Here is a 122,485-nt window from a genome sequence, read left to right on the forward strand (position 1 = left end):
GCCAAGACTTTGGGTCTGGGCTCCCATGTTGAATGATTATCAATATCAATTGGGGTTTGGGGCTTAAAAGATACATGACAGACAACAAATATAGAAATTTACAAGAAGGAATATAAATCCTAGCATGCATAAAACAATAATACCCAGTTAAAATAATCCCTCAAATATAGACCTCATTCCTGATGAGATCAATGAGATGATATTTTCTAAAAGATTGAATCCAGGTTCTTGTGATGACACTTGTTAGAGCCAAGATGCTTGTTGTCTAATTTTATCCCGATGAGTTTCTACTTCCTAGGAAGTGTTAGTATAAACACAGTATGTTGAGTTGGCTACTGCACGAATACCTCCTTGTTCAGCTAGAATTCAGTCTAGAACAATTCTGTTGTTTAATGCTACAATGGCTAAGGAATCTAGTGCCTTCTTCTGGATGGCAGTGGCTTGAGTTGTCTCTTTTGCTACTATTCACAAGGTGAAGGAGAGATTTCTAATCATGTGTTCTTGAGTGGCAAGCCCTCATCACGGTGTTAGAGTCATCCAAAGAAATATCTGGTGGAGTCCAGTAGCCCACTTGGCTAACTCTGCAGGTTGAATCAGTATCTAATCTGGGCTTTATAGCTCTGGAGGAAAGTTTTAAGGAACTAGCCCAGAGTTGAAAGTCATTAGACTTTTGGACTAGTCATTAGACCTTGGACGGCAAGGAAATCCAACCAGTCCATTCTGAAGGAGATCAGTTCTGGGTGTTCATCGGAAGGACTGATGCTAAAGCTGAAACTCCAATACTTTGGCCACCTCATGTAAAGAGTTGACTCATTGGAAAAGACTCTGATGCTGGGAGGGATTGGGGGCGGGAGGAGAAGGGGGCGACAGAGGATGAGATGGCTGGATGGCATTACCGACTTGATGGACATGAGTTTGGGTGAACTCCAAGAGTTTGGTGATGGACAGGGAGGCGTGGTGTGCTGCAATTCATGGGGTCACAAAGAGTCGGACACGACTGAGCGACTGAAGTGAACTGAACTGAACTGAGACTTTGGAATGGAGAAAAGAGTGATTCAATACCCTAGCAAGGAAATACCTCCCATACACCAACTGGTACGTTCACAGGCCTAAGACTGACCATCAGAACTGCAGAGCAAGGTGTACCCTGAGGAGGTACAGAGAATGCAGGACATATAGTTAAAACGTATGCTCTCATTTTGGGGGATTTTACCTGAGACATGACCAGGTAAAGGCTCAGTGCAAGGCATCGTCCAAGAGGAACAATTTAATCTGCAGATAGGCAAGGGAGCATGTGTTTTCTCTTGTCTTGCTGCTGCTGCTGCTAAGTCGCGTCAGTCGTGTCCGACTCTGTGCGACCCCATAGACGGCAGCCCACCAGGCTCCCCCATCCCTGGGATTCTCCAGGCAAGAACACTGGAGTGGGTTGCCATTTCTTTCTCCAATGCAGGAAAGTGCAAAGTGCAAAGTGAAAGTGAAGTCGCTCAGTCGTGTCTAACTCTTTGTGACCCCATGGACTGCAGCCTACCAGGCTCCTCCATCCATGGAATTTTCCAGGCCAGAGTACTGGAGTGGGGTGTCATTGCCTTCTCCCTCCCAAGTGGCATTAGGTGGTAAAGAATCCACCTGCCAAAGCAGGAGACACAAGAGGCGCAGGTTCAGTCCCTGGGTCGGAAAGATCCCCTGGAGTAGGAAATAGAACTCCACTCCAGTATTCTTGCTTGGATAATTCCATGGGGAAAGGAGCCTGGTGGGCTACAGTCCATGGGGCCACAAAGAGTTGGACACAACTGAGCACACACACTAATGGGAAACTAACACAGGGCAAATGTAAGAAGGCCTAAATAAAAGTTGGTGAGTAGAGTAGAGAAGGCAGAACTCACAACGTTTGAAGTCCTATTTGTGCTCACCTCATGACAACATCAGTTGAGGGAACTCTAAAAGCCAAGAAGCTGGAAAATCTGTCCTGGCTCCTCTCAGCCTCCTATGGTTACAGGACACCTCCTTTCATCTAAAAATGATCAACAGATTTTTCAATAGATGAATGGATTCTAAAAAGGTAGTATACACATCCAATAGTTTATTATTCAGCCCTAAGAAGGAAGCAAATACTGCTACATGCTGCAGTGTGGATGAACTTCAAAAACATTATGCTAAGTGAAAGAAGCCAGACACAGAAAATTATACACTGCACGATTCCATTTATCTGACCTGTCAACAATAGGTGAATACATAGAAACAGAAAGCAGATTGGTGTTTGGCAGGGACTAGCGGAGAAGGCAATGGCACCCCACTCCAGTACTTTTGCCTGGAAAATCCCATGGACAGAGGATCTTGGTGGGCTGCAGTCCATGGGGTCGCTAGAGTCGGACACGACTGAGAGCCTTCACTGTCACTTTTCATGCGTTGGAGAAGAAAATGGCAACCCACTCCAGTTTTCTTGCCTGGAGTATCCCAGGGACAGGGGAGCCTGGTGGGCTGCTGTCTATGCGGTCGCAACAGAGTAGGACATGACTGAAGCGACTTAGCAGCAGCAGCAGCAGCAGAGGAAGTAGGGAGTGAGGAACTCAGTGGATACAGAGTTTCCTTTCAGGGTAATGAGAATGTTTTGGAATTAAGTAGGAGTGGTGGTTGAAAAGCATTGTGATTGCACTAAATGCCACGAAACTATTGATTTTACAATGATTCAGTTCAGTTCAGTTCAGTCGCTCAGTCATGTCTGACTCTTTGCGACCCCATGGATCACAGCATGCCAGGCCTCCCTGTCCATCACCAACTCCTGGAGTTCACTCAGACTCACGTCCATCCAGTCAGTGATGCCATCCAGCCATCTCATCCTCTGTCGTCCCCTTCTCCTCCTGCCCCCGATCCCTCCCAGCATCAGAGTCTTTTCCAATGAGTCAACTCTTCGCATGAGGTGGCCAAAGTACTGGAGTTTCAGCTTTAACATCATTCCTTCCAAAGAAATCCCAGGACTGATCTCCTTCAGAATGGACTGGTTGGATCTCCTTGCAGTCCAAGGGACTCTCAAGAGTCTAGTTTTTTGCTATGTGAGGTTCACCTCAATTAAAACCAATAAATTAAATCCAGTAACAAATTTTGATGAACATGGAACAGCTTGGAGAATATCCATCCAATGGCCCCTTCCTGAGAAACCTGGAAGACAAACAGCTTCAGACAAACAAAAACAAGAGAGATACTTTGACATAAACCTTGTGAAGAGTTTTAAGTATGCATTTTCTGTATAACCAAAACAAAATGATACTAATAAGGGATGTGGTACAGTATCTAGCAGCAGCGTGCTCTGAAAATATAAACACAACTATTTAAAATGAACAGAGAATTCACAGCCTGTATAAAAAAAAATAATAAACTAGAACCAAGGTACTGATTACATTATTGATATTATTTTAAGTCACAGTATAAAGGTTTGTTATTTGGAGAAAAAACAGTATCTAATTAGATCTGGCACAGATTCCAGAAGTCAGGTGTTCTCTTAGGTTCTTCCTAAAGAACCTGTTCTGGTGTGATCTAAGAATTTCAGTTTAAATCAGATTTAAATGACTTGTGGATGCTGTAGCTCACCTGATTCAACATCCTTTCCTTTCTTTCTGAGTACCTTCTATACAGAGGCTGGAAGCTAGTATTTATGCATTCCCTACAGTTGCTGGTTATCCAAAAAAATGCTTCAGTGAACATCCTTGCACACATGTACCCTTTGTGACCCGTGTGTGTGTTTTTCCAGGTATACTCAGTATGGACGGAGTTGTCTGATCCCTCCATATAGCACATAACCAATTAGGTTATGTGAGGAAAGGATAGAGCACACATAACCAATTCACCAAGTGCTCTTGGATTACTCTCCAGAGTGACTGTGACCAAATGACTCTCCCAGAAAAGTACAAGGTTTCTATTTTTCCTACATTCTCACTAGTATTTGGTGTTTTCTAATATTTTAACTTTTTTCAGTCTGATGGGTATAAAGTGGTATAACTGGTATGAGGAAAAACTGGACTTGTTTCAAGGATTGTAATCCTTGAAAACACCTTCCTATCTTTCTCACTTTCTTTTTTTCCCAGCTTTACTGAAGTATAATTAACAAATAAAAGTTGTATATATTTAAGGTTATCAGAAGAAAACTCAGAGAGCTTTACTTAATATGAATATTTTTATTGAGTGAGAAACAAACTGTTGGGGAGCAGGGAAATTTCCAAAACAAAAATAGATAATAGTATTTACAACTCTTTTTATAAAGCATGAATTGATTACATTGTTTTCTCCTGTAATTTACTAGAAACAAAAATTCCTTTTTGTGTGTATAAGCTTACTTGTTTGTAGTTGATTAGCTGAGAAGCTGTAAGGTCATGCTAACATGAGAAAGCATGCATTTTGGTTCAAGCCAGAGTCAGCATTTCAGGGAAATCAGGACAGCTTTACATTTTGGTTGTGTGGCTGTTTGATCCAGCAGTGTTCAAACTGTGACCTCTGTCTTGTTTCTTCTTTAAAAGGTTTACACTTGATGTTTTGATATATATATAAATCGTAAAATGACTCCACAAATAAGCTAAACAACATATCCGCCACCTCAACATATGATTTTTCTTTTTTTCTCTCTATTTCTTTTTGTGATGAGAGCACTTGAGATCTATCCTCTTAGAAAATTTCAAGTATACAACACAGTATTGTTAACTATAGGCATCATCATACTGTACATTAAATCCCCAGAACATATTTATCTTATACCTGGAAGTTTGCACCCTTTGACTGACATCTCTCTATTTCCCCCATTCTCCAGCCCCTAGTGACCACCATTTTAGTCTCTGTTTCAGCTTTTTTAATTTCCACATATAGGGATATCATACAATATTTGTTTTTCCTAGTCTAGCTTATTTCACTTAATCTAATGACCTCAAGTTGTTGTAAAGGACTGGATTTCCCTTTCTCATGAATGAATTATATACATATATATATTCATATATACAAATCACATCTTCTTCATTCATGCATCCATAGATGGATACCTAGGTTGTTTCTATATTGTGAATAATGCTTCAATGAGCATGGGAGTTCAGATATCTGTAAAATTCTGATTTCATCTTCTTTAGAGAAATATATGTATATACCCGAAAGTCTGATTGTTGTGTCACATGATAGCTCTATTTTAAAATTTTTCAGGAACCTCCATACTGTTTTCCATAGTGGCTACACCAATTTACATACATATCAACAGTGTACAAGTGTTCCCTCTTCTCCACTTTCTTGCCAACACTTATTTGCTGTCCTTCTGATAAAAGCCATTATAATAAGTGTGAGATGGTATCTTATTGTGGTTTCAAACTGCTTGATTAGTGATGTTGAGCACTCTTCCATACACTTGGATATTTGCATGTCTTCTTTAGAGAAATATCCATTTTTAAGGTGAATTTTTGTTTCTTTTGGTTTGGTTTCAGTTTCAGGGGGTTGGGGAGTTTTCGTTTGCTTTTGCTATTGAGTTGGCTTTCCTTGTGTCTCAGCTGGTAATGAATCCGCCTGCAATGCGAGAGACCTGGGTTCAATCCCTGGGTTGGGAAGATCCCCTGGAGAAGGGAAAGGCTACGCACTCCAGTATTCTGGCCTGGAGAATTCCATGGACTGTATCAAGTCCATGGGGTCACAAAGAGTCGGACTCTACTGAGTGTTGATTCAACTGATTGAGCTGAATGAGTTTCTTATAGTTTGGGGGTACTAGCCTCTCATTGCGGAGAAGGCAATGGCAACCCACTCCAGTACTCTTGCCTGGAAAATCCCATGGACAGAGGAGCCTGGTAGGCTGCAGTCCATGGGGTCGCAAAGAGTCGCACACGACTGAAGCGACTTAGGAGGAGGAGGAGGAGCCTCTCCCTGGGGCTTCCCAGGTGGCACTACTAGTAAAGAACCTGCCTGCCAATTCAGGAGACATAAGAAACAGAGGTTCAATCCCTGGGTCGGGAAGATCCCCTGCAGAAGAAAATGGCAACCCACTCCAGTCTTCTTGCCTGGAGAATCCTATGGACAGAGGAGCCTAGTGGGCTACAGTCCATAGGGTCACAAAGAATGGGGACATGACTGAAGCGACTTAGCATGCATGCAACCCCTCATTAGATATATAATTTGCAAATTATTTTCTTCCACTCTATAGGATACCTTTTCATTCTCTTTATTGTTTGCTTTCCTCTGCAGAAGCTTTTTAATTTGATGCAATCCTATTTGTCTATTTTTGCTGTTGTAACCTCTACTTTTGGTGTTATTTAAAAAAAAACATGCCCAGGAGAAGCATTGACAAGAAGCATTTTCCTCAAGTTTTCTGATAGTAGTTTTACTGTTTCAGGCCTTATGTTTAACACTTAATTTTGAGTTGGTTTTTCTGTATAATACGTGATATGGTCTAGTTTCTTTCTTCTGCATGTGGATGCACAATTTTCCTAACATACTTTATCTAAGAGACTATTCTTTCCACATTGTGTGTTCTCACCAAACTTGTAGCTCAGTTGACCATAAATGCAAGCTTGTATTTCTTGATCCTCTACTCTGTTCCATTGGTTTGTATGTCTATTTTTATGCCAGTACCATGCTTTATTGATTCCTATAATTTTGTGTTATATTTTGAAATCAGGAAATGTAATGTTTCCAGATGTGTTCTTCTTGCTCAAGATTGTTTTGGACACTAGTTCTTTTGTGGTTCAGATGAATTTCTAGGACTGTTTTTTTTTTTCTCCTTCTGTAAAGGACGTCACTGGGATTTTGATAGGGGTTGCACTGGCCTACAGATGACTTTGTATAATATGGACCTTTAAACAATATTAACTTTTCCAAACTTATGCACTTGGAATGTCTTCACTTTTATGTGTGTCTTCTTTAAATTCCTTCATAAATGTTTAAATTCCTTCATAATTTCCCACATACACGTCTTTCAACTCTTTGGCTATGTATATTCCTAAGTATTTCATTTTCGTGGTTGCTATTGTAAAAAGGATTGTTTTTTTCAACTTCCTTTTTATTTGTGTGTAGAAATGCCAATGATTTTTACATGCTGATTTTGTATCTTGCAGTTTTTCTGGATTTATTTGTTAGTTCTAACAGTTTATTTAGTCTTTAGGGTTTTCTACATCTGTGATCATGGCATCTGCAAACAGAGATAGTTTTACTTCTTTCTGATTTGGAAGCTTTTAGTTTTTTTTTTTTTTTTGTCTGATTGCTCCAAGACTTCCGGTACTATGCTGAATAAACGTGGTGAAAGCGGACATCCTTGCCTTGTGTCAGATCTTAGAGGAAAAGCTTTCAGTCTTCCCTCATTGATCATAATGTTAGCTGCAGGCTTTTCCTATATGGCCTCTGTTGTATTGATATAAGTTCCTCCTATTCCTATTTGTTGAGTGCTTTTTATCATAAATGAATATTGAATCTTGTCAAGTGCTTTCCTGCATCTACTGAATGATCATGTGGTTTTGTCTTTCATTCTGTTAATGTGATGTAGTACCTTGATTGATTAGCATATGTTGAACCATTCTTGCTTCCAAGGATAAAAGCCACTTGGCTATAGTGTATAGTTCCTTTCATGTGCTTTTGAATTTGGGTTTGTTAGTGTTTTGTTGAGGATTTCTGTACCTTTGTTTATAAGGGATATTGGTATATAGTTTTCTTTTCTGGTGATGTCTTTGTCTGGTCCGGCTTTGGTCTGGCTTTGGTATCAAGGTAGCCTTATAAAATGAGTTTGGAAGTCTTCTATCTTCTATTTTTTGAAAAGTTTAAGGAAGATTTGTATTCTTTGAATGAATGTTTGATAGAATTCACCAATAGTGGTCCTTGATGTTCTTTGTTGGGTGGTTTTTTATTACCAATTCAGCTTCCTTATTTATTTTTGGCCTGTCCAAGCTTTCAATTTTCTCTTGATTCGGTTTTGGTAGGTTATATGTATTTAGAAATGTATCTATTTTTTCCAGGTTATCAATTTTTGGCATATAATTATTAATAGTAGTCCCTTGCAATCCTTTTAATTTCTGAGGCATCAGTTGTAATGTCTCTTCTTTAGTTTCTGGTTTTGTTTATTTGAGTCCTCTCTTACTTTTTCTTAGTCTAGTTAAGCATTTACTGATTTCATTCATCATCATCTTTTCAAAAACCCAACTCTTGGTTTTATTTTTCTATTGTTTTTCTTTTCTCTCTTATATTTATTTCTGCTCTAATTACCATTATTTACTTCCTTCTGCTAACTTTGGACTTAGGATGTTCTGTTTTTGGTTCCTTGAGGTGTGCATTTATCTTGTTTATCTCAGTTTTTTTTAAAGACATAGTCATTTATTGCTATAAATTTCCCTGTTAGTGCTGCTTTTTAGCATCTCATAAGTTTTGGTATGTTGTGTGTTCATTTTTGTCTGTCTCTAGATATTTTTAATTCCTCTTAAATTTCTTCTTTGGCACAATGGTTGTTCAAGGATGTGGTGTTTAGTTTCCATGTATTTATGAATTTTCTGGTTTTCTTACACTTCTTGGTTTCCAGTTTCTTTCCATTGTGGCCAGAAAAGATGCTTGAAATGATTTTGATCTTCTTAAATGGTTAAGAATTGTTTTGTGAACTAACATGTGATCTATACTGGTTAATGTTCTATCCAGTGCACTGGGCTGACCGCTGTGCACTTGAGAAGAATGTGTATCCTGCTGTTGTGTGGAAAGTTTTGCAGGTCTGTTAGGTTTATTATGTTTAGAGTATTTTCCAGTCAGACATTTCTGTATTGATTTTCTGATTGTTCTATCCATTATTAATAGTGTGGTATTGATATCTCCTATTATTGTATTGGTATAAATTTTTCCATTCATATGTCAATATTTGCTTGATGTGCTCTTGTTGAATGTGTATATATTTCTGTTATGCCTTCTGATTTAATTGATCTTTTAATCATTATATAATAACCTCCTTTATCTCTGGAGACAATTTTCCTGTTAAAGTCTCTTGTCTAACATGAATAGACAAAAACTGTGCTTCTTTTAGATTACTATTTGCATCAAATAATATTTAATTTCCATCTCTTCACTTTTATCCTATGATGTCTTTTAAGGTGATTCTCTTGTGCATGGTAGATCTTGTTTCCTTTGTTGGTGTTGTTTGTTTTTGATTCATTCAGTCACTTTTTGATTGAGGAATTTAATATATTAAATATACTAAATATATATTTAATATATTTTCCCTTATTTACTGATAGTTGGAGATGTATTGTCATTTGTTAATTATTTTCTCTATGTTATGTTCATGTGTGAAGTCACTTTTTTGTTTCTTTTTTTTTTTTTTTTGCCTTTGAAAGGAGGTAAGAATACATAGTGGAGAAAAGATAGTCTTTTCAATAAGTGGTGCTGGAAAAATTGGACAGCTGTATGTAAAAGAATGAAATTGGAATGCTCTTAAATGCCATACACAGAAATAAACTCAAAATGGATTAAAGACCTAAATGTAAGGTTGGATACTATAAAACTCTTAGAAGAAAATATTGGCAGAACACCCTCTGACATAAATCACAGCAAGATCTTTTCCAATCCATCACTTAAAGTAATGAAAACAAAAGCTAAAATCAACAAATGGGACCTAATTAAATTTTAAAGCTTTTGCACAGCAAAGGAGACCATAAATAAAATGAAAAGACAATCCTCAGAAAGGGAGAAAATATTTGCAAACAAAGCAAATTACAAAGGACTGATTTCCAAAATATACAAATGGCTCATGCAGCTCAATATCAAAAAAAAAAACCTAATCAAAAAATGGGCAGAGGACCTAAATAGACATTTCTCCAAAGAAGATATACAGATGGCCAACAAACCTATGAAGAGACACTCAGCATCACTGATTATTAAGAAATTCAAATCAAAACTACAATGAGGTATTACCTCACACTGGTCAGAATGGCCATCATCAAAATATCTACAAACAGTAAGTGCTGGGGTGGGGTGGGGGGTGGAGAAAAATGAACCTTCCTATTCTGTTAATGGAAATGCAAATTGGTATAGCCACTAAGAAGAACATAAACAGAGCAACCATATGACCCAGCAATTCTACTCCTAGTCATATATCCAGAGGAAACCAGAATTCAAAAGAATGCATACACCCTGATGTTCACTGAAGTGATATTTACAATAACCAGGACATAGAAGCAACCTAAATATCCAAAGGAACGGATAAAGAAGATGTGGTACATGAATACAATGGAATATTTCAGTTCAGTTCAGTTGGATCAGTCGCTCAGTCGTGTCTGACTCTTTGCGACCCTAGAAATTGCAACACGCCACACGTCTCTGTCCATCACCAACTCCCAGAGTTCACTCAAACTCACATCCATCGAGTCGGTGATGCCATTCAGCCATCTCATCCTCTGTCGTCCCCTTCTCCTCTTGCCCCCAATCCCTCCCAGCATCAGAGTCTTTTCCAATGAGTCAACTCTTCGCATGAGGTGGCCAAAGTACTGGAGTTTAAGCTTTAGCATCATTCCTTCCAAAGAACACCCAGGACTGATCTCCTTTAGGATGGACTGGCTGGATCTCCTTGCAGTCCAAGGGACTTTCAAGAGTCTTCTCCAATACTACATTTCAAAAGCATCAATTCTTCGGTGCTCAGCTTTCTTCACAGTCCAACTCTCGCATCCATACATGACTACTGGAAAAACCATAGCCTTGACTAGACGAACCTTTGTTGGCAAAGTAATGTCTCTGCTTTTGAATATGCTGTCTAGGTTGGTCATAACTTTCCTTCCAAGGAGTAAGCGTCTTTTGATTTCATGGCTGCAATCACCATCTGCAGTGATTTTGGAGCCCCCCAAAATAAAGTCTGACACTGTTTCCACTGTTTCCCCATCTATTTCCCATGAAGTGATGGGACCGGATGCCATGATCTTCATTTTCTGAATGTTGAGCTTTAAGCCAACTTTTTCACTCTCCTCTTTCACTTTCATCAAGAGGCTTTTTAGTTCTTCTTCACTTTCTGCCATAAGGGTGGTGTCATCTGCATATCTGAGGTTATTGAGATTTCTCCCGGCAATCTTGATTCCAGCTTGTGCTTCATCCAGCCGAGTGTTTCTCATGATGTACTCTGAATAGAAGTTAAATAAGCAGGGTGACAATATACAGCCTTGACATTCTCCTTTTCCTATTTGGAACCAGTCTATTGTTCCATGTCCAGTTTTAACTGTTGCTTCCTGACCTGCATACAGATTTCTCAGGAGGCAGGTCAGGTGGTCTGGTATTCCCATCTCTTGAAGAATTTTCCACAGTTTATTGTGATCCACACAGTCAAAGGCTTTGGCACAGTCAATAAAGCAGAAATAGATGTTTTTCTGGAACTCTCTTCCTTTTTCCATGATCCAGCGGATGTTAGCAATTTGATCTCTGGTTCCTCTGCCTTTTCTAAAACCAGCTTGAACATCAGGAAGTTCACGGTTCACATATTGCTGAAGCCTGGCTTGGAGAATTTTGAACATCACTTTACTAGCGTGTGAGATGAGTGCAACTGTGCGGTAGTTTGAGCATTCTTTGGCATTGCCTTTCTTTGGGATTGCAATGAAAACTGACCTTTTCCAGCCCTGTGGCCACTGCTGAGTTTTCCAAATTTGCTGGGATATTGAGTGCAGCACTTTCACAGCATCATCTTCCAGAATTTGAAATAGCTCAACTGGAATTCCATCACCTCCACTAGCTTTGTTCGTAGTGGTGCTTTCTAAGGCCCACTTGACTTCACATTCCAGGATGTCTGGCTCTAGGTGAGTGATCATACCATCGTGATTATCTTGGTTGTGAAGATCTTTTGTGTACAGTTCTTCTGTGTATTCCTGCCACCTCTTCTTAATATCTTCTGCTTCTGTTAGGTCCATACCATTTCTGTCCTTTATCGAGCCCATCTTTGCATGAAATGTTCCCTTGGTATCTCTAATTTTCTGGAAGAGATCTCTAGTCTTTCCCATTCTGTTGTTTTCCTCTATTTCTCTGCATTGATCACTGAGGAAGGCTCTTATCTCTTCTTGCTATTTTTTGGAACTCTGCATTCAGATGCTTATATCTTTCCTTTTCTCCTTTGCTTTTCACTTCTCTTCTTTTCACAGCTATTTGTAAGGCCTCCCCAGACAGCCATTTTGCTTTTTTGCATTTCTTTTCCATGGGGATGGTCTTGATCCCTGTCTCCTGTACAATGTCACGAACCTCCGTCCATAGTTCATCAGGCATCTGTCTATCAGATCTAGTCCCTTAAATCTATTTCTCACTTCCACTGTATAATCATAAGGGATTTGATTTAGGTCATACCTGAATGGTCTAGTGGTTTTCCCTCCTTTCTTCAACTTCAGTCTGAATTTGGCAATAAGGAGTTCATGATCTGAGCCACAGTCAGCTCCTGGTCTTGTTTTTGTTGACTGTATAGAGCTTCTCCATCTTTGGCTGCAAAGAATATAATCAATCTGATTTTGGTGTTGACCATCTGGTGATGTCCATGTGTATCACTGTACATAGCCTCAATTATTTTTGACACCTACTTAGAAATTCTTGCATAGTGGGTTCTTTTAAGTGAAATCTTTTTTCTTTTTTTCTTTCTAGAAACTGAGCATGGTTTCTGAACAATGGTTCTCAATGTTGGCTGGACATTACAATCACCAGAAAGTAAAAGTCGCTCAGTCATGTCTGACTCTTTGCAACCCCACGGACTATACAGCCCATGGAATTCTCCAGGCCAGAATACTGGGGTGAGTAGCCTTTCCCTTTTCCAGGGCATCTTCCCAACCCAGGGATTGAACCTAGGTCTCCCGCATTGCAGGTGGATTCTTTACCAGCTGAGCCACCAGGAAAGCCCAAGAATATTTGAGTGGGTAGGCTATCCCTTCTCCAGCAGATCTTCCCAATCCAGGAATTGAACTGGGGTCTCCTGCATTGCAAGTGGATTCTTTACCAACTGAGCTATTAGGAAATCCCTTAGAATCACTAGAAAAGATCTTAAATATCCCCATGCCCCGAGTGTGTTAAGTCGCTTCAGTAATGTCTGACTCTTTGTGACACTATGGATTGTTACCTGTCAGGCTCCTCTGTTCATGGGATTCTTCAGGCAAGAATACTGAAGTGGGTTGCCATGCCTTCTGCAAGGGAATCTTCCCGACCCAGGGATTGAACCCTCATCACTTTACATCTCCTGCATTCGTAGGTGGGTTCTTTGCCACTAGTGTTACCTGGAAAGCCCATGCCCTGGCTGCACCTTGACCAATGAATTCAGAGTCTTTGGAGGTGAGCTCCAAGCATCAGTAGTTTTTCAAGCTCTCCAGGTGATTCCAATGTTCAAAGTTGAGAGCTGCTGCTTCTGTAGAGCAGAGAAGGCAATGACAACCCACTCCAGTACTCTTGCCTGGAAAATCCCATGGAAGGAGGAGCCTGGTGGGCTGCAGTCCATGAGGTTGCTAACAGTCAGACACGACTGAGCGACTTCACTTTCACTTCTCACTTTCGTGCATTGGAGGAAATGGCAATCCACTCCAGTGTTCTTCCCTGGAGAATCCCAGGGACGGGGGAGCCTGGTAGGAGGCATTCTATGGGGGTCACACAGAGTCAGACATGACTGAAGTGACTTAGCAGCAGCAGCAGCTTCTGTAGAAACCAAGAATTACTTTTGGTGCTTAAATAAAATTTCCACCAGCTTGCACTCTTGATTGTGGGTTTATTCAGTGCATCTAGTGCACGTCTTCTGAAAGCAGGCACCCAACTCCCTTCGTGTTTCAGTTGGTGCATGAGTGTAGGCTACAGCCCACAGTTGTGTTTCTAGGAGCTGCCCAGGATACACGTTTTGCTTTCTTTCAATTGTTTCTGTTTTCTTTTGGCCACTAAATTTTGTCTCTGAATTTTCAAGACGTGCTTCCCAGCTCTTGGTTTGGGAAACCCTTTATAGCTACCTTAAACAATGCTTTGCTTCCCTCATCCAGTGCCTGTTGTGGAATCAGTGAGTGCACTCAAAGTCTTAGCTGAGTGACTCCTGGCCCGCTTTGTTTGATGAACTCTTTAGAATCCCACCACTGGTTGTGACCTCTCACTCCCCCTTTCCCATACCACCTCTAAGGGCCAAGACTCAGGCATCTATTAAAGCCAGGTATTATTGAAAATAATTCTTTTATATTCCATGCTTTCCACACATAATTATATTTAATCTTCTCAATCATGCTATGAAGTGGAATATCATCCTTGGGTTGTAATGAGAATTTTCGCTTAAATAAACTCAAGTTGACAAAAGACCAAAAAATTCTTTACATATATTTTTTCTCCTACAAGACAATTAAACTGTTGAAAAGTAGTTATTGTAGAATCTTGAACATATTCAGTTCAGTTCATTTCAGTCGCTCAGTCGTGCCCGACTCTTTCCGATCCCATGAATCACAGCACGCCAGGCCTCCCTGTCTATCACCATCTCCTGGAGTTCACTCAAACTCAATTGGGCAGTTAGTAAATATGTAACTGCTTGAGGCATTGATTCTGCCCTCCAGTGCAGTGCTAAGATGTGATCTGAAGACCAGCAGGAAGGCAATATTTGGAAGCTGGTTATAAATGCAAAGCTGGTTATTAAAAGCTTCCCACATAGCTCAGTCAGTAAAGCAGCTGCCTGCAATGTGGGAGTTAGGTTCAGTTCAGTCGCTCAGTCGTATCCGACTCTTTGTGACCCCGTGAACCGCAGCACTCCAGGCCTCCCTGTCCATCACCATCTCCCGAAGTCCATCCAAACCCATGTACATTGAGTCGGTGATACCATCCAACCATCTTATCCTCTGTCGTCCCCTTCTCCTCCTGCCCTCAATCTTTCCCAGCATCAGGGACTTTTCCAATGAGTCAGCTCTTCTCATCAGGTGGCCAAAGTATTGGAGTTTCAGCTTCAACATCAGTCCTTCCAATGAATACCCAGGACTGATCTCCTTTAGGATGGTCTGGTTGGATCTCTTTGCAGTCCAAGGGACTCTCAAGAGTCTGCTCCAACACCACAGTTCAAAAGCATCAATTCTTTGGCACTCAACTTTCTTCACAGTCCGACTCTCACATCCATACATGACCACTGGAAAAACCATAGCCTTGACTAGACAGACCTTTGTTGACAAAGTAATGTCTCTGCTTTTGAATATGCTGTCTAGGTTGGTCATAACTTTCCTTCCAAGGAGTAAGCATCTTTTAATTTCATGGCTGCAATCACCATCTGCAGTGATTTTGGAGCCTCCAAAAATACAGTCTGACACTGTTTCCACTGTTTCCCCATCTATTTGCCATGAAGTGATGGGACTGGACACCATGATCTTAGTTTTCTGAATGTTGAGCTTTAAGCCAACTTTTTCACTCTCCTCTTTCACTTTCATCAAGAGGCTCTTTAGTTCTTTACTTTCTACCATAAGGCTGGTGTCATCTGCATATCTGAGGTTATTGATATTTCTCCCGGCAATCTTGATTCCAGCTTGTGCTTCCTCCAGCCCAGCATTTCTCATGACATACTCTGCATATAAGTTAAATAAGAAATGTGGGAGACCTGAGTTCAATTCCTGGGTCAGGAAGTTCCCCTGGAGAAGGAAATGGCAATCCACTCCAGTATTCTTGCTTGGAGAATCCCATGGATGTAGAAAACTGGCAGGCTATATACAGTTCATGGGATCACAAGAGTCGTACATAATTTGGTGCCATCTTTCTTTCTTTGTTTTTAATGCAAATTCATGGGCCTCACCCATGATCTATCGAATCAGTATCTTGGGGAGAAGGGGCAGGACTGTTCATGTTAGTTAACAAATCTCTCCACCACCAGGTAGTAGGTTTGAAAAGCTCTGCCTCTGTCACTTTCAGTCTGGTAGAGTACGGGGGGAAAAAACTCATTTAAAAATAGGTGTTCACAATCTAATCGGCGAAAGGCATGTGGGTGCTTTGTTGCTCGTTCACGTGTCTGACTCTTTGTAACCCCATAAACTGTAGCCTACCAGGCTCCTCTGTCCAGTAATGTCTTATCAGAATAAAAGAGGTGCTGGTTCACCTCCCAGCTTGGACTTTCTCAGTCTTCTCTTGTCCCGTACTTCTTCATCCTTTCCTCCTTTTCACTTCTGTCTGTTCAGAAATCCAGGCAGGAGTCGACTGATGTTTCACTCCTTTGTGTGATCTGAAATTTTCTTCCCCCATATCATGTGCAGGAAGAAAAAGGAACTTTAGTTTGATTGGATGTAGTCAGTCTAGCTCTGAGGAAGCAGAGTAGGCTTTATCAGCATGAAGCTTCACAGACAGGCGTCAGCCCACCTGGAAGCTTCTTAACTGAGTAGGTCTGGGGTGGGGCCTGAGAACTTGTTACACAAAATACTGTATATACGTCAGCGCTACTCTCCCAGTTCATCCTACCCTCTCTTTCCTCTCCCTGTGTCTTTTCATTACTGAGTTGTAGTAGTTCTTTACATATCCATATAAAAATTCCATATTAGATACATGACTTATAAAAAATTTTTTCCATTCTTTGAGATCTCTTTATATTCTTCAAAGCTTCTATCACTGTTGTGGCTCTTTCCTTCATTCTTGGTCATGGTTGTCCAGTTCAGTTCAGTCGTTCAGTTGTGTCCTACTCTTTGTGACCCCATGAACTGCAGCACGCCAGGCTTCCCTGTCCATCACCAACTCCTGGAGCTTGCTCAAACTCATGTCCATTGAGTTGGTGATGTCATGCTACCATCTCATCCTCTGTTGTCTCCTTCTCCTCCTGCCTTCAATCTTTCCCAGCATCAGGGTCTTTTCTGGTGAGTCAGTTCTTAGCATTAGGCGGCCAAAGTATTGGAATTTCAGCTTCAGCATCAGTGCTTCCAATGAATATTTAGGACTGATTTCCTTTAGGATGGACTGGTTTGATCTCCTGGAAGTCCAAGGGACTCTTAAGAGTCGTCTCCAAAACAACAGTTCAAAAGCATCAATTCTTCAGTGTTCAGCTTTCTTTATAACCCAACTCTCACATCCATACATGACTACTGGAAAAACCACAGCTTTGACTACATGTACATTTGTCGGCAAAATAATATCTGTGCTTTTAATATGTTGTCTAGGTTGGTCATAGTTTTTCTTCCAAGGAGCAAGCATCTTTTAATTTCATGGCTACAGTCACCATCTGCAGTGATTTTGAAGCCCAAGATAATAAAATCTGTCACTGTTTCCATTGTTTCCATCTATTTCCCATGAAGTGATGGGACCAGATGCCATGATCTTTGTTTTTTGAACGTTGAGTTTAAGCCACTTTTTCACTCTCCTCTTTTGCTTTCATCAAGAGGTTCTTTAATTCTTCTTCACTTTCTGCCATAAGGGTGGTGTCATCTGCATCTCTGAGGTTATTGATATTTCTCCCAGCAATCTTGATTCCAGCTTGTGCTTCATCCAGTCTGGCATTTCACATGATGTACTCTGCATATAAGCTAAATAAACAGGGAGAAAATATACAGCCTTGATGTACTCCTTTCCCAATTTGGAACCAGTCTGTTGTTCCATGTCCAGTTCTAACTGTTGCTTTTTGACCCGGATACAGATTTCTCGGGAGGCTGGTCAGGTGATCTGATATTCTCATCTCTTGTTTGTACTTTGTTGTTAATATGCAACCTTCTCCCTTGAAATCAGGAGCAATTGAGGGTCACGCTTTTATCTTGTCTTATTTGGTACACCCTCAGAAACCTAGGTAATTCTTTACACATATTTGGGATTTGAGCCTAAATTCTAGGTCCTGTTATTTGAAATATTTCAAATAATATCACTAAAGCCACAAATTGTTTTTTCAAACAAAGATAACCCAGTTGCCTTGTATCTGGATGAAATAAATAGGTAAACAAGTTGATTCTATCCATTGATAATTGCTCCCTTTAACAAGAAAAAAATAACATCACTATTATCAGTCATGGAAAAGGCAATGGCAACCCACTCCAGTACTCTTGCCTGGAAAATCCCATGGACGGTGGAGCCTGGTAGGCTGTAGTCCATGGGGTTGTGAAGAGTCGGACACAACTGAGCGACTACACTTTCACTTTTCACTTTCATGCATTGGAGAAGGAAATGGCAACCCACTCCAGTGTTCTTGCCTGGAGAATCCCAGGGATGGTGGAGCCTGATGGGCTTCCATCTCTGGGGTCGCACAGAGTCAGACACAACTGAAGTGACTTAGCAGCAGCAGCAGCATTATGAGTCAACACTTTAAAAATAAGTCATATTCCAGTAATTCATGTCTATAGCAGTTATTTGTAATGATGAACATATTTTCAGCTAGGACCAGTGTGATAACAATGGTTCAGTTTATGAGTCTAGCACCCAAAGCCAATTAATTTTTTAAATAATTTTATTTATTTTTATTTATTTTTGGCTGTGCAGCCTTTCCTCTAGTTGCAGCACACTGGCTTCTCATTGCAGTGGCTTCTCCAGCATCTGAGCCACCAATGAGGACCCCTGTAGTGGATTCCCTTGTTGTGGAGCACAGGCCCTACTGCGTGTGGGCTTCAGTGTTAGTGGCATGTAGTCTCAGTAATTGTGGCTCCAGTGCTCTAGAGCACAGGCTCAATAGTTTTGGTCCACAGACTTAATTGCTCTGTGGCATGTGGGATCTCCCCAGATCAGGGATTGAATCTGTGTCTCCTGCACTGGCGGGCAGATTCTTTACCACTGAGCCACCAGGGAAGCCCCAGTTAAGTTTCTGAGTAAACTTAGTACCTCATGACAGTGACGGTGATAATCACTCAGTTGTGTCTGACTCTGTGTGACTACATGGACTGTAGCCTGCCAGGCTCCTCTGTCCATGGGATTCTCCAGGCAAGAATACTGGAGTGGGTTGCCATTCCCTTCTTCAGGGGATCTTCCCAACCCAGGAATCGAACCTGGGTCTCCTACATTGCGTCAGATTCTTTACCTTATGAGCCACTAGGGAAGCCCCAAGTACATCATAGGCAAAACAAAAACAACAAAAAAACCCCAAGCAAACAGAAAATCCTCATGATCTGGATTGGTCTAGGAATTTAAGATTATTCATACTGCTATTTCTTTGGGAACATGTGTCATAGCATAAATACATGTCTCCTTTCTGTGTAAATGTGTTCTCAGTGACTTCTGGTCAGCAAGACTGAAGTTAAAAGAACATTTGGAGCTACCAGATTTTCTCACCAACTCCAGGGTAGACTAGTTATTCCTAAGGACGGGCTATGTGACTCTGAGATCTTACCCAATTGCCAGTGCCAATAAACAGTAAACATTTGATGTTATCAAAATGATGGCCATGAGAGTTATGCAAATGCGTGGAAAGATGTTTACAATTGCAAAAATGCAGGCTCTGGCATGTTAAACAATACCACCCCCTTTCCTCAGCCATATACCCAAAAGGGAAAACAACAGCAACAAATTGTGATAAGAAAAAAATAGCAACACAGAGGCTAAAATGCTAATAATACCTGTGTTTGGGTTGAATTAATGTTTCCTGCTTTTCTTTCTTCTCAATTACCTCTAGCTTGCTTAATTTATTTTGTAATAAAACACCAGAATAATTTAGCTTCATAAGTTATAATTTCTGCAAAAGCAGAAATCTTATTTGTCTTACATACACAGATACCATCACTACAGAGAAAACTGTGCAAAAAAAAACCTTAATAAATATTTGTGTTATATAAGTAATCAATCAAAAAGTTACAAGACAGTTATGATGCTTCTTTGAATCTTTTAGTAAAATTCCAGGTATTCCAACACTCATGTGTTATGATGACAAGTCTAAATTTCATATATTGGTATATCTTGAATGTCTTGGTAGTCCTTGAATGTCTTTAAGGACATTCCTAGTTCTTGAAGGTCTCTAAGGAGAAAAAGAGTAGAACAGTACTAGAAAAGTTACCCGTCTTACTTTGTAACAGATCTTTTTTTCCCCACACACACTTACCAGTATATGGTAAATATACTTACCAATATATTTAGCTTCTATGTTTATCTGGATTATTTTCAAATAACTTTAGTAATAATTTTGTAAGAAAGATGATTAGAGTAGATTGCATTTTGCATTCTTTTTTTTTTTTAATGGAGGAAGGAAAATTTTATTTTTCATTTCAAACCTCCCTGTTCTCTTTGAGGTTTTCCCTTTGTTTTGAGGGAACTTTATTGTTTTGTAAATAAACTTTTTATTTTATGTTGGAGTATGGTTGATTGACAAGGTTGTGATGGTTTGAGATGTACACCAAAGTGATTCAGTTATGCATATACATGTATCTATTCTTTTTCAAATTCTTTTCCCATTTAGCTTGTTACATAATGCTATGCTATACAATAGGTCCTTGTTGGTTATCCATTTTATTTATTTTTATTATTAATTAATTTTATTTTATTTTTAAAATATAAATAATTTGTTTCTGCATGAGGGCTTTCTTGAGGTGCTCAGACTTCTCATTGTGGTGGCTTCTCTTGTTGCAAATCACAGACTCTAGGGTGCTTGGGCTTCCGTAGTTGCAACTCATGGGCTCAGTAGTTGTGATGCATGGGCCATTTGTGATCCTCCTGGACCAGGGATTGAACACGTGTTTCCTGCATTGGAAGGTGGATTCTTAACTGCTGGACCACCAGGGAAGTCCCTTGGCTTTGATTTTGTAGGTCTTTTTTTCCTTCTCTTCCTCTTTTGTTCTCTTCTCTTGTGGTTTGATGACCAGTTATTTGAAGAGATAATAGCTGAAAGTTTCTCTATCGTAGAAAAGGAAATGGTCACCCAAGTCCAGGAAGCACGGAGAGTCCCAGGTAGGATAAACCCAAGGAAGAGCACACTGAGACATGTAGTAATCAAACTGACAAAAACTAAAAGCAACAAGGGGAAAATGACAAAGAACATTCAAGGAGACTTCCATAAGGTTATCAACTGATTTCTCAGTGGAAACTCTGCAGGCCAGAACAGAGTGGCATGATATGTTTAAAGCGATAAAGGGAAAGAACCTACAACCAAGAATACTCTACCCAGCAAGGCTCTCATTCAGATTTTTTTGAGAAATCAAAAGCTTTACAGACAAGCAAAAGCTAATAGAATTCAGCACCACCAAGCCAGCTTTTCAACAAATGCTAAAGGATTGCCACTAGGCACGGATGAGACTAGCAACTTAAAATAACCTTGCACACATATAGACTGCTATATCAAAACCTCATGGGAACAGCAAACCTCAAAACTACAATAGACACACACACAAAAGAGAAAGCAACCCAAACACGACATTAAAGATGCATTTTGCATTCTTTGCTGCCTGTTTCACATTCCAGGTTTGAATGAATCATATTATATGTTAGCTTCATGTTTTATATTCCTACTTAATAATATCAATGAACACAAATCTCATTAGTTTGTACTAAAGCATATTTCAAAGTGTAACTGGCACAGAAATATAGAAATATACTGTTCTATAAATAGCAATGCTCTTCTCATGTTTTTCTACATTTGAGTCTCCCAAACACTTTTTTTTTTTTTAACATCAACAGAATTCTCCAGAGACTTCAGATGTTTAGGGACAGTGCAGGTTAAAGTACCATTTCCTATTTCTTCTCTAAAATATAAACATGACCACTTATAGTTCTTAAAAAAGTCATGTGTAAAGGATAGGGAGAACTTTATAATATGTCTCACATAAGCATCTATATTTTTGCTTCAATTTAGTTTAGAATAAAAGTGATTTTACACTTATCTTGGGGCTGACAATCATAAGAGGCTTAATATAAATCTTCAAGCCTCTGAAAGGCTGCTTTTTAGGCAACTAAAAAGTACTTCTGCAAAGTGCTGAAGCTGATGTGTGAGTGCCTTTATAGTTTTATAAACTCAAGTCATTGAAATGGATTTTTGAAGAGATGAAGATATAAAATAAAGACCTTTTCCTCAAAGATGTTTAAAAATGGAATAAGCAGCCATGAATCTGGGTGTGACAAAAGTACAAGAACTTTACTTTCAGTACTAGATAAATAGCCATCAAGTAGCACAAAATAACCGAGATATCAGAAGAATAAGAAAAAGAATTACAATGTGTAATTTTATAATTCTCTTAACTATGATTCTTGCAACTCTGTAGGTGATGTAAGGTCATTGTTTTTGAATGAGGACACTGGAACTTAACATGTTCAGGAGCCTTGTTCCAGATTCCTTTGTTAGACTTCCTATTAAATATGGAGGACTGGATACAGGTATTAATGTCTACAAAATGAAAGGGAAAAGACACATGCTCACAAGGACAAAAGAAATGGATGAAGAAAAAATAATACCTTTGATGACATGAAGCAGATGGATGAGGGCATGCACTTAGTAGACCCAAGAGAGTAGGACCAGGAGGCAGTGATGGGGAAAGCCCAGAAACCACCCATTGTGTACCACAGAAACACGGAGAGGATTCAAGAGCAGACAGAACTGGCTATCTCCCTAGGTGAAGGTTAGGATGAGTCTAAAAGAAGGGGAGTATGTTTGAGAATTACCAGGATCTGACTTCTCCTTCCCAATTCTGTTTGGCTTTGATTGCCCCTCCTTAGGCCCTGTAGAAGACTGGAAAAGATAAAGAAAAGAATCTCTGACAATGGAGGTGCTTCTGAACAAGGGAGATTAAGTGAAAATGTTACAACAGATATTGATTCTCTCTCCTTCACCTTCCAGCCTTCATCCTCCACTCCCAATGGCTACTCAGCTAGTAGAATTTTGGAGCAGAGCTGCTAAGTTACACAGTTCTGGGGAAGTCTTTCATACACACAGTTAACATGAAAGATACCCCTGTTGTACAGTGCCCAGCTCGTATAGCTATACACGAAGGCCCTGGATCAGAAGCTCCTTTGAGAAATCAGACCAATCCAAGACACAAGGCCCAAAGATGATGCTGTCAGAGATTCACTGACTGAATGGCCCAGCCAGGCCTTGTTAGAGTGAGGACAACATTTGACAAGCCCGGGAGAAACATCAATAACCTCAGATATGCAGATGACACCACCCTTATGGCAGAAAGTGAAGAGGAACTAAAAAGCCTCTTGATGAAAGTGAAAGTGGAGAGTGAAAAAGTTGGCTTAAAGCTCAACATTCAGAAAACGAAGATCTTGGCATCTGGTCCCATCACTTCATGGGAAATAGATGGAGAAACAGTGGAAACAGTGTCAGACTTTATTTTGGGGGGCTCTAAAATCACTGCAGATGGTGACTGCAGCCATGAAATTAAAAGACGCTTACTCCTTGGAAGAAAAGTTATGACCAACCTAGATAGCATATTTAAAAGCAGAGACATTACTTTGCCAACAAAGGTTCGTCTAATCAAGGCTATGGTTTTTCCTGTGGTCACATATGGATGTGAGAGTTGGACTATGAAGAAGGCTAAGCGCCGAAGAATTGATGCTTTTGAATTGTGGTGTTGGAGAAGACTCTTGAGAGTCCCTTGGACTGCAAGGAGATCCAACCAGTCCGTTCTGAAGGAGATCAGCCCTGGGATTTCTTTGGAAGGAATGATGCTAAAGCTGAAACTCCAGTACTTTGGCCACCTCACGCCAAGGGTTGACTCATTGGAAAAGACTCTGATGCTGGGAGGGATTGGGGGCAAGAGGAGAAGGGGATGACAGAGGTTGAGATGGCTGGATGGCATCACTGACTCGATGGACGTGAGTTTGAGTGAACTCCAGGAGTTGGTGATGGACAGGGAGGCCTGTCGTGCTGCGATTCATGGGGTCACAAAGAGTCGGACACGACTGAGCGACTGATCTGATCTTGGAAGCAAAAAGCCTTAGTGCTACTCTTTGAAAAAACATTCTTCAATATGAACTTCTAGCCAACAACCACCAGACTGAAGAAGTTTCTCAAATAAAAGACAGAGACTGAAAAAAATTAGAAAAAAATACAGTATGTAGGGAGAAGAGAAAATTATTTATGTTATGAGATATGCTAAGCTGCTGCTAAGTCACTTCAGTCATGTCCGACTCTGTGCGACCGCATAGACGGCAGCCCACTAGGCTCCCCTGTCCCTGGGATTCTCTAGGCAAGAATACTGGAGTGAGTTGCCATTTCCTTCTCAAATTATGAGATATGAGAAGATACTATATATGTGGAAGACAGTATTATAAGAAAATTTAGGAAACAAAAAAGACCTCTTAGAAAAGCATCTCACATTTCCTCATTATTAATACAAAGAAAGAAAATTAAAGGCATCAACTACTCACATTTTAAATTTATTTATTGAGTACAGTTGGTTTACAATGCTGTGTTAGTTTCTTCTATACAACAGTGATTCTGTTATACACATATATACATTCTTTTTCATATTATTTTCCTTTATGGTTTATCACAAGATATTGAATATAGTTTCCTGTGCTCTACAGTAGAACCTTGTTGTTTATCCCTTCTATATACAATAGCTTGCATCTGCTAATCCCAAACTCACAATCCATCCTTCTCTACCCCTCACGCCTTGCTAACCACAAGCCTGTTCTCTATGTCTGTGAGTCTGTTTCTGTTTTTTGGATAAGTACTTTTGTGTCATATTTTAAATTCCATAGATAAGTGATGTCATGTGATATTTGTCTTTCTCTGACTTTGCTTATTATGATAATCTCTGGGTCCATCTATATTGCTGCAAATGGCATTATTTCATTCTTTTTTTATGGCTGAGTAATAGTCCATGTGTGTTTATACCACTCAGTTGGGTCCACCTCTTTGCAACCCTAAGGACTGTAGCCTGCCAGGCTCCTCCGTCCATGGGATTTACCAGGCAAGAGTACTGGAGTGGGTTGTCATTTCCTTCTCCAAATATGTAGTCTACTTAATGTGTAAAATGCTTATTTTTCAACTTTATGAAGCATATGGATATCATTATAAGTTAAACGTCTCTTTTCAGGGAAAATGTTTTTAAAGCAGAGGGATAATTAGAACTCATGAAAATAAATTTGAATTTCAAGTAAATTACATTTTAGTGAAGGAATTAAGAAAATCCTGTTTCATTTGGTTACTTTGTTCTGCTGATTTTTCTTTCCTTTTTAACTCTTTGTTTCAAGTTATTTTGGAAGCAGTCTAATTTTGAAAATTTGGTGTTTTGTTTCAGGTTTTTTATGTGCTATATTGGTGCTTGTCACAATCTACAGATAATACTGAATAACTCAGATGAAGTTAGTTCACACTTTTCTACATTTCTTATGGCTTCTGTAAAGGACTGGAAAAGGTCAGTTTTCATTCCAATCCCAAAGAAAGGCAATGCCAAAGAATGCTCAAACAACTGCACAATTGCACTCATCTCACACACTGCTGCTGCTGCCACCGCTAAGTCACTTCAATCGTGTCCGACTCTGTGCGACCCCATAGACAGCAGCCACCAGGCTCCCCTGTCCCTGGGATTCTCCAGGCAAGAACACTGGAGTGGGTTGCCATTTCCTTCTCCAATGCATGAAAGTGAAAAGTGAAAGTGAAGTCGCTTGTCGTGTCTGACTCCTAGCGACCCCATGGACTGCAGCCCACCAGGCTCCTCCGTCCATGGGATTTTCCAGGGATTTTCCAGGCAAGAGTACTGGAGAGGGGTGCCATTGCCTTCTCCGATCTCACATGCTAGTAATGCTCAAAATTCTCCAAGGCAAGCTTCAGCAATATGTGAACTGTGAACTTCCAGATGTTCAAGCTGGTTTTAGAAAAGGCAGAGGAACCAGAGATCAAATTGCCAACACTCAGTGGATCATCAAAAAAGCAAGAGAGTTTTAGAAAAACATCTATTTCTTCTTTACTGACTATGCCAAAGCCTTTGACTGTGTGGGTCACAATAAACTGTGGGAAATTCTGAAAGAGATGGGAATACCACACCACCTGACCTGCCTCTTGAGAAACCTGTATGCAGGTCAGGAAGCAACAGTTAAAACTGGACATGGAACAACAGACTGGTTGCAAATAGGAAAAGGAGTACATCAAGGCTGTATATTGTCACCCTGCTTATTTAACTTCTATGCAGAGTACATCATGAGAAACGCTGGGCTGGAGGAAGCACAAGTTGGAGTCAAGATTTCCGGGAGAAATATCAATAACCTCAGATATGCAGATGACACCACCCTTATGGCAGAAAGTGAAGAAGAACTAAAGAGTCTCTTGATGAAAGTGAAAGAGGAGAGTGAAAAAGTTGGCTTAAAACTCAGCATTCAGAAAACTAAGATCATGGCATCCGGTCCCATCACTTCATGGGAAATAGATGGGGAAACAGTGGAAACAATGGCTGACTTTATTTTGGGGGGCTCCAAAAATCACTGCAGATGGTGATTGCAGCCATGAAATTAAAAGACGTTTACTCCTTGGAAGGAAAGTTTTGACCAACCTAGACAGCATATTCAAAAGCAGAGACATTACTTAGTCAACAAAGGTCCATCTAGTCCAGGTTATGGTTTTTCCAGTGGTCATGTATGGATGTGAGAGTTGGACTATGAGGAAAGCTGAGTGCTGAAGAATTGATCATTTTGAACTGTGGTGTTGAAGCTGACTCTTAAGAGTCCCTTGGACAGCAAGGAGATCCAACTAATCCATCCTAAAGGAGATCTGGGTGTTCACTGGAAGGACTGATGTTGAAGCTGAAACTCCAATATTTTCGCCACCTGATGCGAAGAGCTGACTCATTTGAAAAGACCCTGATGTTGGGAAAGATTGAAGGCTGGAGGAGAAGGGGACGACAGAGGATGAGATGGTTAGATGGCATCACCGACTCAATGGACATGAGTTTGGGTAAACTCTGGGATTTGGTGAGGGACTGGGAGGCCTGGCATGCTGTGGTTCATGGGGTTGCAAAGAGTCAGACACGACTGAGCGACTGACCTGAACTGAAATAACTGTAAAGAATCATCTGATGTTTTTGGAGAAACAATATAAATTTCTGTTTTATTATAATTCTTTTCTATATTCTCATCCTCAGTGTATTTAGTGAGTACCCATTATATGTCAACCACAGCTTTTAATGGTAGGGATACACCTTTATTCAAAATAGGCAAAGCTCTTGCCCTTATTCTATATTAGACACAAAGATGGATTTTTTTGTTTTTAAAATCTACTTTATTGAGGCTTGATTTGCACAAAGTAAAATGCACATGTTGTAAGTGTGTACTTCAATGAGCTTTTACAAGTGAATTCAGCCATATTACCACCATCATAATCAAGATACAGAATGTTTCCAACACCTCAAATCACCTAAAGTTAAGTCGCTCAGTCGTGTCCGACTCTTTGCGACCCCATGGACTGTAGCCTACCAGGCTCCTCCGTCCATGGGATTCTCCATGGCAAGAATACTGGAGTGGGTTGCCATTTCCTTCTCCAGGGAAATCAAATCAAATCACCTAGCCCTATTCCAATTAATCCCTCCTTGATACCCACCTCCACTTATGATGCTCACTGTTCTGTTTTGTTACGATGGATTACATGTCTCTTCTAGAATTTTATATAAATGCAATCATACTGTGTTGCTCATATTCTGATATCCTTTGCTCAGAATAATGTTTTCTGAGATTCATATATTTGCATGTTAAGTAGTCATTCTTGTTTGTCACTAATTACTATTCATTATATGGATAATTACATATCATTGTATGGGTATACCACAATTTGTTTTTCCAGTCATCAGTTGATGAACATTGGAGCTGCTTCCAGTTTTTGATCATTAAAAATAAAGCTGTGAAAATTAATGTACAAATTTTTGCATGGGCACATTTTCATTCCTAATTAAATACCTAGGAGTGGAATTGCTGGATCATGTAAATACATGATTAATTTTATAGTAAAAGATGGACTGTTTACCAAAAATTTTGTACCATTTGGGGTTCCCATCAGCAATATATGAGAGGTCCTGCTGATCCATATTGTCAACGTTTCTATCATATTTTACATTTTGGCCACCTTAACGGCTGTCTGTGTGTGTGCTCAGTCGTGTCCGACTCTGCAACCCCATGGACTGTAGGCCGCCAGGCTTCTCTGTCCATGTATTTCCAAGACTGGAATATCGGAGTAGGTTGCCATTTCGTCCTCCAGGGGATCTTCCCCACCTAGGGATCAAACTCCCATTTCCTGCATTGGCAGGAGGATATCAGAGCCACCTGGGATTACCTCTTAATGACTAATAGTGGTAAAGTTGTGTTTTGTTTCCTACCCGTTCTAGTCACTAATGTAACCCCACTTTAAAACCGATCATTTTATTAATTTTAGGAAAACGCTAAACCAAAGGTCTAAAAGAAAAAAAACAGCTTGATTCTGCTATTTTGTTTCCATTTTTCCTCTCGAAATCCCCAGACTTTCTAGGAAACATAAAACCGGTGTCAAGCTGCAGAGCTGGGGTCTTCATTCAAGGACCCAACCTCTAGGATCTGCGCACACTTGCATCCTTTCCTCATTCCTTCCTGTCACCTTTCTAAGAATTTCCCAGGTAGCCGTGCGGGGCGAGGAGGGGCGGGCTCTGGGGCCCCCAGGCTCCGCCCCTTGCTTGGAGCCACCCATTACCCAGGATGCGGCCGCAGGGTGGAGAAAGAATGTAGCTTCCGGTCTCGCGATCTGCTCTAATCCCGCGAGAAGAGATGGCCAACGGCCTAATGTTGGCGGTGGCGAGGAAGGGGGTGTGGCCGAGGAGCGGGAAGTCCTCAGGCGTGAGGGAGAGGAGGCGGGGTCGCGCGAACCAGGCGTGCGCATGCGCGCACGAGGCCGGTCGGGCAGGGCGGAGAGGGGAGGGGGCGCCGGCGGCGGCCGAGGAGGTGTCGTTATTTCAGCGGTCTGGACGGTGCGTGGCGGCGCGGGTGGCCACGAGAGAAGTAGGTAGGGACCGCGGTGTGCAGCCATTGAGACTTCCTTCCTCCCGTGCCTTAGAGCCACAGCCCCCTGCGCGTGTGGCGGACCCTGGGGAGGCCAGGTCACCCTGCGGCCCCGGCCCTCCCGCCGCGCTTCAGGTAGGAGCTTCGGGCTTACTCGTGCCCGCTCCCCGCCGAGGCCCTGCCCTTAGCCGGTGTTACCCGGGCGACGACCTGGTACCGGGCGTGCCCGTCCTCGCGCGCGACGACAGCCCTGTCCTTGCTTCCGTGCCCGTGGAGCTGGGGCCCGGCCGGGCTGACCAGTTTGGGGCGGGTCCCCTCTTTAGGTGCTCCCCCGCCCTGGGCCGGCGGTAAGCTCCCTCGCGCAATGCCCCCACCCCCACCCCCGAGACAGGCTGTGCGGGGGTCTGGCCGGCTCAGGAGAGGTTCTCCCTGTGAGCTCCGGGCAGGTGAGGGACCATCTTGACTTGAGTAGTTGCTGCATGGGGTCTTGGACTTCGAGAGGGGACCTTGAAGAGTGCCTTGGTTATGTGTGGCCAGTGTTAAAAGTTGGAACTCTGGAGGTGGTTCTTTTTGGGCCGCTGGTGGGATGGTTTGTGATTTTACTTCTCAAGTAGGCACACTGATTAGGAGTCCTGGTAGGTGATGGGCTATTTATTATTAAATGAGCAGCAGCAGTATTAGTTAACGTGAGATTTAATTGCATTAAGGTAGTTTTTCACAGAGCTATCCTCAAACTCAGAAGATCTCTGCTTCAACAGTTTAGTAAGAGTTTCATCCAATACTTAAACATAGTTTGCAAATACTCTTGCCCTGAAAGCTGCATCGTCTCTCTTAACGATAATATTAATTTTATAGGCGTAATGGTTATGAAAGCTTCTGTAGAAGATGATGATTCAGGATGGGAGCTCGGTATACCAGAAAAGATGGAAAAAAGCAACACAAACTGGGTGGACATAACCCAAGATTTTGAAGAAGCTTGTCGAGGTGAGTTTGAATTTTTGAATTAGAAGTTCAAAATTTGGGAAAGGGTATAATAAAAATGTGGATTGTGATCTTTAAACTATCTCAATAAATGGAAAAAATAATCAACATGTAAGTGTGGTTTATTGCGTTACCACACTTATTCATTCTCTATCCTCTGATTTTAACTTTCATTTAAAACCAGTTTTTATAGATATTGCATTAAATACAGATGTTGAGGCAGTTTCATCTGTTAACATTTTCTAACTTTAACAGGTCAGCTTGCACATAGCAATAATTTCAAATTGGAAATACAAATTCTGTCGCCCTAAAGATGGGAGTATTATTGTATATTTGAGGTTTGAAAATAATTGGATCATGTCATTCTCTGCTTGAGATCCTCCAGTGGCTTCCTGTTGCATGTAGAATAAAATTCACACTTGTTCCCTACGGCCTATATGATCTGGTGCTTGCCTCAGACCTTTTGTACCACTGCTCCATTAGGCTCATTATGTTAGTCATGAGGTCCTTATCTCATTAAATACACCAAGGTTGTGTCCATAGGTCTTCAGGTGGCTGGCTCCTTCCTGACCACTTAAATGTTACCATTCCAGTGAGCTCTCAAAACAGCCAACCTAAGCAGATTTATCCCCTCATTCTCTTCTGTCCAACTCCACCCTAGTTGAATCCCAGTTTATTTTCTTTGTAGTACTTATCTACTGTGAGAAACCATCATTTTCAATTATTGTTTACTGTTAGCCTTACCCACTCAAACAATAAGGTCTGTGAGTGCAGAAATTATCCTAGTACACAGAACAGTGCCTGGCACTTAATAAGTTCAGTAAATGCTTATGTATAAATGACTGGAGCGGAAAGAGCCTTGAAGAAGGAGAGAAGGAAAATAAGAGAAAAGAACAAATGGTAGAGGGCTTGAACTTTAAGAGGATGGGATGGGATCAAGAACATTGTAGAGAAATTAACCTCAGAGAATGAATGATAAGATGGTGAAGATTACACGTGTGTTTCTAAGTGGGCAGGGAGGAATGGTGGAGGGATTCACACATGATGGCTTCTATTTTCTTAGTGAACAGAGGGGTGGACTTTTAGTGAAGGTGTGTATTTAGAATAGTGCTCTTAAGAGAAGTAAAGACTTGGAACTGCAGATGAAAGGGAGCCAGGTGAATATAATCAGAGGCATAAATCATGTGCTTACTCTTCAACTGTTTTGAAATACATGTCCAGTTAAAGTACACCTAAGTGAGATAGTGGAAAAAACATTAGACTGAGAGTTGGGTGACTGCACATATATGTTTGTCTAAGGGAGAGAGAAATGTAAATTACAATGTAGCTTTTGTGCTCAGTGTTCTTCCACTAGTAAGTGGATCCCACCTATAATCTTACACTGATTTTAAGTGATGTGTATTAGAGGACTATCATTATGAACCTAAATAAGAAGGGTTTTATGAAGTAAATATGGCCTGAGTTACTTCCCTGGTGGCTTAGACAGTAAAGCGTCTGCCTGCAATGCAGGAGACCTCAGTTCGATCCTTGGGTTGGGAAGATACCCTGCAGAAGGAAATGGCAATCCACTCTAGTACTCTTGGCCTGGAAAATTCCATGGACTGAGGAGCCTGGTAGGCTACAGTCCATGGGGTCGCAAAGAGTTGGACACAACTGAGTGACTTCACTATCACGTGCCCTGAGTTGGCTGTGAAGGAGTGGTCAAGATTCTGTTAAGTGAATGTGAGGAAATTACTCTAAACTGAGATTTTTATGTTTAAGGAACAGTGAATAACTCTGCTTCTGGGAAGGAACCTTGAGTAGGACATGTGGTTTAATACCTTCTTCAGTGTTGATTGAGAGAGGGTGGCATTTTATTTTGTTACCAGCATCAAACTATCCTATTAATTCCCCCATAATTAGCCCTTGTACTGTCTCAGGTGGCTCAAATGAGAGGTATACTTCTTCCAACTAAAAAGTTGACATAGAATTAAACTTGAGTATGATTTTAGGACTAAAGGCTATTAGCAGTCTTTAGTCCATGGTATTAATAATTTGTTTAACTGTTGCAGTGGCTTCTCTTTGGTAATAGTGTGATGGCATTTGGCTTGACTTTTGTGATTCAGGGGGTGGTGGGGAGTACTGTAAAATACCCTGTCTACTGATGACAGCATTTTTCACGTACGTTTCTACTTATTCTTTTAGTGGCTCTCTAAAATCCTCAAATTCTAACTTTAATTATTTCTTTTATTTCCTATTGGTCAAATGGCACATTCCTACCACATTTCCTATAATTGACATTGAGTCTTTTTTTTCTTTTCCAAAGTATTTTGAATGTATAGTGCCATCACTATTTATGTAATATATGTAATATATCATTTGTCTAAATAACACCTCTGAGCTTTGCTTCTCTGGGAAATCTTGCCTAATTCAAACCATGTCATTTTGTTACCGTAAAGCCTTTGTTCTTTATTTCTATTTTGTTGTCTATACTTAGGCACTTTCTGAATTACAAAGTCACAACCTAGAAATTTCACTTAAACATAAAGATCATAAAAAATACACTGCTGCTGCAGCTTCTGACTGCAAGATTCCTTTCCACACTCGTTCTGGAGAGCCAGCAACCTCTCCTGGAATGATGACACCATCACTCGTCTAGAGCTCAGAGGTAATCCAGAGTCAGCTATCATAACTTTGATTCTTTTTAAATTCTAGTTTAGGAGGATATGGGCCCATCCTCTCACTTATTTTCTTTTCTCTTTGATCACTTAGTTCATTCTTCCATCAATCTTTATAACAGATTTCACTGTTTAGGTTGGCTTCCCTAGTGTCTCAGATGGTAAAGAATCTGCTTGCTATGCAGGAGACCTGCGTTTGATCTCTGGGTTGGGAAGATCCCCTTGAGAAGTAAATGGCAACATACTGCAGTATTTTTGCCTGGAGAATTCCATGGATGGGCATCCTGGCGGGCTGTAGTTAATGGGGTTGTGAAAAGTTGGACACAACTGAACAACTTAACACTTTTACTTTCATCACTGTTCAGGACTCCCCTTATCCATCCAGTTTCTTTAGGTCTTGCCTAGTACTTTCAGAAAACTTGTTGTTTTCGGTTCCCTCATTTAAAATCTAGGATGCTTTGGATGGGAGGGGAAGGAGGGGAGTTTGGGGGAGAATGGATACATGTATATTTGTGGCTGAGTCTCTTGCTGTTCACCTGAAACTATCACGATGTTGTAAATCGTCTACACCCCAATACAAAATGTTAAAAGAAAAAATCTAGGATGCTTAAGCCTCTTCTCTTTCTGTTCTGTCTTCTCGTACCCAGAACAATATGTTTGTTTGTAAGAATAAATGATATTCTAAGGCCATGTTTCTTCATATCCAGAGACTATCTGGATCTTGTACTTAAAAGTTTGAGAACCTGTGTTATATGTGAGTGATTGCCTGGAACCAGCAGAATTATGAACACAAGCACTGGTACTGTAGCAGTACTTGATTATGTTATCATCTGTTCGGTTTGGAATTTGTTTCTGTAATCTTCTAAACAGTCACAACAAACTGAAAGATTCTGAAAGAGATGGGAATACCAGACCACCTTACCTGCCTCCAAAGAAACCTGTATACAGGTCAAGAAGCAACAGTTAGAACTGGACATGGAACAACAGACTGGTTCAAAATTGGGAAAGGAGTACGTCAAAGCTATATGTTGTCACCTTGCTTATTTAACTTACATCATGCGAAATATCAGACTGGATGAAGCATAAACCGGAATCAAGATTGCAAGGAGACATACCAATAGCCTCAGATATGTAGATGACACCACCCTTATGGCTGAAAGTGAAGAACTAAAGAGCTTCTTAATGAAAGTTAAAGAGGAGAGTGAAAAAGTTGGCTTAAAACTCAACATTGAAAAAACTAAGGTCATAGAATCCGGTCTATCACTTCATGGCAAATAGATGGGGAAACAATGGAAACAGTGCAGATAGTGACTGCAGCCATGAAATTAAAAGAGGCTTGCTCCTTGGAAGAAACAGACATTACTTTGCTGACAAAGGTCCATGTAGTCAAAGCTATGGTTTTTCCAGTAGTCATGTATGGATGTCAGAGTTGAACCATAAAGAAAGCTGAGTGCCAAAGAATTGATGCTTTTGAACTGTTGTGTTGGAGAAGAGGAGATCCAACCTGTCAATCCTAAATGAAATCAGTCTTGAATATTCATTGTAAGGACTGATGCTGAAGCTGAAGCTCCAATACTTCGTCCACCTGATGTGAAGAACTGACTCACGAGAAAAGACCCTGATGCTGGGAAAGATAGAAGGCAGGAGAAGAAGAAAACGACAGGATGAGATGGATGGTATCACCAACTTGGACATTAGTTTGAGCAAGCTCCAGGAATTGGTGATGGACAGGAAAGCCTGGTGTGCTGCAGTCCATGGGGTTGCAAAGAGTCAGACACGACTGAGTGACTAAACTGAACTGATTATTTTAAAAAGATTGCCATTGAACTGATTACATAGCATTTAACAATTATTATAAAAGAAGTATAGATTTTTGATAAAACTTTAATGGACTTTCACTCCACTCCCTCAATTCATGAACCCTGGTTTCAGAATCATTATTCTATGTGTTTGCTGCTTGTTGGAACCATTTAATTCTAGGAGAAAAAAGTTGAACAGAAATTCTCCTGGTGAAAGATCAGGGCAGCCTATAAAATATTTCTGAAGTGATTTTGGTTTGGGAAATGAATTATGTTTTCTGTGTTCCATACTATTAAGAATGTGTTTAGTGGTGGGTCATGGGTTTGCTGAGCAGCACTGGTAATTGTGGAGCACTCTTGTTCTCCACCAGGGGTGATTTTTGCCCTGGAGGGGACATTTGCCAACGTCTTGAGACATGCTTGGTTAGTCACATAACCCACTCCAGTATTCTTGCCTGGAAAATTCCATGGACAGAGGAACCTGGCAGGCTGCAATCCATGGGGTCACACAGCGTTGGGTATGACTGAGCACAGCATCACACAGCACAACTAGTGCGTACACATTAAGGATGCGGCTAATCATGTGATGCACAGAATAGCCCCACAGAAAAGTAATTTTCTGCCCAAAGTACCAACAGTGCCGCTTAGTTCACTCTGTTTAGATTACTTTCAAGAATATTTAGCTATTTAATCTCTTTGACGTTGGATTTTTTAAAGGAAAGGAGCCTATGGATGTCATAAGACCAACAACTAGCATTTAAATAGCACGCAGTAGAAAGGAATGGGAGCTTTGTTGCATTTTAAAGGCTCTTTTTACTAGATTTCCCTGTTAATCTTGTATTGCGTATCCTGCTTTATGTTAGGAGCCTTGGTCAATAGAAAAGATGTCCTCAGAAGTCACCACTTTCCCCCTTTTAACTGGTTATTTTAGTAATCATGATCCTAAATAGCATGCTTTTATTGCTATTTCTTGATACCCCCATTCCCCTTTGGGCATTGTGGATTTCACACCCCCCCACCCCATGTAGTTATAGCTATGCAAATATTATTCATAGCTGAGCCAAAAAGTAAAATTGTTCCTTTTCCCTTCCTACCCAGTTCTGTTTTATGCAAAAAGTGTTTGCTCAAAAGATATGTACTTTCATTAATTGTACTTTATGCTCTTCATCAATTGTCTGAATCATCTAACACATTTAGACATCCTATTGTTTTAATTCACCATAAAGAAATTTCTTTTCAAGCCTCTTACTTCTCTCCAGTCTGGATATCTTGTCTTTTATACCTGGTATAATCCTGCTGCTGCTGCTAAGTCACTTCAGTTGTGTCTGACTCTGTGCAACCCCAGAGACGGCAGCCCACCAGGCTCCCCCGTCCCTGGGATTCTCCAGGGAAGAACACTGGAGTGGGTTGCCATTTCCTTCTCCAATGCATGAAAGTGAAAAGTGAAAGTGAAGTCACTCAGTCGTGTCTGACTCTTAGCGACCCCATGGACTGCAGCCTACCAGGCTCCTCTGTCCATGGGATTTTCCAGGCAAGAGTCCTGGCGTGGGGTGCCATTGCCTTCTCCGGTATAATCCTGAGATCTTGCTTAATCATCACCCTGGCGTTTGTTACTTTTCTCCCTGGTTTTGATTAGATAACCTTTATTATCTTCCTGAGTAAAGCACATGAGAGATACAGTTTTTTGAGGCTCTGAATGTCTGAAATGCCTTTGTTCTCTTCTTCCACTTTATTGATAATACATCTGGGAGTGTGTGAGAATTTTGAGGGCATTGCTCAAATGTCTGATACTCTGATTACTGAACTTTCGTATGTAACCTTTTAGAATCTCCTTTTTGTTTCTCATGTCCAGAGCTTTCACAGTGGTGTGCTTTGTTTGATAACGCTTGAGCGCTTTCACTCTGATTTTTCAGTTCTGGGGAATTTTCTTGGATTACTTTATTTCTTGTTTTTTCCGTATTCATTTTATGGAGTACTTACTTTTTGCAGTTAAATGCTCTACCACTGAGCTATAGCCCCTAGTATTTACTTTTTGGATATTGGAAGATCTGTTTATTTAATACTTTGTTGCCTGTTTTCCGTCTCTTTGTAGTTTTCCTCAATGCTATGGAGGAATGTGTTCCCCCTGCCCCCAAATCATGTGTTGAAACCTAATGCCCACACACACTAGGGTGGTATTAAGAAGTGGAGCCTTTGGGAGGTACTTAGGTCATCAAAGTGGAACCCACATGACTGGGATTAATACTCCTGAGAAAGAGACACCACAGAGCCTTCCTGGTCCCTTGCACCATATGTTCAGTTCAGTTGCTCAGTCATGTCTGACTCTTTGCGATCCCATGGATTGCAGCATGCCAGGCCTCCCTGTCCATCACCAACTCCCAGAGTTTACTCAAACTCATGTCCGTTGAGTCGGTGGTGCCATCAAGCCATCTCACCCTCTGTTGTCCCCTTGTCCCACCTTCAATCTTCCACAGCATCAGGGTCTTTTCCAGTGAGTCAGTTCTTCACATCAAGTGGCCAAAGTATTGGAGTTTCAGCTTCAGCCTTCCAATGAACATTCAGGACTGATTTCAATTCTTTGACGCTCAGCTTTCTTTATAGTCCAACTCTCATATCCATACATGACTATTGGAAAAACCATAGCTTTGAGTAGACGGACCTTTGTTGGCAAAGTAATGTCTCTGCCTTTTAATATGCTGTTTAGGTTGGTCATAGCTTTTCTGCCAAGGAGCAAGCGTCTTTTAATTTCATGGTTGTGGTCACCATCTGCAGTGATTTTGGAGCCCCCCAAAATAAAGTCAGTCACTGTTTCCACTGTTTCCCCATCTCTTTGCCATGAAGTGATGGGACCGGATACCATGATCTTTGTTTCCTGAATGTTGAGCTTTAAGTCAACTTTTTCACTCTCCTCTTTCACTTTCATCAAGAGCCTCTTTAGTTCTTCTTTGCTTTCTGCCATAGGGTGGTGTCATCTGCATATCTGAGGTTATTGAGATTTCTCCCAACAATCTTGATTCCAGCTTGTGCTTCATCCCACCCAGTGTTTCTCATGATGTACTCTGCATATAAGTTGAATAAGCACGGTGACAGTATACAGCCTTGACGTACTCCTCTCCGTATTTGAAACCAGTCTTGTTCCATGTTCAGTTCTAACTGTTGCTTCCTGACCTGCCTACAGATTTCTCAAGAGGCAGGTCAGGTGATCTGATATTCCCATCTCTCAAGAATTTTCCACAGTTTATTGTGATCCACACAGTTAAAGGCTTTGGCATAGTCAATAAAGCAGAAATAGATGTTTTTCTGGAACTCTCTTGCTTTTTTGATGATCCAGTGGATGTTGTCAGTTTGATCTCTGGTTCCTCTGCCTTTTCTAAATCCAGCTTGAACATCTGGAAGTTCACGGTTCACGTACTGTTGAAGCCTGACTTGGAGAATTTTGAGCATTACTTTACTAGCGTGTGAAATGAGTGCCAATTGTGTGGTAGTTTGAGTATCCTTTGGCATTGCCTTTCTTAGGAATTGGAATGAAAACTGACCTTTTCCAGTCCTGTGGCCACTGCTGAGTTTTCCAAATTTGCTGGCATATTGAGTGCAGCACTTTCACAGCATCATCTTTTAGGATTTGAAATAACTCAACTGGAATTCCATCACCTCCACTAGCTTTGTTCATAGTGATGCTTTCTAAGGCCCACTTGACTTCGAATTCCAGGATGTGGCTTTAGGTGAGTGATCATTCCATCGTGATTATCTGAATCATGAAGATCTTTTTTGCATAGTTCTTCTGTGTATTCTTGCCACCTCTTAATATGTTCTGCTTCTGTTAGGTCCATACCATTTCTGTCTTTTATCAAGCCCATCTTTGCGTGAAATGTTCCCTTGGTATCTCTTAATTTTCTTGAAGAGATCTCTAGTCTTTCCCATTCTATTGTTTTCCTCTATTTCTTTGCATTGATTGCTGAGGAAGGCTTTCTTATCTTTCCTTGCTGTTCTTTGGAACTCTGCATTCAAATGGGTATATCTTTCCTGTTCTCCTTTGCCTTTGCTTCTCTACCATGTGAAGTTAAAAAGAAGGCCGTTTAGGAAGTGGGCCCTTTCCAGACACTGAGTCTGCTGGTTCCCTGATTTTGAACTTCCCACAGTTGAGAACCATGAGAAATAAAATTTGTTGTTAATGGGTCACCCAATATATGGTATTTTGGTTATAGCAGCTGAATGGAGTTAAAAGACTTTGAATTTAATTTTTTTTTCCCGCTGTAATGTTTTTAATTTCTACTGTTCCGCTCCCCCCCCCCCCCCCCGAATATCTCTCTCTCTTTTTTTGAATATCTCTTTTTAAATAAAAGTAAAATTTCCTGGTTTTGTTTCAGGGTTGAACTATTTTATCTCTAAGGATAATAGTATTTCCTTTGAAATTTTGCCTACATAGTGTCTTTCTTCCAACTTGCCTTTTTAAGTTTATTTTCTTGGTTTCTATCTTCTGTGTTAGAGGATTACTTCAGGTATCTGAGAATCCTTTGTTGCCTCAGGGACCAAAAAGCCAACTTGAATTTTTGAGCAGGACTCTTCTGCTGTGCATGTCAATGTCAGGTGATCTGACTTGGTTTTTGTGTTGGAGAACCCATGGTGTCAGTTACATAGCTCCTTCCTCTTCGAAAGATTATATTCTGTAGATAAAATTCGTCTGCTTGAGGTTCGACATTTGACTGCACGTTAAATAGGGGAAGAAGTCTGGAGTTGTCATGTATTCACTTAATGCCCCTTCTTTCCAGTACTGAACCCTAGCCTTCAAATAACCTGTCCGGGAGATTTTTTGGTTTGCCCCTTTCAAGGAAAATCTTCAGTATTACCCAAGGTGAGGGGAGGGGTAGTTATCCTGATCTGTACATTAGGGCAGGGCTTTGGGCTGTCTGATGGCTCAATTCTCCACATTTCAGCCTGTCTTTATCCTCACTTTCAAAGATGATTGATAAATCAGATTGATTTTGGCTTTCTCCACTGCTGGTAGCTCAGATGGTAAAGGATCTGCTTGCAGTGCGGGAGACCTCAGTTTGATCCCTGTATCAGAAGATCCCCTGGAGAAGGGAATGGCAACCCACAGTATTCTTGCCTAGAGAATTCCATGGGCAGAGGAGCCTGGTGGGCCATAGTCCATGGGGTAGCAAAGAGTCCGACATGACTGAATGACTCAAGCTTCACACTTCACTGCTGCTATTATTTTTCTCGAGTTTGCTAAGAAATTACTTGTGTGTCTTTTTCCTAGTTTCCCTAATTTCGTTGTATTATTTTTGCAACAACTAGTTTTTCTCTTCCTTAAGGTTCATAGTTTTCTTAAAAAATATTTTTTTTCACCTTAATTATTGAAATAAAATTTAAGGAGGGAATTAAACGTTGTTGCATGTGTTCAGTTGGCCACCTTTATCCCAGAGGTAAACTTTAATTCATCTGTTAATTATTACTGTATAATGGTACTGGAGTCCAGCTGTGTCATAGATTCAATAGGGCCTTCATAGTGAAGAAAGCAGCAAATTTAACCATCATTCATAATGTTATGTGTAGACATATTTAGAGATCTGTAACTTCAGTGTACAAATTATGTTCTCATTTGTAAGATGGTAAAATATCAAATAGTTGCATGTTTTTCTCATCCTGTTAGATTACTTTTTTCCAGGAGAATGAATATATGCTTCAAGTGCTTAGCACTACTGCAAATCCATACTCCAGGTACAAGTTATAGTTCATTGTTCATTTCCAAGGCAAAAGGGAGGATGTCCTAAGGAACTTTACGGAGTCATCTAGTAAAACCCTTCATTTTTCAGATGATGAACTCAGTGTCCAGAGTGATCTACTTGCTCCTAGTTCTCTGGAGTGTTCAGTGAAACTGGTACCCACATCTACTCTAAAGTTTATGATAAATTATTATAGCAGTTCTCAAATTTTTTGGCATCAGTTCTACTTTACATTCCTAAAGAATCCACCTGCCAATGCAAGAGACACAAGTTCAATCCTGGGTCAGAAGCAGTCCCCTGGAGAGAGGAATGGCTATTCACTGTAGTATTTTTGCATGGAAAATCCATGGACAGAGGAATCTGGTGGGATACAGTCCACAGGGTTGCAAAGAGTTGGACATGACTGAGCATGCAAGCACATGGGCTTTTTTAAGTGTTGTTTATGTGTGCTATATGTATATTGATGTTTATTAGAATTTGAAGCTGAGAAAATTTTAAAATATTTATTTGAAAATGATAATAAACCCTTTGCTTGTCAGCATAACATTTTAAAAATGAAAAATGTATTTTTCAAAACAGGACAACTTTGAAGAGTGGATATGCCACTATATACTATTTTCAAGTATACTTTTGAAAATCTCTGATGTAGGCATAATAGAGGGCACCTGAATTCCATAGCGGCTTCTCATTCAATCTGTTGCCACATGTTGTTTTGGTTGAAACATTAGAAGTAAATCTGGCCTCACAAAATGTGTAGTTAAAAGATTAGGGAACTTTTTAGGTAATTTGCTACTACACCAAAACTTTTAACAGGTGATAGTTTCTTAAAGATTAGTTTGCAGTGTGCAGTCTGAAAGCCTATCAGTGGACCTTTCATGCTCTGTTACATAAAGTATATTGGTCTGTCTGGAACTTTGGATCTTTTATCCATGCCTAATTTTGTGACATGCATTATCATTTGCAAAATATTGGTTTAGTGAGTTAAGCACATCTTCCAGGTGTTGACACACTTCATTATATAATATTAAACAAATTTGTTAATAATATCAGCACCAGTATAATCAGGAAAGCCTTTTTAAGTATTGGGACACTGTCGAGTTCATAGCAGCCGATATGTGTTTTCCAGAGTTCTGATTTTTTTTTTTGAAAGTTCAAATTTTGTCATTGGCAATAAATCTTATTGGTTATTTTCTTAAAGTGACAGACTCTTATTTTTTTAAAAAAACCTGCTATATTGTCAAGTTCAAATGACTATAACTTGTCATGTTCTTTCCAGTAAAAGTGGTGTTCCATGATAACTATGTAAGAGCTTTTCTTTGAGACAGTCTCTTACTTTGGTAAGCAGAGGAAGTGTTTACATATGCTTCCTGTTTATCAAATAGAATATTAAAAAGATGTACTCAAGAGATTGAAATTTAATTAGGTATATCAGGACCAGCCCTAGGATGAAATGACTGAGGCATATAGGGTACAAAACTTAAGGTACTATCTGAAAGTACCTCGTTAAATTTTGCACCCTACATGCCTCACTTGCACTTTGGTCCTTGCCCTGAGATTAATAATTTTTACTGTCTCCATCAAAGACTTGTTAAGTGAAAGTGCATGAAAATGAAGAATACGCTGTTTTGCTAGGGACCACTATCTTGATTTGTGCTGAAACTACAGTTCTGCCCTTTTTCTCTTTACACTGTTGTTTTTGCATCATCATTGGAAATGTCAGCACAATGAAAAAAAAACTTTTAGTATTATTACAAAAGTAACTTTAACATTGGGCTTCCCTGGTGGTCCAGGGATAAAGAATCTGCCTGCCAGTGCAGGAGACACGGCTTTGATTCCTGGGTCAGGAAGATCCCTGGAGAGGGAAATGACAACCCACACCAGTTTCCTTGCCTGAAAAAGTCCGTGGGCAGAGGAGCCTGGCGGCCTGCAGTCCAGAGGGTCATAAAAGCATCAGACATGACTTCAAGACTAAACAAAAACAACAACTTTAATGTCACAGACTCCTGGGTTCTCAGACCATCTTTGAGAACTGTTGTATGTTCTGCTTTATTGTAATAAATGTTTCTCATTGGTTTATTTGTTTTGGTACATGAAAGTGTTAGTTGCTCAATTGTGTCTGACTCTGTGACCCCCACGGACTGTAGCCCACCAGGTTCCTCTGTTCATGGGGTTTTCTAGGCAAGAATACTGGAGTGGGTTGCCATTTCCTTCTCCAGGGGATTTTTCCCAATCCAGGGATCAAACCTGCGTCTCCTGTGTCTGCTGCATTGCGGATAGATTCTTTACCCACGTGAGCCATTGGGGAAGGTTCATGAAACTTTAAAAACCAAATGTTACTGAACTTATAATAAACTAGGGGGATTAGTAAAATTCTGAGAACTGCTTGTTTATATCTTCCACAGGATTTGACCATCAACATTTAAGCTCCTTAAAAATGATACAGAGGTAGTTCTCATCCTCCTTGCACACTGAAATCATCTGGAGTCCTTTAAAACCACTGTGTAGGTCCCACTCTTAGAATTTAATTAGTTTGGGATGCTGATTGGACATTAGGATTTTCAGAAGCTCTCCAATTTATACTGATATGAGGCAAGGTTGAGAACAGCTGCTTTACAGGGGATAAACATTCTTGATCAGCTGTTTACTCAAGTGCTTTCTACCTTATTTAAATCAAGTGTGATTTTAAAAAATGGTTTTTGAACTTCCCTGGTGGTCCAGTGGTTAAGACTCTGCAGTTACACTGCAAAGGGTGTGGGTTTAATCTGTGGTTGGAGGACTGAGATCACCCTGTAAGCCATGCAGAGCAGCCAAAAGAAAAAATAGTCTTGACAGTGCTCCTGGGACAAAGAGAGATTAGATTATGATGCCAAGTGGTTTAAAAACAACTTGAAAAATAGCTTAGAGTTCTGTGGAAAAGTTTATATAGGGATAAATATATTAGCGATTTTTTTTTAATGAGTCTGATAATTCTGATTGTATTATTGTGGCCTGTGATGGGTGGGTCACTTACTAGATTCTCAGAAGTTCAATTTATAGTTACTATTTAAATATTCACTGCATAGAAGACATTATATTAGTAATTGAGTAGAATAATATGACAATTTTTTAGAAAATGAAGTATAAAGGACTCTAAGCACATTTTCCAGGTGCTAATATTTTGTTTCATTTTTTTTCTTAGAATTAACAGTTAAATATAAATATGGTATTATTCAAAAGATTTTTCTCTTTGTTTCTTTTAGAATTAAAGTTGGGAGAACTGCTTCATGATAAGCTGTAAGTATTTGTATCCTTTGAAGTAGTGTAGTGTAATATTCTACTTTGTCTTGTGTGCAGTAGTATTCCTTGAAGTCTGAGTAAATTTACCTTTCAAAGCTGTAAGTATAACACTAATTATATATTTTTTAACCTTGGTGAACTCTTTTGAGACAGCTGACTTTAGTTGTGATGGGAAGAGGTTGTACCTAGTGAAACTGTGACTTCTGGTCCTTTCCTTGAGAGTAGATGTACAGGATGTGAAATTTATTGAGAAAAGCTATTGGTTGCATTCACAACAAACTGTGGAAAATTCTTAAAGAGATGGGAATACCAGACCACCTTACCTGCCTTCTGAGAAATCTGAATGCAGATCAAGAAGCAACAGTTAGAACTGGACATGGAGCAACAGACTGCTTCCAAATTGGGAAAGGAGTACGTCAAGGCTGTATATTGTCACCCTGCTTATTTAACTTATATGCTGTGTACATCATGAAAAATGCTGGACTGGATGAAGCACAAGCTGGAATCAAGATTGCCGGGAGAAATATCAATAACCTCAGATATGCAGATAACACCACCCTTTCGGCAGAAAGCGAAAAAGAACTAAATAGGCTTTTGATGAAAGTGAAAGAGGAGAGTGAAAAAGTTGACTTAAAGCTCAACATTCAGAAAACTTAAGATCATGGCATCCGGTCCCATCACTTCATGGCAAATAGATGGGGAAACAATGGAAACAGTGACAGACTTTATTTTGGGGGGCTCCAAAATCACTGCAGATGTTGAGTGCAGCCATGAAATTAAAAGACGCTTGCTCCTTGGAAGAAAAGTTATGACTAACCTAGACAGTGTATTAAAAAGCAGAGACGTTACTTTGCCAACAAAGGTCCATCTACTCAAAGCTGTGGTTTTTCCAGTAGTCATGTATGGATATGAGAGTTGGACTATAAAGAAAGCTGAACGCCAAAGAATTGATGCTTTTGAACTGTGGTGTTGGAGCAGACTCTTGAGAGTCCCTTGGACAGCAAGGAGATCCAACCAGTCCATCCTAAAGGAAATCAGTACTGAATAGTCATTGGAAGGACTGATGACGAAGCTGAAATTCCACTACTCTGGCCACCTGATGTGAAAAACTGACTCATTGGAAAAGACCCTGATGCTGGGAAAGATTGAAGATGGGAGGAGAAGGAGATGTTAGAGGATAAGATGGTTGGATGGCATCACGGACTCAATGGACATGAGTTTGAGTAAACTCTGGGAGTTGGTGATGGATGGGGAGACCTGGCATGCTGCAGTCCCTGGGGTCACAAAGAGTCAGACACAAAGTGACTGAATTGAATTGATTGGTTGCATGTTATATGTGACAGGCTGGTTGATGACCAGAAACAGATGAGTAAATGCCTAGATAAAAGTAGATTGAGAATCCCTAGGTAAATGAAAGGAAATGCCTAATTATATGTATACTCCCATAGCCACTGTTTCATACTGCTATGGCCAGACTCAATTTTCAAGGTTGGAGGTATGAAATTTTAAATCAGTAAGTGGACAAGATTGGATATTTGGTTAGGAGAAGTAGAATTTGAAATTTAGTTCTTCTAAGACTTTAGTGATATCAGTGTCATCTGAAAGAGTTTTTAAAACATAGGTTGCTGGGACCCGCCCCCAGAGTTCCTTATTTAGTAGGTCTAGTGTGGGATCACAGAAGTTGCATTTCTGACAAGTTCCCAGGTGAGATTGATGCTGCTGATCTAGGGACCACACTTTGAGAACATCATTATTTGATGCCACTGGCAGTTATAGGAAGGATGTAATGAAATCAGACCATAAGCTAGTTCAGGAAGGAACGTGACTGCTGACTGTGGAATAGCATTTGAGAAGGATCACAAGAGGAACATGATCCTTTTCGTTTCCCCAGGGTTTTAGTCATTGAGCCCAGGGATCATGATTACCAGCAGCCTACCATGACCATCTCTTAAAATTGTATCCTTTTAATCCATATCGTCTTTTAAGTGTCATTTCCACCCCCTAGCATGTACAGTCTTCTAGCCTTCTATGTAATCTACCTATGTAATTTACTTTCTTGTTGTCCGTTTTCTGCCACTAGAATGTGAGCTTCAGGAAGTGGTCAGATTTGTTTTCCTCCCTCATGTATCTCAAGTGCCTAGAACAGTGCCTTGCAGGTAGTAGTAGGCACTGAGCATTTGTTGAATGAATGGAATAGCTAACTTGTTGCTATTATAGTTTCTATGGCAGTGTTACTAATTAGACAGATATCTTATTGATCTAGGGTTTTAATTGTGCCCATAACAACTTTTCTTCAGTTGTTTTCGTATAGTAATAAATGGATACTTTGTATTTTAACAGATTTAAACATTAGGGATGAAGCAAAACTTCCCATGATACCTTTTCCCCCACACAGTCTCCGCTCCTTGTCTGGAGATAGTCATTGTTATAAAACTATGTTATATATATATATATATATGTTAGTTGTAAATGGGGATATACGGAGCAGTATTCAACTATGCAGTTTTATGTAAAGGGCTCCAGCATCTGCCAAGGTGTCTGGAGCCAATCCACTGTGGATAGAAGGGGTCGACTGTATTGTACTGCAGATTTCTTTCCCATTCACTATATCCTAGAGTTCTTTCCATTTTAGTATGTAATAGTTCTGCCTTGTTCATTTTAAAATTGCTTTTTATTTTATAAAATGACTATGATAATTTGTTCATGGTGTCCCTATTGTTGGACTTTCAGATTGCAGCATTTATTGGTAGCATGGGAAAATTGAAAAATTAAGTGTGAATTTAGTTTATACAACTGCTTTATACATATACATGTGCAGATAATTTTGAAGACAGAAGCCTAGAAATCAAATGAATGGATTTTAATGGAGTCAGCCAAATTTCCCTCACAAAAGGCTTTATCAGTTTACACACCAACAGTATATGAGAGTATGCTTGCTTTTTAAAATTTTCCTTACTCCTCCCCCCAAAAAACCATCATTTTGTTTTGCATTACTTGATTACATTTTAATTTTTATTCATATCAGTAGTTTATATTTTCTCTTTTAATTGTTCATTTATGTCCTTTGCCTACTTTTCTTCTGATTATTTGCCTTTTCATATTTTTATGAGTTGGGCTTCCCATGTGGCTCAGTGGTAAAGAATCCACCAGCCAATGTGGAAGATACAAGTTCGATCCCTGGGTCAGCAAGACCCACTGGAGAAAGAAATGGCAACGCACTTCTGTATTCTTGCCTGGGAAATCTCATAGACAGAAGAGCCTGGCAGGTTGTAGTTGATGGGGTTGCAGAAGAGTCAAACATGACTTAGTAACTAAAACAACAACAAACATTTGTATGAATTAGTTGTATTTTCTGTATACTAACTTTTTCAAAATAGCCTGTATTAAAAGTATTTCCCCCAGATAATTGTCTATATTTTAACTGACAAGTTTATTGTTGCATGTAATTTTTTAATATTTTACACAGCTGGAGTAACCCAACTTTTTTCTTCATAGCTTTGTAAATTATTGAAAAATTTTTGTTCATTTGTTTGTCTTAGGTTTAGAACTTAAATCTGCCTGAGTTTGTGTTTAATTGTGTAAATCAAAGATATCACTTTTTCATGGTAGTTAACCACTTATCTTAATAGTATTGATTGACTAATGCACTGATTTTCCACTAATTGAAATTCCGTCTTTATCATCTGTAATTCTTACATGGAATTACATGGATTACATAAATCTGTGTGGATTTAGATTGTTTTCTCTTGATCTGTGTATGCTAGAATGCCTTTAATTAATACAGGTTTATAGTGTCTGATCGGAGAAGGCAATGGCACCCCACTCCAGTACTCTTGCCTGGAAAATCCCATGGACGGAGGAGCCTGCTAGGCTGCAGTCCATGGGGTTGCTAGGAGTCGGACACGACTGAGCGACTTCCCTTTCACTTTCCGCTTTCATGCATTGGAGAAGGAAATGGCAACCCACTCCAGTGTTCTTGCCTGGAGAATCCCAGGGACGGAGGAGCCTGGTGGGCTGCCATCTATGGAGTCGCACAGAGTCGGACATGACTTACATGCCTTAGCAGTAATCCATTGTATTAGGTTGGTGAAAAAGTAATTGCAATTTCAGACCATGAATTTTAAAGCATTATAACTCGGCTCAAACATATCTTTACTCATGAAAATAGAAACCATTACAATCAACACATTTTTGCCAATGAGAAATAAGTTTATTTCTGTAGCATAAAAATCCATGCTTTGGGACTCAGCAAACTTTTGGAAAGCCTCCTGCTGGTTGCAGAAGCATTTTCCCTGCAATAAGTTGTAGAGATGCTTGAAGAAGTGGTAGTCAATTGGCAAGAGGTCAAATGAATATGGTGGATGAGGCAAAACTTTGTAGCCCGGTTCCTTCAACTTTTGAAGCATTGGTTGTGTGATGTGTGGTCAGGCATTGTGGAGAAAAAGTGGCCCCATTCTGTTGACTAGTGCTGGCTGCAGGTGTTGCAGTTTTTGGTGCATCTCATCAGTTGGTTGAGCATACTTCACAGATGTAATGGTTTCACTGGGATTCAGGAAGCGCTCGTGGATCAGACTGGCAGCAGACTGCCAAACAGTGACGGTGACCTTTTTTTGGTACAGATTTGGCTTTGGAAAGTACTTTGGAGCTTCTTCTCAACCACTGAGCTGGTCATCGTTGGAAGTTGTATACAGTCGACTTTTTGTAGCACATCACAATCCGATCGTTGTTGCACAGAATAAAAGGAGATAACACTTAAGAATGCTGATTTTTTTAATTTTTGATCAGCTCCTGAGACACCTACTTATTGAGCTTTTTCACCTTCCCAGTTTGCTTCAAATGCCAAACCACCATAGCATGGTCGTCGTTGAGTTCTTCAGCAGCTTCTCCTATAGTTGTAAGAGGATCAGCTTCGATGATGCTCTCAGTTGCTAGCTGTCAACTTCCAATGGCCAGCCACTGTGCTTCTCAACTTCAAGGCTCTCATCTCCTTTGCAAAACTTCTTGAACCACCACTGTACTGTACATCTGTTATGAGTTCATAGGCCAACTGCGTTGTCAATGTTGCAAGTTGTCTCTGCTTTACCACCCATTTTGAACTCAGGAAAATAGCTCAGATTTTCTTTTTGTCTTAACATCATTTCCCTAGTCTAAAATACATATAAAATAAACATCAAGTTATAAGTCATTAGCAAAAAAATGCAAAGTGAGAAGTGTGCATTAAAATGATGTATAACATAATCACATTTATTTAAGAATATTTTCTAGTATCAGCAAATTTCAGTAGCATCAGTTCAGTTCAGTTCAGTTGCTCAGTCATATCCGACTCTTTGTGACTTCATGGACTGCAGTGTACCAGGCTTCCCTGTTCATCACCAGTTCCCGGAGTTTACTCAAACTCATGTCCATTGAGTCGGTGATGCCATCCAACCATCTCATTCTCTGTTGTCCCCTTCTCCTACTGCCTTCAGTCTTTCCCAGCATCAGGGTCTTTTCCAGTGAGTCAGTTTTTTCCATTAGGTGGCCAAAGTATTGGAGTTTCAGCTTCAGCATCAGTCCTTCCAGTGACTATTCAGGACTGTTTTCCTTTAGGATGGACTGGTTGGATCTCCTTGCAGTCCAAGGGACTCTCAAGAGTCTGCTCCAACATGTTCACAGTTCAAAAGCATCAATTCTTCGGCGCTCAGCTTTCTTCACAGTCCAACTCTCATATCCATACATGACCACTGGAAAAACCATAGCCTTGACTAGACGGACCTTTGTTGGCAAAGTAATGTTTCTGCTTTTTAATATGCTGTTGAACTTTAAACAGCAAAGTTCAACAATGCAAAACCACAATTACTTTTCCACCAAGCTAATATATGTACCACATGTTCTTTATTGATTTATCTGTCAGTAAATATGTAGGCTGTTCCCATATCTTGGCTATTGTGACTAGTGCTGCTGTGAATAAAGGGCTGCGTGTATCTTTGAATTAAAGTTTTGTCTGGATATATCCCAGGAGTGGGGTTGCTGGGTTATAGGGTAATTCTGTTTTTAGTTTTCTCAGTAACCTCCGTACTGTTCTGCGTATTTACATATTTATGTACCAACTTTCTTACATACTTGCTTACCATACTTACGTACCAATTTACATTCCCACCAACACTGCAGGAAGGTTCCCTTTGTTTTATAGCCTCTATAGCATTTGTTGTTTGTAAAGTTTTTAATGATGGCCATTCTGACTGGTATGAGGTGGTATCTTGTAGTTTTCATTTGAAAATCACTAATTAGCAGTGTTGAGCATCTTTTTCATGTGCCTATTGGCCATTTGTATTTCTTCTTTGTAGAAATGTTTAAGTAGGTCTTCTGCCCATTTTTCAGTTGGATAGTTTTTATTGTTGTTGAGATGTATAAGCTATTTGTGTTTTGGAAATTAAGCCCTTGTTGGTTGCTTCATTTGCAAATATTATTTCCCATTCGGTAGGTTGTCTTTTTGTTTGTTGATGTTTGGTTTCATTTTGTTTATGGTTTCCTTTGCTGTGCAAAAGCTTGTAAGTTTGATTGGATCCCATTTGTTTATTTTTCTTAATATCTTACTGCTGCTGCTTTTCTGAGAGAAATGATGTAGTGTAACATAGATAGATCTCTTTTATTTTCCTAGTAATTTATTGGCTTAGACTAAGCAAATTAGAAAGTCAGTAGCTTGATGGCCAATCATACTTTCTTTTAGGTTCTTCATTTTTCATATCTCAATTAAAGATATACTAACTGTTCAGGCCATACTGTATCACAGCTAATAAGCCACTAATACCAGACCATCAGGATTTCTTTTTTTTTTTTTCTTATGTAATTGCCAAAACTTTGGGCATTATAGATGGTGATGTGCCAGATTTTTAGACTTTCAAGATGTAAAGAAAATGAAAAATACCTGCAAGTTACATTTGATAATGATTATTCCAAACATACTTTTCTAAGTGTTAAATAAAGAAGGCAAAATGAAATCCATTGCTGATCAGTTGATCTCTTTTTTCCCCCAAATCTTCTAATGTGCAGAGTTTTTGAAGGAAGAACGAAAAACAGCTTTTCTTTTAATTCTTTTCCTATAGTGCATGTAAAATGATTTGAGTGACAAGTACATGGAAGGAATTTTATGTTGAAGGAGGATTATTTAATTGAAATAGAAGTGATAGCAAGTTGTGGAGACTAAATACCTAGAATAGGGTAGTTATTTGAAGTATTCAATACTGTAATGATTTTTGTACCATTGTAGGAATCTGGATAAGCTTATTGGTTCAAATATAATTTGTAGAGTCAATTTTTTTATTGCAGATTTGGTCTTTTTGAAGCCATGTCTGCCATTGAAATGATGGATCCCAAGATGGATGCTGGCATGATTGGAAACCAAGTTAATCGAAAAGTTCTCAATTTTGAACAAGCTATCAAGGTTGTTACCATTGTGCCTTTTGTGTTTTATTATTTGTTATTCATATGTTAAAACATTTTGATTAATAATGGAAATCAAACTTAGTATATCAAATTTTCTTAAATGCATCTCGGGTATGTAAACAAGTTAGTTATCTGTCTGGAAGTTTTAACAAAGGTCTCATTAAAAGCTTGTTCTAAATTTGTATATGCATGCATTTTTAAAATTAATATTTGAAAGTGTTTTGAGTATAAATACCAAGGTAATTGATTAAGGATTAAATTTTAAATATATTAAATAAAATGCTTGTAGTGAACTAGAAATTTACTCAATGAGAATTGATTTAGAAGTTCATTCATAGTTGCCTCAGAGTTTAATTTTGCATAGTTTTTGAAGAAAGATATGTTAAATAAGTGGAAACTGTTAAAAAATTTATGACATACATCATTTTAAGGAAAATAAAAAAAAATTTTTTTTCTTTGTAAATAGTTTCAGTTCATTAAAATGCTTCATATTTATTAATGTTCAAAACTAATTTTAACTGTGCTTTTTAAATATTTGTTAGTTTGACTCATTTTTTTATAAAGGCCTTTATTCTATTTTATATTAGGCTTTTATTTTTAGTATTGACGACTTATTAAGATACATTATTTTTAAGAATACAGAGTTAATTCGACCCCTTAGTTTTATCAGATGATGAGATAGAGTTTTCTTAGAATTTATACTTTAAAATATTTACTGTACATAGTAACCATACATTTTTAAAAAGCTTATATGTCATATTTCCCCTTTCTTTTAGGATGGCACCATAAAAATTAAAGACCTCACCTTGCCTGAATTGATAGGGATAATGGATACATGCTTTTGCTGTTTGGTAAGAGTTAAGATAGCACTATTTGTTAATTTTAGAGCTGTGGCTTACTTGAATTACAGTTTGAAAGTATATACACCATCACTGAATATGAAATATATATAATTCTTGGCCTAGTAAGATGTATGTAAGATTATTAGGCTAAGTTATGCTCTAGGAAGCAGCTATTTTATCTTTTCATCTGGGTGATTTTAGGTTCTCATCTTCTGGAAGGATGTTTTCTTTCCAAGAAAGATAATAATATACAGCCATTATCCAAAGTACCTTTTCTATTCTCCCGGTACCCAGGAAAACAAATCTGTAATTTAAAGGTTCTGTAAGTAAGCATGACATTTAACCAAAGAGAGTTTTGGATTGGCTTTGAAGAAATTTTTTTCCTATTCTAGGGAAAATTGAAGTAAACTGGCCATTTTATACTATGAGGAATTTTATTTATTTATTTATATATGTGTACTGGATAGATTGTCTTCCTAGACAATGTGGTTTAATTGTGGGAAAACTCGCATGTGTACTGCTCTTCTCCTCCACCCCACCCCCACTTTCTGAGTGTCCCTTTCTTTTTTAAAGTTGATATTAAATCATTATTTTAGACATAATATAAAATGTCTTCATTTGTGTGTCTGGTAAAATATTCATTGATTACCAGTGTGTATGAAGTATTTCTGTTATGTGTTTTATGTGTATATTTTTTACTTTGGTCTTTTACATCAGCTCTGTGAGCGCTCTGGTATCATTCTTACCTATTTGCCTACTATTTGCCTGGAAGGGGCATAGTGAGAATCCTGATCCTTCCTGCAAAGCTCTTTCCCTCAGAAATATTTTTACTACTCTTTGGCCATTTGTAATTGTAGTAGAATAGGCTAAAAGGGGGCAAGATGGAGGATTTGTGTCAAAGTTGAGGAACAATTCTAAAAGAGTATTGGGGCTGTATCTAAGTTTGGACTTTAATAGGCAGACAGTTTTTAGTCTGGAGAGTCTTCTGCACACTAGTAATACAAAATATGCATTTTAATTAAAGCAGTTTTCATGTGCATTTCTCATTTTGTAATGTAGTTTTCTTGCTCTATTGCAGAATTCTTAGACTAAGTAGAAATTAGAATAAACACGGGCAAATTATTTATGCTATTTCTTTATATGTAAGATGAGAAAAACACCACCTTTCTCAAAGTGTTAGGGAAAAAATGAGATAAGATACATGCAAAATACCTAGCATAGTACTCAAATATCATAGATTACTCAGTTTTGGTTGCAGTTCTTCTGGCTTCTAGCTCAGGGTACTTGGCCCATGGTAGTCACTCGGTAGAATAGTATTGCATGATTATTTTTGTGCTTTAGAATGATCCTTCTTATTGGGAGTATTGAAGTAGAGGTGGGAGGCAGGAAAACAGTTGGCTAGTTTCTTGTGGTAATCTAGGTGTGATATGAATCTCTTGACTGGATTAGTAGTAGTTCAGATGAAAAAGAAGAGTTGAATGAGTGGCTAAGAACCTGGTTGGCTCTAAAATTGTGAATTCCTTAATTTCATGGGTTTTTATTTACTACATTGTAATAGAATTAATAGTGTTTGGATATGAAGTAAGGAGGGACTCTAATTTCATTAATCTCTAAATATTTTGCAAACTGAATTATATAATAAAAGAATGCTTTCCATATCTATAACTTTTGGGTAATCATATTTTTAATTCTTGGAAGACTTTGGTCAATGAAAATGGATTCAGACGCTTTTCTTTTCTGATCTTTTAATCTTCTTTTAAGTCTTGTGGCTAATCATATTTATTTGGGTCTGTGTCTGGCCTCTGTTGAATCAGACTTTTCAGACTTGTGCATTCTTTTATTTCTTTATAGATAACGTGGTTAGAAGGCCATTCCTTGGCACAGACAGTATTTACGTGCCTTTACATTCATAATCCAGATTTTATAGAAGATCCTGCCATGAAAGCTTTTGCTCTGGGTATCTTGAAAATCTGTGACATTGCAAGGGAAAAAGTAAATAAAGCTGCTGTTTTTGAAGAGGTAAGATTTTGTTATTTAAGAATTCCTGAAATTCATTGGCCATCTTCATCTTAATATGTATTCCGTCAGTACCATTCATTGAATATTCATTATGTACAGAGATACTTACTCTGGATGTTGTGAGGATTCACAAAGAAAATAGAAGAGATAAGCTTGTCCCTTAAGTCTCTTATAAATTATAAAAGTTAATTTCAGTCTTTGGAGGAAGGGAAAGGAAAACAAAAGTTATGAAGAATAGTTTAGAGTATAAACTTTTTCTTCCACTTAGTACCTCAAACTGAGGAAGTGTTTTACATTTTAGTCATAGAAAGCTTTTTCCATTTATCATTAAAAAAAATGATAATAAACTCTGTGTATTTTAAGGGGAGATGTGATAGCATTTGAAACTAAGTTATTTCTGTTTCTTTCATTTGTTGAAACCGTTAAGTTTCTTTTTCACACTGTTACTGATCCAGAATAAATATCTCAGGCTCCAGCAATGGTTCAGGGTGTAAAGCTTTTCTAAATTTACATTATATATGTGAGAATAACAGCTAAGTATACGCCTGATGTGAATTCCACATTTAAATGTGTGTCTTATGAGTTGTTTATGAAATACTAGGTATTTCTTAAACACTCATTGATTATTTAGCTATATATTTGAACTGATACAGGTAGAAAATCTTTAACATTTGGATGGAATTTTGTAAAAGATTAGTTTGAGTTAAAAAATGAGAAGAGACACACAAATTAAGTATTCCCAAAAGGACATTAAAAATCAGTGGGACAGAGAAAGGGTTTATTTACCAAATAGTTCTGGAATAATTGGTTGGCACCCTTGAAACTTACTTTATCAGCATTTTACATCTGCCTTAGTCCATTTATGTTGCCATAACAGAATACCATAGCCTGGGATGGCTTACGAACAATTACTTATTTCTCATAGTTCTGGAGGCTGAGAAGTCTAGGATCAAGGCATCAGCAGATTTGGTGCCTGGTGAGGGCCTGCTTCCTGGTTCCTCTTTTAACTATGGCCTCACAAGGCAGAAGGAGGGATGGGGAGTTCTCTGGAGTCTCTTTTATAAGGACACTAAGCTCAACATTCAGAAAACTAAGATCATGGCATCTGGTCCTATCACTTCATGGGAAATAGATCGGGAAACAGTGGAAACAATGTCAGACTTTATTTTTGGGGGCTCCAAAATCACTGCAGATGGTGATTGCAGCCATGAAATTAAAAGACGCTTACTCCTTGGAAGGAAAGTTATGACCAACCTAGATAGCATATTCAAAAGCAGAGACATTACTTTGGCAACAAAGGTCCTTCTAGTCAAGGCTATGGTTTTTCCAGTGGTCATGTATGGATGTGAGAGTTGGACTGTGAAGAAAGCTGAGCATCAAAGAATTGATGCTCTTGAACTGTGGTGTTGAACTGTGGTGTTGGAGAAGACTCTTGAGGATCCCTTGGACTGCAAGGAGATCCAACTAGTCCATTCTAAAGGAGATCAGTCGTGGGTGTTCTTTGGAAGGAATGATGCTAAAGCTGAAACTCCAGTACTTTGGCCACCTCATGCGAAGAGTGACTCATTGGAAAAGACTGATACTGGGAGGGATTGGGGGCAGGAGGAGAAGGGGACGACAGAGGATGAGATGGCTGGATGGCATCACTGACTCAATGGATGTGAGTTTGAGTGAACTCCGGGAGTTTTTGATGGACAGGGAGGCCTGGCGTGCTGCAGTTCACGGGGTCGCAAAGAGTCGGACATGACTGAGTGACTGACTGAATCTCATTTGAGGGTCCCACCCTCATGGATCTTCTAAAGGATCCATCACCCAGCACTATTATGTTGGAGGTTGTTTCAACATAAATTTTGAGGGCACCCAGTCAGTCTATTGGTTGATATGTCTTAAGTTTCAGTCTGTAGGTTCCCTCTCTTTTTTATTTTTTTAAGCCTTGCAACTCGTCGTTGAAAGAACTCTCCCAAAGGCTCCACCTCCAATTGCTATCACATTGGGCATTAGAACTTCATATATGAATTTGGGAGTGGGAGAGGGACACAAACATTCAGTTTATAACAACGTCAAAGTAAATTGTAGAGAGATAAAATGTTTTAGATATAAAATTTGCTTAAAAATCAGGCAGTTTATAGAAATAAAATGGTCATTAAATGTAAGATGTTTAACCTCATATTAGAAACGCAAATTAAAACTGTGAGATACCATTTTTTTTTTTTACCTATAATAGGCACTGACATGCTAGGGGGATGTGTGTGTGTGTGTAGGATATGAATAGTCATTGTTTTCCTTTTTTTTTTTAACTTTAAAAAATTTTAGTTGATTTGGAAATGTTTTCCAAATAACAGCAGTTAACAGTGATAGCACCAAGAACACTCAGATTCAGCTGCTGTTAACCTATCATGTCATTTTTCACTTTTTCTCTCATGTATGTATGTATATATGTATCTTTTTCCGAACTATTGGCAAGTGAGCTGTGTACATTTTGATCTTCTTCTCTGAGGCTTCCCTGGTGGCTGAGAGATTAAAGTGTCTGCCTGCAATGCAGGAGACCCTGGTTCGATCCCTGGGTCGGGAAGATCCCCTGGAGAAGGAAATGGCAATCCACTCTAGTATTCTTGCCTGGAGAATCCCATGGAGGGAGGAGCCTGGTAGGCTACAGGCCACGGGGTTGCAGAGTCGGACACAACTGAGCTACTTCACAGAGACACGTCAATATGCACCTCGTAAGGAAAAGGACACGCTCATACACAACTACAGCGCAGTGATCTACCTCAGCAAATCTATGATACCACTCCACTACCTACCCGTATTCTCTTTCTGTCAGTTGACTTAGTAAACGTCCTTAGTGTTTTTTCTCTACAGTGTGGGATCCAGTCTAGGACCATGTCCTACATCTAGTTGCATATCTCTTTAGTGTCCTTTAGTTTCCTCATCCTTTGTCTCTAATGACATTGGTATTTTTGGAAAACATAGCCCTCTCCTGCTTTCCTTATTTAATAGAATGTTCCTTACTTGGGGCTTGTCTACTCTTTCCTCATGATTAGATTTATATTATGCAGTCCTGGCTGGAATATGACATGAGTAATAATGTGTCCTTTTTATGGTTTCATATCTGAGACATAGACTGTCCATTTGTCCCTCCATGGTAATGTGACTTTTTCACCCCATCAAGGTGCTTTCTGATTACTATATGGTTACTTAAAAAAAAATTATTGATGTGTAGTTTATTTACATTGCTGTGTCAATTTCTGCTACACATCATAGTGATGCAGTTATACAGTTATACATGTATTTATACATTCTTTTTCATATTATTTTCCTTTATGGTTTATCACAGGATATTGAATATAGTTCCCTGTGCTAGACAATAGGACTTTGTTGTTTATCTGTCCTGTGTATAATAGTTTGCATCTGCTAATCCCACACTCCCAGTCCATCCCTCCCCTGCCCTCCTTGGTAACCATGAGACTGTTTTCTATGTCTGTGAGTCTGTTTCTCTTTCATATGTAAGTTCGTGTCGTATCTTAGATTTCACTTATAAGTGACATCATTTGGTATTTGTCTTTTCTGATTTACTTCACTTGGGTAGATAATCTCTAGGTCCATGCATGTTGTTGCAAATGGTATTTCATTCTTTTTTATGGCTGAATCGTACTCCGTTGTGCATATATATGTGTGTATGTGTGTATATATACACAGACATACACACACACTACATCTTCTTTATTCATTCATCTGTCAATGGATATTTATGTTGTTTCCTTGTCTTGCCCATTGTAAATAGTGCTGCAGTGAGCTTTGGGGTGCCTGTGTGTTTTGAATTATAGTTTTGTCCAGATATATGGCCAGGAGTGGGATTGCAGGATCACATGGCAACTCTGCTTTTAGTTATTTTGAGAAGCCTCCATACTGTTTTCCATAGTGCCTGCACCAGTTCACATTTTCATGGTTACTGTTTTTAATCTTGTGTATATAGTAAGCAATATGTAGGGAAACTCTTTAAGATCACATAAATATCCTGCTTATTAAAAATCTCTCCATATATATGTAGTATCCATTCACAGTACTTGCTTGGACTAATCTTAGTGTGTTGACTTTAAAATGATGATTTTGAATTCCAGCAGTCTTTCCACATTTATTAGGACAGGATTGTACCATAAACAAAGATTCATGCATTTTTGATGGGAGTGTAAATTCTACAACTTTTTAAAAGAGTAGTTTGGTACTATCTATGATTTAAAATGCTTGTCTTGTTTCGTCAGTTTCAGTTTTAGGAATTTAGCCTATAAATATATTCAAGCTTATCGCCAAAGATCTATGTTCAAGGACATGAGGTGTAGCGTTTGTAGTAACTAAAGTCTGGAAACTAATGTCCATCAGTACAAGACGTTAAATGACACTACCCTCACTTACTGCCAAATAAGTGTTTTGTGCCCTTTACAAAGGAGGGGGTAGGCTTACTTATACAAATTAGATCTCCAAATTAATGTAAAATATGTTTGGTATAGAAAAGCATGTGTAGCTTGCTACCATTTTTGTTCTTTTTTTAAAAAGAGGTAGTTAGTTAAATCATCATACACAAGAAAATAACTAAGGTATTGAGGATCAGAGTATATACTTGTTTGTATTGTAATTTTTATTATATACCTGTATTACTTTCTAAGTAAACAAAAAATTTTTATAATTTTTTCAGTTCAAATTTCTGCATACTCTCTGGAAGAAGGACTTAGTAAGAGATGAAAGAAATCCTAAAGAAAAGGACTAATAGGAGAAAAGCTGATAGAAAAAATTCTTAGGAAAAATACAAAAAAAAAAGTCAGTTTTGGTGTATTAAAATCCCATTCAAATAAAGATGAGAGTAAAACCCAAATGAATAAATGGTAGTAAAATAAATAGCTTATTCATAGAGGAACGTTATCAAATGGTCATAACATTTAAAAAATTTAGGCTCAGTGTAATCCAAGAAAATCTAATAGTTCACTTTTCATCTACACGGTATTTAAAATAAGAATATATATTTTACTAGTGAGAGTATGCATTAACATAGCTGCTTTGGAAAACAATTTAGCGGTGTATATATCAAAAGTTTTAAACTTACTGATAACCATTTAAAATAGTTAGTTCACCTTTAGAACTCAGCCTTAAAGAAATTATTAGGCATATGGACACTTAATGCCCAAATACATTAATCAGAGTTTTTAATAGTGAAAATTGGTGTTGATCAAAATACTACCATTAGGGTTATGGTTGAAATAAACTGTGCTTACTGTATCATATATAATAATGATTATGTGTAATGAATATAGAGAGATGACAGTATTTAATATCATGGGAAAATGCATACTTTAAAAGATTAAGAAGGCAGCACACAGTGTAACCAATGATGTAAAACTAAAACTGGAGAAACAAAAGTTAGTTCCTAGTCTGGAAAGATATTTTTCTTGTTAAACTTTTCAGATAGTTCAGATGAATTTGTCTCAGTTTGGTAATTTAAAAAAAGTTAATTGCCTAGTAAAATCCTTTAGAGGCCTGGTAATGAATAAATAATGAATGACTTAAAATCAACAAATAATTTGTTTGAAATGGATGCTTCTGAAGTTCCTAATGATTATGTATTATGTCTCTGCTTTGTTTTTACTCCTAAACTGGAGACATTCTCATTTGCCCAAAGAAATTTCTTTTAATATGTTGCTCATGTGCAAAATGGGAACCACAGTTCCCCTATCAAATGGCTTTTCTTCTGTCTTGCAAAATGATGTCTTTAGTGTTATCTTTGATTACTTTTTTTTTTTTAACCTCCTATATCCTGATTCTTTTACCTTGCGAATGTCTGAATCTGGCCACTGTTTTTTCTTCTCTGTAGCCCACAAAGTGTATAATGAAAAATTACAGTGGTCTCCTCTTTCTTTATCCATTCATAATAATCAGTTCTTTTAGCTTTTTCCTACAGTTTCCATATTTCTGTATAATAGGCTAATATTCTAGTTTCTAGGTTTAAGAATTTATCAACCTTTAGGTAGTGTATAGCATCAAATTTTTAGTGTATACTTAGCATTCATATATTACCTTCTCCCTCACTCCAAATAATAATTCAGTTTATGTTAAATCACTCATTACAGATATTATTGTGACTGTATAAATATTAATGACAGATGAGCCAGAGTAGTGTATGCTTCTTTTACTCATACAAATTTTTTTTCTTAAAGGCAGTAACTACTATTTCTTTTGAGTTTGCTTAGTTTTCTATGTCCTTCTTCCTTTCCCATTATTATTAAACTATCAGATAATCTGTATATTTTATCATGTATATATACATCCAGTAATATACAATTCTTTTTTAATATTCTTCTTTGTTCTCTAGCTGGCTCATTTGCTTTCTAGCCCCCGTGCGTAGCTGTCATCCCAGGTTTCTCTGCATTGTTCTTCTGGAAATTCCACTTCCCTCTCTCTTCGTTAGATCCCTAGTTACCTGGATCTTATGCCTGTATTGTTCGTAGTTTATAACCTTGCTTGTTCAGTACCTCCAGTTTCTTTGGGGAGACAGGGAAGGGATTTTTCTTTGAGACCTTGTATGTCTGAAAATGTTTTCCCTACCCTTTCACCTGGTCGATGGTTTGGCTATAGTAGACTTCTAGGCTGGAAAATAATTTTCCTCTGAATTTTGAAGGCATTGTTCCACTGATTTAGAATTCCAGTGTTACCATCCTGATTCTTGACTCCTGTTTTCTCTTTGGAAACATTTAGGGTTTATCTTTTTAGTGACCATACTTTAGACTTAGTCTTTGTCACCCCTTATGATCTTTGAAGCATGAAGCATGCCACCACTTCTGTTTCTAAATTATTTGTGTTCTGATTCCTGCGGTTCTTCACTCCTACTTGAATAATGGAATGGATAGGAGTGCCTTTTAGGAATGTGGTAAACACTATGAAAGTTCGTATTTACACGTGTACAATTTGAGAATCCTATTTGATGTCCAAATAGAGATAAGAGTATAAGCTTCATCCAGAAGCTACGTTTATAGCTCTGTAATACAACCTGCGACTTAAAAGACCCAGTCTTGTGAGGCATACAATTCTACTGAGTTCTTTGAGACTGGGATATTTGTTTGTACTTCATTCTCTTTGTAAGGTTTAGTGTTTGACATGAATTGCATGCTTACTGATGTTTTTGTTGAGTCTGGAAATTTCTCTACAGTTCTGGCCACTGCTGTGAATGTCTGTTATTCCATTATATTAGACTTTTTTATACATTTTATAAGAATTGTAATATGGCAGAAACACTCCTGTATTAAAGCTTTTAACTTCTTAGCCAAAATCAGCCAGATGATCTTAAACTCTTCATAGTGGATCCAGCAAATGACTTAATTTGCTAATATCTCAGCAGTGTTTTAAATTATTTTGAGAGTGGGAACCCATATTTGAATCATTTTTTCTTTACAGTGGTTTGAAGTGGGAATGTAGTTCTGCTGGCACTTTGAGTAATTCTGTTTGAAAAGCTTAACTTTTGTAGCCTAACAGTGTGTGAAAAGATGCATAAGTTTTGAAGAATCTTGTCTAAATTTTGCAACCTTGTCATCAAATGGTAATTTTTATGTATGTATTGTTCATCTATAAATGTGAGAATTCTTTGTTGGTGGGAATAATTTGTAATATTATCGTAAGCATTGTTTTGCAGATGAACATATTAAATGCAAGTATGTTTAAATAGCCTAAAGATAAACAGTTGAAATTAAGGGTATAGAGATAGCATTAGAATGTGGTGTTTTCATGGTATGACTATAAAGAAAGTTGGGTGAATGATAGCAATATTGAGGTGACATTCTATTACCATGTCCTTTTAGCAAATAGTGATTTTGTAAGAGAAAAATGATAAAAGGTTTTGCTGCTATTCAAGGGCCTAATTATTGCTTTTCTATATAGGAAGATTTTCAGTCAATGACTTATGGATTTAAAATGGCTAACAGTGTGACAGATCTTCGAGTTACAGGTAAAACCATTTATAAAGGTAATTCACAAGTTTTACATTTGAATTTGTTTCCTCTTAAAATCATTGTCTCTATTTCTAGGCATGCTAAAAGATGTGGAGGATGACATGCAAAGAAGAGTAAAGGTATATTTTCTTTCTCTTTTCTTTAGTATAGGATATTTATATTCTTCTAAATGTCAGGTTAACTTTAGCTAATTACAAATAACTAGTAAGCAAATTACAAATAGCTAGGTAAGACTACCAAGTTCCTTTATGTATGCTATACCTTTTTTTGGTAATGAGTTTGAAGACTACTGGAGTGGTTTCTGATGAATTAATATTCCTTTCAAGTACTCAAAATTTAACCATTTAAAATTTTTTCAATTTTTTGCCACTGTTTTAGAATTTTAGTATGCTGTTTTAAGAATAGCATAAGATGCTAGAGTTTTAAATTCCTCAAAGGTAAGGATTATCTTTTTCACCTTTGTATTTTTAATGGTTAGGACAGTGTCTAGAACATAGTAGAAGAGTGGGATAAATAGTAGTTTCTCAAATCTGGTAAAAACCTATGAGCGACAGACACCCTTTGGCCAGATGACCATGATGATTTTGTTCTGATAGAGATTAAAAATGAAAAATTATATTTCTATTATTTTTTTTACACTTATATAACACAGCATGGTTGTCAAAACGGTTTTGCATTATTGTCTTATTTGATATTTACAGTTATTCAGTGTATTAGGCAATAAACTACACTTTCAAATGAAGAAAATAGAGCTCAAAAACACCAAGTAACCTGTCTTCAGTCTTCTTAAGGGCATGCCATTATTAAGTGTCAGTTCCAGGTCTAGAACCCAGATCTACCGGATCTTCGTGTGGTATTGCCTTTGGGTTTTGCCCGAATACTCAACCATGTGTAACATATGTATTAAGAAGATTTTGTGTGTTAGTATAGAACTGATCAGTGTTTACCATGTGACTTTATGATGTGATTCTGTGAAGATCGCATTTCTTTTCTCTGGGTTAGTTTTGAGAACATCAGGAACTTCAGTTAATAGATCTTTTAAAAGAAAGAAGTACTGTGTACCATGTGCTTTTGCTTATATTATTCATTGTTTTGCTTTTGCTGTTTTTAATACCTTTTCCTTTGTGTGATCTTTATATCAAAATGAACTAAGTATAGTACTATTAGGTAAATAAATAATTGATACAGCGTTTTCCTTCCAAATATTTGCTCCAAATAGATTATAGTGTATACTCAATAAATTAATTTATTCCTTTACCTTGTGTAATAATAATTTATGCTTTTATAGGCTTGTGTTGGTTTTAATTCACCTTTTTTTAAAATTTTAGAGTACTCGAAGTCGACAAGGAGAAGAAAGAGACCCAGAAGTTGAACTAGAAGTAATTGAACTTATTTTCTGGTAGATAATATCAGAGAAGTCTGCCTCTTAATGTTGTAGTTTTATGAACTGCGTTATAATTTATGAAAGCCCTTTTTAAGGTATTTCTTTAAAAATTGGACATTACAAGGGAGTTTATGTCCCTTGTATTTATTTTGATAGAATTATAATACAACTCTTTCAGATACATGATTTCAGAGTTCTTCGATATTCCTATGAGGTACGTAGGAAGAAAAAATGATTTTTTTTTTTCTCATACGATCCACCAAAACTTGGCAGAAGTCAAGAACTTACATAATATCAAAATTTGTCAAACCTTTGTTGAGATCCTAAATTTTCTGTCTCTGCTTAAAGCATGTTTCTATCAGTCCTCTTAAAAATACTAATTAAATCAGTTTTGAAATAATAGTGTAACTCCTGACTTGGGAAAAAATCAGTCCTTGTGATACAGAACCTTTATTATATATTTCTGTTTCAGTAAAATAGGCGTCATTTTATTGTGTTTTATGCAGCTTATTTTCAGATATTTAAAAGCCTGTAAGTGAAGATATTTGTAAGGTATTAACACTGAGATTTAGAACTTAATATACTGTATTTCAAAACGAAATTTCTTTCACAAGGCTTTGCATCTTTTAACTTTTAGTCCTTTCTTATTTTTTTAGCACCAACAATGTTTAGCAGTATTCAGCAGAGTGAAATTTACTCGAGTGTTACTGACAGTGCTTATAGCCTTTACTAAGAAAGAGGTAAGGATATTTATTCTGTTCATTGTTTTTGTTTTTGATGGAATGCTTGATTTTGGTAGTTCTGAGACTTTTCTTTTGGAATGTATATGCACACATACAAAGCACTCAGCATTTGGTGTGTTTATGTCAGGATATCCCTGATGATTTTCTCCGAAAGCACATGAATTTTACATTGTGCCCTTAACATATCCATGACTGTTGTTGATATAAAAATAATGTATTGCTTATTAGTGGATATAATAGTAGAAGCTGAAATTGCTTCTCTGAAGTTAATTTGAGAAATTAAAAATGAGAATTTTAGGTAGGCTCTTCTTTCATTCAGTTAAATAATTAACTTAGATTTGTATAGAACCTAAAACAGCCCTTAGATGGTGAATATTTGTGTGTGTGTGTGTGTTTGTGTGTATTGTGTTAACTCAAGTAAATTACAGGCTAATTTGTGAATAGTTAATTTTGAGTACAGATCCAGCCCATACAAACTTCAGTAATTCTCTTTTTTAAATTTCACCTTGATGAATGACTTACAGTTTCTCATTTTCTAGTTGACTACATGTCTTTAGGAAAAAAAAAAAAAACCATGAGATTGGTAGAATAAACCAGAATGTTTCCTATTGTTTTTTAGTGGTTCCTACAAAGTATTGATATGAGTAAAAAAATTATTTCTGTCCTAACAGCATCTGGGCATCTTGTATTAAGTGAATAGTTTGTGAAAACCAATGTCATTACAACAAGCATTTAATAATTTCATTATTGTTTATAGGATTTTCCTATTTAATGTATATCTTTCAGTGAAAGAATATGTAAGAATGTTTTTGGTGATTTATTTGCTAGACCAGTGCTGTTGCAGAAGCTCAAAAATTGATGGTTCAAGCAGCAGATCTTCTTTCTGCCATTCATAATTCATTGCATCATGGTATCCAGGCCCAGAATGATACTACAAAAGGAGGTAATAGTCTGTTTTGTTCCTACTCTTTTTGTTGTTGTTTTTTCCCATCCATGGTATATAGGGTTTGGTTTGTTCTAAAATATTGTTTGTCAGTCTATCCAAAACATTCTAACTTTGGGTTGTTTTGCTACATAGGCTTTTATATAGAGTGTTTATGGTCCCTTCTTTATGGTCATCCTTTTTCTTTAATCACCTCTCCACTTTACTGCTTTAAGAGGTCATCACCTCGATTTCAGTCTTCCCTGACTCTACCAAGCAGGCCTGGGTATTTTCTGTGGCCTCATTGTACTCACACATGCCTCTGTTACATTTTTTTAGTATATCATATTATAGTTTACCTTGTAATTCCATGAGATTTTTAATACATCTATGCCAGAGTCTCTTCTTTGTGTAATCCTGCAGTGCTTGGCACATTGTTGACACTCAGTAGATTTTATTCATGAACTATACCTTAAAAATAAAAGAGACAGTGTACCTTTATTATGAAAACTCCAACCAAGTTAACGCTTTAGTAATGTGCCACAATTTTGGTTATCCTTAAAATTCGTTAAAATGAGATAACATTTATGTTTTTAAAGTTAGTTTTTCACAGTTGTTGGTCTTCTGACCAGAAAGTCTAGTTTTTATTGATTCATATTCCTTTGCTTTTTTGCCTCCTTTCCTCCTTTTTCGAGAATAAGTTGTGGTATTCCCCTTCCCATGAATTTTTTCCTTACTCATACATTAGGTAGTGAAACAGTCCAAAGATAATTTGGCTTAGGCAATCAATATATAGATATCTTTATGGATAATAATTATTCTGAGCTTATAAATTCATTATTAATTCATTAAAATTTTATCATTTTCTACAGAAAAGGGAAAGATTAGGTGACAGATGACTGACTAGGAGGCATTCTGTAACTATGGGACATTAAAAAGTAAAAGTTTTTATGCATAGCAAGCTATCTAGTACATGTTTACAGAGAGGTTACCATTTCTACAACTCTTCAATACTTTGAAATCAAGTGCGAGAATACTTTATGAAAACCACTGTAAAATACATTGCTTCCAATTAGTTTGTTTGGTTGATTATGTATCAACAAGGTATTATGATGCAGACCAAGAGTCAAATGACTCGATTCTAATGCTTCTTTTTTTGCCATATCTTTACTACATGGTTCGTTCTGGTCTATAACTGAGGATAATAATTGCCATGGGATCATTAGTTGCCCACATGTTTTGTGGCTTCCCTGTAGTTCAGATCAGTCAGCAGTTAAAACAAAAACATATGTGTATATTCTCAACTATTTCTCTGGTTTTATAGGCTGTTTATGAGTAAGCTTCTGGAAGATGGGTTGCATAAAGTTTATTTGAAATAACTAAGCAAGTGAAGTTTTAAATTTAGGGAGTACTCTGTTCTTTGTTTTCTGCTAAACACTTTTTACTCTCACTCAACTTTGTAATTATCCAGCTTAAGCATGACGCTAAACAGTTCTATAATAAAAAAGTGAGAACCTTCCCAGTAATGTTTATTCTAAGAAAATGGTGATATAGCTATTAGTGTAGATTAATTTGGGTCTCAGATTATTCATTTTGCCTTCTTAATGTTATTAGAATGCATCTAGTGACAAAATGACTTAAAGCTTGAAATTGCTGAGCATTGATTTTATCTTCTTATTGAAAAAAATATATAGTAAGTGGGAACTTGGAAACTGGTGTTAAGGGAGAAAGTAGGAAGACTCAAACTTGGTTCAAGGATTGCTTGCTGGTTGGTTTACTCAGTGGATATGATGGCTTGACAGTGAAGGAGGTGGAAGTGGTTTGGGGACAGGAGATGCTTAAGGAAGGCAGCTTGGGATTTTTGATGCAGTTAAATGGAGCAGACCACTAACCAAGTAAATATTTTGCTCTGGAAAATAAATGGAAGAAGGTTTTGGAATTATTTTCATGTTAAGTGCTAATTGAAATCGAAGAAGTAAATGTGGTTAATCAGGGCTTTCTGAATTCAAGACCTTGAGTTGACCTTTCATGAAAAAACAAGGGAAGCAGAGGATTCAGTGAAGCACATTGTTGCTCTTTGTATTTGCTTGTGCTATTTTATTGCTTGTGAATTCTGTACTGCTTTTCATATGTCTGTGGACTTCTTCAAAATAATGTTCAGATTATTTCCTCCAGTGAGACTTTTCATGTTCTACTTGTCAAAGTTTATTTTTCTCTCCCATATTCTTTTCCATTTATCTGTGGATTAGGTTTGATTTCCTCTTTCGAATGCAGGCATCTTTAACAGTTGCTAGTAGAAATTAAAAATTTAATCAAACTTAGGTTGTCTGAAATTGTTAGGTACTTTGGAAGTGTATCTCCAACTCTGACATTCAGTTTCAAGAGTCCTTGGGGAATTCCCTGGCAGTCCAGTGGTTAGGACTCTGCACTTTCACATGGGTTCAATCCCTCGGGAAACTTAAGATCCCACAAGCTGCGTGGCATGACTGAAAAAGCAAAAACAACAAAAAAGAAGCCTTGTCATCCTTTTGAAAAAAGATGTATGATTCAAATGGTATATTAATCACATGCATTTACCTTCTGAAACCTTAATGACAATGAAGAAGCGTTTGGGTTTTTAGCAAATAGATATAATTAATAAAGGGACATCCCAGGTGGCACAGTGTTAAAGAATTCTCCTGCCAACACAGGAGACACAAGAGACTCAGGTTCAATCCTGGATCGGAAAGATCCCCTAGGAGTAGGAAATGGCAACCCCTTTTCAGTATTCTTGCCTGGAAAATTCCATGGACAGAGGAGCCTGGCAGGCTACAATCCGTGTGGTTGCAAAGAGTCAGACACTACTGAGCACACATAATAAAGAAGGAAAAGACAGGGAAAGAAGACAGTAGCAACAAAATTTTAGAAGCTGGAAAACAGAAAGATGTTGAGCTGTCTGTTCAAGTAACTGAATTCTTAGCTATTGATAAAGTCAAGATACAGTCCAGATTTATACTGCAGATCCTCTGAAGGGCCTCCTTTTTAGGGTATCAGCTACCTCTGAAAATGAGGATGAGAATTATGTTGATGAGATCTGGTTGAAAATCTGTTTAGAAGCAGAAAGATTTCCCTCCCATTTTCTCCATGATAACATTCCTGAGCCTCAGAATACTAGAAGTTTATTCTCTTGAATAGCAGAACAGAGAGATTCTGGACTGAGCAGATACCAGGCACTGTTGAATGGTACACATTATGGGGGAGATAAGTGGTAATTTAGATATTTACTTTTGTAACATCTGTCCTTCCTTTTCCCACACACCAAGCTCTGGTGGGTACCCCCACTCCCAGCTTCCAGAACAGTGCAGTCTAGCTCTTGCATTCCACTTAAGAATTTGGAACACTCTTAGGGAAATCTGGCAAGCCCAAGAGGTAGAGAAAAACATCAGCAAAATCTAAATTTATTGGTAATAGTGGTTCTTCTGATGAAATAGTTTGGTATAAAAACCTTGTCTATATTGATAGAGCTCTTAATGAGGTTTTTAGTCATTCAGCTTCAAGCCTAGGTATATAGTTATGGGTGGAAATCTCTAGCCTATAAGAAAAGACCAAAACAGACAAGCAAAGACAATACCTCTTAAAAATGGGAAAAAAAAATTCTGTATGTAAAATAATAGGATGTTATAAAAAAGAGAAAAAATATATTCTTTGACATTCACAATTTTAAGAGCAGAATAATTAATAGAAAATAGAGAATGCAAATTTGAGAAAATCTTAGAGAAAGTAGAGTAAAAATGAACAGGTTGAAAGTAAAGAGAAAAAAGGAAAGAATATTTTAGGCTCGGTCCAGTTCCATTATTTAATAAAGATAATAAGATAAATGAAGGTAAACTAATAAAAGTTTTTCCAAAAATAAAGTTCAAAAAATAAATGTCAAAAAAGAAAAAGTCATGTAATCACTTAAGATTTCCTGGAATCAGTGAAGCAAATACCTAGGGTAAGAGTGCCAGTAAAGAGCTACTCAGCATAACCAGGGTGAAAGTAAACTTCTGCAAAGGCATATGATCAGGAAATTTCAGAATAGTTGGGGAAAATAGAAGATCCTAAGAGATTTGAAAGAGGAAAAGAGGTTGCACACACAGAATGAAGACAGAATGTCAGCAGAGTTTTAAACAACAGGAAAGGAAGCTAGAAATCAGTGGAACAAAGAACAAAGGTGCAGTAGTCACACTTCCTGATTTTAAAACTTAGCACCATGCTACATTAATCAAGAGAATTTAGAATTAGTATAAAGATAGTCAAATTAATATAAAGATAGTGGAATAAGTCCAAAAATGATCCTTTATGGTCAGTTGGTATTTGAAATAAGTGCAAAGACAGTTAAGTGGGGAAAGAAAAGTATTTTCAACAAGTAACAGTGGAACAACTAGATAACCAGAGCAAAAGGATAAAGTTCAGCACCTTCCCCACCCCTCCTCACATCATAAACAAAAATAAACTCAAAATGGATCACTACTGAGCCATGGATCAGTGACGTAAATCTAAGAACTGAAAATATGAAACTCTAGAACCTGGGAATAAACCTTAAGAATCAGTAAAAAGAAAAATTAAGTCAGTGAAAAAACAGGCAAGGGATCTAAGTTAGACATTTCTCTGAATATGATTTACAAATGACCAATAAACATCTGAAAAGATAGATATGCCATGGGAAATGCAAATCAAAATGAAAAGATTCCACTTCATAACAAGTGTTGAGGTTATGAAGACACTGGAACCTTTGTATACTACTGTAAAATAAGCGGCTACTTTGGAAAACAGTTTTACAGTGTCTCAAAAGACGTAATGTTAGATTTATCACATGACCCAGCCTGTATATATACCCAGGAGAAATGGATATATATGTCTACACAAAAAGCTGTACAGTAATGCTCACAGCACTTTTATTCATAATAACCAAAAGGTAGAAACAACCCAGGTGTCCCTCAGCAGATGAACAGATAAATAAAATGTTGTATATACATGCAGTGGAGTGGCATTTGGCAATTAAATATCTGCTGCAACATGGATGGACTTTGAAAACATGCTAAGTGGGAAAAGAAAAATCACAACAGATCATATATGATTTTCATTTATATAAAACGTGCAAAATAGGCAAATCCATGGAGATAGAAAGTTGACCAGTGGTAGCCTTGGGCTGGAAGAGAGTGGGAAGAAAGGGGAATGCTAATGTATATGGGATTTCTTCTTGGGGTGAAAAAAATGTCCTATTTTTCTTGTGGTGGTTTTACAACTCTGAATATACTAAAAGAAACTATGCTATATATGTTTAATAGATAAATTATACAGTATGTTAATTATATCTGAGAGTTGTGATTAAAAGAAAATCAGTGGACCAGTGTTTTCAGAATTTGGGGGGGAAGTGATTTCAAATCTTGAGTCCTTTTCCAAAACTATCATCTAATTGTGAAGAAAGATAATGTCAGGTTTTTAAAGTCTCAACAAAACTAATCTCCCAGAAGGTTTACAAGACTACTGGAATGTGCTTCATTAAAACAGAAGAGTAAATTAAGTAAAGGAAAGCATGGAGTTTAAGGATATAAAAATCCAGCATGAAAGAAAAATGAAGGAAATCCCAGGGTCATAGTGTAACAAGAACCTAATACATTGTCTCAGCATTATACATGGAAGACAAGTCCAGATTGAAGAAAAGTCACAAGGGTCTAAGTAGATACAATATCTGTTGTCACCAATGAAATTGATATAATAGCTGTTTTACTTAATGTAGAAAAAAGAGATTTAGAGAATTGGCAGAGGAGGATTCCATGGACAGAGGAGCCTGGCAGGGGACAGAGGAGCCAGTCCATGGGGTCTCAAAGAGGCAGACAAGACTGAGTGACTTTCACTTTCACTTGGGGTTGAATTAAAGTGTTAAGTACATACAAGGTGAACAAAAAGTAAGACTTTTTATGTATGAAAGTAAAATATATTTTTGTGCTTGCAGAAGTTATCCAGGGCCCAAATGTGAAGTGTAATTTACTTAATAGTGCTAAACATTGATGATAATAAAATTCTGACCTAACTGTATTGGAGGTAAGAGGATCAAAGTGCATATATGCATGTCATTTATATGTGCTTATAGTGCTACTTTATATTATTTTCAGTGTCTCTCTTTTTACATTTATCTCTTTTAGACATTGAAGTAAGTTAGATAACGTGTAAAACTGAAAAACAATATGAAATAAAGTAGCACAATAAGCTTGTTATTTAGTGATATGGAGGTAGACACAAAAAGAAAGGTAAGAGGATGTGGAAGACATTGCTTCTGGGAAGAAGCAAATAAATGGAATTGGAGGGAGAAGATTTATAAATAACCTTGTTTGGCTATTTGACTCTTTTTTTTTAATTTTTAAAATTTAAATTAATGTATTTATTTTAGTTGGAAGCTAGTTACTTTACAATATTGTAGTGGCTTTCGCCATATGTTGACACTGATCAGCCATGGGTATACATGTGTCCCCCATCCTGAACCCCCCTCCCACCTGGCTATTTGATTCTTGAGTGGCATGTATTTATGACTAAATAAAAGAAACTCAATTAAAAGTTAATGTGGATTAAAATATAAAATTAGTTTAGAATTATGATGGTTTATTATCTGGTAATATTGTACTTTAACCTCCTGAGAGCTGCTGCTGTTGTTTAGTCGCTAAGTCATGTCTGACTGTTCTGTGACGCCATGGACTGTAGCCCGCCAGGCTCTTCTCTCTGGGATTTCCCAGGCAAGGATACTGGAGTGAGTTGCCATTTTCTCTCCAGGGGATCGTCCCAAACCAGGGACCAAACCTGGGTCTCCCACATTGGCAGGTGGATTCTGTTACCACTTAGCCACCTGGGAAGCCCTCCTGAGGGCTGTACTTGATGCTGAAGCAAAATTGTGCTGCCTCAACCAGTCAACTTCATTTGTGGTTTGGCAGTGTACAGGAGAGGTGGGAGCTGACTTCATTTTAAAACAACCATGCATTAGAGAGGTATATGCCATGATGTGCTAGTACCAGGAACTTGAGATGGTAATCTCTGTCAATAAAGGAAGTAGGTGATTTCTCTTGAATACTTAGAGGCATATCACATGTGGCTTAATTGTAAGTCATTGAGGCTTCCTAATAGTCTGGAGTGTTACTCTAACACCACACCCAAATAACTAGCTCAGAAAGCATTCACTGAATGATTTAATAATAAAGAAACTGCACAGTTTTTACACATATTCCAGGAAATTAATGAACAAAAACAAAATGCAAAAGACAGATGAAAAACAGATCAGAAACATTTTTCAAATTTTCAAAAAATTCATTAAGCAATGAAATGACCCCTGTAAAGCAAAACAGAAATATTAGGACCAAAGGAGGAAATAATAACAGTACAAGTAAACAGGCAGAGTTCAGGAAAGAAGAGAGAAAAATCCTGAAAGTGAAGAGCAAAAGGTATGTGGTCATTGTTGAAAAGTTGAAAAGAATGTGGAGATCAGGACTAAGGGGGAGGTGGGTTTCAATGATTGATAACCCCAAAGGTATCAAGATCCAGTTCTCGGAACCTGTAATTGTTACTTTATTTTTGAAAAAATAAGATCTTTCCACATGTGATTAAGTAAGAATCTTTTGATGAGATAATCTTGGATTATCTGGATGGGCCCTAAATATCATCCTAAGTGTCCTTCTCAGAGGCAGAGGGAGAGTGGACACACACAGAAGATGAGAAGGTGATGTGACGACAGAAATAGAAATCAGCATAATTGAACTGTAAGCCAAAGAATTCCAATAGCCTCAAGAACCTAGAAGAGGAAAGGAATAGATTTTCTCTTAGAGCCTTCAAGAGTTCAACCCACCTAAAAGTTTAATTTTAGCTAAGTGAAACTGATGTTAAACTTCTGGCCTCCATAACTGTGAGAGAATAAATGTCTGTCTTAAAACACACAATTTGTGATCATTTGTTACAGAAGACCTAGAAACTGATACAAAGATTGCTTGCACTCAGTGGAATTGATCATATATATAAATGTATTGATAATTATGCTTTGCTACTTTCCTCAGGCTTGAAGAGCCAACTTAGACTAATTTCTAGAAAGGGAGAAAACTAGATTGAACTCTGTGGTGTTGGGTTAAAATTAAAGGTATGGGTTTAAGTTCATAGTTTCTAATATATATGTATATATGTATAGATTGATGTATTGATAGAAATGTACATGTAAATATGCATATGTTTGAATGTGCATGTATGTAAACATACTTGTATATCCATATAGCAGTAAGCACACTTAGCATCTGAGTTTTGCTTACTAAAGACTATTTTTGCTAAAAGGAACTGGAGAAGACATAGGAAGCCCCTAAGTACCCCTTCCTCACGTGGTCACACCAAATATATAGCTATACATGGAGCAATTTCCTCTAAAAGAGATCCAGAAACTAGTTGAGCAACTTACACACATTGGACAGTTGAGGAAATATCCATATCGGAGTGGGTAGGAAAGACTGAGACACACTTGTCATAAACCCCACCCCTGATGCAACATCATACAATTGGGAGAGAATCCCCAACTGTCAGGTTCTGTCTGAGGAGTGAAGTATGTTTTGACACTACATCTAACACTCCAGCTTTAAGATTCCTTCCAGTAGGGTAGGCTTCCAAAACATCTAGCTCTGAAAGTCAGTGGGGCTTGTGTCCATAAGACTATGACAACTGAAGGGAATGCAGTCATTTGCTATGACTCAGAGGAAGCCGACAAAATGCCCATCTCCCAGTCTTTCCTTGAAAGATCTATCCGTATACTGTAAAAACTGCCCTGAGGGCCAAGCTTCTAATTTAACAAGCACTAGGGACTGGCTGCAACCCTCACCAGAGGCCAGTAAAGCTGGAGGACACCTTGCCTTACTTCTACCGCTAACCCATTCCATGTCACTACTGCGGGCCTGGAGAAAGTTTGTATGTACATTTGAACCCCAACTTTTGTGACTGCTGCCTAAAGCAAGGGACCCAAATTTCCCGGCTTTTACAGCAAAAGGGATTTCCATTCATGAGACCCAGAAGACTATAGCAAAGAAGGATTCCTTAACTGGCTCTACCCCTCAGGGCTCAGCACACAGGGAACAAGCAGAATTAGCCATTTTCCAGTCTTTCCCTGAAATAGGTTTATTTCTATACTTTAATATCTACTGCCTGCATGCCAAGCTTCTAATTTAGCAGGCATTTAGGGAACATCGGAGAACTTCCCCAGAGACAGGGGAGGCCAACAGGCATCTCTCCTACCTTCTCCCCTTTAGCCCACTCCAATAATAAAACCCAGTTGACAGCATCTCCCCAGAAGGAGCTTGTACTCAAATTTAGTACCCAGGCTTTTTCAGCTGCTGTCTAAGGGATGAAGCCCCAGGTCATCTGGTTCTAATAGCCATTGGGGCTTGCATTCAAGAGTTACAGGGCTGTATCAAACAAATAGTTGTTAATGGGTTTGGGGATATCCTTCCCCATGGCTGTACTCCAAGATCCAACAAAGAAGCATTAGGCAAAAACAACCTTCTCCCAATTTCTCCCTGGAAGAAGTTTAACTGCATACTTTACCAGCTGCTGTTCCCTGAAGATCCAACTTCTGATGAGTGTACATATAGGTTCTGAATGTGATCCTTTCCTTTGGAACATTGTTGGATCTTGGCACACCCTCAACTCCTGGGAGCCACTAAGAGCAAGGAAGGAGGCTTGGTTGGTCACAAAACTTTGAGAGAAACCTAGGAGTTTGGGCTGGACTGATTGATTAGGTCCATCTCATATATAGCAAGATTTATCTCCTACATGAGACCACTCTGTCAAGACTGGAAGATGTGATTATTTTATCTAATGCACAGAAACCATAGAGAGTCAAGAAATGAAGACTCATAGAAATACATTTCAAACAAAAGAACAAGGTAAATATCCAGAAACAGATCTTAGTGACTTACATTAAGTAGTTTATCTGATTGAGAGTTTAAACAGCAGTTACTAAAGATGCTCGCTGAGGTTAGGAAGCAAGCATATGAACAGAGAATTTCAACGAGGAAATATATAAAAAGAGAAATCAAAGAGCTGAAGAATTAAAAAATAACAGAAAAAAATTAAATGGATTCAGTAGCAGACTACATTTGCTGGAAGAGAGTCAGTAAACTTGACAGGGCAGTGGAATTTATTTAAACAGAAAGGAAAAAATGAAGAGCTGGATTATGGAATTCGTGGGACAAAATCAAGCAGACTATATGTGGTGGGAGTTCCAGAAGAAGAGAGAAGCAAGGCAGAAAGCATATTCAAAAAAATAATGGCCGGAAACTTCCTTAACCGGGGAAAGAGACAGTCCACGTCCAGGAAGCTCAGAGAGTTTGAAAGAAGTTGAATCCTAAGAGACTCATGCAAACACATTGCAATTAAACTGTGAAAGATTAAAGACAAGAAGAGAATCTTAAAAGCAGCAAAAGGAAAGCAACTTGGTTTGCATATTGAAAACACTTGGGGAATACCAAAAAGGTACTAACCAAGAACTTCTGACAAAGTTGTCCTAAATAACCAAGGAAGAAAGAAAGAATTTACAAACAACAGCTGGAACAGTTCATCACCGCTGACCTCACAACAAATGTTAAAGGGAGTTCTTCAAGTTGAAACAAAAGGACACTAGTTAGTAACAGGAAAACATGAAAGTATAAAACTCACTGGCAAAGGTAAATTTATAGCTACATTTAAAATACTCTAATATTGTAATGGTGGTGGATAAACCCTTTATATCTCTGTTACAAGTGTTAAAATACATAAAACTATAATCATTTGTTAGTGGGTTAGTCAGTTCAGTCGTTCAGTCATGTCCAACTCTTTGTGACCCCGTGGACTGCAGCATGCCAGGCCCCCATGTCCATCACCAGCTCCCAGAGTTTACTCAAACTCATGTCCATTGAGTCAGTGATGCCATCCAACCATCTCATCCTCTGTCAGCCCCTTCTCCTCCTGCCCTCCATCTTTCCCAGCATCAGGGTCTTTTCCAGTGAGTCAGCTCTTTGCATCAGGTGGCCAAAGTATTGGAGTTTTAGCTTCAGCATCAGTCCTTCAAATGAATATGCAGGACTGATTTCCTTTAGGATGGACTGGTTGGATCTCCTTGCAGTCTAAGGGACTCTCAAGAGTCTTCTCTATCACCACAGTTCAAAAGCATCAATTCATCAGTGCTCAGCTTTCTTTATGGTCCAGCTCTTACATCTGTACATGACTACCGGAAAAAACATAGCTTTGACTAGACAGACCTTTGTTGGCAAAGTAATGTCTCTGCTTTTTAATATGCTGTGTATGTTTGTCCTGGTTTTTCTTCCAAGGAGCAAGCATCTTTTAATTTCATGGCTGCAGTCACCATCTGCCGTGATTTTGGAGCCCAAGAAAATAAAGTCTCTCACTATTTCCATTGTTTCCCCATCTATTTGCCATGAAGTAATGGGACCAGATGCCCCGATCTTCATTTTTTAAATGTTGAGTTTTAAGCCAGCTTTTTCACTCACCTCTTTCACTTTCATCAAGAGGCTCTTTATGAATGGATAAAGAAGTGGTACATATACACAATGAAATATTACTCAGCCATAAAAAGGAATGCATTTGAGTCAGTTCTAATGAGGTGGATGAACCTCGAACCTATTATACAGAGTGAAGTAAGTCAGAAAGAGAAAGATAAATATTGTATTCTGGAATCTAGAAAAAATGGTACTGAAGAATTTATTTACAGGGCAGCAATGGAGAAACATATAGAGAATAGACTTATGGACATGGGGAGAGGGGAGGAGAGGGTGAGATGTATGGAAAGAGTAACATGGAAACTCATATTACCATATGTAAAATAGATAGCCAGTGGGAATATGCTATTTGTCACAGGAAACGGAACCGGGGCTCTGAGTCAATCTAGAAGGGTAGGATCCCGAGAGAGGTTCTAAAGGAATGGGATATTTGTATCAGTTCAGTTCATTTCAGTCACTCAGTCGTGTCCGACTCTTTGCGACCCCATGAATCGCAGCACACCAGGCCTCCCTGTCCATCACCATCTTCCGGAGTTCACTCAAACTCAACGTTCATCGAGTCAGTGATGCCATCCAGCCATCTCATCTGTCGTCCCCTTTTCCTCGTGCCCCCAATCCCTCCCAGCATCAGAGTCTTTTCCAATGAGTCAACTCTTTGCATGAGGTGGCCAAAGTACTGGAGTTTGAGCTTTAGCATCAGTCCTTCCAAAGAACACCCAGGGCTGATCTCCTTGAGGATGGACTGGTTGGATCTCCTTGCAGTCCAAGGGACTCTCAAGAGTCTTCTCCAACACCACAGTTGAAAACCATCAATTCTTCGGCGGTCAGCTTTCTTCGCAGTCCAACTCTTGCATCCATATATGACCACTGGAAAAACCATAGCCTTGACTAGACTGACCTTTGTTGGCAAAGTAATATCTCTGCTTTTCAATGTGCTGTCTAGGTTGGTCATAACTTTTCTTCCAAGGAGTAAGCGTCTTTTAATTTCATGGCTGCAGTCACCATCTGCAATGATTTTGGAGCCCAGAAAAATAAAGTCTGACACTTTTTCCACTGTTTTCCCATCTATTTGCCATGAAGTGGTGGGACCAGATGCCATGATCTTCATTTTCTGAATGTTGAGCTTTAAGCCAGCTTTTTCACTCTCCTCTTTCACTTTCATCAAGAGGCTTTTTAGTTCCTCTTCACTTTCTGCCATAAGGGTGGTGTCATCTGCATATCTGAGACTATTGATATTTCTCCTGACAGTCTTGATTCCAGTTTGTGCTTCCTCCAGCCTGGTGTTTCTCATAATGTACTGTGCGTAAAAATGAAATAAGCAGGGTGAGAATACATAGCCTTAATTTACTCCTTTCCCAATTTTGAATCAGTCTATTTTTCCATGTCTGGTTCTAACTTGCTTCTTGACCTGCATACAGATTTCTCAGGAGGCAGGTCAGGTGGTCTGGTATTCCCATCTCTTGAAGAATTTTCCACAGTTAGTTGTGATCCACACAGTCAAAGGCTTTAGCATAGTCAGTAAAGCAGAAGTAGATGTTTTTCTGGAATTCTCTTGCTTTTTCTGTGATCCAGTGGATACTGGCAATTTGATCTCTGGTTGCTCTGCCTTTCCTAAATCCAGCTTGAACATCTGGAAGTTCTTGGTTCATGTACTGTTGAAGCCTGGCTTGGAGAATTTTGAGCATTACTTTGCTGGTGTGTGAGATGAGTGCAATTTAAGGCCTGTTTGTTAGGCCTCAGACAACTATTTTGCCTTTTTGCATTTCTTTTTCTTGGGGATGGTTTCTATCACTTCCTCCTGTACAATGTTATAAACTTCTGTCCATAGTTCTTCAGACACTGTTTCTGTCACATCTAATCCCTTGAATGTATTTGTCACTTCCACTGTATAATCGTAAGGGATTTGATTTAGATCATACATGAATGGGCTAGTGGTTTTCTCTACTTTTTTCCATTTAAGTCTGAATTTTGCAATAAGGAGTTCATGATCCGAGCCCAGTGTGTTTTTTTGCTGCCTGTATAGAACTTCTCGAATTTTAACTGCAAAAAATATCGTCTGATTTCTTTCTGTATTGACCATCTGGTGATGGCTATGTGTAGAGTTATCTCTTGTGTTGTTGAAAGAGGGTATTTGCTGTGACCAGTGCGTTCTTTTGGCAAAACTCTGATAGCCTTTGCCCTGCTTCATTTTGTACTCCAAGGCCAAACTTGCCTGTTACTCCAGGTATTTCTTTACTTCCTACTTTTGCATTCCAGTCCCTAGAAGGTCTTGTAGGTCATCATAGAAACGTTCAACTTAAGCTTTTTTGGCATTAGGGCTTGGGGCATAGACTTGGATTACTGTGATATTGAATGGCTTGCCTTGGAAATGAACAAAGATCATTCTGTTGTTTTTGAGATTGTACCCAAGTACTGCATTTCAGACTCTTTTGTTGTCTATGAGGGCTACTCCATTTCTTCTAAGGGATTGCCCACAGTAGTAGAGTTAATAGTCATCTGAATTAAATCGCTCGTTCTGGTCTATTTTAGTTCACGGATTCTTAAAATGTCAGTGTTCACTCTTGCCATCTCCTGTTTGCCCACTTCCGGTTTACCTTGATTCATTGACCTAGCATTCCAGGTTCCTATGCAATATTCATCTTTACAGTGGATTCACAGCTTAAAAAGATGCAAATTTTGAAGTCAAAACCATAAATATGAGAGAAAGAACCTTTTGTATGCCTTTGAAGTTACTTGTAGCTTCAAATACACTATGATAAACATATTTTATCCATGTCTCATTATTACTACAGAGCAAAAGCCTATAGTAGATGTGCAAAAGGTAAAAGAGAAGGGAAGTATACCACTACAGAAAATCAAATAACAAAGAGAGCATGAGAAGGAAAAACAGAACAAAGGGATTGCAAAACAACCAGAAAACAGTTAAGCTAAAAATGCTAAGTCCATACCATTTATATCAATACTACCATTGATATGCCATATATATATATACACACACACAACACACACCGTTTATTACCGTACTATCAATAATTATGTTAAATGTAAATGGGCTGAATTCGCCAATCAAAAGACAAAGTGTAGATAAAGTTTTTTCAATTTTATCTTTTTAAAAAATTAGCTCTTCGTTTTGTTGTTCTTTTCTAGTGTTTTTTCTATTATTTCCACTCTGATCTTTATTTCCTTCCTTTTGCTGACTTGAGCATAATTTATTCTTCTAGATCTTGAGGTGTAAAATTAGATTGTTATTTGACATCTAGTTTCCTGGTATATACATTTATCGCTATAAACTTCCCTCTCAGAACAGCATTTGCAGTATCCTATAGCTTTCTGTTTCTTTGTTTCATTTTTTTTTTTTTTCATTTGTTTCAGGACTTAAAAAAATATTTTTCTAGTTTTCTTCTTTGACCAGTTGCTTGTTCAGGAGTGTGCTGTTTACTTTCCACTTATTTGTAGGTATTCCAACTTTCATGTTCTAGTTTCACACCATTGTCATCAGAAAGGATAGTTGGTGTGATTTCAGTCTTTAATTTATTAAGACTTGTTTTCTGTCCTGTCATACCCTTCCCTATTTTGGGGAATGTTCAGTGTGCCTTTGAGAACAACATGTATCGTATTGCTCTTGGATGAAACATTCTGTGTATGTCTGTTAGGTCCTTTTTGTATAATGTGTAGTTTAATTCCAATTTTTTTTAAACTCATTTTCTGTCTGAATGATCTATCCATTGTTGAAAATGATATATCGAAGTCTCCTGGTATTACTGTATTGTTGTTTCCCTTTTTAGAGTTCTTCCTATCTACTTTATATAACAGATGCTTCTATGTTGCATTATAAATACTCAAATTTATTATATCTTCTTGATGAATTGAGTACTTTATTATATAATAACTTTGTCTTTTGTTATATTCTTTGTCATAAAATCTGTGTAGTCTAGTATAGGTTTAGCTGCTTCTAAATGTCTTTTGGTTTCCCTTAGCAAGCTTTTTCAATCAATGCTTTTTCTACCTTTATTCACTATAAAACTAAGGTATGGAAACAGCCTAAGTGCCCATTGATGGATGAGTGGATAAATAAAATAAAATACATATACAATGGAATATTAGCCTTAACAGAGTGAAATACTGTCATTTGTGACAACATGGACGAACCTGGAGGGCATTATGCTAAGTGAAATAAGCCAGACCGAGAAAAATAAATACTGCATGGTATCTAAACTTACATGTGGAATTTAAAAAAAGAAAAAGTAGAATTTATAGAAACAGTAGAAAAATGATTGCCGGAAGCTAAGGGAAATAAGGATTCTGAGTTCGGTAAAGGGTACAAACATTCAGTTAGCATATGAGTAAGATCTGAATATCTGTTGTATGAAACAGTGACTCTAGTTGATCACACTTAACTGTATAGTTGAAAGTTGCTAGAAGAGTAGAACTTACATGTTCTCATCAAACAAAAAAATATTCAAGGTGATGTACGTGTTAAATTAACTCTTGGGGGAATCCTTTCAAAATGTATACATGTATCAGATTATCACGTTGTACACTTTAAATATCTTTACAACTTTATTATTAATTATACCTCAATAAAACTGGAAAAAAAATAGAAAAGGAACTAGTTCATCTTGGAGGAATAGGTGATTCCAGGACTAAGGTAGAGCTAGAAGAATGAGTCTGGAGTGTCTAATTAGCCAGAAATGGGTAAATGTTCAAAGAATGTTGGGACCCGTCAGTTGTACCCAAAAGAGCTTGAAGGGTCTTTCACACAAAGTTGGGGACAACTTGAGCATCAAAATAAATAATTCTGATCATATACAATTGTGTAAAAGGATAAGCCATGTTTCCATACTGATATAAATAGATGAATTAATGAGTGGATAGTTTGATGTTAATGAGCATATTTAGTTGTCTTTCCCCAGACCTCTACGTGTTTATTAACTACAAAGGCAAAAGGTAACTGTAGTGACGAGGCCTGTCAGACACCAACTTAATCAAGTGATCACAGTAAACATTACAAGAAGTGAGTCAAAACCTCCACTTTGTTGATGGGTTACAATGAGAACGATAATAATGTCGCTTCTTTTATACTCCTAAGAGTAATAATTTAAATTTAATCACAAGGAGACAAGAAAACCACACTGAAGGGCAGTATACAAAATTATTGGTGAGTTAGTCTTCAGAGTTGTCATTCATAGAAGCCAAGGAAGTGCTGAAGAACTGCTCTAAATTGCAGGAGACTAAGAGACAATGAAATTAAATACAGCTTGTGATACTAATGTAGATGTGAAGTATGTTATTGGTACAGTGTGCAAAACTTGAATGAGGTCTAAGTATTAGATGACCAATAATGATTATGATAGAATGTTCATTGAAACCGTGCTTTTTGAGTTTAACAATTGTTAAATACCTTTTCATAACTTTTTTTGTGTTGAAATAACATGAAATTTGCCATTTTAACATTTTATGTACAATTCTATGTGCAAGTCAGTGGCATTAAGTAGATTTACATTGTTGTGCAGCTGTCACCACCGTCCATAGCCAGAAGTTTTTATCTTATCAACCCAAAACTCCATACTCATGAAAAAATAAATCTTCATTTCCCCCTCTTTCAGCCCCAGACAACCACAATTCTACTTCCTGTCTCTATGAGTTTGACTGCTCTGGGTACCTCAGATAAGCAGACTCATACAATATTTGTCCTTTTGTGTTTCACATAGCATAATGTTATGATTTTATAAAGGGAAGTCAAGTAGCCAAGAAGTACAGTACAATATTAACCTCAGCAGCTTTTGCATTGTTTTCTAGAATTATTTTCAACTTCAGGGCATGGAAAACTTACTTCTGTAAGTCTGACTATAAATTGCCAGTATAACTCGGGAGAGATACGTTGTCCAAAAATGATGTAACATCTCTATCTCTTGTCACTTACACACTTCCAGATCTTTGATTTTGGCATCTAATTATTTTTAAAATAACCTTTTAAGTTAAATCACAGCACATCGTTACTGTAAATCTTTTATCCACAGACCTTGTGCTATTTGTAATACTTTTATGCTATTGATAATGAAGGTCAGTTTTCTAGCAAGAACTTTAGCAACTAAAACACTCTAAACCAATGTGCCATAATGTTTTGAATATAGTAAGTATACTTTATTATTTTATCCTTAAAAGAGTCCTGGTGTAAAGGGAAGTGTTTTGACTGGAAAACCAAGGTAATTTTTGTACACTTACAGACTTGTAAAATCAGAAGAGACTCTAGAAGTTGACTTGTCGGATCTGTATCTAGTTTAATTCAGGAAATCTTTACTGAGCATAGTACACATTGAGTAGAAAATGATGTGAATTTGCTTCTTTTCTGGGTTCATTTAGTAAGGGTTAGCCAGGCTATTTTAGTGGGAAGCATTTAGTGGGAAAACGTTAGAGCAGTTTATTCTGGATATCAGGGTTGGGTGGGGTAAAACTTTTTTAAACTTTCTGTAGTTTGTGTTGTCATGAAGTCAGACGCAAACTCCTGCTTGATTTTTATTCCTTTTCTTCCTTCACTGTAGTATACATTGAATAAAGACTTTGATCTCTTATTACATCTCAGTTATGCTCTTTTCTAGTTAGGCAAATTACTGTGTCTTGTATAGGATAGTTACAGAGTCCCTAGGCATGAGATTCACCAAACAGCTGAGACTTAAAAATAGCTACTAGGAACTACTTTAACACTTAACTATTAACAAGGACTATGTCCAAAAACATGTGGTGGGGAGGAGAGGATATAAATGTGTGTAGAGAATAAAGAGAAGCATGCAGATCTGAATTCTGTGCCTAGGGATTTTTGTCCCCAACTCTATTTATATGCATCTATTTTTACTTCTGAGTTCCAATAAGTTATCACTTGGGAAAATTGTAGCTCCCTAAGGGAAAAAGAAAAGGAGCCATTTTATCTCTCCTCCATGCCTTTAATATGCTTGGAATACTTTGTGCTGATTAGTATTTGTCCTTTGTTAGCTCTTTTCTTATACTTCTGTGAAATCGTTCATCTAATTTTTACGTGGATAAGATGCTTCTATTACATTCTGAGTTTATTCTCACTAAATTATAGTTGCTATTTATGTTCCTCTAGACCAGTGTTTTTCAACTGGGGCTTCCCAGGGACATCTGGCAATATCTGGATCCTTTTCACAATTAGGAGGCTATGGTTTTTCCAGTGGTCATATATGGATGTGAGAGTTGGATGGACTATATAAAGAAAGCTGAGCGCCGAAGAATTGATGCTTTTGAACTGTGGTGTTGGAGAAGACTCTTGAGAGTCCCTTGGCCTGCAAGGAGATCGAACCAGTCCATCCTCAAGGAGATCAGTCCTGGGTGTTCATTGGAAGGACTGATGCTGAAGCTAAAACTCCAATACTTTGGCCCCCTGATGCAAAGAGCTGACTCATTGGAAAAGACCCTGATGTTGGGAAAGATTGAGGGCAAGAGGAGAAGGGGACGACAGAGGATGAGATGGTTGGATGACATCACCCACTCAATGGACATGGGTTTGGGTGGACTCTGGGAATTGGTGATGGACAGGGAGGCCTGGGGTGCTGCAGTTCATGGGGTCGCAAAGAGTCAGATACGACTGAGCAACTGAACTGAACTGAACTCGTATGTAAAGGGTAGAGTCAGGGATGCTGCTCAGCATCATCTGTGCAGGACAGCTTACTCTCAAAAGTTAATATTGTTTTATATTGCACTTTTTTGTTTGTATAAAATTGAATTCAGAATATATCGTGTTTGTTATCCATTTCCTGTTAATATTTACTTCTTTCCATATAAATTTTCATGAGTGGCTATTATCTATTTATCTTCTGTTTGTGGTTTAAGCCTAAAAATAAATGTTTTAAGAATAAAGGCATATTCCTGGGTAATCATGTTAGGTGCATATGAGAATACTTTTAGAGAAAATAAGTAATATAGCATTTAAGTATCTGGATTCTGTGCATTTATCATTAAAGTCTGAAATTATTCGTATTTATATAGTAAAGAAGCTTCTTACAGCATCATTACTACTGCTTTTATCTTAGTTCTCAATGAAATAGTATAAATCAGAAGTTCAAACTGTTATAATGGTAGCAGCCTTTTATTTTATTTTGAGCATGTATATCTTGTCATTCAGCAAACAAGTATCCAGTGTCTGTTATGAGCCAGGTATTTGGTATTTGGAATCCAACTGTGTTCTTGCTTTCAAAAGAACTCTGACAAATGCTATAATCCCAAATAGACAGTCTAATAGTGTACATACAAGGAACTGTGTGTGTGTATATATATATTATATATACATCATTGGAGGGACCAATGATGAGAGAGAATTCAGGCTATATCAAGTTCAGGTTAAGAAGAAAGGGGTAGGTTTTACAGTAGAATAATTTGTATAAGTAAAGAGGCACAAAAGAATATGACACAATGCTTGCTTATATTGTATATTGCTTAGGAAATGGGGAGGTTTAAAAGATGATTTTCAGGGGGTTCCCAGATCGTTCAGTGGGTAAAGAATCTGCTTGCAATTTGGGAAGAGATGATTTTCAAACAAAGATAAAACCATGATTCTCATACAGATAAAAAAAGTGAATGTGGGTTAAGGATTTTGTTTTAAAACACATTTTTATGGAGTACTGGAATACTGAAATCAATTATAAATAGGTAAAACTTTTTTGTGTAGAGTGAAACTATTTCATATTTATCAGTTACCTACAATTTCTAGCTGTGTAAAATAACTCCCATAGAATCAGTCTGATTGGAGTGCAAATTTTTTTTCTATGAAAGTGGCAGGAAATTTCAAGCTAAACACTTAATTTGGAGCTTTGTACTAGTGTGTAAAGTGGAATCACCAGAGGACAAAGAGTGGGAAAGAGAAAGTTACCCTTAGGTCTCTTGTGATATGTTATTTTCATTGTGAATTTATGGAATTGCATCTCAGTGCCAAATGCATTCCAGACTCATGGGGATGGAGTGCGACTGTTCTCTACTGCTTTGCATTGCTATGTAGTCCAGTGTGAATTGATTCTGCAGTTTAGAAATTGAAAGGAAGACAAGCCTCCATTTGTGTTCCCATTTGAAACTTTTCTTCACAGTCTCATGGTTAATACACCATTGCCCTTTTATTTTATTTATTTTGAGAGAATATGTTAACTCGTTTTATCTCACTCTTGGCTTGGAGTTAATTTTGAGGTAGAAACCTTTCTCTGTCACCAGTACCACCACCATGTAGGAAGGAAGTATAATTTTAGGTTGTTAAATCTGCTTATTTAAAAAGTGTAAAGTTACATTAATTGTAAATTATAAAATCCATTTAGAGGATACTGTGATAAGAATTTAGAGATGCTTTGAAACTGACATTTTTCTTTATGTATTTAAGCAGTATTTGAGGTTAAAATTCATAGAAATGTTGAAAATGTTAACTTTTTTCCTTTGTAGACCATCCCATTATGATGGGTTTTGAGCCACTTGTTAACCAGAGACTACTTCCACCCACCTTCCCTCGATATGCAAAAATAATAAAAAGAGAAGAAATGGTCAACTATTTTGCAAGATTGATAGATAGAATAAAAACTGTCTGTGAGGTGGTCAATTTAACAAATTTACATTGTATCTTGGTAAGTACAAATCAAGTCTCTATTCTGGAATATAGCTTTGATTTAATAGCAGAATAGTTTATTATGTTTTAGAGACCCTTGCAGGGTAAATAATGCTCCTCACCTATTGTCTGTGGTATCTGGAGAATTAAGTGTTTGTGTGTATTATTTTTCTTTCTATATTTAATCCTCATAAGGATTTTATACAACCCATTCTAGAGATTAAGAACCTAAAATGTGGAGAAGTTAGGTAATTCACTAAAGCTTTAAATATGTCAGTTTGAACCCTCAATTCTATGCTATAAATAAATAAATATAAATGTTTGTTAATGTGTATATATACATACATATATATGCATATGTATGTTTTTTCATTAAAAAATTGATAACTTTTTCATCAGTAATCTCTGTATCTTGAATATGTTTTCATGTCAATAAATAATATACAAATAACAGATACCAAAATATTAATTACAACTACTTACAAATAGTAGAAAGCTATATGATAGTTTGTTTTTTCCATTTTTTCTGCATTTTCAGTGTTTTTTGGTATTTTGTATATAGGGCAGAAACAATGGTAAGGGGGAGAATAGTGATATTAGTGAAGGAAAGTTCATATATTAGAAACCCATATGATGATACTTTTGACAGCTATGGAGTAATAAGATATACCTAGTTTAAATGAGGTGAGTAGTGGACTATATAGAATATATCCTGTTTGAACAAGAAACTGAGTACAAACTGTGATAGTGAGTATACACACATTCATACATACATACATTCAGCCAATGTGCTCTTTTTTGTGCTAGTATATACAGTGATGAGCAAAAGTATATCATCCATTTTGTCATGGGGCTGTAATGTGCTATAGAAATTGATCAAATAATCACATAAATGTTTATAAAATTACAACCCAATATAAGCAGTATGAAGGAAAAGAACTGGGAACTACAACATATAGCATATAATGAAGGAATTGACCTAAATGATCAGAGAAGGCTTTTTTAAAGAAGTGACGGTGAAGCTAAGATCTGACAGGTGCATTTCATGCAGGGATAGCATGATAAAGGACAGAAATGTAAAGACCTGACAGAAGCAGAAGAATTTAAAAAGGTGGCAGGAATACACAGAAGAACTGTACAAGAAAGATCTTAATCACACAGATAGCCACAATGCTGTGGTCACTCACCCACCTACAGTCTAAAATCCTAGAGTTTGAAGTCAAGTTAGCCATAGGAAGCATTGCCACAAACAAGGCTAGTGGAGGTAATGGAGTTCCAGCTGAGCTACTTCAGATCCTAAAAGATTATGGTGTTAAAGTGCTCCAGCCAATATAAGGACTGGAAAAGGTCAGTTTTCATTCCGATCCCAAAGAAGGACAGTGCCAAAGAATGTACAAACTACCATACAGTTGTGGTCATTTCACATACTAGTATGGTTATGCTTAAAATCCAAGCTAGGCTTCAGCAGTACATGAACCAGGAACTTCCAGATGTCCAAGCTGAGTTTAGAAAAGGGAGAGGAACCATAGATCAAATTGCCAACATTGGTAGGATCATAAAGCAAAGGGAATTCCAGAAAAACATCTAATTCTGCTTCACTGACTACACTAAAACCTTTGACTGTGTGGATCATGACAACTATGGAAAATTCTTAGAGATGGTAATACCAGACCACCTTACCTGTCTCCTGAGAAATCTGTATGCAGGTCAAGAAGCAACAGTTAGAACCTTATATGGAATGATGGACTGGTTCAAAATTGGGAAAGGAGTACAAGAAGACTGCATATTGTACTCTGTTCATTTAACTTCTGTGCAGAGTACTTCATGCAGAATGCCAGGCTGAGTGAGTTACAAGCTGGAATCAAGATTGCCAGGAGAAATATCAACAACCTCAGTTAATACAGATGATTCCACCCTAATGGCAAAAAGCGAGGAGGAACTAAAGAGCCTCTTGATGAGGGTGAAAGAGGACAGTGAAAAAGCTGCCTTAAAATTCAATATTCCAAAAACTAAGATCATGGCATCTGGTCCCATCACTTCATGGCAAATAGATGGGGGGAAAGTGGAAGCACTGACAGATTTTATTTTCTTGGGTTCCAAAATCACTGTGAACAGTGACTGCAACCATGAAATTAAAAAACACTTTCTCCGTGCAAGGAAAACTATAGTGAGCCTAGGCCACATATTACAAAGCAGAGACATCTCTTGGCTGACAAAGGTCCGTATAATCGAAGTTAGGGTGTTCCAGTAGTCATGTATGGATGTGAGAGTTGGACCATGAAGAAGGCTGTACTTTGAAGAATTGATGCCTTCGAATTGTGGTGCTGGGGAAGACTCTTGAGAGTCTCTTAGACTGCAAGGAGATAAAGCTAGTCAATCCTAAAGGAAATAACCCCTGAATATTCATTGGAAGGACTGTTGGTGAAGCTGAAGCTCCAATATTTTGGCCGCCTAATGCAAAGAGCGGACTCATTGGAAAAGACCCTGATGCTGGGAAAGATTGAAGGCAAAAGGAGAAGAGCGCAGCAGAGGATGAGGTGGTTATATAGCATCACCGACTCAGTGGACATGAATCTGAGTAAACTCTGAGAGGTAGTGAAGGACAGGGAAGCCTGGTATGCTGCAGTCCAGTGGGTCACAAAGAGTCAGACGGAACTTAGCTACTGAACAACAGCAGAGTAAACACAGTGAGATAAATAAGGAAACCATTACCACAGACCAAGGTAGAAAGGATTGTCACTTGGACTGGAAGGATGGCAGGGAGATGATGAGATTGTCAGTGTTACAGCTATGTGTGAGCTAAAAGGCTTCCCTGATAGCTCAGTTGGTAAAGAATCTGCCTACAATGCAGGAGACACTGGTTCAATTCCTGTGTTGGGAAAATCTGCTGGAGTAGGGATGGGCTACCCATTCCAGTATTCTTGGGCTTCCCTTGTGGTTCAGCTGGTAAAGAATCCACCTGCAATGCGGGAGACCTGGGTCTAGTCCCTGGGTTGGGAAGATCATCTGGAGAAGGGAAAGGCTACCCACTCCAGTATTCTGGCCTGGAGAATTCCAAGGACCGTGTAGTCCATAGTGAGCTAAAGTTGATAGAATATTGGTTGATGAGTTAAATATGGGGCATGAAAGTGCTCTCAGGAAGTTCTCTAGGCTTCTGCCTTGCAAGTCTACACACATATTTAGTGCTGTTCACTCAAAGGGGGAAATTCTCTAAGGAACTTGAGAGTCAAATGGAGGTCTTAGGGAAGTAAAGTTTGAGGTACATTTAAAATATTTAAGTAGAGATATTAAACAGATAATGACTTATGGCTAGAATTTAGAGATTTGTGCTTAGAATTAAAATTTTAGAATTATTACACTATAGATAGTAATTGAAGCATGAGTGTTTATGTTTTAATATTTGTGAGGAGAAGAGTATATAGATTAAGAAAAGAAGGTTGTCTGAAACTAAACTTTGAACCTACAGAACAAACTGAGAAGTACCCAGAGGAATAAACATGTGAAAGTCATTTAAAGGTTTTTCAAGGAGGAAGTCATGCTGTTGAATACTTGAATGAAAGAGATAAATAAGGTCCAAACTCAGTGTCCAGCTTTGAAGTTGGTAATGGGGGACAAGTGGTGCCTAGAGCAGAGTCAGGTTACATGTTGAAGAGGAGAGACAGTGGGCACAGCCAACTTCTTCAGAAAGTTTGGTTGAGAAGACAGCAATTGAGAGGAAAATGTGGGATCATGCGATAATCTTTTCTTTTTAAAGATGGGAGAAGAGTATTTAAATGAAAATGGGAATGATCTGGTAAAGCGGAAGAATTTTAATATCTAGGAGAGCAAAGTATGGATAGTTGACAGTGTGTGATGATTGTGAAAAAGCCAAAGGAATGGGATCCTTTTATACGGGTGTAGGATATCTGTTGTTAAAGTAGACAACTAAAGGATCTGGGTACAGTTGTGTATAGAGTTAGTTTAGAGGCTAAAGTTGAGGAATTTTCTGTGGTATAAATTATTTTAATTTTCTTTGTAATATAAAACAGTAGCATCTCTCTCTAGTGGAGAATTCACTTTGAGGAGTGTGTGCAAGGTGTTAAAATTAATTGTGAGAAAAGTGAATAAATTCAGTTAGCTTGATTACTTGGTATTTATTTCTGTGAAGTAGGAAATGAACCTCTGTCTTTAGTTAGTAAATTAGTATTGATACTATTATGATATAAAAATTTAATGTTGGTATCTACATAATACTGTTATTCATCAGTTTGTTAAAATAGTTTTTTTAGGCTCTAAAATTATCCATTGTTCCATTCCTGTTGTTGTTTAGTTGCTAAGTCATATCCAACTGTTTTGCAGCCACATGGACTGTAGCCCAACCAGGCTTTGTCCATCGGATTTCCCAGACAAGAATACTGGAGTGGATTGCCATTCTTTCTTCAGTGGGTCTTCCCGATGCAGGGATCAAACTTCCATCTCCTACACCGGCAGGCAGATTGTTAACCACAGGACCACGAAGGCAGTCCCAAGCTGGGCAGCATTTTGATACAAAACGAACTCTTCCTTTACCTGACAGACTCCCAGGCTCTCAAGAGCCTCAGTACATCATGTTCCTAACACCTTCTGTTGTTGTTGTTTAGTCACTGAATCATGTCCAACTCTTTGTGACTCCATGACTGTAGGTTGCCAGGCTCCTCTGTCCATGGGATTTTCCAGGCCAGAATACTGTAGTTGGTTGCCATTTGTTTCTCCAGGGGCTCTTCTGGACCCAGGGGTCAAACTCCCGTCTCCTGCTTTGGCAGGTGGCTTCTTTGCATCCAAACCACCAGGGAAGCCCATTCCATTCATACAAATAGACAGTTCTTATAGAAATTATCTTTAGCAATCTGTCTTATTTTAATTTTGATAGTGTATCATTCCCAGAAGATCTAGTAAAAATTACACTCTATATGCAAGCATTTTCAACTTTTATTTAATCTGTTAATGACATTACTTTTCTTCTGTGTATCTTTTAGGATTTTTTCTGTGAATTTAGTGAACAATCACCTTGTGTTCTTTCGAGATCTCTATTACAAGTAAGTTCCACTTACTATCAAAATAGTTCTTTAAACAGCAAATAATGTGTATTGACATTGTTTTATTTATTATGGAATAAAAGGTGGATGCTTCTAAAGGGTATTCCATGGTTAGTGTTATATTTTTGGAATAGAAGTATTGAGTTACAGTGTTAGACATTCATTAAGATCATAGTCTGGGCCAGAAAACAAAACTTAGTAAGTAAAAAAAAAAATTGAAATCATAGAAAGTATGCTCTCTGACTATTTTGGAATTAAACTAGTAATCAGTAACACATGTATCTGGAAAATTTTCCAAATGTTTGAAAATTAACACATTTCTAAAGAACCTGTGAGTCAAAGAGGAAGTGTTGATGGTAATTAGAAATTATTTTGAACTGAATGAAAATGAAAATATATCAGATTTTGTGGGATACAGTTAAAGCAGTACTTAGAGAGTATAGAACTAGATGTTGTTATGAAAGAAAGGTCAGAAATTATAATTTAAGCTTCTACTTTAATATAGAAAAAGAAGAGCAGATCAAACTAGAAACAAACAGAAGGCAATAAAGAGCAGGAATGTGTAAAATGGGAAAGAGACAAATAACAAGAGAAAATCATTACAGCCAAGAGCTGGTTCTAAAATTGATGAATCTCTATCAACAGACCAAGAATAAAAAAAGATACAGATAAATAATATTAGGAATTATTATATATCCTAAACAAATTAAAAGGATAATATAGAATAGTCTAAATAACTCTATATCCTAAATGAAAAACTTAAGTGAAATGAACCAGTTTTGTGAGGGACACTACCAGCGCCCTTCAAGAAGTAGACAATTTGAATAATCCTGTATCAATCTGAGAAATTGTGTGCATAGTTAAAAGTTTTTAAACAAAACTCCAGGCCAATTCTACACACAGGTTCTTCCAGAAAATAGAAGAGGCAAGAACACATCATAAGAGGCCTGCATTGCCTCAATACCAAAACCAGACAAAGATTTCAGGCTTAGAAAACTGTAGACCCATATCCCTTAAAAACATAAGAATTAAAGTATTACCAGATCAAATCTACCAATATATATATTAAAAAAATACATTATAATCAAGTGCATTTTATCACAGGAATGCAAGCCTGGCTCAATGTTTAAAGTATAATTTACCATATAATATAAAGTCTCAATAGATTCAGGAAATCTATTTGACAAAATCAGCATCCATTCATGATGTTGCAAAACTCTCAGCAAAGCTAGGAAGAGAACTTCTTTAATTTAATAAAGAGCATGTGCAAAAAACTTAGAGCTAACATTACACTTAATGATGAAAGAGTAAGTTTTTTTCTCATTTGATTGGGAAGAAAGCAAGGATGTCCAGTTTCATCACTCCGCTTTTACTCAGTGTGGTACTGGAAGGCTTAGCCAATGAAAAAAGGCATGACAAGAAATAAAAGACATATAGTTGAGAAAGTAAGAAGTAATATTTCTTTATAGACAGCATGATTATCTATGTAGAGTACCAAGGAATCTGCAAAGAAGTTCCTAGACCTGATAGATGAGTTTGACAAAATCACAGGATATGATACCAATGTACAGAAAGCAGTTGTATTTCTATATACTTGCAATGAACAATGCAAACCAAAACCTTTAAAGCAGTACTATTTACATTAAGCATCAAGAATGAAGTACGTAGAGGTAAGTCTAGCACCTGTTTGGAGAACCTGTATACTAAAAAACTGCAAAGTAATAATAAAAGACATCAAAGGAGGCTTAAATAAATAGGTGTCCTTTTGTGAATTGGAAGAATTGATGTTTTTTTAAGATGTCAGTTCTCCCCCCGAATTAATCTACAGATTCAAAGCAATCTCAAAATTATAGCAGAAGTTTTTGTAGATGTCAACAAGCTACTTCTGAAATTTATATGGAAAGGCAAAGGAACTAGTACAGCCAAAATAAATTATTATTACTGTATTTTGAATTGAATGAAAATATATCAGACTTTGTGGGATTTATTATTGTAAATAACAATGTATTTTAATTTAATAATTCATTATTTTAGATAGATTTCTTTCAGTTTCAGAAAGTTTTTATGTATTCCAAAGTTTTTATTTGAGATAGGTTATCAACTGGCTTGATATTAATAACCATTAAATATTTCATAATTTATGAAACCTTTTCTTGTATGTTGGCTCATTTGACATACTCAGACATGTCATTTCATTTTTCACTAGTTCAATATTACTACCCTTGACTTGAGAGATTTTTTTCTTGCACATTTCTTCTCCTGCATCAAAATACTCTTAAATAGGGATTAAGTAGTACCCGTCATGGAAGCAGTGATTTATAAAAATTTTCTACCAGCTTTTTACATTTTAATGTCTTGTATTCTGTGACATTTAAAAGAAGTATGCTTATGTCACAGTAATGAAAAATACATGTACAATATGTCAAAGATTGTGACAGCATTACTAATATATATAACATTTGTTTTAAGACCACTTTCCTGGTGGATAACAAAAAGGTCTTTGGAATCCATCTCATGCAAGACATGGTGAAAGATGCTCTTCGGTCTTTTGTCAGTCCTCCGGTGCTCTCCCCAAAGTAAGTATCATAAGATATTGTATAGCCTGTATGTTTCTTAAAAGCCCAAATTCTCTGTGCTCCTTTATGGCAAAGATATAAAAACTGTTGGATTCAAGTCTCCATGTAAAAAAAATAACTCTTATCGTTAAAATTAATTGATTTCTGCCACATATTATTTAAATTTAAATTGAGGTTTTCTGAAGTTAATACTGGGTCTAGTATGAGAAGAAAAGCTTACAAGGACTTGTTAGAAATTCAGCAAGTTGTATTAACCCTTATTGTGTGCAAAGCACTGTGCTAAGTAGACACTTTGGGAAATAATTATAAAAAGATAAGATTTCCTCTCGATAATCTTGAGTCTAGATAGAAATAGAAAATGCTGATAATTGATCCTTAATTATATTCTGGTAGAGTCATTTCCCCAAAATTATGCTGCCATAAAAAGCTGGAAAGGATCGTTTGAATTGGCCTTTTGGAAAAGAACGCCAACTTTATTGACCTTTCCCTTGAGAAAAGAAGAAAGGAGATGTTATTTCTTAGGAAAGAAACCAGCATTTGTTAAGATATAGTGTATGAAATCACATATTTTAAGGAAAGTTAGTGGTTCAGCATTCAATTTGTTGAATAAATCATGCCACATTTCATATAAAACTCTGGTAGCGTCCTGTCTTAGGTTGGTTCTCCAGAAGCTGATCCTGACACAGATTCATGCCAGTGTAATTTAGAAGGTGATTCTAGGAGAGCTTTCAGGCTTGTAGGCAGGTGGGATATGAAAAGGAAGAAAGCCACGTAGTGGTGTGCTTCACAGTTGGTTGTTGCTGTTCAGTCACGGAGTCTGTTTGACTCTTCGCGACACGATGGACTGTGGCACGCCTAGCTCCTCTACCCTCCATTATCTCTCGGAGTTTGCTCAGGTTCATGTCCATTGAGTCAGTGATGCTATCTAACCATCTCATCCTTTGCTGTCCCCTTCTCCCTTTGCCTTCAGCCTTTCCCAGCATCAAGGTCTTTTCCAGTGAGTCAGCTCTTCCCATCAAGTGGCCAAAGTATTAGAGCTTCAGTTTCAGCAGCAGTCCTTCCAGTGCATATTCAGGGTTGATTTCCTTAAGGATTGACAACTTTTATCTCCTTGCAGTCCAAGGGACTCTCAGGAGTCTTCTCCAGCACCACAGTTGAAAGCATCAGACTTCTTTATGGTCCAGTTCTCACATCTGTACATGACTACTGGTAAAAAAAAACCATGGCTTCGATTATATGGACCTTTGTCAGCAAGTGATATGTCTGCTTTTTAGTGCGCTGTCTAGGTTTTTCATAGCTTTCTCTTCCAAGGAGCATGCGTCTTTTCATTTCATGGCTGTCGCTGTTGGCAGTGATTTTGGAGCCCAAGAAAATCTGTCACTGTTTCCACTCTTCCTCCTTTTATTTGCCATGAAGTGATGGGACTAGACGCCATGATCTTAAGTTTTTAATGTTGAGTTTTACACCAGCCTTTTCACTCTTCTCTTGCACTTTCATCCAGAGGCTCTTTAGTTTCTCTTCACTTTCTACCATTTAAGTGATATTATCTGCATATTTGAGGTTGTTGATATTTCTCCCCGCAATCTTGATACCAGTTTTATGATTTATCCAGCCCAGTGAAGTACTCTGCATGTAAATTAAATAAGCAGGGTGACCCTGTACGACCTTGTACTTCTTTTCCAATTTTGAACCAGTCCGTTGTTCCTTGTTTGGTTTTAACTGTTGCTTTTTGACCCTCATACTGGTTTCTCAGGAGACAGGTAAGGTGGTCTGATATCCCCATCTCTTTAAGAATTTTCCACAGTTTATTGTTATCCACACAGTCAAAGGTTTTAGTGTAATCAATAAAGAAAAAGTAGTTGTTTTTCTATAGTCCCCTTGCTTTCTTTATGATCCTACAAATGTTGGCAATATAATCTCTAGTTCCTCTGCCTTTTCTAAACCCAGCTTGTATGTGTAGAAGTTCTCAGTTCATATACTACTGAAGCCTAGCTTGAAGGATTTTAAGCATTACCTTGCTAGCATGTGAAATGAATGCAATACATTTCACATGCCAGCAAGTATGTGAGTACAGTACAGTACAGTAGTGTGAACATTCTTTGGCATTGCCCTTCTTTAGGATTGGAATGAAAACTGACCTTTCCAATCCTGTGACCACTGCTGAGTTTTCCAAATTTGCTGATATAGTGAGTGCCTCACTTCGACAGCATCATTTTTTAGGATTTTAAATAACTCAACTGGAACTCATTTTGATGACCATCATCATGGTTATCTTTGTGTATAAGATATATATGATTTTATATATATATATATATATATATATATGGGATTACCTTAAACAGTCTATTTTTTATCATGAATGTTTAATTATTTTTAATGGATTTTTTAAATCAAAAGTTTAATTTTAAAATGTATTTATAATTTTTCTACTCAAAAGTAATCATAACTTTATATCTCAAAGTACATAGTTAGTTCTTTTTAATGGCTGCCAAATGTTTCATAATAGGCATGTGTTTTATAGAGTGAGATTACTGGACTGGGTGGGGGGGACATGTATAATTTTAATTTTGATATATGTATTAGATTGTATTCTGAAAGATTTAACAATTTATATTTCTACTGGGAATATAAGAGAGTACAATTTTCCTTTATCCTGACCAGCAGTAGTAGGTGTTATCATTCTTTAATTTTTTCCAGTGTGTGTCAGTGAGAAGTGATATCTCATTGTCAGTTTAATTTGAGCACTTAATATGATGTTCATTGGACATTTGGAATGGTTTTTCTGTGAATTGTCTTTCTTTTATCCTTTACCCATGGACTTTTATTAAATGGTTTACTTTTTCAGAAAGTTTGTAACAAATCCTTGTGTATTATGAAAGGTTAATCCTTTGTGATAGACATTGAAGATTTTTTCCTTAATCTTTTGTAACATCAAAATGTGTAAAATGCTGTTTGAATTTTGATAAGAATTACATTGAATCTGTAGATCACTTTAAGTAGTTTGGCTATTTTAACTATTAATTCTTCCAGTTCATGTGCCTAGAATATCTTTCCATTTATTTGTATCTTCTTCAGTGTCTTTTATCAATATCTTATAGCTTTCAGTGTGCAAGTCTTTCACCTCCTTGGTTGAATTTATTCCTAGATATTTTACTCTATTTGATGCTACTGTAAATGGAATCATTTTCTTAGTTTCTCTTTCTGATAGTTCAGTGTGACAGTTTTGTATATTGAGTTTGTATCCTGCAACTTTATGGAATTCTTGTGTTAGTTCTAACAGGTTTTGTGTTTTTTTTGTAGGATCTTTAGAGTTTTTAATATGTAATATGGTATGCTCTGCATATAGAGATCAGTAAAAATTATTTTTAAATTTCTGTGATTAATTGTATCATACATTCAGAATATGAACTGACAGACACCTGTACCACCATCCATTTTAAGCAAAGTTTTTATTAATTTTGTTTTTATAAATTCCATTACTGATAAGGTCATTGGTAAAATTAAGTATTTCGTAAACACTCAATGTATTACTCAGTGTATGAATTACTCATATATTACACCCAATGTATGAATTACTGATACATTATTACACTCATACAAACACAGTATATGAAGTAGTAAATTTTATTAATTCCCTTATTTGGTATCTAATGTTGTCAGACACCTTTCTGCGTTCTAGAGAAAAGGACACAGCTGGTGACAAGGAGCTTACCTTCTAATGGGAAAGACTAAATTGTGAGCAAATATATAATGTCAGGTCATAAGTACTGTATAGAAAGATAAAAAATGAGATGGTTCTCATAAATGGGATAGTTGTGAAAAGCCTCTTGGAAGTGGTGATATATGTGAATATACTGAGAATGAGCTACACAAAATCAGAGGATGAAGCTTCCTGATAGTAAACAATAACTGCAAGGTCTCAGGAGTAAGGCTGAGCTTTAGGCATCAAGGAGCAAGCTAATTTTAATGGATTCATTTACTAGAGATACGGGTAAGGTAGCAGTTCTCAACTGTTTTTTGTTTTTACATTCTTAAAAGAGTTTAAGGACACAAATAGCTTTTATATGGATCCTATTTATTGATACCTATTATTTTAGAAACTAAAACAATACTTTAAAAATGTTTATTCTTTTTGAAAAACAGTAAACTCATTACATGTTAATAAACATCCATAACATTTATAAATCACATATAGACAAATATTTTATGGGAAATAACTTTTTAATTAAAATTAATGAAAAAAGTGGAATTGTTTTACATTTTTGCAAGTATCTTTCAGGTCTGTCTTAGTAGAATATTAACTGAATTATTTTAACCTGCTTCTGTTTTCAGTCTGTTATAGTACTGCTTGCCATGTAGCCTCCAGAAAAGCCATTGTACACTTATGAGAGAATGAGTGCTTTTGGCAAATAACATGTTAATATTATTATGAAAGTAGTTTTAACCTTGTGTTCCCCTCAAAAGCATCTCACCAGGGAAACCTATTCTACACTGAGAACTGATGACTATAATTTCAAATTCCCCTCCCCCACCCCATGCTTTCTTTACTCTGGTCCTAGAGATGACCACTACATTACAGTTTATGTGTCTCACTTTTATGAATACTTGTACACTTTACCCAAATATATGTGTCCATAAATAACATCAGCTTAGTTTATGGTTTTAAACTTCACATGAACTTTGTCACAGTGTGTATGTCTGTATAGATATAGATATACATATATCCTTTTGCAACATGACTTTTTCCTTCAACATTAGAATGTTGAAATTGACCAAGTTTATCCAACAAATTTATTTTATTTGTTAAAATCCATACTTTGCACTGAAGTTTATTTTGTTGATTCTCTGCAGTTGAAAATTTACCTTATTTCTAATTTATCACCATTGAAATCAGTGCTGTAGTAAACATCTTTGAATTATGACTCCTTTTGCACATAAAAAATAAAATTAATTGATTATCATAGGCAAATGCATATTCAGCTTTACTAGTTTTGTGAAATTGCTTTCAAAAATAATTCAATGAATTGTGTATGCCAGCCAACAGTGTATAAGGATTCCAGGTACCCCATAGTCTAGGCATTATCAGACTTTTTAATTTTTGACAATAAAATATATGTGAAGTAAGTGTCTACATCTTAATTTGCGTTTTGTCTTCTCTATTTAATCTTTAACACGTAGATTCCACATTGTCACGCTTACCATTGTCCATTTAGATTTAATTATACAGTATGATCCTCATTATTTGCAGATTCTATATTTGTTAATATGCCTACTTGCTAGAATATATTTGTTAACCTTTACATCATTACTCACTCTGCTCTTGCCATCTTCATGGACATGTGCAAAGTAGCAAAGTATTCAAGTCAGGCAACACTGAAGTCAAACAAGACAACTGTCCACCTTCTTGTGCGTTACAATGTAAACTCTATTTGCCCCTGTTTTTATGCTTTTTGTTGGTGATTTTGTAGTTTCATGGCCTTTGAGTTGCAGTGATATGCTGTTTAGTGTTCCTGGCACAAGAAGGCTATGGTGTGCCTTACAGAAAGATTGTGTGTTAAATAAGATTTGCTCAGGCGTAAGTTCTTTGCTAATCAATCAGCAGTGTACTTTCTATATAGTGTCTTTAAAAAGAAACACACATAAACCAATGTTAAACATTGATCACTTGATTAAAACCTTGGGACCAGAGGCTGGAGGAACCTAATCCTGTATTTTATCCTAACAGCAGTGTTTCAGTATTCTCTATTTCAGCATCCACAACAAGTTCATAGAACATAATTAACACAAATACTGAGAATCAACTGTGTGTATAGCAGAGTTTATTACAAGGTAGTCATCTGTTTCTTGTTCTTTCTTTTAAAAGAGCTCTTTTGCATACTCTGTCTTGTAGATTTTTTTCCTCTGTATTCCTCATGACATCTCTCTATTTTTGCTGTGTTGTAAGAAAGTTATTCTCTTGATCCTCAAGGCTATTGTGAGCATCCTTTCACATACTAACTTTTTTAACTTGAAAAATCCTAATTTTCAGATCCAGAAAGTCCCCTTTTTTAAAGTGCTTTATTTTTGTCATCTTAAGCAATTTTCTTACCTTGGATCTTCCAGCACTTCTCTTTTGCTGCCACCTGTTTCAGGTGTCCTGCCTTTTCTTTCTTCTGGCTGCTGCCTGCTCTGTCATTTTCTATCACATGATCATGATTCTCTTTTATTCTGAGGTTCTGGTCAGATTGCTCAGTTATGGCAAACACTTAGGAATAGCAAATTGTCAACTCCTTTCTGTGCACCAAGAAAAGTGTTTACTTCTTCCTATCTCCTTAGGAGCAAAGGCTCCTGTCCTCCTACCTCAGGAAAAGGGGGAAAAAAACACTTTCCATCTCTTCAGCTCTTGTATTTTCTCCAGGGCCAGGCAGGTAACAGATCCTCCAAGACTAGGAAAGCCTTTCTCAGTTGAGTGATGCTTTTAACCAAGAGAAGGAGCACCACAAGGACACTGGTTTGTGAGGATAGACAATAAGGTGCTGGCAGGATGTCTAGGTGATGATTTTGGCCAGTGATTGGAAATGTAGGTATATCTTAAAAACAATCAGATTCTATACAGTATTTTTTAAATAATTACTATTGTAAGTACAGTTCACAAAGGTACCACCTGTAGGAAAATAACGAATATTAGAGTAGGATTAGAAAAAGTAGAGCTTTAGAATTTTCCCTCTTTGTTGATCTTATTGGATCCAGCACTTAATTGTCCAAGTACAGAACTAAAGGAATTGGAAATATTGTACATTTATTATGTGGATAACAAATAGTGAAATACTTCCTAATTTAATGCTAGCACTCTTCAACTTCATGATTTATTTGTGTCCATTTTCTCATTTTTCCACCTTCCCTATGTGTTGGTAGCACCTACAGTGCTTCTTTTTGTAGGCCAAATAAGTTTAATTTCAATAACAAGAGTATTATATTATCTTACAGGTGCTGCCTATATAATAATCACCAGGCTAAGGACTGTATTGACTCTTTTGTTACTCACTGTGTTCGGGTAAGAGCTACAGTTTGGATCATTGTGGTGGATACTTAAAAATTGTGGCATGCAGAATCTTCAGTAGCATTAATTTGTGCTGTTTTTTCATCTAATATTTCTTATTCATTTTCCCTGAATAAGTAGGAAATTGTTGTCTCCTCTTAAACTCAAGCGGATAGCTTCATAACCTGTAGTCTTCCTGCGAGATTGTTAGATACCAAGGCACCTTCTGATGCCCTCTCACCATACCCTTGTGGACAACAGAAACAGAATTAGCTATGACCCCCATCTAAAAAGAGTTTACTTTTTTTTTTGAAAAAGGACATAAAAACTCTTGACCTTATAAATAACGAATATGGGTAACATCCCCAGGCGTTTATGTTTATACTGCTTTAATGAGCAGGATTATGTACTGTGCTTAGTCGCTCAGATGTGCCCAACTCTTTGTGACCCATGGACTGTAGCCCATCAGGCTCTTCTGTACATGGGGTTTCTCCAGGCAAGAACACTGGAGCAGGTTGCCATGCCCTCCTCCAGGGGATCTTCCCAATCCAGGGATGGAACCCAGGTCTCCCGCATTGCAGGCCTGTGCTTTACTGTCTAAGCTACCAACGAAGCCCAAGAATACTGGAGTGGGTAGCCTCTCCCTTCTACAGGGAATCTTCGCACCCAGGAATCAGACCAAGGTCTCCTGCATTGCAGAGGGATTCTTTACCAGCTGAACTACCCAGGAGCAGGACTATAGTAAAATTAAAATTATTAATTTTAGATGAGATTGTGAACTTTTTTCAAATCTCAAATAACTTGAAAAAAATTAAAGCTTCATAGTTGATCAAATTCATTATAAATAATTCTTAATTATAAGCTTTTTATAGATCTTTTTTGCCCAATTCTATTTACCAAATGTGTGTTTGTGTGTAAAGAGGAAGTGGGATAAGACAGCATGGTATGATGCAAGGAAAATCAATAAAAGACCAGATTTTATTTTTATTAACTACCATTTTATCATTATCAGGCAGATCCCTTTACTTTTTTATAAACTTGCCAATCTTTAAAAAATGAAATACTAATACTGCTTTGATACCTCTTATAGGCTACTTATTGATTAAATGAGATGATAGCTGTCGAAGTATACAAATGTAAAATCATTACTATCCTTAGAGAATCTTAAAATGCATATTTCTTAAATCAGAGCATTCCTGTCTGTTGTCTGATTCATAAACTGTTAATAGTATTTTATATGAGAATACCGAATAGATAAAAACAGTGATAAAGAACCTTAGTGAACAAGTATTGGTCACACAATCGTGTCTGACTCTTTGCGACCCCATGAACTGTAGCCCACAAGGCTTGTCTGTCCATGGAATTCTCCAGGCAAGAATACTGCAGTGGATTGCCATTCCCTTCTCCAAGGGATCTTCTCAACCCAGGGATTGAACACAGGTTTCCTGCATTGCGGGCAGTTCTGTACTGTGGTTTTCTGGGTTTTAGCCATTACCTAATTATTAGGCATTCTGGTATATTTAAAGCAGCACACAGAAGTGTCCGGCTTGAACAGTAGCTTTTAGCTTGAAATAAGCAGAAAAGAAACTGCTCTTGAATATGTGGAAAAATATCTAAAGATTGAAGAAATTATTTTTGCCATAGGGGAGCAAGTTTTGTAAACAACCACTTTCCTCTGGCTATTAATAATTTCTAGTATTGAGTTCCTTTAAAAGAAACACCTTTGTAATAAGTACGCATAGGCATTATTCTTACATACAACATTTTTTCCCTTAAACCTGATTTTGAAAATTTGGAATGTGAATTTTCTTTAGTATCAGCAGATTTCATATTGACAGTTAACAAATTATACTGTTAACAAATACAGTTAACAATCATATTGTGTATTACAGCCATTCTGTAGTCTTATTCAGATCCATGGACATAACAGGGCTCGGCAGAGAGATAAACTCGGTCATATTCTTGAGGAATTTGCTACCTTGCAGGATGAGGTAAGAGCCAAAAAGAAGCCCTCCCTTCTGAAATAAGCAACCTTGACTAGATTTTCAGAAACAATTCTTTAGAACAATAATTTGACTACTTAATTTTTTAATATGGTGAATTTTCTTTTCCATTGAAATGTAACAGTTACATATACCAAAGAAATGTTTACAGAAAGAAATAGAACAGTAATCTAAATCAAAAACATCTTAAATTATTATTTTATAATCAATGAATTATAAAATAGGTGTAGAGCTATAGATATAATTAGAGTAAGTTTACATTGTAATAAAAATATATTAGTCTTCATTTAAATGTGTGCAACAGCAACACTGATAATGTAACTAAAGATCTGAAGCCAGTTATTTTTATACTGTAAAGTCTTTTTAAGTGTTTAGATAAATATTATCCTTTCAGAAATGAAAGGTTTGAATGTAGATCTAACCAAAGGTGCATTTGAAAGTATGAATTCTTTAAATGGTGAGAGTTACATTATCTGCTTATGTGCTATTTTTAGCTGTTACATTTTTTGTAATTCTTTCATTACCTTAACAAGTTGATATTAATGACATTTTGTTGTGATAGGCAGAGAAGGTTGATGCAGCCCTTCATACTATGCTGTTGAAACAGGAGCCCCACAGGCAGCATTTGGCCTGTTTAGGTACCTGGGTCCTTTACCATAACCTTCGAATTATGATACAGTATCTCCTAAGTGGCTTCGAATTGGAGCTCTACAGCATGCACGAGTATTATTACATATATTGGTAAGAGAATGATTGGAGTTAAAATTGATGGTGGGTGGGATAGATAAGATCTGTGAGAGTATCTGTAGAGTGTAATTTTAGAGGTTTTTTAAATTTACTGTATTTGAATTTTACTTGTGGGACAGTTGAAGAATATCTATTGAAAATTAGAGCCAGATCATCTTAAAAATCTTGTCTTAATAGTGTACAAATACATTTTTTATGCCATTTGAAATGTTATTTTAAAATTACTAATAAAAGTAAATTGATTAATGAACTTTTATCTGTTTCCAAAGAGAGAAATTAACATACATTTTGCCCTGACATCAGTGACGCTAGGTACTAGCTGTGGAATGTACTTAAATAAATTAAAGTTAAAAATATGAACCAGATCTTCCTTCTGAGAAGAAATTATGGCTAAGATTATCATTGGGAGTATAACTGTTGCAAACTCGCCCTGAGGATTTGTCTCAGTAGCTTTGAAGAAGTTTATAAGAGGTAATCTTCAGCAGAGTAGTTCTTTACTTTCACTTGGGGCTGAGATATATCTAGTAAGAGGATGCTTGAGAATATTTTAGACATGAAAAACCTGCCACAGAATAAAGTAAGAAAATTGAGATCTAAAATGAATTCAGCTATCTTGCATCTTTTTTTAGTCTAGCAAAGTATAGTAATTTAGTTGTAATTTAAAATAGAAATGACCTATTGTTACCCATCACAGCTAAGTTTAGTATATTATTAGATCTAATTGTAGTTATTCTTTTCATTCATTTTTAAATTATTTAACTTAAAATTTAAAATATTGCGTATTCCCTGAAGTCACTGCTGTGGAGGCAGGAAAATAATTATTTTCCACACCATTAACAGCATCCATGTTAGAGATGGGAATACCATACCTGCCTCCTGAGAAACCTGTGTGCAGGTCAAGAAGCAACAGTTAGAACCGGACATGGAACAATAGACTGGTTCCAAATTGGAGAAGGAATACATCAAGGCTGTATATTGTCACCCTGTTTATTTAACTGTTTGCAGAGTACATCAAGCGAAATGCCAGACTGGATAAATTACAAGCTGGAATCCAGGTGGCCGAGAGATACCAATAATCTCAGATATGCAGATGATACCACCATAATGACAGAAAGTGGAGGAGGAACTAACGAGCCTCTTGATGAGGGTGAAAAAGGAGAGTGAAAAACCTGGCTTAAAATTCAACATTAGAAAAATGAAGATCTTGTTATCTGGTCCCATCACTTGATGGATTAGAGATGGGGGAAAATGGAAACAGTGGCACTTTTCTTTCTTGGGCTCTAAAATCACTGAGGATGGTGACCGCAGCCAGAAAATTAAAAGATGCTTGTTTCTTGTAAAAAAAGCTATGACAAATCTAGACAGCATATTAAAAAGCAGAGACATCTCTTTGCTGACAGAGGTGTATAGAATCAAAGTTATGGTTTTTCCAGTAGTCATGTACAGATATGAGAGTTGGACCATAAAGAAGGCTGAAGAGCTGAAGAATTGATGCTTTCAAACTGTGGTGTTGGGAAAGACTCTTCAGAATCCCTTGGACTGCAGGGAGATAAATCCAGTCAATCCTAAAGGAAATCAACCCTGAATATTCATTGGAAGGACTGATGCTGAAACTAAAGCTCCAGTGCTTTGCCCCCTGATGAGAAAAGCTGACTCACTGGAAAACTTTGATACTGGGAAAGACTGAGGGAAAGAGAAGAAGGGGACAACAGAGAATGAGATGGTTGTATAGCATCACCAAATCAATGGACATGAGTTTGAGCAAACTCCGTGAGATAGTGAAGGACAGAGTAGCCTGGTGTGCTGCAGTCCATGGCGTCTCAAAGAGTTGGACACAACTCACCAAATGAACAACAGCAGCATTGAACTTTACTTTTCACCACCTGCACATCCACAACTGAGCATTGTTTCAGCATCGGAAAGTAATTCCAGTGCTGTAAAGAACAATATTGCATAGGAACCAGGAATGTTAGGTCCATGAATTAAAGTAATTGGATGTGGTCATGCAGGAGATGGCAAGAGTGAACATCGACATCTTAGAGATCAGTAAACTAAAATGGATGGGAATGGATGAGTTTAATTCAGAGGACCATTATATCTACTACTATGGGCAAGAACCCCTTGGAAGAATTGGAGTAGCCCTCACAGTCAATAAAAGAGTCCAAAATAGAGTACTTGGGTGCAATCTCAAAAATGACAGGATGATTTCAGTTCATTTCCAAGGCAAACCATTCAGCATCACAGTAATCCAAGTCTATGCCCCAACCACTAATGCCAAAGAAGCTAAAATTGAACAATTCTGTAAAAACCTACAAGACCTTGTAGAACTAATTCCATTATAGATAGATAAATAAATGTCCTTTTCATATAGGACATTGGAATGCAAAAGTAGGAAGTCAAGAGATAACTGGAGTAAGAGGCAGTTTTGGCTTTGGAGTACAAATGAAGCAGGGCAAAGGCTAACAGTTTTGTCAAGAGAACACGCTGCTCATAGGAAACACCCTCTTCCAACAACACAAGAGATACACATGAACATCACCAGATAGTACTGAAATCAGATTGATTATATTCTTAGCAGCTGAAGATTAGAAAGCTCTATACAGTCAACAAAAACAAGACCTGTAGCTGACTGGGGCGAAGATCATCATGAGCTGCTTATTACAAAATTCAGACTTAAATTGAAGAAAGTAGGGAAAACCACTAGACCATTCAGGTATGACCTAAATTAGTGCTTTATGATTATACAGTGGAGGTAACAAATAGATTCAGGGAATTAGATCTGGTCAACAGAGTGCCTGAAGAACTGTGGATGGTGGTTCATAGCATTGTACAGTAGGTGGTGACCAAAACCATCCCAAAGAAAAAGAAATGTAAGAAGGCAGAGTGATTGTCTGAGGAGACTACAGATAGCTGAGGAAAGAAGAGAAGTGAAAAGCAAAAGAGAAAGACATACCCAGCTGAATACAAATTTCCAGAGAGTAGCAAGGAGAGATAATAAAGCCTTCCTAAGTGACCAATGCAAAGAAATAAAGGAAAACAATAGAGTGGAAAAGATTAGGGATCTTTTCAAGAAAATTGGAGATATCAAGGGGACGTTTCATGCAAAGATGGGCATAGTAAAGGTCAGACACAGTAAGTAACTTAACAGAAGCAGAAGACACTAAGAGGTGGCAAGAATATATGGAAGAACTATACCAAAAACGATCTTAATGACCTAGATAACCATGATAATGTGGTCACTCACCTAGAGCCAGATATCCTGGACTGTGAAATCACGTGGGCCTTAGGAAGCATTACTACAAACAAAGCTGCTGGAGGTAATAAAATTCCAGATAATCTTTTTAAAATTCTAAAAGATATTGCTGTTCAAGTGCCTCATTCAGTGTTAGCAAATTTGGAAAGCTTAGCAGTGGCCAAAGGACTAGAAAAGAATTGTTCTTTCAATCCCAAAGAAGGGCAATGCCAGAGAACGTTCAGACTACCATACAATTGCACTCATTTCACATGCTAGCAAGATGATGCTCAAATCCTTCAAGCCAGGCTTCAGCAGTACCTGAACTGAGAACTTTAAATGTACAAGCTAGATTTTGAAGAGGTAGCAGCACCAAAGACCAAATTGCCAAGATTCGTTGGGTGATGGAAAAAGCAAAGGAATTCCAGAAAAACAACTACTCTGCTTCATTCATTATGCTAAAGCCTTTGACTGTGTGAATCACAACAAACTGGAAAATTCTTAAACAGGCGGGACTACCAGACTACCTTACCTGTCTCCTGAGAACCCTGTATGCAGTCAAAAAGCAACAATTAGAACCAGACAAGGAACAATGGACTGATTCAAAATTGGAAAAGGAGAATGTCAAGACTGTATACTGTCACCCTGCTATAATTTATATGCAGAGTGAATCAAGTGAAATGCCAGGCTGGATGAATCACAAGCTGGAATTAAGATTGCTGGGAGAAGTGTCTGCAGATGATACCACTCTAATGGCAAAAAGTGAAGAGGAACTAAAGAGCCTCTTGATGAAGGTGAAAAAGGAGAGTGAAAAAGCTGCTTTAAAACTCAACATTCAAAAAACGAAGATCATGGCATCTGGTCCTGTTATTTCATGGCTAAAGAAGGGGAAAACGTGAAAACAGGGACAGATTTTATTTTCCTGGGCTCCAGACTCACTGAGGATGGTGACTGCAGCCATGAAATTTGAAGATGCTTTCTCCTTGGAAAGAAAGCTACGACAAACCTAGACAACATATTAAAAAGCAGAGACATCACTTTGCCAACAAAGTCCGTATAGTCAAAGCTATGGTTTTTCCAGTAGTCACGTATGAATCTCAGAGTTGGACATCCATAAAGAACGCAGACCACAAGTGAACGATGCTGGGAAAGACTCTTGAGAATCCCTTGGACTGCAAGGAGATAAATCCAGTCAATCCTAAAGGAAATCAACCCGGAATATTTAGTGGAAGGATTGATACTGAAACTGAAGCTTCAGTATTTTGGCCACTTGATGCCAAGAGCTGACTCATTGGAAAGACCCTGATGCTGGGAAAGATGGAGAGCAGGAGGAAAAAGAGGTGATGGAGGATGACATGGTTAGATAGCATCACTGACTCAGTGGACAGGTGTTTAAGCAAACTGTGGGAGATAGTGAAGGACAGGGAAGGAAGCTTGGTGTGCTGTAGTCCATAGGGTCACACAGAGTCAGACATGACTTAGCAGCTGAACAACATAACCATTAAGATGGTTTTGTTGTCATGGTTGCTAAGGCTCTTGGCAGGTAATTCTTGGTTATGAAAATGAATTGGAGCATCAATGTAGTTATGTGAGAAAAATATTATTTTGTATATTCTCCAACATTTATGTAGGTAACAGCTCTTACCAACAGGTGTTATAGCTACTTAGGATTTTTTTTTTTCATTAATTCATATTGGACACTCCTGTTCAAATAAGGCATTTTGTAGAGGATTGTGCTCAAGTTTTGTTGTTTGAGGCAGCTGATTGGAAGCTTTTGTGCTCTTGATTGCTCAGAATACAATTTTTATATGCTCTTTGACACAAAGAATTGGCAGATGAATTATATTCAGATAAATACTTGAATAGAAATTTACCTATATATTTGAGCAGATTCATTTCTTGCTAACAAAAGAAATTTTATTTCTGCTTGTAAGTATCCTGGTCTACTTTGATGTTAGTTTTAACTGTTGTTTAGTTTTAGTATTACAGATTGGGCTCCAGCATTTTTATAAAATATATATTGTTGATCTTTCTGAATGTGATCCCTAAAGCATGTGGACCCTAAAAATCAGTTTAAAAAAAAATAATTCTTAAATTTAGCATGCATCATAATCACTCGGAAAGCAACTTGTTGGGCTGTGTTCTGGCGTTCCTGGTTTAGTAGGCCTAGGGTAGGGACCCCACCCCACCCCCCGCGAAGTCATTCGCATTTATAACTGCTTTGCTGGTGAGACTGCTGCTGGTCCTGAGATCACAGTTGAGAACTGGTATAGAATATTAGCTCTTTGACTCTCTTTAGATAAAATTGTAGATTAATTTTGATAAAGCAGTTAGTAAAAAGCTTGTTGATAGATCTGATAAATGAAAGGCCTGAATTATGCCAGCTCTCCCCTTTACTCATCTGTCCTTGGGTTAGGTAGTCAGAAGGTAGAAGGTAGCATTAGTTCTCTATAGAAATCATCTCTTTGAGTTAAGGTAGGTTACAAATCCTCATTTTATAGTGTGATGGGGGAAAAATTCATTTTTATTTTTTACAAGGATTTTATAATAAGTGCTTTTCTTAAATTCATTGCCAGGAATTCTTTTCTCTCCACATAAAACATACTTTTTCTAATCAGATAGAATTGTACTTTCTATATACTTTTTCTACTCAGATTTCTTGGTTTGCTTTAGGTGCCAGGAGGCATAGTGCTCAGTTTAGCATTAAAATAAAGTGCCTAAGTCATTCCAGGTGTATCTTTTCATTTGTTCTGCTTTTTTTTTTCTGGCTGTGCTATATGACTTGCGGAATTTTAGTTCCCTCACCAGGGATTGAACACGGGCCATGCAGTAAAAGCACCCAAGTCCTAACCACCAGACTGCCAGGGAGTTCTCTTCCTTTGCTTTAAAATGTTCTTTTTTAACATGTTTTAATAGTATAACCTGCCTTCTAACTGTTTGAGAAATTTTCAGAATGTGTCATACAAACTTGATTGTGAAATTTCTTACAAATCTTGATTTTCATTTAATATAGTAGTGGTCCTTAATTTTATTCAAGGAATATATATTTATATCCTAGATTTGAACTATTTTTCTGGCCTAAGAGAAAGTATTAGTTGCCATTTTAAACTTACAAGAATTTAGTACCTGGTGAGATAAATCTGTCTCACATTTCTTTATTGAATAAACTCAAGTAAATTATATGCTTGCATGTTTTTAATGTTTTAGAATCATTCTGTCTAATGCATGTAATTTTTGTTCTGTATTTGTTTCCTTTTGTAATTAATAAGAAAATAAGAAATTCCTTAATGGGTTTAGGTGAAATGTGACCTATATTGATACAGTAAAAACAATTTGCTGGACATTGATTTGATTTACTGATACATGCAATTACCAAGAAGTCTTTTTTAATTAAAGCATAGTTGATTTACAGTATTGTGTTAGTTTCAAGTGTATAGCATAATGATTCAGTACTTTTGCATATTATATTTAATTATAGGTCATTACATGATAATAAGTGTAATTCCCTGTGCTATACAGTAAATCCTTGTTGGTTATTTTATGTATAGTAGTTTGTATCTGTTATCCTATACCCCTGATTTGTACCTCCTCCAGAAATCTTTTGAAAAGTTGTAAAACTCATATCATTGTAGTATATTTTCCATATTGTGTGGCGACAAGAAGATTTCCATATTGTATGGCAACAGGATAGGGAAAATTAATTATTTGTAATGGTCATTTTTTAAAGATCTAACCTATCAATTATCTATTTGAATAATCTTGTTTTAAAACAAAAAACTTTTAAAACATTATTTAAAAAAATATCTCTTTATTAGTACTAGTGCATGTGTTGACCAGGCTCTCATTTAGACATGTATCATTAACTAACATTTTCTTTCCATTAAGGTATCTCTCTGAATTTCTTTATGCCTGGTTGATGTCGACATTAAGTCGTGCCGATGGCTCTCAGATGGCAGAGGAAAGGATAATGGAAGAGCAGCAGAAAGGCCGTAGTAGTAAAAAAACAAAAAAAAAGAAGAAAGGTGATGGGAATTATTTTTAAACTTAAGAAATAAGTAACACTGGAATGTACTTTAATTTCATCAAATAATAGATGAATTAGTCATTATATTTTTATTTTCACCATCTTCTCTTCCCCGGTGGCTCAGCTGGTAAAGAATCCGCCTGCAGTGCGGAAGACCTGGGTTCAATCCTTGGGTTGGAAAGATCCCCTGGAGAAGGGAATGGCCACCCATTTCAGTATTCTGGCCGGGAATTCCATGGACAGAAGAGCCTGGCAGGCTACAATCAATGGGGTCTCAGAGTCAGACACAGCTGAGCAAATTTCACTCACTCACTCACTCACTCACTTCTCTTCAGAAGATACTGGGGTAGAAACTGAGTCACAGTATTAGTGGTAGAATCCTTTTGGTGTCTTTCCTTGCTTTTCTTTTACTTCTTTCCTATGTCATGTGTCAAAAGACAAGAAGTAGTAACCACATGGAATAAGATGAGGAACAAGACAGCAGGAGACTCGTGATACTCTCTTGACAGAAGGCTGACAGCTCAGGAAGGAAGGAAATCTGGAGTGGTGCTATTAACAGTCAAACAAAAAGATGATCATACACTGCCCAAGGACCATGAGAAGAAAGAAATGTTTCCAGGGGACTACCCTATTAATCACTCATGGGCCGGTACAGATAGACTACAGTCATTACAAAATAGTGCTTTGTGTTCCCTTCAGATTCAAATTGAGTGTGGGTCATTAAATGACTGTACTCATGGCTTTCCTGTAATACGAAATTGTCTCTGTATTGTGACTTGAGAAATCTTACAGTTTGGGGAACACAATTACTGTCTGACCTTAGCTCTATTTTATTATTTGTAGATTTGAGCCGTAAAATTTAGCCTGTGGGAACAAACTTTTTAATATTTTAATTTGGTAAACAAGATAGAATTAATTTAGATTTCTTCTGCAATAATGCAAGAGGAGGAGGGAAAAGAATTTGGATAATTTTCTTTCTAATTATAGTTCGCCCATTGAGCCGAGAGATCACAATGAGCCAGGCATATCAGAACATGTGTGCTGGAATGTTTAAAGTAAGTTGCTACATTGCTATTTTATTATTAAACTAAAATGAACTCTCCTGTGATTCTAGGTTCTAATTTAACCTTCATTTTTACTAACTGTCTGCTTAAAAATGACCTTTTATCCAAGTCCAGTGGTTTTATTAATTTAACAAATACTGAACATTTGTCATATGTCAGATGTCTTGTACTAGGTGCATTGCGAGATACCAAGTCTAATCTGATGTGATCCTTGTCTCAAGTGCCTAGTTAATGTTAGACCAGATGACATATATGTGGCATAGATACTAAGAGAGGGAAGCATTTACTTCTGATTGATGATCAGAAAAGGTTTCTTGGAAGAGATGGGTTCCAGAGTTTTTTAGAAGTATGTTAGTTAGGAAAGGGGCAAGCTCCATAATGAAAGGCTTAATTTAAGCAAAGCAGACATTTTCAGGAGATAGTAACTCGAGGAAACATACTAAAATACATAAAATAGAACATGGAATTCTGTTTGGAAAACAGGATCAGTGCTTTTCTTATAGAGATGATATATTACTTTTTCTTCAGGAGCTTTTACTTGAAGTTTTCAAAGCTGTTACAAGAGCCTTAAGAAGAATATGCATGTGGTACAATTTCACTGGGGAAATTAAAATATTAGACACTGGAACATGAACATTTTTCATATAAAAGATGGTGCAGAATATAAAAATGAATATTAAAGCTAGTTTTTTCTCTTCCTGTTTTTGATTTCTGGGCCTTGTTTTGATTAACTGTGTATAAATAGCTGTTTTTTATTTTCTGCTCTCTGTTAATGAAGATGTTCACATTTTCATACTGTTATCATCTTTCTCTCTCTCTCTTTGTACTGTAGACCATGGTAGCTTTTGACATGGATGGCAAAGTACGAAAACCCAAGTTTGAGCTTGATAGTGAACAAGTTCGATATGAGCACAGATTTGCTCCATTCAACAGTGTAATGACACCACCACCAGTGCACTATCTGCAGTTCAAGGTGAACCTGCTGCTTAGAATAATCGCAAAATATTTAGTCTTAGACCCTCTTGGAGATGTGCTATTTGTACCTAGCCATTTTGCTGAAATAGTCAAGTGAAACTGTTATTGGACCAGTGAGATAAAGGGATGAAATAGCAGTTTTAAATAGTATGAATATTATTTGACTTTGTTGGGTATACTCATCATATTAACAGTTATTTAAATATGAGAATAATATGAAGTATGGTATATAAAGGTTAAAAACTGAATAGGAAAAAACCAGGACATGCAGAGTGTTTGCATTAGTGTCCATATGTGAATGGATAATCAGTGTAGAATTCTTTAATTTAAAAAGGTATTTTAGAGTTTTTTCACATTAAACATATTTTAAATAATAGTATTTCTTTCTTTTTAGGAAATGTCTGACCTCAATAAATATAGCCCTCCTCCTCAGTCTCCAGAACTGTATGTGGCAGCTAGTAAGCACTTTCAGCAGGCAAAAATGATACTGGAAAATATCCCAAACCCAGACCATGAGGTAAAACTGCAGTCACGGTTATTCTACAGGAAGTTTGTCAGGAAGTACATCACTTACTACTGGATAACAGTTTAATTATAAAATGAACTTACAGTATTAATAAATGAAGACTGTCATGTTTCTGCTAAGGATTTCAGTCACTTTGCTAACCTAACCTTGTCAGACTTAAAATTATATGATAAAAGAAGTGATACAAATATCTCCTTTGTGTAAATTTAGAAATCAGTGCAAAGAGAAATTAAGACTTAGAACCATAAAGCTGAAAGAATAGAAATAAGACCCAGATTGATCTACAGCTCAGTAATGTTAACATTAAATTTAAAAAATTTTATAGTTTATTAAAATATAATTATATAAATCTTAAATCTAAAAAATGGTCAGTTATCACAGGAAGTAAAAACAACCTTATTCTATTTGACCATTTAAAATAAAGCCTATTGTTTTGAAGACTATTTTGAGTATCATTCTACAGAGCTTAGAACTTGCAAAATACAAAATATTGTTTCAGCCTCTTATGAGTTTCATTAATTTACTATATAGCCTAATTTTATTGAAATTTATTTATTCTGTAAATGAGAGTTACCTGTAACACACTGACCATTTTGGGGGGTATATCTTGATACAGCCTCCATGAAAGGTATTTTAGCAATCTGTCGAAAATCACAGGTGCCTAGTCCCCGAAATTCTGCTTCTTGGGATTTACCTTACAGATACTTGTGTACATGTGGGAAGTGATGAATATACAGATATTGTTGAGTGTGTACTGTCCTAAGTAGTCTGGTATATTCTAGCAGGGGGCGGGGCAGGGAACAGAAATCTGGACCTTTCTATGGGTGGTGGGGGGGGCAGGCAGTAAAATAGTCTATTAGAAGATCAGAAGTACTATGAAGAAAAACCTTAAAAGAGATTTTTCTTCTGAGAACAGAGATAGTGAATGCTCCCGGAGGTATAGTGGAAGGGATTAGACATTTTTAAATAAGTTGGCCTCTGAGCAAATCTTGGAAGAAGGTAGAGAAGCAAGTCATATGACCACCCAGGAATGGTGCCTTCTAGGCAGAGGGATCCATACGTGTAAAGGTATGTAAAGGAGTGTGCCTGGAGTATTTGAATAACAGCCCAGGGCTGTGTGCTGGAGTGAGGTGAACACAGGGTTGAGCTGTTGGAGAGTTTTAATGTGACCAGATCTGACTTTTGTTCTAAAGGATCACCATGCTGGCCACTGTGTTGGTAAAATAGACTGGTGAAACCAAGGATAGAATCCAGAGCCAGTTAGAGGCCATGGCTGTGATCCAGGTGAAAGATGGTAGTGCCAGTGGACCAGAAGTGATTGCATTCTCTATAAATGTTAAGGTCTAGCCAGTGGGATTGACTGATGGATTGGAGGTGGAGTTAAGAGAAAAATAGGAGTCAAGGGTGGTTTTGAGGTTTTTGGCCTGAGCACCATCTGTTTGGATTGAGTTGTAAGGGGAAGACTGTGGATGGAACTCGTTGGGAGGCAGGGCTGGGAAGGTCAGGAGCTCAGTTTTGAACATGGCTTTTGGATGCCCAAATGGAGTAGTTATGTAGGTGAGTGGGTATGTGATATGGAGCTGAGGGGCAGCAGTTCCTGAACTTGAGGTGATGTGTCAAGTGAGGTCAGTAAGAAGCAGGCAATTTTTTTTTTCTTCAAGTTGCCCATTACTCCCTCTTAAAGAGAAGTGAGTATTCCATTCCATTGTTTCATATTTTCAGGTGAAACGTTTTGGACAAATGGTTGTCAGAAATACCAGTTAAAGGACACTTTCTGCCTGCTAGGCATGAGTTTCAGTTCATAATACGTGTTAACTCAGTCCTCACAAATCTTTGTGGGATAGGTAAATTATATCCCCGTTTTTACAAATGAAGGAACTGAGAACAGAGAGGTTAGAAAACTTGCAGAGGTTTCATAGCTGCTGCTGCTAAGTCACTTCAGTCGTGTCCGACTCTGTGCGACCCCAGAGACGGCAGCCCACCAGGCTCCCCCGTCCCTGGGATTCTCCAGGCAAGGACACTGGAGTGGGTTGCCATTTCCTCCAATGCATGAAAGTGAAAAGTGAAGTCGCTCAGTCGCGTCCGACTCTTAGCGACCCCATGGACTGCAGCCCACCAGGCTCCTCCGTCCATGGGGTTTTCCAGGCAAGAGTCCTGGAGTGGGGTGCCGTTGCCTTCTCCGGTTTCATAGCTAGTAAGTGGCAAAAGTGGACTTTGAAACTAGACGGCTTAACTCTAGATTCTGTGCCCTGAACATATTGTACTGTCTTTACAGGACTTCACGATATAATGCTTTTTTGTTTTAATGAAAACAAGATACAGTAGTCCTTTCAAGTTTTCATGATAGTAAACTGGAGTTCTTTGTTACTAAAAGATACATGGTGGTACTCATATTTTGAAATTGCTTTCATTTTAATAAAATACTGACACTTATTTTGTGCCACATTCCTATTGGTATCTATAAGTCAATATATTTTGACTATGAATTTTATGTTTTGATAGCTTAATGTTGTTCATTATTTAGGTCAATAGAATTTTAAAGGTTGCCAAACCCAACTTTGTGGTTATGAAGTTATTGGCAGGAGGACACAAAAAGGAATCCAAGGTAAAATATATTGTTATTCAATTGTTATAAACTTCATTTTTTTTAGTAAGATGAATAAATATTACAAAAAAGTCAGAATGCCAACAAAGATGATTCTAAAAGGGATTCAGTGGCAGAAAATAAATTGGAACTTGCCATTTTGCCTTGAAACTTACAGATTTTGTTGACTTAAAATCTCTAAAGTTTGCTCTGCCCTTCCACCTAAATTACTGAATGATTTGAGGTAACAAAAGAAAATGTGTGAAAACCAATTTATGGGAGTTATTTAAAAAGTCATCCACTTTTAGAAAAGTGAATGCTTCAATAAATAAATACTTTAATGGCTCGGGAGATGGAAGATTTTGTAAGCCTCCCTTGGTTGGTGTTTCATTGGTGCTGTATCAACATTCGGTGCAGAAGTAAGAGGCCAACCATTGAGCCATTTCTGGTGGCATCTGTCCATTATATAATACATACCTCTATTTGTTTGCTCCCACTGCTTTTCTGTTATCCCTCTTTCTTACCGCCTCTGCTTTACCAGTGACTCATTTCATTGCTCAGAAGTAGCAGCTACCATAGGACTAAAAGAACGCACTGACCCATGACCTTTTCCTGTAATTTAAGTCTGTTTTCATTAAGTATTCTCTAAAAATAGAAAACCATTGGTCAGCATGTTTTCTAATCACCTTCACAGATGCAGAGATAAGCTAAATCATTTTCTGTTCCTTGTTTCTAAAAACACAAGAGTCTAAAATTAAAAGTCTTTGTTTACTGTCTAAATATGTATAAGATACATTGACTTTGTTTTCACAGGTTCCTCCTGAATTTGATTTCTCTGCTCACAAATATTTTCCTGTTGTGAAACTTGTTTGAGAGAAAGACTGAAAAGGTGACCAAAAGGGTGGAGTCTACTTTCAGATTCTGTTCTTAGAGGATCTATCCGTCAGTCTTACCACATAACGTGAAGTGAAATGGATTTCTTGGATAACAACCCATTATAAGGAATACTTTTAATTTGATAGCCTTATATGACGTGAATGAAAACTGCTGTTTTAAAGTGGTTTATTATGTTCCATGGATGAAACTAGTCTTATCGAATGCATTGATGAATGTTATTTGGTTTTATTACAGATTTAATCATAAATCATTTTTTATGAGTGAAAATAGTGTTTGTAAAGGTTAATAAATTTCTTGACAAAAAAATGCACTATTGGAGATGAAAAATAGCACTTTGTGGATACGTGCTAAGAATTGAAGGTGTTTACTCTTAATATTTGAGCAGTTCAAACAAAAGTTTAAAATCAAGGGATTTAGTAAACACTCACATGGGATTTGGGCTAAATACACTTAAGGGAGGTCTGGGGGGACCTCCTAGCTATATAGGGATACTAAGTCACGCAGGGATTGTGATTTTGTGTGTCACAGTATCTTAAACTATATACCAGCATTTTTTTTTGTCAGAATTTTTTTTAATCCTTTTAACTGTTACTTTTGGCACTTTTTTAAAAAAGATTACACATCATGTTTGCTAGTGATATTATAGGGTTAGGTTTAAACATGACATGCTGCTTTTTATTACCACTTACTTAGTTTAACCCATGAAACATTTTCAAGTGGGGCCTTCCCAGCATCCTCTGGCTCTGCAGATTGACTTAAATTCACCTGTACCTGTAAGTGCCCAGTGCCAGTGGCCCCAGCCTTCTTCCTTTGCTGCTCATTCCGCCCCCATCTGCTCTGCTGTTCTGTGCCATACTGCTGTGATCTCTGGGGGCCTTTCCTTTGGTCCTACTATTAACAAGACAGTATTGTTAGCAGGAGTTACACTGAGCCTTTGGCTTGGCTTAAAACCAGCAAGTGTTTTGTATTTCCTTTATGGTTAAAAGGGTTCTGAGTTTCAAGTATCTGAATTCTTACTTGACACCTTTCTTGCAGATGTCTTATTGAAACTTTATTTCTGGAAATATCTTAAAGCAGCTAACCTGCATAAATCTTGCTTACTATAGTAGAGCCGACGACTGTAGAGTAAGAATATTCGTGACTCCTCTCTTCTCAGCTCCTGAAGCAGACAGGCTCTCTTTTACCAAGAGTGGTGATAAACGTGTTATCCAGGAACAGCCAGTAGACATTGAAATCTCAGAATCCAGAAGTCTTTAAAAAAAAACAGTAGTCTGTACAAAAGAAATGAGCTATAAAGAGATAAAGAATATATCTGTTGCCTTCTATTTGGATCGTTTTCTGAGAAAGAAAACAGTTTCTGGCTGGTAATTTCTGATTACTTTAAACAAGAAAAATGGTAGACAGGCAACAGAAGAAAGAATTCAAAACGCAAAGAGGCTAAATGAGGCAGCAACATCTGGCAGACAGCCAAGAGCCTGAGGTGAGCTATAAGAATGTGGATCAGTGCCAACAGGAACCATGGATTAAGAGGGTGTGCTGGCATTTTTAAACTGATGTGTAATTAGGTCATCTGAAAATGTACATATAGGTTATTGAGCAAGGGTTCTGCCTAATTAAGAGTACCTAAGGCTGTTTTTTCAGGAGTGGCTCTTCTCCCTAAGAGCAAAGAGTGTTCCTAAGTTTCAGCTGCAGGTTTCTAATCAGAAAAGCTGAAAGTTGCCTTTTTTGGAACTTTTTGGAAATCTATGTACCATACAAGGTGCAAAAAAAAAAAAAAATGATGGGGGAAATAAGACTGCCTCTCCTCTCACAGATGTAACAACCATAAGAATGCAGAAAAACCAACAAGTCTTTATCATGCTCTAGGGAAAATGCAGTGTGCTGGTGGAGGAGACCCACCTCACATGATTTATGGAGAAAGTCACCATCTCATCCAGGTCCCAAAGGTTAACGATGGGCACTAGCTGAGTCCCTTGACGGGGACACAGATGGGCACAGGCCTGTGGTGAGAAGGTGGCAGTTGACTAAAGTATAGGAGCAGGATAAGGAACTAGAGAGGAGCTGGAAGTAAGGGGAGACTGTTGACTGATGTTGGTGGATACCGCTGGAACATTTGAATCAGGTAAACAGCAGGATCAAATCAGATCCGCTTGCTCATGATTACTGGTTCAAAAAGCTGTAGGCAGGGAAGCTTGTGAGGTGAGAAGAAATGACGGTTGGTCTTAAGGTAGTGGCAGAGGGAAGAGATGAATGGAATCAAAAGATAAGAGGTACAGGACTTGGGTGAGTTTGTGGGAATCAAGGGTGATGATTCATAGGTTTTAGGGCTTTGCAACTAGATGGGTGTGGTGCTGTTTGCTTATATAGGCAAAACAGGAGACAAGGTTCAGGGATAAAGTTTGTTTTAGATGTTAAGATGTCGTTTTTTTCTTTCGGGCGGTGCAGCTTGCAAGGTCATAGTTCCCTGACAGGGGATTAAACTCAGGCCCCTGGCAGTGGAAGTATGGAATCCTAACCACAGGACCACCAGAAAATGCCTTCTTGAGCTGTCTTTGAAAAACATCCTAGTGCAAGTGGCGAGTAGTTTGGTGTGGAGCTGAAAGCAGCATTCTTGGGTAGACATGAACTGAAGACTAAGTGGCTGCAGAAATGAACTGTAAACTGAGGCCTGCACTGGGGGCTGCCGGAGAAGGCAATGGCACCCCACTCCAGTATTCCTGCCTGGAAAATCCCACGGATGGAGGAGCCTGGTGGGCTGCCATCTATGGGGTCGCACAGAGTCGGACACGACTGAAGCGACTTAGTAGCAGCAGCAGCTGGGGGTTGCAATTGCTCAGGGAACATGTAGAAGAGAAGAGTCTGAGATTGGTCCCAAGAAGAGTCAGGATAACCAAATTCTAAGAGTGGACCAGGGCAGAGGTGGGAGAAAGGAGCAGGTAGGAGATGAAAGAAAAGTGAGCGCCTTAAAATCATGCCATGCCACCCTCTGACCAAGTTTCTGTCACTCGTTTCGTAAGACTCTGGCCTTCTAAGAAATCACCTTAATTACTGGTCAAAAAAGCCACCCGTTTAGAAAAGTGTAGGAGAGTTTTTCTCTGGCCATGAAAAGATTTAGCCAGAAAATAGGCAATGCAGGGCCACATACAGCTAATAGGCCTAAGATAAGGACCAAAATGGGCCCACTGGATCTGACAGGTTGCTGGCAACAATAGTAAGAACCTTCTTGAAGAGGTAGGGCAGAATCAGTACATTGAAGTGTTAGTGAGTGGGGTGTGAAATAATGGAATCATTCTTTAGAACTGATTTCTCCACATTTATCCTTACCCCACCCTGTTCTTGGAGGAGCTGGTATGATCATAAAAGATCAACTATTCTCTGGTTAATGATAGTCTTCACTAAGTGATACCTGGTTTGGCCACTTCATTTCTGCCCTGTCCCCTGGGCGCCTCAAGCTGCATCTTATTTTGCTTTTCCTCTGACCAGCCAACCTCTTCTCTTGGACAGCTTCTCTTTATCCTTCAAGTTTCTGAAACATTAGATCTTCAGAGAATGCTCCTGTATCTCCTCGTTTAGGCCAAACCATTTAAAAGTGCTTAGCATTTTCAGTTCAGTAGCTCAGTCGTGTCCAACTCTTTGCAACCCCATGAACTGCAGAACGCCAGGCCTCCCTGTCCATCACCAACTCCCGGAGTTTACCCAGACTCATGTCCATTGAGTAGGTGATGCCACCCAACCATCTCATCCTCTGTCATCCCCTTCTCCTGCCCTCAGTCTTTCCCAGCATCAGGGTCTTTTCAAATGAGTCAGCTCTTTGCATCAGGTGGCCAAATATTGGAGTTTCAGCTTCAACATCAGTCCTTCCAGTGAACACCCAGGGCTGATCTCCTTTAGGATGGACTATCTGGATCTCCTTGCAGTCCAAGGGACTCTGAAGAGTCTCCTCCAACACCACAGTTCAAAAGCATCAATTCCTCGGCTCTCAGCTTTCTTTATAGTCCAACTCTCAAATCCATACATGACCACTGGAAAACTCATAACCCTGAGTAGATGGACCTTTGCTGACAAAGTAATCTCTCTGCTTTTTAATATGCTGTCTAGGTTGGTCACAGCTTTTCTTCCACAGAGCAAGCGTCTTTTAATTTCATGGCTGCAATCACCATCTGCAGTGATTTTGGAGCCCCCCAAAATAAAGTCTGTCACTGTTTTCACTGTTTCCCCATCTATTTGCCATGAAGTGATGGGACCGGATGCTATGATCTTAGTTTTCTGAATGTTGAGCTATAAGCCAACTTTTTAGCATTTTCAGTTGTAGTTAATTTTTTTTAATCTTCCCAGCTATAGTATAAACTTGAGAAAAACACCTTCATCTTTTGCAGAACTGTTCAGTTAATGGGATGTGGATCTTTTAAAAATATAAAAGACATCCTGGAGGCAGTTAGTTGGAAAACTGAATGAAGGTTAAAATCAAGGCCTCCAGAGCAGTAGGAAGGCTCAATTTGAGACACTTAATGGTGAGAACACAGGACACTAAGAGTGCCAGGGGAGTTTTGAAGTAGGAACCAGGAGGTGGTAAGTTGGAGTCTGGTAGCCTTGCCCCTAAACAGTTTGTATCAGACGAAGAAACTGGTTGCATTCACTTAGAATTTTTTCTGTAGTCCTCTGCTAACAATGCTTTCTATTCTTTCCATTTAAAAAGAATGTATCAGCTTTTGGAGGACCACATAAAGTTATTATGCAACACTCTGAATTTCTAAACTACTGATAAGGTAAAGATGCAGTATCTGCAACCGTCTGTGTAGAATTCAAACATTTTAGGCCAAACCTTTAAGCCAAGCTTAAAGTGTGGTGCTTTGTTTTGATAAGAGATTTGTCATCCGTTGACTTCCAGAATAACTTTTGAAAGAACCCATCTCAAAAAGCCAGAGCAAGGATGTTATAGCAGAATTGTCCTTCACAGGGAAAAAACTGGCAGCTGTAGACTCGTGGTTAAGTTCACAGAATTACTCTTTTAAATGATAATTCAGATGTGAAATAATAATGTGGCTGCTTTTTTGATGTGAGTTAAGACATTCAGGTGAAGGTTTGAGTTCTGGATAAAGGCACACATGTTACATCATACTGAAGTCCCACTGTCACTGTGCTACTTTAAGAGAGCCAAATTAGTAAAAACCAAGCTCTAACATCAGGAGCTGCTCCACAAAGACTCTGGCTTACTTAAAGCCTGAGTTTTCATCCTCATTCTTACATGTCTATTAACACTCATTCTAAAAATGCATTTGTCCACCTAAATCTGTTTATGAACGTTCTAAAGGGCAAAACTTCAGTTATATGAAAAATCAGGTTGCCTAGGGCCACATCTCTGATCACTCAGTCTTTATTTGAACTTTAGTCAAATTTACCAAGCACCCCTTGCAATATTAGAATCTCTGTAGGGATATGAAGTGTAAGCCTGTGTCACTCAACTCAGGATTTTTATTCTACTTTAGAACATTTAATTTTCTTCTAAGGAGTAAGGATTTAAAAAACAAAAAAAAGCAGGTATTTGTCTCAAGGTCTTGGTTTATAAAAAAAAAAAAGTCATTAAGTTTATATATAGTTTACAAATGAGAATGTTTCAAGTCATGTCTCCTTCCCAGAGATGAGTTTCACAGGCACATCAACAAGCACAGTGCATGGGAAGAGACCTACTTTTGAGAAATCCTTCAGTGTGCACATTACCAGAACCTTACAGATCAGTTAAGAACAGTGGCCTAGTTAGTACCCTTAAGAAAGTGTTGCCTTCTGAGCTGAAATAGAACATAAACATTTAAATACACAAGATAAGCCATTTTCCCAACTTTCTAATACTAATATTTTCAAAATCTAAAATGACAATGTGAACCAAATATTAGTATAACTCAGAATTAATGGAAACTTGTATATTTCAAACTCATTTCAAAGGCAAGTGTTAGTGGGCTGAGTGTCCTATAAACTATCCTTAATCTATAATCATTAATAAAGATTACTGTTTCTATTAATGAGTAATTATTGTTATTAATCATTAATAAAGATTACCTTATAATCTTTTAAGCTAAAATACATAATGAGAATAGACCAGTTCCCCCCTGGACCTTAAAAGACTCTGAAATTACAATTC

General features: G+C 37.6%; 1 protein-coding gene across 8 annotated transcripts; it reads left to right on the top strand.

Annotated features, from left to right (window-relative positions):
- Positions 1-28,626: 28,626 nt before the first annotated feature.
- NAA35 (N-alpha-acetyltransferase 35, NatC auxiliary subunit) lies at positions 28,627-116,659 on the top strand. 8 transcript variants are annotated; one of them, XR_009738140.1, is made up of 24 exons: positions 28,630-28,727; positions 28,814-28,893; positions 29,614-29,742; positions 43,161-43,194; positions 50,506-50,620; positions 51,399-51,473; positions 53,316-53,483; positions 61,401-61,467; positions 61,547-61,590; positions 62,800-62,850; positions 63,512-63,595; positions 64,427-64,541; positions 85,490-85,668; positions 90,644-90,703; positions 93,173-93,279; positions 100,246-100,312; positions 102,190-102,288; positions 102,863-103,041; positions 110,165-110,301; positions 111,291-111,358; positions 112,200-112,340; positions 112,737-112,859; positions 115,371-115,473; positions 116,266-116,284. XR_009738140.1 is itself a non-coding variant. In XM_061426063.1 (24 exons), exons 3-24 carry the CDS (start codon positions 29,619-29,621, stop codon positions 116,323-116,325), a joined length of 2,178 nt encoding a protein of 725 aa, XP_061282047.1. In that variant the 5' UTR covers positions 28,631-28,727; positions 28,814-28,893; positions 29,614-29,618; the 3' UTR covers positions 116,326-116,659. The 8 variants fall into 8 exon arrangements, 7 of the variants coding, with proteins under 7 accessions (XP_061282048.1, XP_061282049.1, XP_061282047.1 ...); XM_061426063.1 differs by having other exon boundaries at positions 28,631-28,727; positions 115,393-115,473; positions 116,266-116,659; XM_061426064.1 differs by lacking the exon at positions 28,814-28,893 and having other exon boundaries at positions 28,627-28,762; positions 115,393-115,473; positions 116,266-116,659.
- The last annotated feature ends 5,826 nt before the right edge of the window (positions 116,660-122,485 follow it).

The sequence above is a fragment of the Bos javanicus genome, chromosome 8 (assembly GCF_032452875.1).
Source record: "Bos javanicus breed banteng chromosome 8, ARS-OSU_banteng_1.0, whole genome shotgun sequence".
Taxonomy (NCBI): Eukaryota; Metazoa; Chordata; class Mammalia; order Artiodactyla; family Bovidae; genus Bos; species Bos javanicus.

What these genes read in the sequence shown, in the direction of transcription:
- NAA35 (XM_061426065.1), top strand. Translation starts at nt 28,638, where the DNA reads ATGCGCGCACGAGGCCGGTCGGGCAGGGCGGAGAGGGGAGGGGGCGCC. An exon ending in GAACTGCTTCATGATAAGCT is followed by an intron (nt 43,195 to 50,505) that starts GTAAGTATTTGT and finishes TTTTTATTGCAG; the next exon opens with ATTTGGTCTTTTTGAAGCCA. An exon ending in TTGTTACTCACTGTGTTCGG is followed by an intron (nt 100,313 to 102,189) that starts GTAAGAGCTACA and finishes TGTGTATTACAG; the next exon opens with CCATTCTGTAGTCTTATTCA.